Consider the following 141392-nt stretch of genomic DNA (forward strand, 5'->3'; position numbering starts at 1 on the left):
AGGATAAAAGCAGATTAATTTTGGTTAATCAGCCTCCTTGGCTCCTCCATTCTGTATTCACAACACCTTCTTGAAGGTGGCTTATTCCACTAAATTTCAGTGTCCTGTCCAAAACTTTGTCCTACTGTGTCATGGGCATTGACAATCGTTATTGAAACCCAAAGGCGGGGTGGGGGGGGGCGGGTGGGAAGTCAAGGAAAAGAGAAGAGGAATGGAATGGAATCTTCAAAACATTTTCTAACTGTGATTCATTAGGTGAACAAATATTTAGCGAGGTGTCAAGCACTCCTCTGGGCATAAAGCAAGATTTCTGGGCATGCCCTGGTGGTCCAGCGGTCAGGACTCCATGCTTCTACTGCCGGAGGACAAGGATTCAATCCCTGGTCAGGGAACTAAGATCCCTCATGCTATGTGGCACAAACAACAACAACAGGTCAAGATTCCTATCCACGGGAAACTCATGTTCTTACAATCAGACAGATAACTTTTTTAAAAAACACATTTCATAAGTAAATAAATTCCATAGTGTGTTAAGTATGAGATAGGTGCTATGAGAAGTAAGAGATTAGGTGATTAGAAATAAACTTAAGAATTAAAATTATGTAATCATTACCTAGGGCTTCCCCAGCAGCTCAGGGGTAAAGAATCCAACTGCAATGGAGGAAACACAGGTTTGACCCCTGGGTCAGGAAGGTCCCCTGGAGGAGAGCATGGCAACCCACTCTGGTATTCTTGCCAGGAGAATCCCAGGGACAGAGGAGCCCGTTGGGCTACAGTCCAGAGGGTCGCAAACAATAGGACATGACTGGCCACCTCATACAAAGAGTTGACTCATTGGAAAAGACTCTGATGCTGGGAGGGATTGGGGGCAGGAGGAGAAGGGGACAACAGAGGATGAGATGGCTGGATGGCATCACGGACTCGATGGACGTGAGTCTGAGTGAACTCCGGGAGTTGGCGATGGACAGGGAGGCCTGGCATGCTGTAGTCCATGAGGTCGCAAAGAGTCGAACACGACTGAGCGACTGAACTGAACTGAACTGAACTGAAGAGACTAGCACACACACAAGCATTCATCATTAACTCATTTAACTGAAATCTTGCTACGTGCCATGAACCCCTCAAGTTACTGGGGTACAGAGTGAAAAAGACAGCATCTCAGCACCTCTTGGCGTGTACATAACCTCCCTAACCCTAGAATAGAAAAGACAGAAATAGGAAGTGGTGTTGGACCAGGCCAAATATGAACCCACACTCCTACACAGACCACTTCTCATCTGTTTTTATTTAATCCAGTTCTTTCCCCTCCCCTGTATCCTGCCTCCTTGTTCTTACCTTCCTGCTTTGGCATGGCCACGCACCAGCGGACCACGTGGGCACTTACGGCACAAATGTCTACCAGACGTACGGCGCCTCTGGCCAGTTCACGTTTGAATTTGATGGAGACGAGCTCTTCTACGTGGACCTGAGGAAAAAAGAGACTGTCTGGAGGCTGCCCGAGTTTAACAATATCACCATGTTTGAAATTCAGAGTGCCCTGAGAAACATTGTTATGTCAAAAAGAAATTTGGACATCTTGATGAAAAATTCCAACTTTACACCTGCCACCAATGGTAAGTGTGGCCTCTCTTCACGGTATCTACCTCCTGTTCCTGGTCTCTTTTTCCTCCCCCGGGTAGCTAGTCTTCCCCCCAACACTCTAAATTGTTCCCCCTTTCTATTTCATTTCCTGGCAAATACCCAGTCCTCAGCTACAGATTTAATCTTGAAATATCCCTCCCCTAAGTTCCAAGAACCACTCCTTGAAGTTCTAAAAGAGGATAGTCCCAAGCTCTTGGCCTAAGTAGCCAAGTAGTACCTCAGCCCTTGTCTCCTTTGAAGAAAGAATTCAGCAAAGACACCAAGCTTGTGAAATCAAGACAGTGTTTATTAAAAACAGAGTACGTGTGGAAGAGCTCATAAAAGAACTCAGAGTTTGGATTTTTTTTTTAATGTTTTTTAATGGGTCTCAAAACCCTGGACAGATTTTTTATCAAGCTATTTCCATTAGAAAGTGCTGATTTTAAAAACTAATAACTGAAAACTGCCACACACAAAACAAATGGTCCATAAAAGATTCTCCTTTCCTTCTGAAGTTTTTACAATGCATTGCTATTATTAACCAGTCTTTCACTATTAAACGTAAATGGCGACTCACTCCAAATGGGCTGAGCTGCACACAGTAGGGACGATTTAGCTTGCTTATATGGGGGCAGTTTTCTGGGCTGTCTCGGGCCAGTCATCTCGCTTGTGCCCAGTTTTCACCTGACTCAGGATTCTTCCTGATGGGCATGCATCTCTCAGCCAAGGTGGATTCTGGCGCAAAGGTTTCTAGGGGGTTGGCAGGACATCTTCTGGGCTGGTGTCTCCTTCCTCATTTGTCCTCCTAGACTGAAGACCTCTTCTGCACATGCCTCAGGCTGGGAAATCCCCTTGACCACCAGAACGAGGAAGCTGTGGTCGCTTTGTCTTTCACCTCATCAGGGCCCCGTGCTCCTGCTGGTATTGTGTCCTAAAGCATCAGCAGGAGAACAGTTGCAGCTGCTCAGCCCGTGGCCCATCTGTCTCCTAGCTCTCACACACTGACCCACTCTGCCCTGTGGATTCCCAGCGAGAAGAACGTGTTCTAAGCTTCATAGTGACCCTAAAGAAGAGGACAGTTCAGAAGAGAATTCACAGCACAGTTCAGAGGACAGTTCAGCATCTGTAGATAAAGATGTCAGCCCCTGTTCTGAAGTCACCACAGATAGCACTAATCTTCCTCATTCCGAAGATAGAAGAGCCAAGGTCAAAGTTTTGGGTGGTCCTACCAGTAAAATAATAGTAATAATGATCAATATATAATCTAAGAAACAGGTGAAAATAAAGGGAGGTTATGGCTGACTGTAAAGTGAGTCTGAAAGGACATAGGAAATAATACACTAAGAGCTGGGGAGATGGTGCATGGGGTGGGGGAGCCTCCCCTAAACTGAGTAAGGAGCATAAGGCACGGTTGTCAGAAATTCCAATCCATCTTTGGTCTTCATTGTAGACATCCCTGAAGTGGCTGTGTTTCCCAAATCCTCCGTGATCCTGGGGATTCCCAACACCCTCATCTGTCAGGTGGACAACATCTTTCCTCCTGTGATCAACATCACTTGGTTTTACAATGGACAGTTTGTTGCAGAAGGTGTCGCTGAGACCACCTTCTACCCCAAGAGTGACCACTCCTTCCTCAAGTTCAGTTACCTCACCTTTGTTCCCGCCAGTGAAGACTTCTATGACTGCAGAGTGGAGCACTGGGGCCTGGAAGAGCCCCTCGTCAAGCACTGGGGTACGTGCATTCCAAAACACACGCCCTTCTCCACATCCAATCCACCTGCATTCCTTCTGAATCCAGCCTCTGGACTCTGAGACTGAATCAAATCTTGGAGACAGGGTTTTGGGTGAAGCAGAAAGAACAGCTTTATTTCTTTGCCAGGCAAAGGGGGCCCCAGTGGACTACTGCTCTCAAAACTGTGTGTCCCCACCTGGAGGGGGTAGCGAGGAGTTTTATAGTAATGGTGTGGTCAAAGAGAGTGTGATCAGCTCCTGAACATTCTTCTAATTGGCTGATGGTGAGCCAAGAGGGAGTCAGCATCATTAACCTTCTGTTGACAGCCAGTCTGGGGTCAGTGTGCCATGGGCAGCATATAGTTAATTTCGCCACTGGTTGGAGATTTCAACAACTGCCAAACAGCTCAAAGAGTGTTGTGTGTATCCCTTGACGGGGAGCCAGGACCCTGCCCCAAGGCTGCACTGCTGTTTCTTAACTGCTCCTCCCTTGTCTCCACATCCCCTCCCTTCCCTGAATAACATCTGTTTGAGCCTGCCTCTTGAACTCAGAGAGGTCATGGAGGCTGAACGAAGCCCGTTTCCTGCAAACAAGAAACGGGGAGACACAGATAGGCTTTTGTGCACAGGAGCATCACAGGACCCTGCTCGGTATCACTTTGACCCTATAAGTCTTTTTGTTCTCAGAGCCCAAGATTCCAACCCCTACATCAGAGCTGACAGAGACTGTGGTCTGTGCCCTGGGGCTGCCCATGGGCCTCATGGGCATCGTGGTGGGCACTGTCCTCATCCTCCGAGTCTGGTGCTCAGGTGCTGCCTCCAGACGTCGAAGGGCCATGAGTCATGGCCTGAAAGATGGGAAGGTAAGGATCAGATCTAGAAAGATGGCACTTCGGGCAGGGAAGGCAAGGGTGGAAAATTGGCATCCAGGATACATACATGTGTTTGAACAACTGTGGGCAAATTGGAGATGGGTTGATGCTGGGACGGAGTTACCGCCAAAATCTTGGTTTTTTCTGCCCACTGATGCTGAATAAAAAATACGGAGACAGAGTCTGGAGGAATAGAAAGATGGCTTTGGTCGGCTGCGGGAAGAACACAGCAGAACATAGCAGGCTAGTGCCCCACGCAATGGGGAATTGGAGGGGACCATATAGCTGGGGTTCACAGGCCAAGGTCTGTGGTCAGGAACAAAACAGTGAGAGTCTTGCATTCTTCTTTACTGTTTCAAAACAGAACTGGCTTCAGGAAGCCCAATAATTGGGTCAGTTTGTCTCTGATTTATAATATTGCAGCCCTCTTTCTGCAGTGCAAAATGCTACAAGGGGTGGTCGGCAAAGGGAGCGCTGGGAAGGTAAGCACCAGGTGCAGGATGTAATTTGCGTAGGGTTAAGGGGCAGTAGGTACCGGATATAATTTACATGGTGTCAGGTCCAATCTGTGAGATACAGGCTACAGTTGAGTAACGCTGAAAGGGAAGCTAGGGGGATTAGCTCCTTCAGGTCTGTGTATGCTGCTTCTCTCCCCTGTGCACTGTTCCTTTCACTTGTTCTCAGGAGAGGAAAGTCTTCATTTCTGTTTTCGCTGCAGCATCGGGAGCACAGGACCATCAGCCTCATGCTGCCTGGTGTTTCAGGTGATCAGTCTTTACAAGAAAAGAAAGGCATGGTTCAGGCTCCAGTTCCCCATCTTGACCTTGACTGAGACGTGCTCCTTGGTCCATTTCATCACAGAGCTCCTTCCACGCCCTCCTGCTCTCCCTGCTGGGGCAGACTTTATGGAGGAATTTTCCTTCGAAGATCACTGACCCTCACGAATTCTCCCAACTTAGTCTTTGATTCATTGCCTACCTGTCACAGAGACCTGGATTGTTCCACCCAGCCACCTAGTTCTTGGTCACTCTAATCCAACATCTGTTTCAAACAAATAAATAGATCTTGCGTCAAGAGACTGTCTTGCTAAGTGAAGTAAGTCAGAAAGAGAAAGACAAATACCATAGGGTATGACTTCTGTGTGGAATCTAGAATATGACGCAAATGAAACTTCCTATGAAACAGAAGCGGGATCAGGAGCATAGTGGATGGACTGGCGGCTGCCAAGGGAGGAGGGAGATGGAGAAAGTTGGACTGGGAGTTTGGGATTAGCAGATGCAAACTGGTACTTGTAGAATGGATAAACAACAGGGTCCTACTGTGTAGCACAGGGAACTATCTTCAGTATCCTGTGATAAACCATAATGGAAAATGACCACAAGAATATATACAGATGGATGTATGTATAACTGAGTCATTTTGCTGTACAGCAGTAATTAACACAACATTGTAATTCAACAAAAAGAAATTTTTTAAAAAGACAAATCTCTTTCCTTTTTTTTTTTTTTTAATTTAAATAAATTCGCTCAGTCGTGTCCGACTCTTTGCGAGTCTGTGGACTGTGTCCTTTCAGGCTCCTCCGTCCATGGGATTTTCCAGGCAAGAGTGCTGGAGTGGATTGCCATTTCCTTCTCCAGGGGATCTTCCCAACCCAGGAATCGAACCCAGGTCTCCTGCATTGCGGGCAGATGCTTTACCATCTGAGCCACCAGGGAAGCCCTAAATCTCTTTCTAGGGTATTTTTGTTCAGGGTGTCCATTTTCTCTGTTCCTAGGGCTAACTCCTGTATAAGCATGGAAGCCCCTGTGTTGGAAGGCTCATGGAAATCTCAGCTCCATGGAACCTGTTTCTCAGATCATGTTAATACCACACAGCCAAAGTGTGAAAATGATATTCTTAAATGGGGACCTTTTTCCTCCCTAAACTTCCTCTTTGTGCTCTCTCTCTTCTTACATTTAAGTATCAATGACTATAAAGCAAAATTTCTCCCCTCAGTGCAGTGTTTATATCTAACATGCAAAAAAGTGTGTGTTGAGGCGGGGGGGCGGTGCCAGACCAGACACTGAAATAAAATCTTTTAAACATCAAAACTGGATTTTGAGAGTGCAAAGTCAGAAACATGGATCCGTGAAGGAGCAGAATGATGTAAAGCTCTCCTCCCCATTTTCATCCTGATGAGACAGAAAGTCTCCAGGTGGGATGAGACAGAGCATAGAAGTGAGAACGATAGAAAAAGATAATGCTGTCTGTGTCTCAGAAAACGCCCCGCACTTTCTCTTATCTGGGTTAATATCAAGGAGAAAAGAGAGACTGGCTGACAGGCCCAGAGCAGGGGCAACCTCACTGCCCTGTAAGGTACCCCCATTTAGCAATACTATAAGTACTATGTAAACGCACTCCACCCTCAAGTTCACAAATTATGTGTTTTTTTATTTTTATTTTATTTTCAGTTGTGCTGCACGGCATGGGAGATCTAAGGTGTCTGACCCTTACAGCTGAAGTTAGAGTTTTAACCATTGAATGCCCAGGGAAGTCCCCAAACTAGGTTTATTAGCATACTATCTTTAATCGGTGTTGTTCTATTGTATGAGACTTTGTAAATAGACTGAGATTTCAGTAATGTATTAAGACCACCATATTTCACATTTTTATACAGTATAATCCTTTAGTAACCACAAAATGGGCTGCTGAGAGGATCCGCAAGATAATACATATAAAACACTTAGCCTAATGAGTGTCACATGGAAAGCACCCATCATGTTACCTCTGACTGTAATTCATATTATCTGGAATCAAAACTCCAATCTCAATGTCCAAACTCCAGGGGTCACATTTAGTCCTTGCTGAGCATTCTTTGTGCTTAAACTACTTAATTTTATATACATCTTTACACCAATTCCAGGCGTGAGGTATTCTTAACTTCCTTGTTTCTTGCCCTTTCTCTTTCTTTCCTTTTCTATTTCATTATGGTTCAGTTCAGTTCAGTTCAGTCACTCAGTCGTGTCCGATTGGGGTAGAAGAGCCATAACTAAAATTCACCATTTTAACCATTTTGAGGGTGTGGTTCAGGAGCCTTAAATACATTTACACTGTGTTATGCAACCATTACTGTCAACCATTACTTTTTCATCTTCCTAAACTGAAACTCTGTAACTACTAAATGATGCCTCTATTTCCACCCTCCCTTCAGCCCCTGATAACCACCATTCTACTTTTTTGTATTAAGTTGTGTGTGTGTGTGGCTGTGCTGGGTCTCCATTGCTGTGCAAGGGCTTTCCCTAGCTGCAGAGAGTGGGGTCTACTCTCTAGTTCTGCACGGGCTCCTCATTGCGGTGGCTTCTCCTGTTGCTGAGCCCGGGCTCTAGGTGACCAGGCTCAGTGGTTGTGGCTCATCGGCTTAGTTGCCCTGCGATGTGTGGGATCTTCCCTGACCAGAGATCAAACTCGTTCCTCACATTGGCAGGCAGATTTTTAGTCCCTGGACCACCAGGGATATCCCCATTCTACTTTTTATCTCTATAAATTTGACTATTCAAGACACTTCACACAAATGTAATCATACAGTATTTGTCCTTTTGTGATTGGTGATGGCACCCCACTCCAGTACTCTTGCCTGGAAAATCCCATGGATGGAGGAGCCTGGTGGGCTGCAGTCCATGGGGTCGCTAACAGTCGGACACAACTGAGCAACTTCACTTTCACTCTTCACTTTCATGCACTGGAGAAGGAAATGGCAACTCACTCCAGTGTTCTTGCCTGGAGAATCCCAGGGACAGGGGAGCCTGGGATGGTGGGCTGCCATCTATGGGGTTGCACAGAGTCGGACACGACTGAAGTGACTTAACAGTAACAATGGATGTGCATATAACTACACACAAGAAAATGGTGATTCTCCTAAAGAAAATATTTATCAAAAGAAACAAACAGAATAAAGTTATTTTGTATTTATATTAAATTCAAAGTCATGCATACATAAGAAAAATAAGAAGATAGTTTTCACAAAATTCAGAGTAATATTTTCCTCTTAAAGGAAAAGATAGTAATCAGAATGTGCACACAAGAAGCTCCTGGGAAGCTGGTTGTGTTTTGCTTTATAAACCGCATGGTTTGTTATTGATGAAACTCTGCACACAGGTTTATGAAACTCTCCCGACAGAAGTTACATGTCACTCTAAAAGAAATGTTAGTATTATTATATCTCCTATTATAAAAATATTCTCAAGTCATGAGCTAAAGAATTGTGTGTATAGCTTTCCTAGATATAAACCCAGTTCAGGAAATATAAATCCAATTTACTTCAGGAAATGTGCTCTTTAAGGAAAATGATATGTTTACACTTAAGAGACATGAAGACCTTTTAAACTAATAGAAATTTAAGATCCAATGCCCAAGGATATGGATCAATAAGGAAAATAATTGGAAGGATCGTGATGACTCTTACCCATCCTATCCTCGTTAAAGGACCTGCAGGCTCAGTTCAAGGTAAAAAGGTTACATGAAGCTTATATTGTTGGACACAATAGAGGAAAATAGTCAACATCTTCTGTTGGATGACGGGACTCCTTCTTGGGAAAGTTCTTCTGGTGGCAAAGTCTCAAAAGGAACATCACCAGAGGACAAGCGACAGATGCAGGCTTAGGAAAGATCTGAAAGTGGAAGTGGTCGCTTCACACGTACCTCAGAAAGCAAGACAAGAAGGAAGAGGGAAGCACTTCAGGGAAAAGTAAAAACCCAAAGAATAAAAATAAAGCAGAGGGTAGGGGAGTGCATCACTGGTACAGCCAGATACTGGAAGAGCTGCAGGAAGGGAGACCCAACCCCCTCCACAGCCTGAGACTGGACACTCGGAAATGAGCCGTCCCCGGAGACACACGTGCTGACAGAGCTAGAGACGCTATAAAGGCGCGCCCGGCGGGGAGCAGAGGGTGGGGGAGCCCGGGGGACTGCTCCGCCCCCTGCCTCGAGGCCCGGGTCTCATGGAGACGGGTTAGTTTCCCGCTTGTCTCTGGCCAATCGTTTTGACGCAGGGTCCTTCCTGGCGGCTCACGCATCACTCAGCCGAGATGAATTCCAGAGCAAAGGATTCTGGGAAGTCGGTAGCACATACTGTGGGCGGGTGTCTCCTCCCCGCTTGGCGCCTTTCGCAAATTCTGCCAGTTGGTTTTCGGGGGCCACACCTTGTTCCTTATCGGGAGATCCTTTTGTGAGACAACTCACGCAAGTGGCTCTCATTGTGCCTGGCCAAGGCGGGTGGTTTTGGTCAATGGTTTCCTAACAGAAGTGGCAAAACAGAGAATTAAAAATAATGAATGAGGGACTTCCCTTGTGGTGCAGTGGCTAAGCCTTGGTGCTCCCAACGTAGGAGGCCCAGGTTCCATCCTTTGTCAGGGAACTAGAGATCCCACATGGAGGAACTATGACCTGACCCAATCAAAAAATTATATAAATTGTTTCAATATAATGAGTGAGGCTTGTGTGCCCTGCAGAAGACCTTTGATTTGGATTTCACTCATGTAGATATGCACTGAAAAAAAGTGAATGCTGAATGCTTCATCAGAATCATTTTCTCTTGAATTTCACATTGTAAAACAAAAATAGAAAAAAGAATTGTCTGGATCTCAACAAATTACTTTTTTAATATGTTGTAAGATTGTGAAGGAAAATATTTACTGATAGAGGCACACAGAAAGAGCTGATAATTACTCCCATATTCTTAAACTCAGTTTGGGAGCTCTGTTAACAACAAACATGGAGCTAATGGCTGTTGGATTAGCAAGGTATAGCAGTGATTTTAAGAACCTCATAATCAAAACTTAGTAGATTAATATATTGTCTCTTTAAATTTACAGGGAAATAAATCCTACTGGAAATCTGTTACTGATTTTGAGATGAGAAATTGTAATCAGAATGCAATGAAGTGTGCTTCGAGGTAAACAATTATAGGTCTGCATTTTGTTTATTTATTTATTTATTTTTGCATTTGTCTTAAATCAAGTTCTCCTAAAAGCAGTCTAAGACAAGGGCTTGGGTATTTTGTAATTTTTCAGTATGGTGACTTATCATAGCCAAAGGCTTGTGGAATCTTAGTTCCCATTTCCCCTGACTGAGGTGGAACCTGGGCTATGAGCTGTGAAAGCACTGGGTCCTAAGCACTAGCCCACCAGGGAATTCTCTAGGTCCACATTCTTGATGAAACATGAAAAACACAGCATATATTGGGTTTCCCTGGTGGCTCAGCTGGTAAAGAATCCATCTGCAATGCAAGAGAGTCTTGATGGATTCATGGGTCAGAAAGATCCCCTGGAGAATGGATAGGCTACCCACTGCAGTATTCTTGGGCTTCCCTGGTGGCTCAGATGGTAAAGAATCTGCGTGCAATGCAGGAGACCTAGGTTCGATCCCTGGGTTGCGAAGATAGATCCCTTGGAGGAGGGCATGGCAACCCACTGCAGTATTCTTGCCTGGAGAATCCCATGGACAGAGAAGCCTGGTGGGTTACAGTCCATGGGGTCACAGAGTCAGAAACAACTGAGCAACTAAGCATATACATACATATATATTTGCGTTTGGGTTTCCCGGGTGGCTCAGTGGTAAAGAATCCTCCTGCCAAGCAGGAGACACAGGTTCGATCCAATGGGTCAGAAAGACCCCCTGAAGAAAGAAATGGCAACTCCAAATACCAACTCCAGTATTCTTGCCTGGAAAATCCCATGGATGGAGGAGGCTGGCAGGCTATAGTCCATGGGGTCACAAAAAGTCAGACACAACTTAGTGACTAAAATGTAATAACAAATTTACATTTAACCTGGCTCTTGACAATAATTGCACAAAGCATTTGTCTTAAATCAAGTTCTCCTAAAAGCAGTCTAAGACAAGGGCTTGGGTATTTTGTAACTTTTCAGTGGGGTGACTTATCATAGCCATTTGTTCACAATCTTGTCATTTTTTGCTGATGCACACATGCATATTCCATTGCTCGGTGCTGTCCAACTCTTTGCAACCCCATGGACGGAAGCACACCAGGTTCCCCTGTCCTTCAATTATCCCCTGGTGTTTGCTCAAACTCATGTCCATTGAGTCAGTGATGATATCCAAACATCTTATCCTCTGTCACTCCCTTCACCTCCTGCCCTCAGTCTTTCTAAGTATCAGGGTCTTTTCCAAGGAGTTGGCTGTTCACATCAGGTGGCTAAAGTACTGGAGCTTCAGCACCAGTCCCTTGAATGAATATTTAGGGTTGACTTCCTTTAGGATTGACTGGTTTGCTGTCCAAGGAACTCTCAAGGGTCTTCTCCAGCACCACAGTTTGAAAGCATCAATTCTTAGGTGCTCAGCCATCTTTATGGTCTAACTATCACATCCATACACGACTACTGGAAAAACTGTAACTCTGACTACATGGGTGTTTGTCGGCAAAGTGATCTCTCTGCTTTTTAATACACTGTCTAGGGTCATCTTAATTTCTGTCCATGGGATTACTCAGACAAGAATGCTGGAGTGGGTTGCCATTTCCTCATCCAGGGGATCTTCCCAACCCAGCGACTGAACCTGCGTCTCTGGCGTCTCCTGCATTGTCCAGCAGATTCTTTGTTGCTGAGCCTCCTGGGAAGCCCTTTTCTGGAGATGCACGTGTGATAAATCCCTAGTCATCCCCATGTGTCTCATCCGAAGGAGCACTGTGCTAGAGTTACTACTGCCACAGCTCCCTCGGGTCGAGGTAGACTTCCAAAACCTCGCAAACAAGGCATTGTACAGTCTGTGCTCTCTTTTGTCTGGCTTCTTTCACCCGACATGAGGCTTGTTGTTGCCTGTGAGTTTCATCCATGTTGCCTGTATGAATAATTCGCTCCTTGTTATTCTCTGAAGAAAGGAAATTTGTTGATTTCCGATTTTGCTGAGAGACTTTTTAGTTATTTTCTGTTTGGGGCTAATATAAATAAAAAACAGTAGCTCTGAACATTTTTAATAAGCCAGTTTATGGACATATGTTTACATTTCTTTAGGTAAGGATTTACAAGCAACATTGTTGTGTCATAGGATAAGTCTATCTTTCCAAGAAACGGCCAGCCTTTTAAAGCACTGGTTGTACTATTTTACACAACCAAACGCAAAAGGTGAGCATTTAGGTTAGAAGGCATCTTGACATTAGATAGTCTCCATTTGTTTTTTTCTAATTTAGCCATTTGTGTAGGTGTAGTGATATCAGTGGATTTAACTTGCTTTTCTATATAGAGTTCTATTTTACCACTTCAAGTAAAATGTTTTACAGCCATAAAGAGACAAAGAATGTGATTTTCTGGAGTGAGAGGACAGAAAGTGAGTGAAAGCAGAGGGGAGGACAGACACCCTGTGGAAGAGTTACCCAGATTACTCTGTGCTTTTCTGGAAACTCCCGGCCCACAGCAGACTGAAAAAGAAAGTGCGGTGATGCTGGCTTCTCCTCAGCGAAACCAAAGCCTGTGTTTGCAAGATAAGACCATTCTCAGGCCAGCTGTCAGTCACTAAAAGAAGGAAGCCATAAAAATAGCTTAAAATAGTGCATAAAGAGACCGGCAAATCAGTGATTTCTCACTGAGAATCACACCTAAATGAACTGGTTGTGAGTTTGAGACAAGGTTGACTAGACATTGTTGTTGTTCTAAGCAGAAAACGTCTACTGAACCCAGAAGCAGTTGATCCGCACATCACCTATTGTGTAACAATATCATCCCCCCTTATTTTTTATTGCAGAGGGTTCTATCTGGAAATAACTGATATTACTAACTGAAATAAAGTATTTTTAAGGATTCGCTGTCCCCTGTGTAGTGGGTGTTCAAACAGTGTTCCTCTTGACTTCTTCTACTGCTTCTGTGCTGTGCTATAGACAGAAAGCATATTCACGGATAATCTTTTTTTTCTTCATTCTTTTTTTAAAAAATTTATTTTGTATTAGACTATAGTTGATTTACAATGTTCTATTCGTTTCAGGTGTATAGCAAATTGATTCAGTTATAAATATACACATATCTATGCTTTTTCAAATTCTTTTCCCATTCATGTTATTACAAAATATTGCGTAGAATTCCCTGTGCTACACAATAGGTCCTTGTTAGTTATCTATTTCATGTATAATAGTGTGTATATGTTAATTTCAAACTCCTAACTTATCACTCCCACCCACCTTTCCCCTTTGATAACCATAAGTTTGTTTTTTATGTGAGTCTGCTTCTGTTTCGTAAATAAGTTCGTTTGTATCGTTTTTTCTGAGATTCCATCTATAATCATATCATGACTTTTTTTAATTTTGGGGGTATAGTTGATTACAGAGTCAGGTTAGTTTCTGCTGTACAGCCAAGTGATCCAGTTATACATATGCATACATCCGTTCTTTCTTAGATTCTTTTCCCACATAGGCCATTACAGAGTCCAGAGCAGGTCCCTGAGCTCTACAGTAGGTCCTTCTTAGTTGTCTATTCTATATACAGCAGTGCGTATGTATCAGTCTCCATCTCTCAGTTTATCCCTCACTTCTCCCCCTGGTAACCATAAGTTGGTTTTCTACATCTGTGAGTCTGTTTCTGTTTTATGAATAAGTTCATTTGTACCACTTTCTTAGATTCCACGTACAAGTGATTTGTTGCTCAGTCACTAAGTCGTGTCTGACTCTTTGCAACCCCATGGACTGCAGCATACCAGGCTTCACTGTCCTTCACTGTCTCCCAGAGATTTTTCAAACTCATGTCCATTGAGTTGGTGATGTCGTCCAACCATCTCATCCTCTGTCACCCCCTTCTCCTCCTGCCCTCAGTCTTTCCCAGCATCAGTGTGTTTTCCAATGAGTTGGCTCTTCGCATCAGGTGGCCAACGTATTGGAGCTTCAGCTCCAGCATCAGTCCTTCCAATGAATATTCAGGCTTGATTTCCTTTAGGATTGACTGGTTGGATCTCCTTGCAGTCCAAGGGACTGTCATGAGTCTTCTCCAACACCACAGTTTGAAAGCATCAGTTCTTTGGCACTCAGCTTTCTTTATAGTCAAACTCTCACATCCATAAATGACTACTGGAAAAACCATAGCTTTGACTATATGGACCTTTGTCAGCAAAGTGATGTCTCTTGTTTGCATCATATGACACAAGTGATATCATATGATATTTGTCTTTCTCTGTATGACTTACCTCACTTGTTATAATCATACCCACATCCACATTCCTGGATGATCTTAGGTGTCATCTGGCTTTGGCTGATCAGAGGCATTCTAGAGAAGCTTGGACATGTTGACGGTGTTCTTTCCTGAAAAGACACCAGTGGGTGTGCTTTGTTTTTTGGTCACAGAGTTAGGAGATATTGTCACTTCGTGGTGTAAAGAGACAGGTGTCCCAGTAGCTTCCTGTAGTCAGGACCTTCTGTAATGTGATGCTTCTGACTCAAGCTAGCTTCCCAGGTTGCCTGATTTGTTTCCACCTCGTGTCTTGCTGATTCTCTAAGCCATAATAAGCCTTCTAATAAACTCCTTTCTGCTTAAAAGCATTTAAAGTAAATTTTGTTCCACTGGGCTCTTCTTGTAGAAACAGGCTATGTTTATCACTTGAACAGCCGGAGGTGTGGGGAGGGAAACTCCTTAGGCCAAATCAATGCCCGCTTCTGCCATAAATAAATAATAGTGCTGAACGCCTACTATAGTGGAGCCTTACATTTAGGAATATGTATTCACAATCGCTGTCTATGTCAGTGCCAATTTATTACCTTCATCAGAAGTAGACCTTGGCATCTCTACCCAACGGCCAAGACCCTGCTTCTAAGTCTTTCTACCAATTCATCATCTTCATGGGCATTTTCTTTCAGGGTACCAAGTCCCAGTGGATGACACATTGACCTCTTATTCATTTATAGAGAACCAGAACACTAAAGAGTTAGATGTACTCTGAATCATATAAAAATGTCAACTTTTGAGTACTGAAGAGGTTCTCTTGGAGAAGCCATCACTTTTTAACATGTTTTCTGTGATTAACAGAAATTAGAAAAACACCATTTTCTCTTGTCCCTGGCACTAACAGCCCCCACATAGATACTTTGAATGAGAACTTCAAAACAGATGGATGATATGCATTCAGGAACAAAACAAGTATAGCAGCTTGTAATGACATCTATTCACTAGTTTACTGGATATCTCTTTCAAAGAAGTAGAGAAAGAAAGAAGCTATAAAGGTCAGAAAGGAAGAGACAAACCTATTATTTTTAATACATTATACCTGTGTACAAAAACTGTGTTTGGGGGCAATCAAAAAATTTTTCAAGATCACTTACAAGAGGGGCCTCCCACAGCAGTCCAGTGGACCAGTGGTCTAGGGGCTTTCGCAGTAAAGGGTGTGGGTTCAGCCTCTGGATGGGGAAGTTCTGCATGCTGCTAGGGAATCAAAAAAAAATCACTTTTGAGGTTTATAAGAATTTAGCAAGATTGTTGACTCTAAGATCTTGTATGATGAAGCAATGCTGTTCCTGTAGAGAACACAGTATGGAGACAACTTTTAAATCCCACTCAAATAGGACCATTTCCTATCCATCAGAGAGACATATGGGAAACAGCAAAGTGACACGGGATGATAATGATGTAATCCTGCTGTAGGAAGGCCTCTGTGTGTGTCGGTGTGCAAAAGTAGCCAAGACAATTCTGGAAAGAAAATCTAGAGTGGAAGAGGGAAGACACTCCAGATACCAAAGCAGATGATAAAAGTGTAGTCATTAGAAGTGCAGTATTGGCGCAAGAGTACAAATATACACCCAAATAGAAAAGATTCCAGAGACAGAGGAAGCCCTGAAACGGAGATCCCCATGAAGCCAACCGCAAATATGTACCACGTGCCTGTTCTATATCGGGGACTATACTGGTGTTGACGGGCAAGTGTGCGCAACCTAAAAGCTGGGAATTACATTTTCTTTAGCGGCCTTGCTGATCTGCTGAATTTTTAAGACTGATTTCTTAGAGCATCCAGTATAACCCAAACAGATGAAGTGGGACAGTAGAAAGGCATATGATGAACTCAGAAGTATGAACACAGACCAAGTCACAGAGGATTTTGTTAGCCAACTGAGGAATCTAGGTTTAATTTTAAGTACTGTAGGGAAACACTTGAGATATTTAGGCCTTATATAGATGTGATGTGATTTAGGTTTTCAGAATATTTCTTATTGCTCTGCGGAAAGTAAATTGTAGGAATTGAGAAAGGAGTAGAGAAATGAGTGGGAGGCTGTTTCAATAATTCAAAAAAGAAATGACAGTGTCTTAAACAGGAAAGAATCAAATCTTTTCAATCTGGTCCATCAAAAGCATAAATATAAATCATCTTTAAGAGGCTTACTTTCTGCTCATGGCCAAAAATCCAACATAACTAAGTCAAATAGTTTAAAAATTAAAGTATCTGCTCCGTAAAGACATTGTTAGAAGTAAAGTTAGACAAAAAGGGAACACTCAGGGTGAGATGTGCCTGCTACCTAGGAGGAGCCAGGGAAAATCTGTGTGAGGGGGTAGAATGACCACTTAGGAACCTTAAAATGTGATGCAGTTCTTCCCTAATAAAGGTCTAAATGCCTCTCATTTGAAGATTTTCACTAGAATGTAACCTGGGAAGATGGATCAAAGGAATCTGTCTCTTTGTCATCCTTTTCCTGCTCATTCACAGGAGGAAAGAATAGATAAGCTGAGGACCTGAGGCTGCAGTTGAAATACTTGAAGTCGTAGCAAAAAGAGAGAGAAGCTACAGTAATTGAGCCTGCATTTCAGGATCTCGATTCATCAAGAATTTAGTTTTATCAATAGTTACTGCCTAACAGATTCCCCCATTAGGGTTTCATAATACACCACACAAAATGATAAATTATTGCAAAAATTCTCAGAAAAACTACAAAGCCACAGTCATCAAGACAGTATGGTACTGGCACAAAGACAGAAATATAGATCAATGGGACAAAATAGAAAGCAAAGAGGTAAATCCACACACCTATGGACACCTTATCTTTGACAAAGGAAGCAAGAATATACAGTGGAGAAAAGATAATCTCTTTAACAAGTGGTGCTGGGAAAACTAGTCAACCACTTGTAAAAGAATGAAACTAGAACACTAACACCATACACAAAAATAAACTCAAAGTGGATTAAAGATCTAAATGTAAGACCAGAAACTATAAAACTCCTAGAGGAGAACATAGGCAAAACACTCCGACATAAATCACAGCAGGATCCTCTATGACCCACATCCCAGAATATTGGAAATAAAAGCAAAAATAAACAAATGGGACCTAATTAAAATTAAACGCTTCTGCACAACTAAGGAAACTCTAAGCAAGGTGAAAAGACAGCCTTCAGAATGGGAGAAAATAATAGCAAATGAAGCAACTGACAAACAACTAATCTCAAAAATATGCAAGCAACTCCTGCAGCTCAATTCCAAAAAAATAAATGACCCAATCAAAAAATGGGCCAAAGAACTAAATAGACATTTCTCCAAAGAAGACAAACAGATGGCTAACAAACATATGAAAAGATGCTCAACATCACTCATTATCAGAGAAATGCACATCAAAAATACAGTGAGGTACCATTTCACGCCAGGCAGAATGGCTGCAATCCAAAAGTCTACAAGCAATAAATGCTGGAGAGGATGTGGAGAAAAGGGAACCCTCTTACACTGTTGGTGGGAATGCAAACTAGTATAGCCGCTATGGAGAACAGTGTGGAGATTCCTTAAAAAACTGGAAATAGAACTGCCTTATGACCCAGCAATCCCACTTCTGGGCATACACACCGAGGAAACCAGAATTGAAAGAGACACATGTACCCCAATGTTCATCGCAGCACTGTTTATAATAGCCAGGACATGGAAGCAACCTAGATGTCCATCAGCAGACGAAAGGATAGAAAGCTGTGGTACATGTATACAATGGAGTATTACTCAGCCATTAAAAAAATACATTTGAATCAGTTCTAATGAGGTGGATGAAACTGGAGCCTATTATACAGAGTGAAGTAAGCCAGAAAGAAAAACACCAATACAGTATATTAACACATATATATGGAATTTAGAAAGATGGTAACGATAGCCCTGTATGTGAGACAGCAAAAGAGACACAGATGTATAGAACAGTCTTTTGGACTCTGTGGGAGAAGGCGAGGGTGGGATGATATGGAAGAATGGCATTGAAACATGTATATTATCACATGTGAAACGAATCACCAGTCCAGGTTCACTGCATGAGACAGGGTGCTCGGGGCTGGGGCACTGGGATGACCCAGAGGGATGGGATGGGGAGAGAGATGGGAGGAGGGGCTCAGAATGGGGAACACATGTACCCCCATGGTGGATTCATGTCAATGTATGGCAAAACCAATACAATATTGTAAAGTAATTAGCCTCCAATTAAAATAAATAAATTTATATTAAAAAATAAAGGTTATGCAAAAACAAGAAAGAAGTGAGAGAAAAAACGAATTCCCAGGAAAAAAAAGAATTAGGGATTTTACATTCAGCATTGAGAGGAATAACTGCATAGGTTCGAATATGAAGTTGTCTTCTATGAAATTCTGCATCTTTTCTAATGCACAATTAAAAACACACATATAAGCTTAAAAGTTAAAAATTTCTAGGTGTTATGTCAAATCTGTCTAAAGATTGTTCGTTTCATAGCAGAAGAACGTCAATGAAGGCTTACTATGTAGTGTAGATGAATAATTCTTCAGAATGGTAGACTAAGATAGTATCCTTAATTTATTTCCAAATCAAAAAAAAAAAAATACCTTGGGTAAATTTTTAAAAAAAAAAGAAGTTTACATGTCTAAGATATTCCTCAGCATCCAGAGTGCCCACACAAAGCCACGTGCCCCTTTAAACCCACCAAAATGAAGAGGACTTCTAAATTGTGTGACACAGAAGAGCCCTGTCCTGGGCCATCTCACAGAGCGGCCAGGTAGGACCGGGGCAGTGTAGACCCTCCTTGGGAGCAGAGCCAAGGTTTAGCCAGATTCTGTGACGTATTACGCTCCTCCACCAGCTCAGTGAGTTGGACACACTCTGAACCTTTCACTCATTTGATGATTATAGCCTTGTTGTGATTATGCCATCATTTCCTCCTGTATTAGTGAGGGGTGAACTTATCATTTCACCACAACTTTTGGACCACTAACAGCCAGAGATCCTAGATTTGGAGGTCAATGTGATCTGGTATTTCTCCCTTTAGAATAGGAAAGTGAAGCATTGGTTGTATACGGACTACATAAATTCTACATAGAGGAAACATCTGAATTTTTTTTCCAACAGAAAAGCAGAGACAGAGAAACTTCAGGTATCAAAGTTTTGCATAATGGATGATGGTGGTGACAATGTTGCTTATCCATCCAGTCTTACTCTTTTCCATCCTTGTTTTGGGAAAGGAAAAAAGTCTCCATCTACAACAGAGAATTGAGTTCAAGCCTGGTCAATCAGAGTCCCTCATACCTATGGATAAAGTGACTGTCCTGTGACTGTCCAAGTGAAAGCTTGGAGTGTCGCTCAATCAGACTTCATCTAGATTTTTAAATTAAACTCAACAGAATGGTCTTTTGTCATTTGGGTGATGGGCTGAAAATCTGAGATGGCTGTATTACCAGCCATGTGGAAAATGCTTAATTCCCATAGGAGAAAATAAGAGACACAAACAGGGAAGCGCAGAACTCAAGAGACACGCACAGAGCATGAGCCAGAGAAAGCAAGAAACCCGTATCCCAAAAGAGAGGTGGAGACAGAGAGAAGCAGAGGGACAAACAATATCAAGAGAGAATGTACACAAAAGGATAACAGGCAGAGAGAATGAGAGAAAGAGAAGAAGCGACAGTCAGGCACGTGAGCCAGCAGAGTGAGGCGTGGAGAGGTGGGCAGGAGGCATTCTGAGAGGCGGAAATGCACATGCGAGGCACAGAGAGAGAAGAGGCAGCAAAATACAGAGAAAGAGAGACACTCAGAAGCTGAAACACGGATATAAGAAGAAAAGCACTCACAGAGACAGAAAGACAGGAAAACCGACGAACAGATTAACAGGGAGAGAAAGGGTCCTTCAGACAGACGGCAAAAGAGAAATGGAAAGACAAAAAGAGGAAAACAGAGATACAGATGGAGAGAGATACAGAGAGGTACGCTGAGAGGAGAGACTGAGGCAGAAGGTGGGGAGAGGGCCCAGAGACGGGCTAAGAGAGAGGGGGGAGGGTCTCACTGACATCCTGGGATCTAGGCATTTTTCTGAAGTCAAATCCGAGCACAAACTTTCCAATTACATGAGACCCCCAAATGAATGTTTCCCTTTAGGCTGATTTTAGGAGAGTTTTCATCATATGCACTGGGAAAAAATACTTGCTAATAAAACCTTCCACTGTTAATTATACATTCCAGCTGTTTGGATTCAATGAGCAATAATTTTATTGATCTTTTGCCCCAAGGAGACAGGGCACTTGACAGAAGATATCTGTGCTCTCAGTTTGATTCATCACATTAGGCATTGGGTCCATGAAGGGACCAAACCGTTTCACTTGCACAAATACATAAAAACCCGTCAGACTGTAGACTGTAGTGGAAGTCAGGAAAATCTGCTGCACACAATCCCAGCTTCCAGGACCCACAGACAGTGGAAAATTGAATTTACTTCACACCTCACTTCATGTTGTTACCTGATACCTGAATTAGACCAAGGATGGGGACCCATGACTTTCCAGTCTCCTTGCCTGGATCTGACCTTCTTGGGGACATAACTGCACTTGAGAATCTGACCTTTTCTTTGTCGGTGTTTCCCCAGGACCACCACCATCACACTCCATAAGAATTGGGAACACAAGGGATTCACGATTCTATTTAATTTTGAAAACTATTTGATGGAAAGATAAAAGAGTCTGACACTGAATTCACAGGCAGTCTTCAGAAGAGAACGAGATCAGAAATGCCTGTTGAGGCCATTTATGGTTCAAACAGACTCAGCAGGCAGCTCAGAGAGCCGAAGAGGAAAGTTGAGTCATGGGCAGAAATTCAGGAAAAATCAAAACAAAAAGAGCATGTGACAGCTGCTTCTCAGTCACCGGGAGTCAGGTCCTGACGGATGATGCGGGCGGAGCTGGCTTGTTCACAGGTCCTGAGAGAAGGGAGGCAGGAACCACAGAGACTAGCAGGACAAGATCGGGAAAGAGTCCTGACAGACCCCAGGAAGAAGAACACTGGGGTCAGTGCCGGAACCCTGGAGGAGAGACGCGGGACTCACAAGTCACACCCACCCTGAGGCAGACTCAGCCCTAGCCCCTCTGGGTCCCTTGGGGACACTGAGATTAATCTCGTCTAACACCTGCTCTTCACTATGTCTCCTGGCACTAGGGAAGGACCATACTCTACCAAAGTGAACACACATCTTCAGCTGAAGGGCCACGTGGCCAGGTTCTGAGCACAGGTCATGGACCAATCAGATTGGTGAGAACTGTGGGTCCTGCCCTTTCTCCTACCGGCAAGTTCAGGAGTACTTCCTGTCATGGTGGAGTCTAGGGCATCATTCAGACACTTCTGAATGGCTGATAGCAAAGGCTGGGTCCTCTTCTGGAGAAACCACCTCTGAGGTTTCCTGCAGAGACTGCACAGAAGGTTCCAGACTTTTCCCTGACCTCAACTCATATGAGTGAATGTGGTGTGAACCAAGAATGGAATAACAGAGGCCGGTGAGAGAGTCCAGACCAACCCACTCCACAGCTTCATCTATCTTGTGTGTGCCATTGTTCCGGACCAGAAGGGGAGGGGTCTTACCTGTGGATGAGGCCTCAGGATTGGCTAGCTGGAAGGAAGGGAAATAAAAACTCATTTACCCGGCTGGTGAGAAAATAACATCTCTGTTCATCTCAGCCTCCAAAAGGAAATGAGGGGGGCAGTTCCAGAACGTTCTTTGCTCCCACCCACATACAATAAGGATTCAACTACCACAAAAGAAGACCACCCCAATGTCACTGAGACAGTCACTAGAGAAGGATCAACAGAGGCTTTTCAGCCTAGCGCCTGTCTTCCCCTTTTTCTCCCAAGGTGCCCTACCTCTCTTATCCTGAAAGTGGACAAAAAGGCCCACACCAAGGAAGATCAGCCCCAGCACAAAACCTCCAATTCCGCTCCACATCTTGCTCTGGACAGATTCAGACTGTGCCCCTGGAAGTAAAAGCCCCCACGTCAGTGTCCCCACGGCCCACAGCATCCTTGTCTGGAAGCCTGGAGTCTGGTCATGTGTATAAGAGACAGAGGGGCTCAGAAACCAGACAGAAGAGGGGAAGGCGGGCAAAGATCCCGAGGGGCTCTGATGGATGACGGGGGGAGGATGGCAGCCCCAAGGAGGCATGTCCATTTGTCTGTCCTCCACGGGTCACCTTCAGATACCAGCCTCTATGTCAAAGCCCAGAGCTTGAACACTTCAGAAGGTGCATTACTCAGGCTGAACTGCAGCCTGGAGGAGAGGGGAGAGGGGTCCGATCATGTGAAGGGACCACCATCCCATCTTGGGGGGAAAATGAGATAAGGACTCAGCAGATGCCTTTCAACTTGAGATACTGGGATCTAGTCCTCGGTCACTTCCAGCCCAGAAATTGTATCAGGGGGTTACACAGGACATGAGGGATGAAGACGGACTCCACCCCCACCAGACCCAGCACTCTCCCTGAATTTTTTCTTTTCTGTCGAGTCCGTAGGGTCAATGAAGCGGCCCTTACGCCATTCTACTGTGATGGGGCTCTGGAGGCTGGGGTGGTCCACGTGGCAAACATAGACGTCTCCAAGCTGTGGTATTGTCTCTAGCATCACGTGAATCTGGTAGGTCCAGTCCCCATTCTGAGTAAGAGGTGTGAACCCAACTCCAGCTGTCTGCTCCTGTTGATTCCGGAACCATTTGATTTTAACTTGGCGAGGATAGAAATTTGTCACTGAACAGACCAGCAGATTATGGAGGTTCGGGGCCTCTGTACTGGCTGGAGAGACCGTCACTGTAGGCTCCACTAGGAGGAAAAGAGACAAAACTAGAGAATGAGGCAACAAAGAATTCTTACCAGGGGCTGCAGTCTGTCCTTAGAAACTACAGTAGACCAGATAGCAGGTATTACCACCGCCTCTGCTGCTGCTGCTGCTGCTAAGTCGCTTCACTCGTGTCCGACTCTGTGCGGCCCCATAGACAGCAGCCCACCAGCCTCGCCCGTCCCTGGGATCCTCCAGGCAAGAACACTGGAGTGGCCAGAGGCAATTACTATTCTAATTTCCGACACCGTAGACTAATCTCACCTGTTTGTGATTTTCGTGTGGATGGCACGTTGCCCTCTGTGCCACCTTGCTTCTCGCTTCTGCATCTCAACACAGTTTCTATGAGACCCGCCCACCTAATGGGTTCCTGTCCCTTCCATTGCTGCATGCTATTCTATTCTATGGGTATAACTCAATTCATTTGTCCATTCGCTTGTTTCTCTTTTTAACATTTTATTTATATATTTGGCTGCATCCAGTCTTAGCTGTGGCAGGGGAGCCTTCATTACAGCATGGATATTTTGTTTGGCACATGGGCTTAGTTGCTACACGGCATGTGGAATCTTAGTTCTCTGGCCAAGAACCCCACTACCCCTGCACTGGACCACCAGGGAAATCCCTGTTTGTTCCTTTTAATTGCTGAGTAGTAGTCTATTATATAATTATGCCTCAATTTGTTTCTTGACGAAAAGTTGGGTTGTTTTCAGGCTTTGTTATAAATAATGCTCTTTTAACCTGCTTGCATGCACATCCACAAAAATAACAAATATTTGTCACCTATTAGAATTCCAGCTCTGGGTTTATTTAGCTTATATGCTAGCCTAATTTGTAAGAGAAGAATACCTTTGTTTAGCAATCACTGGTTTCTTGAACAAGATCATTTATGTGAAAGCTCTTTGTAACACAGACTGGATAATTTTTTGCTGAAGTAGGTTATTTTACTGAAGTACAGTTGATTTTTATTGAGGTATCGTTGATTTTTTGGAGAAGGAAATGGCAACCCACGCCAGTATTTTTGCCTGGAGATTTCCATGGACAGAGGAGCCTGGCGGGCTATAGTCCAGGGGGTCATAAGAGTCAGACACAATTTAGCAACTAAACCACCACATAGTTGATATACAATGTGTTTATTTCTGCTATGCAGCTACGTGGCTCAATTATATATGTGTACACATATATACTCTTTTTCATATTCTTTTCCATTGTGGTTTATCACAGGATATTGAACATCATTCCCTGTGTTCTACAGCAGGACTTTGTTGTTTATCCATCCGATATATGATAGCTTGCGTCTGCTAACAGACAGGATAATGTTTAAACTGTATATACATACCATCCATGTGCACGGGTCCATATATGCCAAGTGTGCTGTGCTCACAGCTGGAGGACCAAGGCCAGCTCCACCTAGCTGCCCCAGCAAAGCGGACAGAAGCACTGCTCTTGAGGTTGGGACTAAAAGGATGAGAGATTTCAATAGAGAAAAAAAGGGAAGGTGGAGAAAAGGAGAGCATTTCAAGGACGAAGGATTACTTCTGCGAGGGTAAGGATGAAGGAAGTGCATAAGAGTCAGATGCTCTAGGAAGGTGTGGAGCCTAGGAGGTGACAGGGACTCAGAAGCCCCACCAGATACAGCCAGGGCTTGGGACATTCGAAGGACTGAAGCTGCCAGACACTGTTCCCAACGCCTCTCAGGTCCCCTGCATTCGCAGGTGGGTTCTTCACCACTAGCGCCACCTGGGAAGCCCCCAGTGATTTTCACACCCTCCCAACTCTACCCTGCCAGACCTTCCAACATTTTTCCCCCTTAGAGACTGACACCCCTCCTGGTCCCCCCAAGATGCTGGGAAACCACAAAAGATCGCTTTCCTGCGTCCTTCCCCACGAGGCTCTGTGTGAAGGCATCTCGGCCCGTCCTAAACCCACCTCTCCTCTGGACAGTGAAGCCGACCGTCTCCTTGTAGTTGTGTCTACACAGCGTCTCCACATAGGCCCGAAACTCCGCCAGGAGGTCCTTCTGGGTGTTCCAGATCTCAGCGCACACCCGGCCCAGCTCTGTAACAGCCACAAACTCGCCCAGGTCGCTGTCAAAGTGCAGGATCTCTTCCTTGTTGTAGATCTGTCTGGCCACAAGCCTCACGTGTTCCGTCCCATTGGTGAAGTAGCACATGCCTTTAAACTGGTACACGAAATTCTCTGCGGGACAGCCCGTGGAGTGAGATTTAGTTCAGCCTTGCATCCCAACCAGCCACTTGTCTTAGGGAGGCATGGACGACAGAAGGAAAGTACCAAAGGATTAAATAAAATCTGCTCTCAACCCTTAGAATGGTATCCCCAGGAAAAATTTAGATGAAGCTAGACCATTCTTCACACCCTGGACAAACTAAACCTGGATGAATTAAAGCTCTGAGTATGAAATGCAATCCTGCCAATACATTAGCGATGAAATCTGAGACCATCTTCATGACTCTGGAAGTATAAAGTATTTCTTCAGCAAATCATGAAAATGACAAGTCATAAAGGAGAAATGAATGATCAACTTCATTAGAATAACAGCTTGTGCTCATCAAAAGATATCTTAAGGGAATGAAAAGACAAGCCAGGAAGTGCCAACAAATACTGGTAAAGCATGGGGTGACCACATGCTTGGTTTGGAGTATAGTATTCTTTTTATTTCTTAAAAACAAATAACAGATACTATAATAGAAAAAAAAAGGAGAAATGTCAACATAGGTACTACAATAAAGACTAAACACAAGTAGACAATAAACATAGGCAGAGTTGCCCATCCTCATTAAAATCAAAGAAATTCAAGTTAAAGATACAGTGAAATACAGACACTGCCTTTGGGAGGGGAGGAATGGAGTGGGAGTTTGGGATGAGCAGATGCAAACTGTTATTTAAGAATGGACAGACAATAAGTTCCTACATTACAGCACACGGAAACTGTATTCAATACCCTGTGATAAACCATAGTGGAACAGAATAATTTTTTAAAAGAATGTATATATATATATATATAACTAAATCATTTTGCTGTACAGCAGAAATTAACACATTGTAAATCAACTACACTTCAAAAGAAAAATACAGTGAAATACAAAACTCTATATCTACCAGATAAGAAAGCATAACATCTAAAAAACCAAAAATGCCAAGAACTGGGTTCTTTTTATCAGAAGCAATCAATTTGAATAACTTTTGCATATTCTGGTTTTTTTTTTTGTTTGTTTGTTTTTTTTTCATATTCTGTTTTAAAGATACATATTCCATTTTGAACCTCCAATTCCATTCTAAATATACAGCCGAAGAAAAAGCAGGCTCATATGCTTCAGGATACATAGGGGGAAAAGTAGAAGCAATCCAAAAGCGTACATCGAAATTGGTAAGCACAGGAGGGCTTAGGCCAGGTGGTTGGCAGTGGAGGGTGTGACGAGTGTCTGGGCAGGGGCGCATTTTGGAGACAGAACCAGCAGATTCGACTTGGGGTCCTACAGTGCAGAAGGACTCAAGAACGTCCCCCAGCCTCAGGGCCTGAACGTCTGGGTGGGATGGTGGTGGTATTTACAAAGAGGAGAAAACCTGGGGGAGAAAGAAGTTTAGTGGAGAAAGTCCACAGTCCATTTGTCCTTGTTAAGCCTGTGTGTCCTATGAGACAGCAAGCAGAGATAAACTTGGCAATTAACATATATATTTGCCATATATAAACTAGTACACGAAATTTTCTACAGGAGAGCCCGTGGAGTGAGATTTAGTTCAGCCCTGCATCCCAACCAGCCACTTGCACAGAGAAAAATCTGGATGGTTATCACCTAACTGATAAAGGGATTCTCTCCAGGAAGTGGAATTGGGGGTGGGGGAAGGGGAGACGAAGGGGAAAGAAGTTACTTCTACTTTTGACTTTATATTAATAAGGTTTGAAATTGTTACAATGAATATGTGCTACCTTTGAAATTCAAATAAAAGAAAAAAAAGGATGGGTAAGTACATTGTAGCACACTCATAACATGGAATCTCCTACACAACAATGAAAATGGATTGATGATTGTTACATGAAAGATCTATGACAGAGCTCAAACATTATTCTGAGCAGAAGTGAGACAAGACATTCATAGAACAGATGCAACCAAAGCTTATCATACTAAGTGAAGTGAGTCCGAAAGAGAAAGACAAATATCATATGGTAACACTTAAATGTGGAATCCAAAATACGATACAAACAAACCTGTCTCCAAAACAGAATCAGAGTCACGCACGTGGAGAACAGGTGTGTAGTTTCTAGCAGCTTGCAGGGAAGGAGAGGAATGGACTGGGAGTTTGGGGGAGGAAATTGCTACATTCAGGGTGAATAAACAACAGGGTCCTACTGTACAGCACACAGAACTCCATTCAACATCCTGTGATACATTTGTGTACAGCAAATGAGTCACTTTGCTGTACAGCAGAAATTGGCACAACACTGCCAACCAACTATTCTTCAATAAGAAATAGTTTGGCAACAATAAAAAACTTGTAGAACATGTAAAGAGGGAAATAACTAAGCTATATTGTTTAAGGACATGTTCATATATGTCCAAACCGTGAAGAAAAGCAGTAATATTAAGATTGGAAGAGTCAGAATAGAGCTGACTTCTGGAAATTAGAAGTGGGTGTGATTGGGAAGATGGACATGGGGGTCTTTTGGGGTGCTGGGCATAGTCATTTCAGACCCGGTTGTTGGTTTTTTGGATATTTCTGTATCACTTTTATTAAACTTTTCATATATGTTTTGCATAATGTCTGTGTTATACAAATAATGTTGTATTCCAAAATAACCAATGTTTAAACATAAACAGTGGCTAACAACACTTGCCCTAGAGTCATCTGTGCGCATGTGCTTGTGTATAGTGTATCACTACAGGATTTGGAAATCTGTGCATGCACAGTAAATATTAATTCTCTTCTTTTCTCACTAGTCTCACAGCCCTATTCCTCAGCAATATGAATTCAGGGTTGTACATAAACTCAGAATTAGAGACAATCGTTGCCTGGACCCTTCCCGTTTCTCCTCTCAGACCCAGCAAAGGGCCTGAGGACCTGCAGCTCGCACTCAAGGAGCTCACCCTCTTCAGAGAGTAAAGCTGTCTTGAATTTCTCCAACCTTCAGTCCGAGCGGACATAAACACCCCTCACCCCAAAGAGTGCCTAAGACAGTAAATCCTTGCCACTTACTCTCTGAGCAGTCTTAATGCTTCTCATTTTGCCTGGCCTCTGGTATAGAAATGGACTTTCTCTTTTTCTGCCAGAACTCTGCGATCCCAAAGTCTTTTCCCTGAGAGACACTAGCCTTCCCTCTAAATGCAGAGGTTGCAAAAAGGAATTTAGCAACATTCTTTTTTCTGAAGAGGAGAACTCTGGACCTTGATAGAAGCTCTTCTAAATTCTCCCTGCGATTTGGCCAGAGTGCACTGTATCCAGCCCTAAACCAAAGAGACATAAGAGGTTAATTCCCAGACTGGAGAGCTCTGGAAAGCAGCCATTGAGCACTTACTCGGAGCCTCTCTGCAGTGAGCCTCAGGGATCCTCAGCACCAGAAACACAGCCATCACCATTCCAGCCACAGTCCCAGGGTTCCTGGGGATGGTCACCCTCATCTTTCCACCCCTGAAACAGAAACGGTGTACGAGAAGCTCTGGCAGTCACTGCAGCTGCCACCAACAGACCCAACGCTTCACTTTGCAGAGCAGGAAAATGAGAAAACCTGTGAACTTTAGGATTGGACAGTACCTCGGGGAAAGGCCAATCAATCCGGTGACTTGGGATCTCATTTGTCTCTGGGTAAAACACCTTCAAAGAAAGTTCTCCATTCAAAAAGTATTCATGGACCGTTGATAGGCACCCATCACTAGGTCATCACCAAAACCCACTGAACTGGATCGCTGAAAATGTGCTTGGAGATTTCAGGAACCAAAAAGGAAAGTGAATTGGCGTATTTCTTCTTGGGACATTTTTTCAACTTTTCCGGTTCTCATATTCAGGGTTTGACTGTACAGAGGTGGAAAGAAATGAAATGATATTCCTTGGGAAAGAAGATGATTGTCTAAAAGCTGTTCACTACCCTCCTTGACTTATGAGATACCATGAGATATGAAGTAAAACAACAGATTTTGAGGAAGATGTACTTGTATCAGAAGATTGAACTCTGTAACCATATAGCGCAGGGAAATTCTACTCAGTGCTCTGTGGTGATCTAAATGGGATGGGACCCCAAAAAAGAGGGGATATATGAATATCATGGCTGATTCACTTTGCGACCCCATGGACTGTAGCCTACCAGGCTCCTCTGTCCATGGGATTCTCCAGGCAATAGTACTGGAGTGGATTGCCATTTCCTTCTCCAGGGGATCTTACCGACCCAGAGATCGAACCTGGGTCTCCCGCATTGTAGACAGACGCTTTACCGTCTCAGCCACCGTCTGAAGGAAGTCCTAGAAACCAACACAGCATTGTAAAGCAACCATGCTCCAATAAAAATTAATTTTTAAAGTAGTGAAATAAAGCATAGAAAAAAGATTTTAAATTATTTAAAATTAAAAAGGAAACAAACTATCTAATAAGGACTTGCAAGTAAATTATAACATAATTTCATACAAGAAGTATTATGCTACCACTGAAAATTATAATGTAGAGTTATTTGACATGCTGTAGAGTGAAAGAAATCATTTTACAAAAAATAGACTCTGTGACCTTCAACACATTATATAATCTCTAGTAGAGATTTTTTTTTGAAGTAGTATTTGTTGATAGCATTATGTAAGTTCTCGCCTAAACCCCATCCAGAGACCCACTACCACTCACCCCACAGCCCACTGAGGAAGCAGAGATCCGTACACTGTCTGTCCTTGGGGGCCACACACGTGCCCCTCTACACTGCAGGCAGATACTCGTTTACTGCACCACCAGGTAAGTCCCCAGCCTTCTTTCATACACTTTTTCATGATGGCCACACTGATCAGTGTGAGGTGATAACTTCACTGTAGTTTTGATTTGCAGTTCTCTGATGATTAATGATGCTGAGCATCTTTTCATGTGCTTTTTGGCCATCCGTATGTCTTCTTTGGAGCAAGAAAATATTTTGATTTTTGATTTACAAGGGTAAAGTCCTTGTAATGATCCTGTTTGGCAACGAGCATAGACAGAGGGGCTTTCCTGATGATTCAGATGATAAAGAATCTGCCTACAATGCAGGAGACCCAGGTTGGGAAGATCCCCTGGAGAAGGGATTGGCTATCCACTCCAGTGCTCTTGTCTGGAGAGTTCCATGGACAGAGGAGCCTGGAAGGCTACAGTCCATGGGGCTGCAAAGAGTAGGACACGACTGAGCGACTAACACTTACATGTTCACAGACGGATGTGGACCTGGAAATAAAGACTGAGAAGGCAAAGCCGTGGATATGAACTGGAGGAGTGGACAACAGTCGAGAGAGACTTCTCTGGTGAGCACATCTGTGAAAAGCCAGTTCTCTCGGTTTCAGAAGTTTGTTGAGGACAAGCACTAACTTCTTTAGCCAGCATCTCAGAATCTTTGCTCTATGGATAGACTTCAGTGTCAACATCAGAATCTTCTATCAGAGAACCCAATGTCTTATTTTGTATCTAATCTGGAAACCAAGAATTATGACCAAATTTTTCTGTGATTTTATTTATGCCAACCTCAGCAATCTTAGGTATTCTCCAATGCACTCTCTCCTTTACTGGTGGTTTAGTCATTAAGTCGTGACAGTCTTCATTAGCATCTACTAATTAATCAGTTTCTTTGCAATATTTTTGAAGTTGGCACATTTTTCACCCATACCATCTTTGGGCAACCAGTTGCATTAATTTTGCCAATGACATCTAAAGAACTCTTCTGTCATACATTTCCTCTTTCAAATTACAGAGTGAAAGTAAAAGGGGGTATTCTCTTTTTCACTTTGCAGAAACTAATGAAGAAACTGAATTAGTAGATGTTTCCAGATTTGTAGAACTTGATATATACCCTAGAGGTCAGTTGTTACGAACAGCAATGGGCAGGCTGTGTACCAGAGAACTGCATGCGGTACTTTTGTTAGAATAGATATGGCTTCCATTGTTTATATGGCTATCAAAAAGAGAAATGTGTTTCTTTTTCTAATCTCAGCTGTATGCCTGAATTTTTTGACTTCCTACTCTCAGTGAATCAACATTTATTGAGGAGTTCTGTTCTAGGCACCAGGAATCCATCAGTGGTGGGGAAGAAGAAAGAATTCCTTGTCTCCTGAAGCTCAGTTCTAGCAGGACTGCCTGCATTATACTCTGAAAAATTCGTGGATTGAACTAGGTCATCTCTACTGTCCCTTCTAGGCCTTAGAGCCTGTGATGAGGTGACATTTCATGGTGACTGGGGAGCTGGTCAGTGCCCTGAGGTCAAAGAATAGTCAGTTTGCCCAATGGACTTGCTTCTTATTGACTCGAGTTAAAATAAACCAGATTTGGGTTTGTATCTACATGATCACTTCATGGGAAATAGGTGGGAAAACAGTGGAAACAGTGTCAGACTTTATTTTGGGGGGCTCCAAAATCACTGTAGATGGTGACTGCAGCCATGAAATTAAAAGACGCTTACTCCTTGGAAGGAAAGTTATGACCAACCTGGATAGCATTTTGAAAAGCAGAGACATTACTTTGCCAACAAAGGTCCATCTAGTCAAGGCTATGTTTTTTCCAGGGGTCATGTATGGATGTGAGAGTTGGACTCTGAAGAAAGCTGAGCACGGAAGAATTGATGCTTTTGAACTGTGGTGTTGGAGAGGACTCTTGAGAGTCCCTTGGACTGCAAGGAGATCCAACCAGTCCATTCTGAAGGAGATCAGCCCTAGGATTTCTTTGGAAGGAATGATGCTGAAGCTGAAACTCCAGTACTTTGGTCACCTCATGAGAAGAGTTGACTCATTGGAAAAGACCCTGATGCTGGGAGGGACTGGGGGCAGGAGGAGAAGGGGACGACAGAGGATGAGATGGCTGGATGGCATCACGGACTTGATGGACGTGAGTCTGAGTGAACTCCTGGAGTTGGTGATGGACAGGGAGGCCTGGCGTGCTGCAATTCATGGGGTCGTACAGAGTCGGACATGACTGAGCGACTGAACTGAACTGAACTGATCCTCTTATAGAATATTAAATTCAATGTGTCCTTCACCCAGATCGGTATCGATACAGTGGCAGACTTCCTCTGTAAGGTCGGTGACAGTAATAATTAAGAACAGTGGCCTAAGGAGGGAGGGATGGATACAGGCCGTGAGGGGACAGAAACACAGGGCTTCTCTGGCTGGACTGGAAAGCGCCTCATCACCTCTTCTCCCTTCCCTGAATTTCCATGTTGTCCATTGCTCCATTCAGTGCCTTGCAGACTGAGGTAATATGAGAAAAAGGAGATGCGGAGGCTAGTGCAGAAATCCCCTTAGAAAATGTCAGATTTCCACCAGGACTCCCCCCATGAAATTGGAGAGTTCAGTTCAGTTCAGTCACTCAGTCGTATCTGACTCTTTGTGACCCCATGGACTGCAGCACGCCAGGCCTCCCTGTCCATCACCAACTCCTGGAGTTCATTCAAACTCATGTCCATTAAGTCAGTGATGCCATCTAACCATCTCATCCTCTGTTGTCCCCTTCTCTTCCTGCCTTCATCTTTCCCAGCATCAGGGTCTTTTCCAGTGAGTCAGTTCTTCGTATCAGGTGGCCAAAGTATTGGAGTTTCAGCTTCAGCATCAGTCCTTCCAATGAACACCCAGGACTGATCTCCTTTAGGAGGACTAGTTGGATCTCCTTGCAGTCCAAGGGACTCTCAAGAGTCTTCTCCAACATCACAGTTCAAAAGCATCAATTCTTCCGTGCTGAGCTTTCTTTATAGTCCAACTCTCACATCCATACATGACTACTGGAGAAAACATAGCCTTGACTAGATGGACCTTTGTTGACAAAGTGATGTCTCTGCTTTTTAATATACTGTCTAGGTTGGTTATAGCTCTTCTTCCAAGGAGCAAGTGTGTTTTAATTTCATGGCTGCAATCACCATCTGCAGTGATTTTGGAGACCAGGAAAATAAAGTCTGTCACTGTTTCCACTGTTTCCCCATCTATCTGCCATGAAGTGATGGGACCAGATGCCATGATCTTCGTTTTCTGAATATTGAGTTTTAAGCCAACTTTTTCACTCTCCTCTTTCACTTTCATCAAGAGGCTCTTTAGTTCTTCACTGTCTGCCATCTGCATATCTGAGGTTATTGATATTTCTCCCAGCAATCTTGAGTCCAGCTTGTGCTTATTCCAGCCAAGTGATTCTCATGATGTACTCTGCATATAAGTTAAATAAGCAGGGTGACAATATACAGCCTTGACGTACTCCTTTTCCTATTTGGAACCAGTCTGTTGTTCCATGTCCAGTTCTAACTGTTGTTTCCTGACCTGCATACAGATTTTTTAAGAGGTAGGTCAGGTGGTCTGTATTCCCATCTCTTTAAGAATTTTCCAGAGTTTGTTGTGGTCCACACAGTCAAAGGCTTTGGCATAGTCAATAAAGCAGGAATAGATGTTTTTCTGGAACTCTTTTTCTTTTTTGATGATCCAGCGGATGATGGAAATTTGATCTCTGGTTCCTCTGCCTTTTCTAAATCCAGCTTGAACATCTGGAAGTTCACAGTTCACGTACTGTTGAAGCCTGGCTTGAAGAATTTTGAGCATTACTTTACTAGCATGTGAGATGAGTGCAATTGTGCGGTAGTTTGAGCATTCTTTGGCATTGTCTTTCTTTGGGATTGGAATGAAAACTGACCTTTTCCAGTCCTGTGGCCACTGCTGAGTTTTCCAAATTTGCTGGCATATTGAGTGCAGCACTTTCATAGCATTATCTTTTAGGATTTGAAATAGTTCAACTGGAATTCCATCACCTCCACTAGCTTTGTTCATAGTGATGCTTCCTAAGGCCCACTTGACTTCTCATTCCAGGATGTCTGGCTCCAGGTGAGTGATCACACCATCATGATTATCTGGGTCATGAAAATCTTTTTTGTACAGTTCTTCTGTGTATTCTTGCCACCTCTTCTGAATATCTTCTACTTCTGTTAGGTCCATACCATTTCTGTCCTTTATTGCCCATCTTTGCATGAAATGTTCCCTTGGTATCTCTAATTTTCTTGAAGAGATCTCTAGTCTTTCCCATTCTATCGTTTTCCTCTATTTTTTTGCACTGATCACTGAGGCAGGCTTTCTTATCTCTCCTTGCTATTTTTTGGAACTCTGCACTCAGATGCTTATATCTTTCCTTTTCTCCTTTGCCTTTCACTTCTCTTCTATTCACAGCTATTTGTTAGGCCTCCTCATGCTGGGAGCCAGCGTGAGGAATCCTGCCTGTGACAAAGATCATGAGGAAGGAAGCCTGACATACGCAAAGGCGTGATCTGGCTTCAGGGGTTCCCCCTGGATTTTCCTGAGCATCTACCCCCAAAACTAGAGTTTGCCTGCCTTATTTTACTGTGCTTTCCACTCTTTTGACATTAACAGGGGCTGTCCCCCATCACCTTTCTCTGGAAAAAGTTAACTTAGAGCTCCAATTAGTCTCCTGCATATGAAAAGAATGTTTCAGCTCAAATCCCTCCGATGGTTCTCTAACTTGCCTGACAGGTTTAACTATACTTGTGAATTGTTTATGGCCCCCTACCACGAAGATTAAAGCATCTTAAAGATATAGAGACTTTTCTAAAAGCTAAAAATTATATTGGTGACTGGTTTCATTGTTGAGTCAATGACTGTTGCCAGGCCTCCATATTCTTTATCTTTTAGGCACCTGAAGGATATTAATCAATGTAATTGGGATATAGAAAAAGGAATATAGTAGTTTTGATGTTAGCAACACTAGACTTTTGAGTTAATTAATTTTCTCTTTGTTATAAATCACTGTACTCCTCTTTCTTTGTTATAAATTGTTGTGTCCTTGCTATGTAAGAATGTAACTTTATTTAGTGCTTTCTGAGAGTGGCACCAGACTTTGGGAAGAACACACTATTAAGACAAATAAGTTTTCTGGTTGACAGACCCTTATCAGAAAAGGGCCGTAAAATGTTAATTGGCCTTCTGGCCAGAAGATGATGTAAATCACCTAAGACTTGTGTATACAGCTAGGTATGCTGAGTAAAAGCCTGGTCTCGATAAGAGTCAGGGCTGCTGATGCTGCATAATTTTGTATTATCCCTTGATCTCTATGTACAACTAAAAGTATAAAAAGCCTTTCCAGACAATAAAGGATGGACCAGTTTCTCAGACCAACTTCTCAAACTGGTTTCTTGGAAATCTGGCTCCTCCCATGTCGACTCTCTCTCTCTTTCTCCCTCTCCCTCCCTTTCCTTTTCAGGCTGAATTCCCATCTGGAGAGCAGAGGCTCACCACATCTACTTACTTGCCCTGGCTTCTAAGACCTACATGAGAGGGAGCCCAAGGCAGGGCACCCTCCTTTATTCAAGCAGGCCGCCGATGGCCTAACGTAGATGGTGCAAACCTCTTGTCCTGAGGTTTTATTAGCTCTCCACATAAACCAAGTTATTCAGCCTCTTTTCTCCACTAAATTTTCCTACTATGCTATTTTTCCTAATCTTATATTTCTGATTAAATAATTCTTTTCTAAGACACTGATTCCGTCTCCCCTTCGAATTACCCTGGATCCACCGGGGCTGGACCCCGGCAACCTCAGACAACCATTTGCCTTGTTGCATTTCTTGAACTTGAAGAAAACCAACTTAAATTCCACCATGATCACCATCTGGCTGTAGTAGTACCGCATCACATTTTCAGAGCAGCGGCCCATTGTTGCCTAAGCAAAGGCGACTTGGGTTTAAGATGATTACATTGGAAATAAAAGCAAAAATAAACAAATGGGACCTAATTAAAATTAAAAGCTTCTGCACAACTAAGGAAACTATAAGCAAGGTGAAAAGACAGCCTTCAGAATGGGAGAAAATAATAGCAAATGAAGCAACTGACAAAGAACTAATCTCAAAAATATACAAGCAACTCCTGCAGCTCAATTCCAGAAAAATAAATGACCCAATCAAAAAGTGGGCCAAAGAACTAAACAGACATTTTTCCAAAGAAGACGCACAGATGGCTAACAAACACATGAAAAGATGCTCAACATCACTCATTATCAGAGAAATGCAAATCAAAACCACAATGAGGTTCCATTTCACGCCAGGCAGAATGGCTGCGATCCAAAAGTCTACAAGCAATAAATGCTGGAGAGGGTGTGGAGAAAAGGGAACCCTCCTACACTGTTGGTGGGAATGCAAACTCGTACAGCCATTATGGAGAACAGTGTGGAGATGCCTTATAAAACTGGAGATAGAACTTCCATATGACCCAGCAATCCCACTTCTGGGCATACACACCAAGGAAACCAGAATTGAAAGAGACGTGTTCACCAATGTTCATCGCAGCACTGTTTATAATAGCCAGGACATGGAAGCAACCTAGATGTCCATCAGCAGATGAATGGATAAGAAAGCTGTGGTACATATACACAATGGAGTATTACTCAGCCATTAAAAAGAATACATTTGAATCAGTTCTAATGAGGTGGATGAAACTGGAGCCCATTATACAGAGTGAAGTAAGCCAGAAAGAAAAACACCAATACAGTATACTAATGCATATATATGGAATTTAGAAAGATGGTAACTATAACCCTGTATGTGAGACAGCAAAGAGACACAGATGTATAGAACACCTTTTTGGACTCTGTGGGAGAGGGAGAGGGTGGGATGATTTGGGAGAATGGCATTGAAACATGTATAATATCATATATGAAATGAATCGCCAGTCCAGGTTCGATGCAGGATACAGGATGCTTAGGGCTGGTGCACTGGGATGACCTAGAGTGATGGTACGGGGAGGGAGGAGGGAAGGGGGTTCAGGATGGGGACCACGTGTACATCCATGGCGGATTCATGTTGATGTATGGCAAAACCAATACAATATTGTAAAGTAATTAGCCTCCAATTAAAATAAATAATTTTTAAAATTAAAAATAAATAAATAAACATATTCGAGTAAAAAAAAAAAAGATGATTACATTTCTGAACTTTTCTCAATGGAAATTTTATTTGATGGTTAATCTGGCATTGCCCTCACCTGGACCTGGACCTGGACCTAGGTTCCACCTGAGTGAAACCTAGTCTTCTCTCAGCTCATCCCTGGTTTGCCAAGGATGCTACAGTTGAGATTGTTCTGTCCCCAAAAGCCCACCCACATAAGACCTGTGACTGCTTCTCTCACCTTATTACCTTCCCCTCCCAAGCACACTCTGGAGCCCAATCCTAAGAGGTCACTGTTTAAATCCTTGAGTTTGCTGCTAAGTCGCTTCAGTCGTGTCCGACTCTGCACAACCCCACAGAAGGCAGCCCACCAGGCTCCCCCGTCCCTGGGATTCTCCAGGCAAGAACACTGGAGTGGGTTGCCATTGCCTTCTCCAATGCATGAAAGTGAAAAGTGAAAGTGGAAAGTGAAAGTGAAGTCGCTCAGTCATGTCCCACTCTTAGCAACCCCATGGACTGCAGCCCACCAGGCTCCTCCATCCATGGGATTTTCCAGGCAAGAGTACTGGAGTGGGGTGCCATCGCCTTCTCCTTGAGTTTATGAGACTACAAAAAACACTTTAACTTGAACACTAGTAAATCAAGGGAAAGAATTCAACTTTGATCTTTTCTTTCCGCAGTACCATGTGGCAAACCACTCCTCAGTAAAGGGAAGGATCTCTTTACAGAAGCAACAATGCATGTAAATGAAGAAGGGATGATAGAATTAGCTCATCCCCTATCTACATTCAGTTCAGTCTCTCCGACGAGTCTGACTCTTTGTGACCCCATGGACTGCAGCACGCCAGGCCTCCCTGTCCATCACCAACTCCAGGAGCATGCTCATTTCTGCATTTCCCAGGGAGTTAATTGACCCAGGCAATGGTTACTAACTTCACGGAGACAAGCAGGGTGTGTGTCTCATGGTGAGGTCACAGCACCACCTATGGACGTTTCAGAGGAATGACATCTAAGTCTAATCCAACCTCTTCAAGCAGATGCGGATTTGCGAGAGCTGCGGAGGACAGAGGCACATGGCAAACGGCGCCGGGCGTCTCAATCCACAAATCCAGACTGCAGAGAGCTGTGTGGGCCAGTAGCTCAGAAACGCCACTGTGCTAATCATAAGGAGCAGACAGGGCTGCAGGAGAAACTTGTAAGCGTGAATAAGCATAAACAACAACTAAATTAAAAGGAGCACATTTGACTGGTCCTAATAAGATGGGTGAACCTAGAGCTTATTATACAAAGTGAAGTACATCAGAAAGAGAAAGACAAGCATCGTGTATTAACGTATATATATATGGAATCTAGAGCCATCCGATCTCGTGGCACCGATGAACCCTGTTTGCAGGGCAGCAACACAGACGCAGACACAGAGGACAGACACAGAGCGGGGAGGAGAGGGCAGGATGAGCTGAGGCAGCAGTGCTGAAGCCCGCGCATTGCCCTGTGTAAGATTAGAGAGCCAGGGGATCTGCTGTATGGCCCGGGAGCTCAAAGGAGGGCTCTGTGACCACCTAGAGAGCTGGGATGGGGTGGGGGGTGGGAGGGAGGTTCATGCAGGAGGGGACATACCTATATTCATGGCTGGTTCATGCTGATGTATGGCAGAAACCAACACAATATTATAAAGCAATTATCCAGTTAAAAATAAAGAAATTTAAATTTTTAAAGAGACACCTAAGCTAGGGTGTCCAAAAATTTATACTTGAGTAAATAGACCACCAAGAAATTTTTTAAGGTAGTTGATATAACAGTCCAGATATGATTACTTCTTTAATTTAATTTACTCTTTTAAAATATTTATTTATTTGTTTGTCTGCGATGGGTCTTAGCTGCGGTTCACAGGATCTTGTTCAGTTGTGGTGTGCAAACTTAGTCGAGGTATGTGGGATCTAGTTCCCCGACCAGGGCTTGAATCCAGGCCCCTGCCGTGGGAGCAGAGTCTTAGCCTCTGGACCACCAGGGAAGTCCCATGATTACTTTTGCAAATTTTATTGAGCTATAGTTGATATACAACATTGTGTTAATTTCTGCTGCACAGCCGAGTGATTCATTTGTACATATATACATATATGTACATATACATACATACATTATTTTTCATATTCCTTTCCATTATTGTTTATCCCAGGATACTGAATATTATTCCCTGTCCTAAAGAGTAAGACCTTTGTATTCCTCCGTCCTGTGTATAATAGTTGGCAAACATAATTCCCTTTAAGAAGAGGGAGGAGGAGCTTTGATCGGCCCACAGCAGAGAGACTTCTGCAGTGGCTGGAAAAGTTCTAGTTCTTGAACTGGGTGTTGATTACAAGGGTTTTATCTTAAGTCATGTATTAAATAACACATTTTACATGGTTGTTGGTACCTCAGTTTTATTTTAAAGGAAAAAAAAAGACTTTAAAAATCAGTGAAAACAGGACTTCTCCAGGGGTCCAGGGGTTATGATTCTTCACTCCCACTGTAGGGGGCACAGGTTTGATCCCTGGTAGCAGCGCTTAAGATCCCGCAGCCCTCACAGTACAGCCAAAAACAAACAAAAAAACAATGAAAAGGAAGCAGTGACTATCTGAACACTTGTCTTCTGAAGACTGCAGGGCTGCGTTTGGAGGAGAGGAAGTTGAAGACCACGACTCAGAGGGCTAGGGCTGGACCTCAGAAAAGTAAACCATTTGGGGCTGGAAGGAGCTAGGTCTTGGGGGAATTTCTGGGCACTGTCCTTGGGAATGAGGACATGTGTAGACAAGGAGGAAGACAAAGGGCAGGAGGGTGAGAGACGCGTGACCTCAGAACACAGCACTCCAGAATTAGTTCAGGACTCCTCCCAGGTCTCACAGAATGAGTCATCCCGAACATTGACCTCACAGAGTCCTTCACTTGGTCCAAGGCCACCTGATGGGTCTTCAGGCTCCCGGGGAGAAACATCAGTTAGAACCTAGTGCGGCTGTGGTGGAAGCACTGCTCTTGGGACCTGCAGGGAGAGCGATAAAGTCTCTTGAGGTCCCCACCCTGCTGGGCAAGGACTCAGCAGACAGCGCACCCAGCCAGAGCCACTTACATCTTATCCCTCCCTCTGCCAAAGGCTGGGTGACTGATCTGGGACCCAAAGATAAGGAAGGAGACATTACCTCATTGCCAAGCAACGGAGTCTCCACACGTCCTGGAATTAAAAAAAAAAAGAAGGAAGAAATAGAATGCATCAATTAGGATCAAAAGTGATTATCCTGAGTGGTGGGAGATGACCCACAACATCAGAACTCCGTTTCCAATTACCCCCTGAAATGTTTCTGGCTTCAGAAAAGATAATCCCAGTGATCCCTGAGAAGTATGGTCAGCCTTCCCCTGTCACACATCTTAGACGTTAGGAAAAGTGGAAAGTGGGAGAAGCTGGGGGCGGGGGGTTAGGTAGCAGGGTGCTCCTCAAAACTTATTACCTTTCCGGGCCCTGATGTGGATGGCAATTCCCACCAGAAAGAAGACTAGCCCGACCAGGAAGGCTGCAGCTCCACTCAGCATCTTTCTCCAAGAATATTCAGACTGAGCTCCTAAGGGAAACAGGTCTCAAAGTTGGCCAAAAGCTCCCAATATTTGGTGCTCCTTTCTGAAACTCCATCCACCTGCAATGCAGAAGACCCCGGTTCAATCCCTGAATAGGGAAAATCCCCTGGAGGAGGGCATGGCTACCCACTCCAGTAATCTTGCCTGGGAAATCCCATGGACAGAGAAGCCTGGCTGCTACAGTCCATGGAGTCCCAAAGAGTCAAACATGACAGTGACTAACATTTTCTCCTGAAATCCCAGGGTCTGTGCTGGACAGCAATACAATGCTGTCCAGAGAAAGAATACATCTTTGGGTCCAAGGTTTGTACTCATGGAGTTTCTGTTAATGATTCTGATGGCCAATAAGAATGCCCCCCCAAATGTTAAGGCCAAAGTACCAGAGGACACAAGTTCCCAAAACCAGAAGTGAGTGACAAGGTGATTAGACCTCCTTATTTCTTGGAAGATCCAAGGGTAGCTATCTGCCATGATTTTTCTCCACCCCAGCCCAACGAACCCAATTTCTATGACTCCTTCAGGTCAGAGGGAGGAACTAGCGCTGTGGCCAAGGTGAATACGGAGGTAACACAGGCCCTGTCCAGGGTCAGATCGACCCAAGTTGGGTTCAGAAAGTACAAGCTGGTTCTCACTCCACTCCACAGAAACAGGGCTCGGCAAGCTGGGATGGTCAACAAGGCAGGTGTAGACCTCTCCAAGCTCAGGCGTCATGGGCAGCATCACCGTCGTCTGAAAGGTCCAGTCTCCATTCCTGATGAGGCCGGTGGACATGACCCCCTCTCTTTGTTCCTGCCCATTCCGGAACCAGGTGACCTTGATGTCCCCTGGGTAGAAACCTGTCACCAAGCAAAGCAGCAGATTGAGGTGCTGCAGGGCTGGGGTCTTCTCCGGATACACTGTCACCTCTGGTTGCACTAGGAGGAGAGAGAAAAAATGAGAGGTGGTGAAGGAAATCCACAAAGCCAACACCGGAGTGCCTTTAGGGGCTGTCTCTGCCCTGAGTCTCTTCCCCAGATCACCCACCTGGCAACCGGAAATGTGGGGAAAGCTCACCCCCAGGACTCAGACACTGGAAATGTCAATGTCCACAAGGAGGATGTGGGCTTTATCAGACACACCTACAATTTTCCTTGTGTTCAGGAAGACACTAGCCCTCAAAGGTGCCAAGAACTGGTATCTGGGACCAAGATCACAGTGACCTGACCCCTGAGGACAGTGAGTGAGTCACAACTGGGGACAGATCATATATAGTCTCCCCTGCACCTGACCCTGATGGATAGATATCCTGAAGCAGGAAACTGCCCAGGACAAGGAAGAAGAGCCACGCCCAGGCTCCCACCTAGGAGACCCCAACTCCCACCTCACCTCTCCTCCCCACGGTGAAGGGTGCACCCAGCTTGTAGTTGCGTCTGCAAAGCATGTCCACAGAGGCTCTACTCCTCGCCAGAATATCCGGCCGATTGTTCCACAGCTCAGCATCGGGCTTCCCCAGCTCCGTCAAGGCCACAAACATTCCCAAGTCGCTGTCGAAACGTGCATACTCCTCCAGGTTGAAGATGAATCTGACCACAAACCGCACTTTTTCTGTCCCATTGGTGAAGTAACAGTCAGCCTTTGCCTGGGTCACAAAATCTTCTGGAAAACCAAAAAAGACTATGAACCAGCCCCCATCTTTAGGAAACCCCTACCTGGTATATTACAATGCACCATATGGATTGGAGAGGAGGGCTTTGACCTCAGTAAATCTGACAAAGTAGCCTCTGCTCATCTGGGCCACACCCTGGTTCCTCTTAGCAAACAGACATCTATTCTTTAAAAAAAAAAAAAGTGGTACACATATACAATGGAATATGCAGTTCAGTTCAGTTCAGTCGCTTAGTTGTGTCTGTCCATCACCAACTGCCGGAGTCCACCCAAACTCATATCCATTGAGTCACTGATGCCATCCATCTCATCCTCTGTCCTCCCCTTCTCCTCCTGCCCTCAATCTTTCCCAGCATCAGGGTCTTTACAAATGCGTCAGCTCTTTGCATCAAGTGGCCGAAGTATTGGAGTTTCAGCTTCAGCATCAGTCCTTTCAATGAACACCCAGGACTGATCTGCTTTAGGATGGACTGATTGGATCTCCTTGCCATCCAAGGGACTCTCAAGAGTCTTCTCCAACATCATAGTTAAAAAGCATCAAGTCTTTGGCACTCAGCTTTCTTTATAGTCCAACTCTTACATCCATACATGACTACTGGAAAAACCATAGCCTTGACTAGATGGACCTTTGTGGACAAAGTAATGTCTCTGATTTTTAATATGCTGTCCAGGTTGGTCATAACTTTCCTTTCAAGGAGTAAGCATCTTTTAATTTCATGGCTGCAATCACCATCTGCAGTCATTTTGGAGCCCAAAAAAATAAAGTCTGTCACTATTTCCACTGTTTCCCCATCTATCTGCCACGAAGTGATGGGACCAGATGCCATGATCTTCGTTTTCTGAATGTTAGGCTTTAAGCCAACTTTTTCACTCTCCTCTTTTACTTTCATCAAGAGGTTCTTTAGTTCTTCTTCACTTTCTGCCATAAGGGTGGTATCATCTGCATATCTGAGGTTATTGATATTTCTCCCCGCAATCTTGATTCCAGCTTGTGCTTCCTCCAGCCTTTCTCATAATGTACTCTGCATGTAAGTTAAATAAGCAGGGTGACAATATACAGCCTTGACGTACTCCTTTTCCTATTTGGAACCAGTCTGTTGTTCCATGTTCAGTTCTAACAGTTTCTTCCTGACCTGCATACAGGTTTCTCAAGAGGCAGGTCAAGTGGTCTGGTATTCCCATCTCCTTCTGAATTTTCCACAGTTTATTGTGATCCACACAGTCAAAGGCTTTGGCATAGTCAATAAAGCAGAAATAGATGTTTTTCTGAAACTCTCTTGCTTTTTTGATGATCCAGCAGATTTTGGCAATTTGATCTCTGGTTCCTCTGCATTTTCTAAAACCAGCTTGAACATCAGGAAGATTACTCAGCCATAAAAAAGAACGAAATAATGCCATTTGCAGCAACATGGATGGACCTAGAGATTATCATTTAAGTGAAGTAAGTCAAAGGCAAATATCATATGGTATTGTTTAAATGTGGAATCAGAAATAAAAGGCGTACAAGTGAACTTACCTACACAACAGGAATAGAGTACAGATATAGAAAACAAACTTATGGTCGCCAGGCATAAGGAGAGGAGGGATAAATTGGGAGATCAGAAATGACATATATATACCACTGTATATAAAATAGCTAACAGCAAGGACCTGCTGTATAGCATACAGAACTCTGCTCAATACTCTGTAATGGCCTATATGGGGGGAAAAAATAATGAAAAGAGTGGATGTATGTATATGTATAACTGATTCACTTTGCTGTTCACCTGAAACAAACAACATTATAAATTAACTATACTCCAATAATTTTTTTAAAAAAAAGAACATTCTTTCTTCTTTGAAAGAAGCCTGAGGGCCAGCCGATCAGGCCAGCCAAATAGGAGACATGTCACCCAAAGAAGCAAGTCAAAATGAGTCCAGGGACACGAACATTCATTCAACAAATATACATTCATTTGACCAATATTTATAGACTGTTTGTGTTTTGCCAGACAAAGTGCTAAGTGTCTCCAACCCAGGCTTCCAGAAGCCCAGACTTTTAATTCTCCTTATTATCAAGTCAAAACCAACCATTCCTGTATGGAATAGCTCAATTTTCTTGCCATTAGCAGCTTCATTCTATATATTCCTTCTGGAGTAAAATGAAAGGAAGATGGAGGTGAGGTAAAAACAAAACAAACAAACAAAAAAAAAATGCAGAGCAGATTCACAGTAGTAGAAATTTCCCTTCTGCTTTCCACTTAAATAGGTTTTCTCAAGAATTTTATCCTGTGCAGGGTTACTCAGAGACCTCATCCCCTCTGTTGGCTCTAGTAAAGTAATGATCTCATTACCTCTATCAACTTTGGGCAAAATAATATAAATCCCTGGTTTGAATACGCCTTTATCATCACCATCACCATCATTGGCCCTATATGTACAGTTCTAGTGGTTGCAATAACATGGTGATAAGGAATATAAGCTTAACTTAAACCTTCTCTGGAGCCTTTAATATTAAGCATTTCTACTGAGAATGAATTTAAAAATCCAAATCCAAGGATTCCCTAGAGGCTCAGTGGTTTAAAAAAAAAAAAAAAAATCCGCCCAGCAATGCAGGAGACACGAGTTCGATCCCTGATCCAGGAAGATGCCACCTGCCGCAGAGCAACAAATCCCGTGGGCCACGACTACTGAGCCTGCTGTGCTCGAGCGCCCCGGAGCCACAACTAGTGCAGCCCACACGCCCCGGGGCCCATGCTCTGCAGTGAGAGAAGCCGCTGCAGCGAGAAACCCATGCACAGCAACTCGAGAGTGCCCCCTGCCTGTCCCGACTGGAGAGGAGCCCACGCAGCAATGAAGACCAAGCGCTTCAAAGTAATTAAACAAATTTTAAAAATTATTTTTAAAACTCCAAATCAAAAACAAAATCTAAATCCTTCAATATTCTGTGATAAACCATAATGGAAAAGAATATGAAACAGAGTGTACATATATATATACACACACATATAACTGAGTCCCTTTGCCATACAGCAGTAATTAACACAACATGTAATTCAACCATACTTCAATAAAAATAAATTTAAATAAGTAGAAAAATAGAAATCAAAACCCGTTCTCCATTCTCCATCTCTACTTTCAAAGTACGTTACTAGTATTGGTAGTGATTAGTTTGAGCTCTGTATTAACTTTCATACACTGTACCTCATTTCTAAATGGTTCTCCAAAACAGTTTTAATTTTCCAAAGTTATTTAATCAATCTTCATAGGTGAGAAAAAGTGTGACTGTTTACTATGGTAAATTCATATGTTGAAATCCCAAATCCCAAGGATGATGGTATTAGTTGGTGGTTTCGGGGGAAGGACCTCAGTTGAGAGCGTGAGCTCTTGATGAATGGGATTAGTGCCCCTAGGGAAGAGGCTCCAGAGAGCGCCCCAGCCCCTTCTGCCACGTCAGGACACAGAGAAGGCACCAGCTCCGAACCAGGATGACAGCCTTTCCCAGGATACAACCAGGCTGGAGTCTTGATCTTGGACTCCTCAGCCTCCAGAACTTTGAGAAATCAATGTCTGTTGTTTATAGGCCACTGAATCTGTAGTATTTGTCATAGCAGTCCAAACAGACTAAGATAATGACAGCTGTCTTAAACTTGAAGATATGGGTGCCTTTAAGAGAGAAACTGGTGTGTGGCCGAGGGCTAGGTCTCGGTTGACTGGGGTTCTGGTTCTGCATCTACTGGTGTCTCATAGAAACAGACACTTCCCCTTCCTGACCTGCTTCCCCGTCAATAAAGACGGGGCTTCAGTTCCCGCACACCACCACCAAGGTAGAGCTCAAAAGCATTTGGGTCAAGTAAGAAAAGAAGCAGAATGTGAGGAAGCAGACGTGGCTCACATGAACAGTGGAGAATTACTCAGCCACAGAAAAGAACAAGATGGGGTCATTTGTAGAGATGCGGATGGACCCAGAGACTGTCATATAGAGTGAAATAAGTCAGAAAGAGAAAAGCAAATATCAAATATTGATGCATGTCTCTGGAATCTAAAAAAAAAATGCTATAAATGACCTTGTTTGCGAAGCAGAAATAAAGACACAGACGTAGCGAACAAATGTATGGATAAGTAGGGAATGGGAGGTGGGGGGGAATGAAACTGGGAGGTTGGGATTGATGTATAGACACTATTGATACCAAGTATAAAATAGACAACTAATGAGAACCTACTGTAGAGCAATGGCAGCCCACTCCAGTACTCCTGCCTGGAAAATCCCATGGACGGAGGAGCCTGGTGGGCTGCAGTCCATGGGGTCCCTAAGAGTCGGACATGAATGAATCACTTCACTTTCCCTTTTCCTTTCATGCACTGGAGAAGGCAATGGCACCCCACTCCAGTGTTCTTGCCTGGAAAATCCCAGGGACAGAGGAGCCTGCTGGGCTGCCGTCTCTGCGGTCGCACGGAGTCGGACACGACTGAAGCGACTTAGCAGCAGCACTGTAGAGCACAGGGAACCCTACTCAGTGCTCTGCAGTGACGTAACTGGGAAGGAAATCCCCAAAAACAGGGGATGCGTGTGTGTATAGCTGATCCACCTTGCTCTACAGTAGAAACAGACACAGCATTGTAAGGCAACTATACACCAATAAAAATTAATTTTAAAAAATTAAACTTTTTAAAAAAGCAGAATGCAATTCAACACATAATGACATTTACTAATATTTTAAATGCACACAGAAAACTGCTACATAAACCCTGATACTTAAAGCCACAGCAGACACGGAATGGAAGGGAGGGAGAGAGGACAGAGAGAAGCGAGTGATGACAAGGCGCTGTGAGCTTGTTGGGAGAGAGAACTCCACTCTGTGCACTTGAGAACCACGTAAAAGGACGTTCAAATGGGTTAGTGGTGCAGATGAACCAGGAACGATCTCCCGGAAGAAATGGCATTTCGGCTGAGAAGTGAAGGGTGATCCTGATCTCAGATGCAGACCTGCTTTCGTGTCGAAGTGCAGAGGAACTGAGAGTCAGGAGGGCAACATCCTTCCTGGGCCAGCCAGACTGCTCTCAAACTCAGATGAGTCTCTAATCTCCAATTCCCTCTTTCATCTTACAGTCTAAATTAGAAAAATAATTATTTTTCTGTCAGATCTGTGTCAGAGTTTAGGTCTTACTGATCATGTGTGTGTGTGTGTGTGTGTGTGTGTGGGTTGTTGTTGTTTAACAGAAATTATAAGCTCAGAGAGGTTTCTGTTCTCCAAGAACAATGATCTCCTCACACCCACCCTCCCCAACCCTAGGGTTTTGTTCCTCTTTTGGGTTTAACGACTGGCATTTAAAGGGGCTCTGTTTTAAGAATGTTGTATCCTGTTTTCTTCTGATAAATATGTTTTCGGGATGTCCTGTCATTTCATGTTTGCATAGCTTAACTTCTCAGCTAGACAAATACCAGTAAGCATATGTACCTGGCAATCTGAGGATGGGCATCACACATTCAATTTCCCCTGTTTGTCAAACCGCTTGGTACAATCTGACCATGTTACAGAGGCTTAAAAACGTCAAATGACACAGTCAAGTCCATACATGCATAAAGAAACAGTCACAAATAAAAGGAGTCACAATCATCAAACTCCTGGCTAAAAGACAGTGGCAATTTTCAGCCTGCCTCAATTTTTCACAGTTCTCCAGATGGCCATCAATACCATAAGGACCCTGAGCAAGCAATATGTTTCCCTTTTGTTGAATCAGTGGTTCTGGGACAGGAAGTCCCTTTCGCCGCCGCTCCATTTCATGTGGTAAAGCGGGAGGGAAAGCTTTTCTCTGAGAAAGATTCTCTGAAGTCAGAGCTGCTTCCTGTCTGGACTGGAACCTGGACCTGTAGGGAAAGGCCTCTCTCCCCCGTGCCAATGTGTGCCTCTATACCTGAAAGAAATCACTATCTTCTTACCTGGAGAATCTCTGCCTTGAGTCATAGAAGCATCCAGCCTGAGAACCGTGGATGAGAAGGCCACCACCCAGGGAACCCAGATAGGACTCATTCTGGAAGAAAGCAAACAAGACACGAAAATCTCCACCTCTTTAGAATGGGGCTTGGCCACACACACTCAGTCAAATATTCATGCAGAGCAGAGATGTCTTTCTGTCTACCCCGGGATTGGAAACTCCTCATCCAGATAACCAATCAAGCTAGAGGAGCTTAGTGTCATTAGGTGCTGGGTAGGATGCCTTCATAAAGTCATGTGATACCACTCCAGAATTTTTCACCTGCAGAATCACTGGCTGCAGTTCAGGGACTTGGAAACTGGACTAGGAGGAAAAAGAAAAACTACTCTACAGGGTATGTGGTCTCAGGACGACTAGACAGATTGCTCACCGTGGATCTTTGTATCATCATCCAGCACCGTCCCTGGCCTATTGTGGCCAGTAGATCTCCATGATGATGCGGTGACTGACACTGTCAACAGAGAGCGTCTAAACGAAGACAACAGCGGACAATATTCCAAGGCATGGCCGTTATGAGGACTCAGGGAAAGGGCGATTAGAGAAAAAATGGAAGAGACAGAATTATCTGGAGAGGTGGATTTCCTATAAACCAGGAGAGGGAGGAAAAAACAAACATGGAGAGAAGCTTCTCGAAAGAATAAAATGCTGCAAGAAAATGTTTAAAAGGATAAAAAGAGAGAGTGTGGATATGTGTATATGATTCACTTTGCTGTACAGCAGTAATTAATACAACATTGTAAATCAGCTATACTCCAATAAAATTTTTAAAATAAGAAAAGGGTTTGGTGTATATCTGGGAGACAATAGCTCTCATGGATTTATATTTATAATAACAGCGAAAATAACACATAAGCATGGATAGTGAATCTAAATGTTAAACTTCTTAAGCTAATACAGGTAGATTTGAAACCATGTTTAAAGAGGATAAAAGGCGGGGGGAAGCATTATTATGTTTTATAATTAATGGGGCACCAGTAGCCTTCAGTGGAACAGAGTATTAAAAGAAGAGGCAATATTTCAAAAAGGTAAAGAGTGAATTAAAACGAGAAAATGAAGGCGGTAGATGTACCAGGACTTCAGAAATTTTGGAAGTTGACGTATGTGTACTATTTTGTTGTTTGTCCAGGCGCTCAGTTCTGTTCGACTCTTTGGGGCCCCATGGACTGCAGCACACCAGGCTTCCTTGTCCATCACCATCTCCTGGAGCTTGCTCACACTCATGTCCATTGAGTCGGTGACGCCATCCAAACATCTCATCCTCTGTTGTCCCCAATCTTCCCCAGCATCAGGGTATTTTCCAGTGAGTCAGTTCTCTGCATCAGGTGGCCAAAGTATTCGAGCTTCAGCTTCAGCATCAGTCCCTCCAATGAATATTCAGGACTGACTTCCTTAGGATGGACTGGTTGGATCTCTTTGCAGCCCAAGGGACTCTCAAGAGTCTCCCTCATTGCAGGCAGATTCTTTACCATCTGAGCCACCAGAGAAGTCCCATAAACTTCTTAATCAATTGTATTATTCAGTTCAGTTCAGTCACTCAGTCGTGACCAACTCTTTGCGGCCCCGTGAATCACAGCACACTAGGCCTCCCTGTCCATCACCAGCTCCCCAAGTTCACTCAGACTCGCGTCCATCAAGTCAGTGATGCCATCCAGCCAATTCATCCTTTGTTGTCCCCTCTCCTCCCGCCCCCAATCCCTCCCAGCATCAAAGTCTTTTCCAATGAGTCAACTCTTCGCATGAGGTGGCCAAAGTACTGGAGTTTCAGCTTCAGCATCAGTCTTTCCAATGAACACCCAGGACTGATCTCCTTCAGAATGGACTGGTTGGATCTCCTTGAAGTCCAAGGGACTCTCCAGAGTCTTCTCCAACACCACACTTCAAAAGCATCAAGTCTTTGGCACTCAGCTTTCTTCAGAGTCCAACTCTCACATCCATCCATGACCATAGGAAAAACCATAGCCTTGACTAGACAGACCTTTGTTGGCAAAGTAATGTCTCTGCTTTTCAATACACTATCTAGATTGGTCATAACTTTCCTTCCAAGGAGTGTCTTTTAATTTCATGGCTGCAGTCACCATCTGCAGTGATTTTGGAGCCCCCCAAAAAATGAAGTCTGACACTGTTTCCACTGTTTCCCCATCTATTTCCCATGAAGTGATGGGACCAGATGCCATGATCTTCATTTTCTGAATGTTGAGCTTTAAGCCAACTTTTTCACTCTCCTCTTTCACTTTCATCAAGAGGCTTTTGAGTTCCTCTTCACTTTCTGCCATAAGGGTGGTGTCATCTGCATATCTGAAGTTATTGATATTTCTCCCAGCAATCTTGATTCCAGCTTGTGCTTCCTCCAGCCCAGCATTTCTCATGATGTACTCTGCATATAAGTTAAATAAGCAGGGTGACCATGTACAGCCTTGACGTACTCCTTTTCTTATTTGGAACCAGTCTGTTGTTCCATGTCCAGTTCTAACTGTTGCTTCCTAATCTGCATATAGGTTTCTCAAGAGGCAGGTCAGGTGGTCTGGTATTCCCTCTCTTTCAGAATTTTCCACAGTTTGTTGTGATCCACACAGTCAAAGGCTTTGGCATTGTCAATAAAACAGAAATAGATGTTTTTCTGGAACTCCCTTGCTTTTTGGATGATCCAGCAGATGTTGGCAATTTGATCTCTGGTTCCTCTGCCTTTTCTAAAACCGGCTTGAACATCTGGAAGTTCTAGGCCAAAAAATTCTATTGATCCAAACTTATTTTGGGCCAACCCAATTCTTTCTGGTGGCCTAAAAGTGATATGCCTCTATGCTGAGGGTCAGTCACCTTTAAGGTTAGTACTTGTTTTTATAGCTACCTTCTGCAGTGACGAAAGTAAGCAGTGAGTAACAGTGGTTTAAAATTATTTTTTTCTGTGAAACTGGCTAATTTGATACATATAGGGAGTGTATGAATCTGAGTGTACTTTCAAGCTAGATATGTACATATAAATAGAAGGTAAAAAGAATAAAATGCATTGCTTTAAAAAGAAAGAAAGAAAAAACACTTTTTCAGACACATGATTAAAATAGGAAGATTTGAAAAACAGGGGAATGAGGAAGTTCAAGCTGTGTGTGGCTTCAACAAACTTATTTTAGAACAAGGCAAGGTCTTCTGTTAAAAAGAAACTGGAAAAAAATATTTGATAAGTAAGAAGAGCAAGACTTCTTTTTCTCCAAAGTGATCTATAAGTGTATTATTACTTAATTTGCCTCTCGATCCATGGCCCAATATTGTGAATCCTGCAAGATGAAACAGACATGTTTCTTGTCCACAAGAAACGTAAAATTTAGGTGGAGTGACAAAGAAACAATTCACTATAATATCAGGAAGAATCAAATGAGCTTTAAAGCTTGGGCACACAAGAAAATTCAAGCCGTCTAGAAAGAGTTCATGATGAAGCTGATCAAGTTGATATTTCACAGAAGTGGCCAACAGGAAATGTTATAATTCGGAATACCCAGTGCATGGGGACAACAGAGAAGGAATAAACAGTGAAACAAAAAATGTGCCAGGAATTCCTTAAAAATTACTGTTTGGCCACAATAAATATATGTATGCACACTAATTCACTGAATGGGAGAAGAACACAGTAGAATTTTTTTCTTTTTCACTTCCCTAAGAGAACACATGTTTTGATGGGTGTGTAAGGTGAGACTGTAATGGTACTAGACCCAGAGAGTCTGGAATATTTGAGTTATGTGTTACCGAACATGCTGAGAGGCCCTCAGCTGCCCACAAACACAATATTTTTTCCATAATGTAATAAATGTAATACTCTTACTCATAAATGTAATAGCAAATTGTAAATAAAAGGCCAGTCAAATCCCTGATGCTCTAATAGAGGGTTTTATGGTAAAGCTTCTATGAAGCATGAGACCCCAAGCAAGGTTCTCATGTTTCCACTTTTACCGATAACCAGCTGTAAATCCTGAAGGACTAGAACTTCCAAGCACATAAAGCGTAGGAAGAAGAAAGATGGCGGGTCACAAAGGAACTCTGTTGAAGATGGCAGAAATAAGATTCTGGAAAAGAAAGGTGAAACATGGAGGTTCCCCAGAGCTGAAGGAGAACAGGCAGCGTGTCTCTGTACCCCAGCTCAAGGGTGATTCGCAGGGGCAGTTCATGGGACACCTGAATCCACAGAGAAAACCTCTGGTGTTGAAAGGAATTGATTTGGGAGCATGTACAAGCAAATGGATGGAGGACTTCCCTGGTGGCTCAGATGGTAAAGCGTCTGCCTACAACGTGGGAGACCCAGGTTCTATCACTGGAAAGGGTCTGGAAGAGCCCCTGGAGAAGGAAATGGCAACCCACTCCGGTATTCTTGCCTGGAGAATCCCATGGATGGAGGAGCCTGGTAGGCTATAGTCCATGGGGTCACAAAGAGTCAGACACAACTGAGCGGCTTCACTTTCACAAGCTGATGGACAGTGGATCACTGAGCCAAATCAGAAGGAGGAAAGAAGTGAAGATTCACGTTGCTGCAGTTGCCCCATGGACTTTCTTAAACTTTTACCAAGCTGGTACAGAGGGCAACTGAAGAAAACCATAAGGAATTCTTTATATCAGAGGATCTACTGTACTTCATGCTTTGTGGATCCACTTTTTACTGCAAGCATATATAGAGACATTTTTTCATAAGGCCACCAGAGAGCATTAATAGAAAAGACTGAGAAGGACAACCTAGGATCACTTGGCAAAGACCCTAGAAAGAATCTTGCAAATATCAGAAAGCAGTTTCCTTTACTGGAAGGAGATATCAAATTTCCAAAATTCTTCAAAGAATGGTTCTTTTCCAGTGTTTTTCAAATTAAGCTCACCAAAGTTACAACTTTGGATCCACTATAATGGAATGGATAACTTCTCAATACAAGTGACAGGGAAAAAAATGCGTTATACTATTCAGTCCTCAAGATGCCCAATGTTTATAATTATCAGGTATTAAATCAGAAGTGCCAAACATAGATAACGCAGACTTATCTAAATATCTACTGTTTTCCAAGGCTAGATGGTATGAATGTTCCCTTAAAGCTGGAGATGTATTATTCATTCCTGCTTTAGTATTCCACAATATAATTTCTGAAGAGTTTAGAGTGGGGGTGAATGTCTTTTGGAAGCACCTTCCCTCTGAATTGTATGGTAAAATGGATACCTATGGAAACAAAGATCCTACAGCAGCATCAAGAACTGCACAAATTTTGGACAGAGCCTTCAGTTCAGTTCAGTCGCCCAGTCAAACAGTCAGGACTCTTTGCGACCCCATGAATCCCAGCACACCAGGCCTCCCTGTCCATCACCAACTCCCGGAGTTCACTCAGACTCACGTCCATCGAGTCAGTGATGCCATCCAGCCATCTCATCCTCTGTCTCCCCCTTCTGCTCTTGCTCCCAGTCCCTCCCAGCATCAAAATATTTTCCAATGAGTCAACTCTTTGCATGAGGAGGCCAAAGTATTGGAGTTTCAGCTTCAACATCAGTCTTTCCAATGAACACCCAGGACTGATCTCCTTTAGGATGGACTGGTTAGATCTCCTTGCAGTTCAAGGGACTCTCCAGAGTCTTCTCCAACACCACAGTTCAAAAGCATCAATTCTTCGGCACTCAGCTTTCTTCACAGTTCAACTCTCATATCCATACAAGACCACTGGAAAAACCATAGCCTTGACTAGACGGACCTTTGTTGGCAAAGTAGTGTCTCTGCTTTTCAATATGCTATCTAGGTTGGTCATAACTTTCCTTCCAAGGAGTAGGTGTCTTTTAATTTCATGGCTGCAGTCACCATCTGCAGTGATTTTGGAGCCCCCCCCCCCAAAAAAAAAATTCTGACACTGTTTCCACATCTATTTCCCAGGAAGTGATGGGACCAGATGCCATGATCTTCGTTTTCTGAATGTTGAGCTTTAAACCAACTTTTTCACTCTCCTCTTTCACGTTCATCAAGAGACTTTTGAGTTCCTCTTCACTTTCTGCCATAAGGGTGGTGTCATCTGCATATCTGAGGTTATTGTTATTTCTCCTGGCAATCTTGATTCCAGCTTGTGCTTCTTCCAGCCCAGCGTTTCTCATGAGAGCCTTAAAAACCCTCAAAGAATTGCAAGAGGAATACAGGGACTTCTGTGAGATCCAACAAGTCCATTCTAAAGGAGATCAGCCCTGGGTGTTCTTTGGAAGGAATGATGCTAAAGCTGAAACTTCAGTACTTTGGCCACCTCATGAGAAGAGTTGACTCATTGGAAAGAGTTGACTCATCCTCATCATCAGAGGATGCTGGGAGGGATTGGAGGCAGGAGGAGAAGGGGACGACAGAGGATGAGATGGCTGGATGGCATCACTAACTCGATGGACGTGAGTCTGAGTGAACTCCGGGAGTTGGTGATGGACAGGGAGGCCTGGCGTGCTGCGATTCATGGCATCTCGAAGAGTCGGACACGACTGAGCAACTGAACTGAACTGAACTGATGCAGGGCGAATGGTTTTGTCCATTCAAGATAAAGCCTATAGCAAAAATTTTGAATAAATAAAGAACTGAATGCAAAGAGCATAAACTTTTAAACACAATTCATTTCAAATACTGGAAAAGTGTAACAAGATGGAAGTCATTTTTTAAAAGATTTATTCTTCTCAGAGAGGCACTAGTGGTAAAGAATCTGCCTGTCAGTATAGGAGACAAAAGAAACATGGGGTCAATCCCTGGATTGGGAAGATACCCTGGAGTAAGAAATAGCAATACACTCCAGTATTCTTGCCTGAAAAATTCCATGGACAGAAGAGCCCCGCAGCTACAGTCCATGGGGATCACAGTCAGTCATGGCTAAGCATGCACACACACAAAATGGGAAAGGCAGCTCAATCACAGATTTATAAATTAAATAAGTATGAAGGTAGGGGAGGTGAAATGCAACTTTGTAACTTTTAGTGTCCTGTGATGCCCCTCCCCCTCTACTTTAGTAAAAATGCCCTGCCCGGGGATCTGAGGAGTCAGAATAAATATTTCTTCCCCTGGAAGGCCATGACAGGAAGAATAAGAAAAAGATGGGGAGAGTTCCCTGGTGGTCCAGGGATTAAGACTGTGCTCTCACTACCGTGGGCCTGGGTTTGATCCCTGGTTCGGGAGCTAAGATTCCCCAAGCCATAGGAAACAAAATATATAGAAAACTATAAAACACTGGTGAAAGAAATCAAAGAGGACACTAATAGATGGAGAAACATATCATGAACATGGAGAAATATATCCATGAACAATGGATTGGGAGAATCAATATAGTGAAAGTGAGTATACTACCCAAAGCAATCTATAGATTCAATGCAATACCTATCAAGCTACCAACGGTATTTTTCACAGAGCTAGAACAAATAATTTCACAATTTGTATGGAAATACAAAAAAAAAAAAAAAAACCTCAAATAGCCAAAGCAATCTTGAGAAAGAAGAATGGAACTGGAGGAATCAACCTGCCTGACTTCAGGCTCTACTACAAAGCCACAGTCATCAAGACAGTATGGTACTGGCACAAAGACAGAAATATAGATCAATGGAACAAAATAGAAAGCCCAGAGATAAATCCACACACCTATGGACACCTTATCTTTGACAAAGGAGGCAGGACTATACAATGGAGAAAAGACAAGTGGTGCTGGGAAAACTGGTCAACCACTTGTAAAAGAATGAAACTAGATCACTTTCTAACACCATACACAAAAATAAACTCAAAATGGATTAAAGATCTAAACGTAAGACCAGAAACTATAAAACTCCTAGAGGAGAACATAGGCAAAACACTCTCTGACATAAATCACAGCAGGATCCTCTATGACCCACATCCCAGAATATTGGAAATAAAAGCAAAAATAAACAAATGGGACCTAATTAAACTTAAAAGCTTCTGCACAACTAAGGAAACTATAAGCAAGGTGAAAAGACAGCCTTCAGAATGGGAGAAAATAATAGCAAATGAAGCAACTGACAAACAACTAATCTCAAAAAATATACAAGCAACTCCTGCAGCTCAATTCCAGAAAAATAAACAACCCAATCAAAAAATGGGCCAAAGAACTAAATAGACATTTCTCCAAAGAACACATACAGATGGCTAACAAACACATGAAAAGATACTCAACAGCACTCATCAAAGAAATGCAAATCAAAACCACAATGAGGTACCATTTCACGCCAGTCAGAATGGCTGTGATCCAAAAGTCTACAAGCAATAAATGCTGGAGAGGGTGTGGAGAAAAGGGAACCCTGTTACCCTGTTGGTGGGAATGCAAACTAGTACAGCCACTATGGAGAACAGTGTGGAGATTCCTTAAAAAACTGGAAATAGAACTGCCTTATGACCCAGCAATCCCACTTCTGGGCATACACACCAAGGAAACTAGAATTGAAAGAGACATGTGTACCCCAATGTTCATCACAGCACTGTTTATAATAGCCAGGACATGGAAGCAACCTAGATGTCCATCAGCAGACAAATGGATAAGAAAGCTGTGGTACATATACACAATGGAGTATTAGTCATTAAAAAGAATACATTTGAATCCGTTCTAATGAGGTGGATGAAACTGGAGCCTATTATACAAAGTGAAGTAAGCCAGAAAGAAAAACACCAATACAGTATACTAACACATATATATGGAATTTAGAAAGATGGTAACGATAACCCTGTATGCGAGACAGCAAGAGGGACACAGATGTATAGAACAGTCTTTTGGACTCTGTGGGAGAGGGAGAGGATGGGATGATTTAGGAGAATGGCATTGAAACATGTATAATATCATATATGAAATGAATCGTCAGTCCAGGTTCAATGCAGGATACAGGATGCTTAGGGCTGGTGCACTGGGATAACCCAGAGGGATGTTATGGGGAGGGAGGTGGGAGGGGGGTTCAGGATGGGGAACATGTGTACACCCATGGTGGATTCATGTTGATGTATGGCAAAACCAATACAATATTATAATTAGTCTCCAATTAAAATAAATAAATTTATAATTTAAAAATAATAAAAATAGAAAATTAAAAATAAATAAATAAAAGAAAGAAAGAAACAGATGGGGCAGTATGGAAGACATTATTGGTGTTCACCAACTTTCTCTATTCCTTAGGCATATAGAAAACTGCAGCTGCTACTCTTCTATAGGTGCTAGAGACTAGTTCTAGCTCCCCTGAGAGGAGAATCCTCCGCATTGATTGTTAAATTCTGGAGGACTTTCCTCTTCCCCTACTGTAACTGACCAGGACCCCATGAGGTCTTCCCACAATAGACCCCCCAGCCATGTCCTCCACCTGCCTTTCGTCTGTAGAAAAACCTCAACTGAAGAAATGAGGAAATGCACAAAAAGAAGAAGAAGAAGAAGAAGTATTGAAACAAGACAAAATAATAATAGCTGAGCCATTATACAAAGGCAAGGACCTTTAGTTCTTCCTCAAGGACTATAGATAATATTCTGAGTCATATCCTGTGAGCTGTTTTACAGATACTGAAAATGCTCCCTGGTGGAAGATATTAACTGTAGGCTGCCCAAAAGCATGTAGACCCTAGACCCCAGGAACCAGGAGGTTGATGATGCTGACTCCAGATTACCTCATCACCAACCATTCAGAAGAACATCCACGAGCTGACCACACCCCTGCTCCTTGAACACTGTGAGATTCCTCACTATCTCCTCCTCCTGCGCCCCCCTCCCCCAGCCTGGCAAAGGAATAAAGTTATTTCTTTATATTTCACCAAAACTCTGTCTCCAAGATGTAATCTGGCACCGTTGTAAAGAGGTCCAATTTTGGCAACATCACTAAGTCAACCAAAACAGGCTTGAGTTCAAATGTTGGAATCAGTATATAAAAGCAGTCTAATTAGATGAGTCATTGGAGAAAGAAGGTCCCTGGAGAATCACCTGAATCTTCACCAGATGCTATGTGAATCCAAAATAACTTGCTTAATTAAGGCATTTGATAATGGGTCCTCCCTGGAGGTTCAGTGACTGGGACTCCACTGCAAGGGGTCAGGTTCAGTCCTTGGTCGGGGAACTAAAATCCCATAGTCCATGCAGGGCAGCCAAAAAAAAAAGAAAAAGGCACCAGCAGTCCTTGTTACCACAGCCTCACTTAACTTGCTAGAACAGGAACCAGAATGTCACCCACAGTCCTCAGGTAGATTAGAATATTTATGAATTAGGAGCCTGACCACAGGTCAGAAATTGACTAAGTGTAGGGATGTGTGACCTGTTGTGAGTGTGAGTGTTATGGTTGTGAGTGTTCTAGAGCTGGGTGGGGGTATTGCTCCCAGTTGGAAGGGTGTGTGTGGCGCTGAGTTTTAAAAAAAAAAAAAAAAAAAAGGTAGCCATCAGAAGGAGCTCAAGCCACTGAATTTTAATTTCCTTCTTTCTTCACACAAATATCTATGTATCTTTCCCATGTATCTCATCTCATCTGAAAATGAAAAGTGTTTTGCTTGAGGCTGAGTGAGGACGTGACCTGGGGGTACCAGAAGCAGTAAAAGCCGGAGATGAGAAGGCCGCACAGGTCTCAAGCCTGTCTCCCCTCCGCTGCTGCCAGCCCCGTGGCCAGGCTCCTGCACCTTCTCTCAGAGATAAACAAAAGCCGGTGGGGAGAAGAGGACCGTGGGGCCCAGAAAACACAGAGTAAATGGGGCTTGTGCGCGCATTTGGAGGAAGGAGGAGGAGTCCTTAGATGGGGAAGACTGGAGGATACGGATGCCGAGCCGGAAGTTAGCAGCGCCGTCCTTTCTTACTTCCGGTGTGAATGTGTCCCCAGCGCGTACGTTCTGAAATCTAACTTGACTGCAGCATAACAGTAAGAGTTAATATCTGTCAGCTGCTTGTTACAAATCATTTTTCTAGGCACGGTGTGAATATGGGGGGGGGGGCAGGAGGAGGGAGAGAGAGAATCATCAGAACAACCCTTCACTGTGATACTATCATGACTTCCCTTCTAGAGGTGAAGAAATGAGAGAATGAACCAGAGTTCACAGGAAGTTAATCCACGGGCTATGCTGTTTTCGTTGCACTGTATTTCTTACTTGGGAACCCAGGAAAGCCTCATTTCTACATCTTTAACATCCCTGCAATAAGATGCACAAAAGGTCAAAATGACTGAATTATAACTTTGGTGCCAGGATAGACCTCCATCCCTGTCTCTTAAGAGAAGTCAGTGGTCTCATGGATCAGGAACAAGGAATGACAGGGAGACCGTCTATAGGAAAAGGTAGCAAGGTCAACCAAAGAGAGAAGGCAATACCAACCTGGGAATCTCCCTTGCCAGTGGCCTGTGATACAGCTTGAATAAATGGAAGCATCCGGTTGGTCCAATCAGAAACTCTGTTGAGTCGTTTTCTATGCTGCTTGTCACTGTCCCCAGTGGGAGGATCGGGGTTTCCCAGGCTCTTCAGAGAAACCAGACATTTCAGAGGAGACAGCTAATAAAGAGAGAGGTCATGCCTAGTTGCCCTCTCCCACATTTTTGTTTTTTCTTCTACTTGTATGAGTTTGAAAAAGATGAGGGATTTTTATTTTTCTCTTCCTGCTTGACTTCAACCAAGAACTTTACTTCATAGAGATATGGGCTTTTCTGTGATTTTCCCCCAAAACTCACCCCTCATTTTGCATCCCTCTTCCGCGTTCCCTCCCTGTTCCCTAGGGAGTGAGAGAAGCTGGGCATGGTAGATGCAGCTGTGTATTGAGGGTGTGAAAAAATCATTCTCTATATTACCTGGCAAAACTATCCCTTCAGTCGCTATCTTGGTGACTTTATTATTTGTTATTGAAATATAATTAGGTTACAACACTATGTTAGTTCCAAGTGTACAACATAGTGATTTGATACTTCCATACATTACAAAGTAATCAACATGATAAACCTAGATGCCATCTGTCATCATACAAAGTTATTACCATAGTATTCACTGTTTTAGCCACCCTGTGGATTTCATTCTTGTGACACATTCATTTTGTAACTGGAGGTTTACGCCTCTGAATCTCCCTCACCCATCTCACTCATTCTCCCCAGTCCCCTCCCCTTTGGCAACCACTCTGTACAACGTGTCTTTCTACTCTTTGCTTGTTCACTTGTTTTTCAGGTCCCACATCTAAGTGAAACCATACAGTGTGTGTCTTCCTCTGACTTACTTTGCCTTAATGTGATACCTGCTAGGCCCGTCTATGTTGTTGCTAATGGCATGATTTTCTTTTTTTATGACTGAGTGACTTCCCATCATATGTATGTACCCCATCTTCTTGATCCATTCATCTACTGATAGACACTTAGGTTGTTTCCATTTGATTTTGTTTCCCTGTCACTTGATTCGCTTTGTTTCATTCTTTCATTTTATTGATATAAATAATTAAAGTCATGAATTCTCCTCTGAATACTGCTTTGGCCGTATCCTAAAAATTTTGATGTGTGATTTTCAATTGTCATTTTTCTAGAAATTTTTCAGTTGTTGGTTTCTCACTCTCTGGCCCAAGAGAAAGACTATTTCTTTAAGTTTCCATGTGGAAGGGCATTTATCTTTTCTGACATTATTATCTAGTTTGTTCCACTATAGTCGGAGAATTGTATCTATATCATTCCTACTTTGGGGGGGAAATTACTGAAGTTTATTGTGCCAGCATGTGTGGCCCATTTTCGTTAATACTTTGTTGAAACTTGAAAAATTGTTTTCCCAGTTTTCAGTGAGAAGATGTCAATATAGATTCATCAGATCTAACTTTTGACTAAGTAGCATCTTCTGTGTTCATAACTTTTATCTACTTGATTTCTCTGGTCCTAAGAAAAATGAATTAAAATCACCTGTTACTACTTTTCTGAATAGTTTCCTAGTATCTTCCTTAATTTCTGCTCCGTGATGGTTACTTATATGCTATTTGGAACTTACATATCTCTTAGATATCCATTTTTAATTTTACACTTTCCATTATAAAGTGCCTTCTTATCTCAATCAATTTGGGTAGATGGATCTGAATGTCACTTTCTTTAATAATAAGATTGTGACCTCTGCTTTCTTTAGGTTTACATTGTCTCCTTTTATGCCTTTGTCTACCATTTTATTTGTTGAATAAATGAATGAATCTTTCAGGACTTCCCTATCAATCCAGTAGTTAAGATTCCATGCTTTCACTGCAAGAGGAGTGGGTTTGATCTCTGGCCAGGGAACTAAGATCCACATGCCACATGGAGTGGCCAAAAAATTCAAATTTAAAAGTGAAAAAAAAAAGAATCTTTCTGAGTCACTGTATTTTTAAGCATATCTTTTGTATATTGCAAAGAGCAGAGTTTTTCTTTTAATCTAATCTGAAAATATTTTAATTTTAATATTTTAATGAGTTAAGTCCATTTATAATTATTAATATGGCAAATGGATTCAGTATGATTTGGAGAGTATTATTTTCTATTAAATATGTTTATATGAGTATTGCATTTTTAAAATCTTTCACTATATCTTTTTGCGTTTTCCTGATTGCAGTCTTTCAGATTTGGGGAAAGCTGTTTATGTTGGTATTATCTTGATTTTACCTTTATATAATGTGGTTAGTTTCTCCCTTCTTTAGATAGTTCCTGTTAGTTTTCTACTATAAATATCCAAAAACTGCTTATATTATCTCTCTTTCTCTTCGATTGTCTTTGTGTGTACCTTTGTAGTCTTAAATATGTTCTAAATACGTGAAGTTGGTCGAAGTGCACCTTCACCTAGCTCTGTGACCCAGGCAAGTGAGCAAATGTTTCTCAGACTCCATTTCTCATTCTTACAATTGGGAAAGTAATACATGCCACATAAGATTACCTTAAAGGTAAAGTAAGATATGGCAGGTTCTTAGCACAGCAGGAGCACACAGAAAGCACTCCGTGAATGATTATCATTGATACTGAATATTGTATTTCATAAAAGTCCTTGAAACTCAGTATTTCCCAGGACCAGTAGATGGCACTGGATTCAAGTAAATGGATGTTCTTCTCACTCAGCACCCAAAACAGGGAAGATCTTTGTTTTCCCTTCCTCCTAGTCCTTTCTCTGCAGATTCTGACAACTCCACACTTCCTTCTGAGGCCCCACTGCCATTCAGAGGCAAGTGGCTGCCCCACTCAGCTGGCGCGTGAAAGACTTGAAGTTCAAAATCGTTCCCGCTTTGGGCAGGGCAGACAGGATGGGAGGTTGTTTGGGGACCCAGAGTAATCTGAGAGTTTCCTAAGTTTCCTCTTTGCCATTCATATCTTGCTTCGAGAAGAGCAGCACATGGCTAAGTGGAAAGACTCTGAAGGTAAGTGACGAGAGGATAGGGAATTTAAGGTGTGGGAGTGAAACGGCGATGGGCAGTGGGAGGGGAAAATGAAAAGAACTAGAACTGGACTTCCCTGGTGGTCCAGTGGTTAATAATCCACCCGCTACTGCAGGGTTGCAGGTCCGATCCCTGGTCTGGGAAGATCCCACATGCTGTGTGGCAACCGCACGCCACAACTACTAAAGCCATGTGCCCTAGAGGCTGTGCGCTGCAACAAGAGAAACCACCACATCAGAAGCCCTTGCACCACTACTCAAGAGTGCCCCACTCACCGCAACGGGAGGAAGCCCGCACGCATCAACCAAAAGCCAGCACAGCCGAAAATAAATTTTTTTTTTTTAAAGAACTGGAACTCTGGACAAATCAGAAATACTAATGCCTGTGGTTACCAGGCAGACCACACTTGGGAATTTGTTGAATACACTGTCAGGGAATGTTTTTCTGTGTCTCTAAAGTCAGTTTTACCTGGGACTCTCCCTCAAGGATAACGCATTTTCATGACCCCTTATGATCCTAAGGTCTGCTGCACCTTCCTGGATGCCCATCCAAATGCCTGAGTTTCCCTCCCAGCTCTCTGACTGATGGGCTCTGTGATTTCAGGCCCCTTTCCCTATCTGTAAAAGATTTGACAGCTATACCATTTTTAAGATGTCTTTCAAGTGTTAGGTATTATGAATCCATGGGTGTAATTATACTGAGGTTACCAAAGAATTTTAATAGATCCTTTTCTCCATGAAGACTGTAGTTCCCACAAGGCAGGGGATATAGAACTTATTATTCCTATCTTGCAGACGGGGGAAGGATGCTTGGTGGGGAGGGGAAAGAATCAGGCCAGTCTTCTCTCTCCCAATGCTTAATTCACCCTCAGTGACATTTGAAAGGCTACTGACTCCAGGATTCTGGCCTGGAGAATTCCATGGACTATACAGTTCATGGGGTGGCAGAGAGTCAGACAGGACTGAGCGACTTTCACTTTCACTTTCTCTCTCTCCCAATGCTTATTTTGCCCTCGGTGAAATTTGAGCAATAAACAGGTGTGGAGCAGCAGGACAACCGCAGATGAAGTAAAGGTTTACACACATAGGAAGTTATTTACTCTGGCCTCACCCTGATCCCAACAGTTGCCAGGCAGGAACAAATCCAAAACAACAAAAGTTCTGGTGAGTTCAGTGCGAGTCTGGAAAGTACCTGCTACTTCTGGGAAAGTGAAAGTTTCAGTTTTCTGAAAAATAGCAAATGTAAGACCTTCCATGAACCAGTGACATGTACATCTCTGGAATGTCAGTGATTTGTATGTGTAAGGAATATTGAGATGGAAGACAGTACAGGAAGGAGATTCATTCATTTACCCAAAAGAGTTATTTATCATTCAGTGTGAATGAAGCCCTGTGCCAGGCAGTAGACATAAAGCTTAATAAGACAGATGGCCTCCCCTGCAGGGGCTCACGGTCTAGTGTAAGGATGGAGGTCAATGGTGGGGGTGGAGAATTTAATAGGGACAGTGAGCCCCTGGAACAGAGCAGCAGGAGCACGTGGAAAGGAGCTCTGAGACAACTAGAGAAGGATTCCTGGGAGACTTAAACCCTGCTGCTGCTGGTGAATCTTAAAGCACTAGGGCCTAACGGGGAGAGCCATTTTGGGAATGGCAGGGCGTGACATATACGGAGGCACAAAGATATCAGGAGGGCAGGAAGTTTGTCATGGATGGAAAGTCCTTTCCAAAAGGAAAAGCAGAGAGAAATGGGCTAGATAAGCTGTGTTTCTGGGGAGGAAATATCAGTGCAGAAAGAGTAGGGACATAGGAAGGATTTTTCAGGAGTGATACTGCTTTACTTTTCCCCTAGAAAGAAAAATGACTTCATTAACAACGTCTGGAAGAGATGAACCAATGATAGGGGAACCTCTTTGGACACTCCCTGGTGGCTCAGATGGTAAAAAATCTGCCTGTGATGCAGGAGACCCAGGTTCGATCCCTGGATCAGGAAAAATCCCTGGAGAAGGGAATGGCTACCCACTCCAGTATTCTTGCCTGGAGAATCCCATGGACAGAGGAGCCTGGTGGGCTACAGTCCATGAGGTCGTAAAGAGTCAGACAGGACTGAGTGACTAACACTTTCACTTTCACAACACAATGAATGAAAGTTGTAACGATGGAATTAGAGAGAAAATAAGGGATTCAGAGCTGTTCACAACTAGAAGTGAAAGAGCTTTAGGAGATTGATTATACAGTAGACTATAACAAAAGATGCATTATAATTGGTTGAGAGTGTGGACTCCTGGGTCAGGCCTGGATTCCAAGTCCAATTCCACCACTGTGCAACCTTGGGAAAGTCCTTTAATCTCTTTGAGACTCAGTTTTCTCATACATACAATGGGTATGAGGGTAAACAACCTCAACAGGTTGAGGATAAGGATTAAAAATGATAATACATGGAAAAGACTTCGCATATTTCCTACACATATTAAAACACTGTACACAGTCGCTGTTATCAAAGTTTTATTAAAACTGTTAACTAACAGTGCTCTGCTCCCCCATATCCTAGTGGACCCCAAAATATCAGACCCTGGTGGGAACTGAGAAAAATATAGGGAAGGGCAAACTCATGAATATTTATGTATCTCAAAGAACAATCTAAAGACTGATCAGACAGCCAGCAAAATAGTCATGGCGATTATCTCTGGGACATGAAACAGTGCATAATTTTACTTTTCTCCTCCTTACCTGTCTCTATTGTCTACATTTACTATACAAATGTATGCTATTTATGTAAGAAAAATACTTTTAAATATATTCAAGATGCCACAATACAGTACTCAGCACCAGGCAAAGCTCTGTTCGTCGAGGAACTAAGGTTCCTGGATGCAGACAGATACCACGTCTCCCATCCCCCGCCCTCCCACGGCCCCAGCAGAAGTACCCACGGTCTAAATCCAGCTCCAAAAACAACCAGCCAGGGGAACACCCCCAGGGAAAGCCAAGGCAGGAGCTATTCCGGGTCACTGAGACGGCCCTGGGCGGGGCCGGGGGTGTCTGGGGTCTCCACGCTCCGGTTCTGCTGCACCAGCCAGGAGTAGAGGTCCTGCCCGTCCACGAGCTGCTCGGGGCTCTGCAGCCGCCCCTGCCTCAGCACCAGGACCTGGTCGGCGCTCTGAACCGTCTGCAGCCTGTGGGCGATCACCAGCACCGTGCGGGCTCCGTGCGCTCTCCAGTCCTGCAGCTGAAGGGGGAGGATCGCGATGCCCCGGGTGCCGGGTCAGAAGGGGCTGGAGGCCCGGGGCCCACGGGGCTTAGGGGGAAGAGGCGTGAGCCACGAGAAGGTAGCACAGAGCAGAAGAGCACGGTCAGCTGCCCTCCCCCGTCCCGCGTCAGGCAGCCTCGGAGGATGGGGAGGCCCCCGCCCGCCCCGGCCCCAGGAGGGGTCCCGCCGCCCGCACTCACAGCCTGCTCACACTCCACGTCCAGGGCACTGGTGGCTTCATCCAGGATGAGCACGCGGGGGTCCCGCACGAGGGCCCGGGCGATGGCCAGACGTTGCTTCTGCCCCACCGCCAGCTGGCTGCCTTTCTCCCCCACCTCTGCGGAGACAGAGAAAACGCCCTCTCCTCAGAGACGGGCCCGGACAACGCCCGCTTCACAGGCGCGGCTGGTGCTTCCACAGGCACCGCGCCGGAGGACGAGTGCGCGTGGACGGGGGCGGCGGGGGGACCTCCGCGGCGGCCGCTTCTCTGGGAGCAGGCCCCCGAGGGGTCGGGAGGCCTCAGCGCGCAGCTCGCGGGCGCAGGGGGCGGCGCCGTGGCCGCGGTACCTGTATCGAGCCCGAGCGCCAGCTCGCGGATGAACTCCTCCGCCCGGGCCGCCCGGGCCGCAGCCAGCACCTTCTCGTCGCTGCAGCCCTCCAGGCCGTAGGTGATGTTGTCCCTCACCGAGCCCGAGAACAGCACCGGCTCCTGCCCTACCAAGACCACCTGAGCGGAGGCGACGGGAGCAGACTGTGCGGAAACCCACGCGGCGGGGACCCGCCCTTGCTCCCCGCCCGCCCAGCTCACCACGGACCCTCGGGTGCCCGCCCCACGCCCCTGCCCTGCCCGCTGCCACCCTTCTCCGTCCTCCCCACCTGACGGTGCAGGTAGTGGTGCTCATACTCGGAGACCGGCTTCCCGTCCAGCAGCACCTGGCCCTCGGTGGGCTGGTACAGATTCTGCAGCAGCGCGGCCACCGTGCTCTTCCCAGACCCGTTAGGCCCCACCAGCGCCGTCATCTGCCCAGGACTCAGGGTGAACGTCAGACCCTAGAACAGCCAGGGAAGAGTCAGAGGCCTGCCCTTCCCCCGGCCCCCCCTCTCCTTGGAGGCCGATCATCCGCGCAGGGAGTCAGGGGCCCAGGCTCCCCGATCGGGCACCTGGAGCGCAGGCTGGTCGGGGCGACTGGGATAAGCAAAGGAGACGTTCTGGAAATTCACCCTGCCCTGCAGAGTGGGTGGGGCCAGAGTCCCCGGTGGAGGCAGATCTGGCTTTCGGTCCAGGTAGGAGAACACCTTCTTGGCTGCCCCCACGTTGCTCAGCATGTCCCCAAACATGTACACCAGGGTCTGCAAGACAGGAGGGCGGGGCTCAGCTAAGCAAAGGCAGCTGCGCCACGAACCAGCTTCCCAGCTCCTAACGCCAGCCCCACACACTCCACCCTGGCTGGTTTTTTCCCCTTGTCCCAGAAAGATCACCACCTTTAATTTAAAAAAAAAAAAAAAAAAAAAAAAACTTTCTTAGAAAAGATTTTTTTAACTGGAGAAAGGAATGGCAACCCACTCCAGTATTCTTGCCTGGAAAACTGCATGGACAGAGGAGCCTGGCAGGTTGAAGACTCGGATGCAACTGAGCAACTAACACTCACTTTCCTGAATAATGAGGCAGATGGCTTCCATATGAAATAACTAGTATAAGAGTCTTTAAAAAAAAGATTTTTACAAAAAATTTTGGCTGCCCCAGGTGGCAAGTAGGACCCTAGTTGCCCCATGCACCCTGCAGTGGAAGCACAGAGTCCTAACCACTGGACTATCAGGAATAAGTGTGCAATTTGACTTAACTTAAAATGGGCAGAAAGTGAAGAGGAACTAAAAAGCCTCTTGATGAAAGTGAAAGAGGAGAGTGAAAAAGTTGGCTTAAAGCTCAACATTCAGAAAACGAAGATCATGGCATCCGGTCCCATCACTTCATGGGAAATAAGATGAGAAAACAGCGGAAACAGTGTCAGACTTTATATTTTGGGGCTCCAAACTCACTGCAGATGGTGATTGCAGCCATGAAATTAAAAGACGCTTACTTCTTGGAAGAAAAGTTATGACCAACCTAGATAGTGTATTCAAGAGCAGAGACATTACTTTGCCGACTAAGGTCCATCTAGTCAAGGCTATGGTTTTTCCTGTGGTCGTGTATGGATGTGAGAGTTGGACTGTGAAGAAGGCTGAGCGCCGAAGAACTGATGCTTTTGAACTGTGGTGTTGGAGAAGACTCTTGAGAGTCCCTTGGACTGCAAGGAGATCCAACCAGTCCATTCTGAAGGAGATTAGCCCTGGGATTTCTTTGGAAGGAATGATGCTAAAGCTGAAACTCCAGTACTTTGGCCACCTCATGAGAAGAGTTGACTCATTGGAAAAGACTTTGATGCTGGGAGGGATTGGGGGCAGCAGGAGAAGGGGATGACAGAGGATGAGATGGCTGGATGGCATCACTGACTTGATGGACGCGAGTCTGAGTGAACTCCCAGAGTTGGTGATGGACAGGGAGGCCTGGTGTGCTGCGATTCATGGGGTCTCAAAGAGTCGGACACGACTGAGCGACTGAACTGAACTGAACTGAAAATGGGCACCAATACCCCATTATTCCAATCTGTAATGTAAAGGATGGAGACCTCTTTACTCCTCCCATCCAGCATCACCTTCATCTCTAGACCTTTCCAGCTCCTGTGCTGTGTTACTTGTACACAGCTATCTAGCCTGGTGAGACAGGGACTCCTTAAATGCAAGCACTGTGCCCACCTCATCTTTGCAGCCACCAGACTGCCTCACACAGCTCTCCACACGTGAGAGATGTTTATACAAATTATAAACTAAAGCCCCAGGCGCAGAAACTAATTACTTTTCAAAACTGGTTTATATAAGGAGGGTGTCCCAGGAGGCTCAGTGGTAAAGAATCTTCCTGCCAATGCAGGAGACAAAGGTTCAATTCCTGGTAAGGAAGAATCCCCGGAGGAGGGCATGGCAACCCACTCCAGTATTCTTGCCTTAATAGCCCATGGACAGGGGAGCCTGGTGGGCTACAGTCCATGGCGTTGCAAAGAGTTGGACAGGACTGAGCAACTGAGCACACGTCTATAGGGAAAGAACTAAATACTCATTCTTCCTTTCCTAATCAAACTATACCACTCAGCAGCTTATCAGCACATGAGAAGACATCTCCCCTGAGAGATGCATCCTGGCTAATAAATGAAGGAATGGCACCAAAAATGTCACCATTTTTGCAACCCTGAATAATTTAATAGATCGTGACACTAAGCTTTATCACCACAGATGTATATGAGAGAGAAAAAAAGAGATCAATGTAATACATACCTCTACGGAACATGTGGAAATCTGACCACTGACTGTATTTGGCGAGGTTATTAATTTTTTTGGTATGATTATGGCTTTGTGGTTATATATTTGTAATGTTAACATTTAGAGATACATATTTACAGATGAAACTATATCTTGGCTCTGATTCAAAGTAATATGGGTGGGGAGAAGTCAGTGGGTGGTACAGGTGAAATAACATTGGCCATGAGTTGATAACTGTTAGATGCTGGGAGATAAAAAAACAAGGTCCCATTGTATAGCACAGAGAACTATAGTCTATATCCTCTGATATATACACACAATTATATATTAAATAGATAACTAATAAGGACCTACTGTAGAGCACAGGGAACTCTACTTAAAACTCTGTAATGACCTACATGGGAAAAGAATCTACAAAAGAAAGGAGATATATATATATGCATAACTGATTCACTTTGCTGTACACCTGAAATTGTCATAACATTGTTAATCGGCTATATACCAATACAAAGTAAAAAGTTGCCTTTAAAAAGTTAAACAAAAAGTAAAAAAAAAAAAAAAACAGATGCTGAGTACAAGGAGGTCCACGTTTATAGATTTATCGTTTTCCCCTTTTTTTAACCCAAGTTTGAAATTTTAAATGACAATGAGTTGGGGTTATTTCAGTTTGTTTTTTTAAGGGGAACAAATAGAAACCAAAGGAGGAAAATGAGAGCACGCACAGCTCCCGACTCACGTGCATATAGTTGCCCACGTCCTCCTGGTAAAGCAGGAAGGAGAGGAGCCCGCCGCGGGTGAGGTCCCCGGCCAGGATCTGCTGTAACGCACGGTTCAGCAAGAGCACCTTCATCGCCAAGTGCAGCATCTGGAGGGAGAGGAAAGGAGAGCCTGAGGACCTCCCACTCCTTGGCCTCCCTGCCCCTACGAGACATTCCGTCCGACACAAAAACACCTGTTATACTACATTCACTCCACTCTGTAACCACAATAAGCAATATAAACTTTGATGATGCTGGAGCTAGGTGGCGAATGAAGGAGTAAATGGATGGATGCTTGACACAGATGGTGAATGAACAAACTCAGGCTTTTCTTCGTTTAAGTATTTTGTACTTCGTGCACAAAGGGGATTGAAAACAGGAGAGTGAGGCCCCCTGAGAAAACTGGGGGCCAACAAATCGCTCATCACCTACCTCCCAACAGAGAAGAGACTCATGAAGAAGATGACGCTGGCAAAGGCATCGGGAACCCCAAGGACCCCCAAGACCAGCCCCCACCTGCGCCCTTCCTCCAGCCCTCAGCTTCCTCACCCTCCTTAAGAGCAGATAGAGGGCCCGTTCCAGGTCCCGTCGCCACCACAGCCGCCGGCATCGTTCAAGGGCCTCCTTATAGCGACAGACCTCTTGCTCCTCGGCTCCAAAACTGCGCACGGTCTGCAGCCCTCCAACCGACTCCCGCACCACCTGCCCAGCTTTCGCCACAGCGTCCTGGATCTCCCAAAGGACTGCCTGGAACAGTGGGGCCAAGGATGGAGCAGGCCAATTTGGCAGAAGACAGCCAACCCGCAGAGCCCACTCCAGTCCCTTCATGCTAAGTGAAGTAAGACAGAGAAAGACAAATATTACATGATATTGTTTATATGTGCAATCTAAAAAAAAAAAATACAAGTGAGTCTATACACAAAACAGAAACAGACTCACAGACATAAAGAAAAGAAAAAACCTTATGGTTACCAAAGGTGGAGAAGGGGATACATTTGGAGTTTGAGATTAACAGATATAAATCACTGACACAAAGTAGAGAAGCAACAAGGATTAACTGTATAGCACAGAGAACCACAATCAACATTGAAAATCTCTCCCTCTCCCCTCACTCCTCTCTTAAAAACACACACATTCTCATAAAGCCCCTGGGATGATGTCTTCCCTGGGGATTCCCCAGCATCTGCGCATACCTGATGGCGGGCATTGTACACCTTTTCAGCCACTATCATGAGAGGCACCTCGAACAGAGACAGGAAGGTGAGTTGAGGTGACAGGTTGAGCATGAAGCTATAAAGTCCCAGCACTTTCACCAGGCTTCGAGACAGCACATTGGTGTTAAGAGGAAGCCAAGAACTCATCAGTTTGGTATCCGAGCTCAGCCGGGAATTCAGCTCCCCTGGGCAGGACAGAGCAGGCAAGGAAACCATGTGTTGTAATGCAGAACCCCCAGAAACTCCCTCCTGACCTCCCAGTCATCTCATTGAGCCCTCCCTCCATGCAGAGAGACAGGTCCCCAAAGAGAGAAAAACAGCTCCCAGCCCTGGCACCAAGGATGCTGGCAGGACTGGCTGGGTGCAGGTAGGCAGCAGCAGGTGGGCAAGGAACATGCAGGGGTACCCCAGACCTGCACCCCAGGCCTTACCTGTCTTAGTCTCTTGGAAGAAAGGGAGGTCCTGGCGCAGGAGGGAAGAGAAAAGCATCTCCCGGATCCGCAGGTTGATTCTGGACATGGTAAAGACGAAGATGCTTCCTCGGCAGCCTGCACACAGTGAGCTATGGGGAAAGAAGGTTGGAGGATGAATGGGAGAGAGATGCAGAGAGGAAGGGGGAGGGAAGGAGAAGAAAAAGCACAGAAGGAAAAGAAGTACAAAGTTGGGGGTAGTATATCAAGAGAGAAGAAGAGAAACAAATACGAGACATGAGGGACAGGAATCAACAGAGGAAGGAAAAAAAGAGGACCCAGTGAACCTCATCCTAGTCCCAACCCCTACCACGTAGTTAGTTAGTTTGTAGACAGCAGATTCCTCGCTGTGTTGAAAAACAAAAGGGAAAGTAAATACAGTGGAAAAGAGTAAAGATGCTGGAAAGAAAGGTGACAAGGCTCAGAGTAAGAGCTTCCAAGACTGACAAGATGAGTTAGGGAAGAAGGGTCAGGATGAACAAACATGCCCCCCCTGACAATAGGCTAACTGTGGAAACAAACATGAGCTGGGAGGTCAGAGACAGAAAAGAGAAATGGAACTTCATGGAGATAAAAGTGCTCACAGGCAACTGAGAGACATTCCATTCGACACACAAACACCTACTGTACTACACTCATTGTATCTGAACTATAATAAGCAATATAAACTTTGAAGATGTTGGAGCCAGGCGGCGAATGAAGGAGTAAATAGATGGATGCTTGACACAGAGAGTGAATGAACTCATACCGGCTTTTGTTTGTTGAAGAATTTTGTGCTTTGTGCACAAAGGGGATTGAAAACAGGAGAGTGAGGTCCCCTGTAAACACTGGGGGCTAACAAATTGCTCACCACCTACCTCCCAACAGAGATGAGACTCATGAAGAAGATGGCGCTGGCAAAGGCATCGGGATCAAAGTCGCCCCCCAGGATGTCAATCACACGGCCAGAATAGTAAGGGATCACGGTCTCACCTGCAACAGGCAGGAGGGCCGCAGTCAGCGAGCGGCTGCTAAAGGGCCTCCTCCCAACCCCCAAGTCCCTGCGCCCTCTCCCCACTCACCCAACACAGCCAGAGAGAGGAAGGAGAAGGCCGCAACCAGGAAAGGCAGGTCAGGCCAGGAGAGCTTCAGCAGCCTCCACATCAAGACTCTGTTCTCCTGGCCCTGCCCCTCCGCCTTGGCTCCTGGAGGCCTCAGCACAGCCCATAGGACCCTGCTCAGCCCCACTGCCCAGTACCCCAGCAGCAGCCAGGCCCAGGTGGCTGCAGCCACTCTGACCGGAGGGGCGCTCAAGGCCCCCGGGACCAGAGCCCTCAGGGAGAGAAACAGGGGGGTCACCAGGCAGAGGAGGGGCAGCTGCGCTTCCACACACCCCAGCAGCCCTCCCAGCCTCAGCAGCCCCCAAAGTCCACCGAGTCGCAAGGCGCCCTCCAGCCACAGGCCTGGAAGCCCGCGGGGAAGCAGGGCCCCCAGGGGCCCCTGCAGCAGCCAGAGCAAGGCCAAGTCCGCCAGCAGCAGGGAGGCCCAGGGTCTCAGGTCCGGGCGCTGCATGGCGAGATCTAGGGGTAGAAGAGAAGGACAGAGGTGGCTTCCAGTTCCCCGTCCCCACTCCCACTCTGCCCAAGCGTCCGCTGGCTTCCCCCTCCCCCCCCTTTTTTTTTAAACCCTGTGCTGCCCTGAAAGATGCGCTGGGTACCCCGTCTCACCAGCACCCCCCTCCTAGGATCCAAGGCATCAGCCTGACAGAGGGAGCTGAGAAGCCTGACCATCTGCAGCCTCGTCCTCTAGAACACGTCCCGTGACCCCCTCCACACATCCCGGCCCCGCCAGCCGCCGCCGAGTTCCCAGGGGCCAGACGATGCCCGCCGCGCTCCCCAGGCCCCCGGTCCAAAGGGGCGGGAGGCGGGGGCGCAGCGCGCGTGCCGGGCGGGCTGCGCCTGTGTCAGCGTTCCAGGCTTACACGCGCACAAGCTCACCAGTGGCGGATCCCGGGCTCTCCGCTGGCGTGCCGAGGGCTGAGCTCTGAGATCCCCTCGCGCGGCCTCCGCTCCGTCTCGCCTCTGTTGGCGGGCGAGGCTCCCCCAGCCGGGGGCGGCCAGGCTCCTGGCCTTTCGCTTTTGCTTTCGGTTCCGCCCCGGCAGCCGCTGGCCTGGTTGCGCGCCTGGCAGCCGGCCGGGGGCGCGCGAGGGCCGGGGGCGCGCGAGGGCCGGGGGCGCGCGAGGGCCGGGGGCGCGCGAGGGCCGGGGGCGCGCGAGGGCCGGGGGCGCGCGAGGGCCGGGGGCGCGCGAGGGCCGGGGGCGCGCGAGACCGGTGCCCGAGGCCGGCTCCGCGTGCCAGGACGAATCTACCACCCTCAGCCACATGTACTCTGTCGTAGGAAACTCCTGCACTTCTTAAAACTGCCATTAAGTAAGATGACGCTGTTTCAAGGATTGGGATGCTTTGCAATTGAAGAACCGCTGGATTTTCTTACCTCCGCTCTGAGGTGACCGCACCCATGACATTAAGACTTTTGCTCCTTGGAAGAAAAGCTATGACAAACCTAGACAGCATATTAAAAAGCAGGCACATTACTTTGCCAACAAAGGTCCGTCGAGTTCAAAATATGGTTTTTACCAGCAGTCATGTATGAATGTGAGAGTTGGACCATAAAGAAAGCTGAGCACAGAAGAATTGATGCTTTTAAACTGTGGTGTTGGAGAAGACTCTTGAGAGTCCCTTGGACTGCAAGGAGATCCAACCAGTCCATTCTGAAGGAGATCAGTCCTGAATAGTCATTGGAAGGACTGATGCTGAAGGTGAAACTCCAATACTTTGGCCACCTGATGCGAAGAGCTGACTCATTGGAAAAGACCCTGATGCTGGGAAAGACTGAAGGCGGGAGGAGAAGGGGACGACAGAAGATGAGATGGTTGGATGGCATCGCCAACTTGATGGACATGAGTTTGAGCAAGCTCCAGGAGATGGTGAAGGACAGAGAAGCCTGGTGTGCTGCAGTCCATGGGTCACAAGAATCAGACACGACTGGGTGACTGAGCTGAACTGAGCCTGTTTTGAGAACAGCCCTCTTTCCCCCATCCAAGTTTCAGTTGTGGGATCTTGGGGTTAAAAAAAAAAAATAGAGCAGAGACCAAGTGAGAAACAAGCAGGACTTCTGCGAAACAGACGGCCCCTCCACTCTCACCAGGACCTGTGTGAGTTTCCACCTACAGATTCTTATCTGAGAGGGCGCTCACCCCACATCTTCATGTCTTCCTCAGCAGAGCTCCTGAGCAAGCACATGCTCAGAAGCCTCTAAATTTGTGCTCCAGTTATTTGGGGGAATGCCTTCAACATATGAGGAAAGTGGACTTTGTTTCTTGGTCTACTCTAACACTGATTAGCTCAGTAATCGGATTTCTATAGGTCCTACCAGACCCAGAGTCCATCTGTGGAACATGCAGCTGGGTTTATTCCAGAAATAACTCTTCTGGTTGAAACTACCTCTCAGACTCAAAATGTCCCCCAAGGGAGGACCACTTGAATTCCAAACCACCCTCTTGAAATGTTATTGGCACAATTACCATGAGTCACTTCAAATTTAGATTTGAAGTTAGGAAATTATTTGAACTTCTCCAACCCTGTTCATTCTGGAATTTTAAGGATCTCTCTCTAATTAAAAAACAAACAAACAAACAAACAAACCTCCACACTCAGCTGCTTTCTACTTACAAGCTTTTCTCTTGATTAACTCTCCTGGGAAAGTGACACTGTGTTGCTTCTCCCTGCAGGCCCAACATAATTCAGGGAATCTCACAATGGGGATCTCCCTAGCTGTCAAGTGGGATGTTTCTAATCCAGGTGACATGGTTCGATGCCTGGTGAAATGATTTTAATATTTAATAGAGGATTATCTGGCCTGATTTCAATAGACAGTCATTAAAAGAAGAGAAATAGAAACAATTGAGAAAATTGAACAGCACATACATCACCAAATTGGGCTAACCAACATTCCGACTTAAAACAGCTGGGAAGTCCCTCCATTAACAGCAAGCTGAAATCCTAGTTAGGAAAAGTTCCCAAGTGGTGCATCCACCCCATGAGTAAGACTTTGAATTGCAGTTTCAGGCGCTCCTGATTATCATTCCAAGCCACAGACGGATATCATCATGAGTTTGTGCACAAAAATACAGCTCTGGTTTTACTGTAACCTTTTTCTAAGGCTGTTTCTTTTACCTTGTGAGTCATAGGATTTCATTACATCTTGAGGGGCTGGCCAGACCTCCAGGGGCTCAAGAATTCCAAGGTCCACCCCTTTGTCTTTTTTCAATGTAATTTTATTTTTGGCTGTGCTGGGTCTTTGTTGCTCTCAGGCTTTTCTCTAGTTGTGGTGCGTGGGGGTGCTCTCTAGCTGCTTGTGTGGGCTTCTCATTGCAGTGGCCTCTCTTGCCGCCGAGCGCAGGCTCTAGGGCAGGAGGGTTTTGGTAGTTGTGGCCCCAGGGCTCAGCAGTTTGCCTCCGGGCTCTAGAGCTGGGGCTCAGTGGCTGCAGCACTTGGGTTTAGTTCCTCGGAGACACGTGAGATCTTCCTAGATCGGGGATCAAACCCGTGTCTCCCGCATTGGCAGGTGGATTCTTCACCACTAAGCCACCAGGGAAGCCCCACCACCATCTTTCTTATCTCAAGTGCCACCAGACTTGCTCTGCGTGTAGACAGCCACGGAATCGGGCAGTGTCCAGGCAGGTCAGAAGCAGGGCAGAGGCCTGCTCTCCTGCTTCTGAAGCCTGATCAAAACTTCCTCCATTTTAATTTCCCTAACAGTCAGGGGACCAAGATCCCACATACCATGCAGCTCAGCGAAAAGAAAAAGAACATCTCACTGCGCCTGTCTCATCTTTCTAACCTGGTTGCTTTTTCCTCATTTTTTCCCAACTTCAGTGACGCTCCCTTTATCTCCTCTTCCACTTCAATCGCAGTCTTGTCGTCTTGCAATGAGTGTGACCCATCATGAAACTGGACGTCCATCTTTCCATGGAATATCCACTCTCTGACACAGGAGGGAAGAGGGCAACCTTTCAAGGAATGACAGAGCCCGAGGACACAACATAAACTGACTGAACCAAACAGGCCCAAGATGGTGGGCAGGTCGACTCACCCTCGATCTTGATCCTAGGTGTATGCTCGCTGTAACACGTAAACAAGCTAACCGACACACCCACAAGGCGCCATGACAGTTCCAAGATCAACCATCAAAGACCCAAAAGTGGGCGGGGCCCAGTTCCTGGAAATCTCCACCCCTTCCCCAAAATAGTTGGAATAACCCTCCCACTCCTTAGCCTATGAAGTTACCCAGCCCATAAAAGCTAACCATACTACATTTCAAGCCTTCTAAGATGGCCCACACTCCCTCTGTGGAGTGTGTTTCTCTCTAAATAAATCCACTTCTTACCTATCACTTTCTCTCTCACTGAATTCATTCTTCAATGAGACGTCAAGAACCTGAGCTTCATTAAGTCCTTAAGCCAGGTGTGTGATCTGTCGGAAGATTCTGAGTTTTGTCTGGGTTCACACCCTGGCCGCATGGGTTAGAGTCCCAAACTGAGTTTTGGCTGGGTTTGAGTCCCACCTTGAGGTGAATGGTTTCATCTCCGCGGGGCTATTTGAGGTAAATGGGGCTGTGTTCACAATTCCCGCACACATGTGAGGAGGAAACGTGTTCCTCCCATTCTAACGCAGTTAAAGACAGGTGTTCCAAGGGCCCTCCTCCAACATATCCAAACCATTAACAAGCGGCCACACAAGAGCCTCCTGGTTGAGAGCCCGCAGAAAGGACCCTAACCTAGGCTAAACTGCGCACGGGTGTCCACAGACAACACGGAGCCTTCCAGCGGTCCTGGAGGAACGAGAGTGGGAGCCCAGGAGAAGGATTTGGTGAGCCCCATTTCTTAAGCAGGGGTTTCTCTCGTCTCAGGAAAAATCTGTTTCTACTTCCTGTCCCCTCCCCCCAGCCACCCCAGCCCTGAGCCCACAGCCACAACACACAGCTTTTATAACCGTTTTCCTTTATTGTGCTTAGCGGGGCATCCAGGAGGTTGGGGTGGGGGTGACGTTCATTGAGACAGAGAATACACAAAGGGATAAACTCTGTGCTGCCTTCCAGTGGCCACTGGTTCTCCATCTCTGGGCCAGGTCAGGCCGCCTTCTCCCAGAGTGCGATCCGGCCCAGGTCCCTGAGTCAGCCAGGCTTCCCCCGAGGAGGCCTGTGGGTCACCGCCACCATTACTGACTGGCCTCCCGGTACTGGTGCATCAGGTCACTGACGTCTGTACTTTCCACTTTCACCCAGCCGTCCTCCTTCATGTGGTACACTGCGGGCAGATGGGAAAGAACACGGAGTCACCCTCCCCTCGGCGAGGTCCTGCTGATGCTGTTACACCAAAAGTGACAAGAGCAGCACGCGCTCTCAAAGCCCCGGTGACGGGGCTTCAGTGCCCCTCTTCCGGCTCTGAAGACCTGCTGAAGACCTGCTCTCTGCCACCCTGCCTCCCCCATACCTCCAATCTCAACCCCCCTCCCCCCACCCCAGGGACAGAGGGGGCACTTTGATCTCTTACTATTGACAACGCCTCCAGAATAGCTGTCTCGGTGGGTGGCATGAACGATTGCCCTTCGGCCCAGGTCATAGGCCTCTTCAATACTAAGGTCAGGTCGATAGCCACTATCCATGACTCCATAGGCATGGGAGTTCCCACTACCGGTGGAGAACATGTTTCCCGAGAGTCGAGTCCCATTCTCATCCACATAGTAGAGTCCAGGACCCTATAGGAAGCAGGAAGGTTGCAGGTTGGAAGCTGTTGGTAACATCCAGATTCAAGTGTGAGCCACAAGAAGTGGGGCAGAGACATCTGGTGAGCCCAGGAACATGGGAACTAGGAAAGCACTTTGGAAACAATTGTAGAACTTTGAGGAGAAAAAAAAACTTGGAATCAGCTATTTGATCCAAAAGGACAAGCTTATGAAACAATGGTCCACATCCAGACCCAGAAATTGCTGTTGAGTAACAGCTCTGCAACTAAGCTTTCTCTGTGCCCTGCATCCTGTAGGGGAGGGGAGAGGAGTGTATGGTGGGGAAACTTACCTCTCATCCATACCTTGGAATATGGAGCAGGGAGGGGACTCACCTTCTTGTCCCAGCCACAGATCATGCTGCCCATGGAGAGGCCCATGCCCCGGTACTGGCACATCATGTTGGAGAGCAGCTTGGAGGCGGCCGACACGGAGATACGCTCCCCATTCCGCAGATAGTACAGCCTGGGTGAGGGCAGGACAGTCCAGGGAGAGAGTTTACAAGGGGCAGAAGGGCAGCCCTCTGGGCAGGTTACTTGATGGGCAGGAAATGGCTGGAGAGATAGGCATCTGAAAGGAATGGTTCTGTAGGATCTAAGGACGGGCAAAGATCTGGAATTTATATAGAATTCTTTTCTTCTTTTTAATTCTATGGGTTCTTGGTGAAGCATGTGGGATTTAGTTCTTGAACCAGGGATCAAACCCATGCTCCCCATGTTGGTGTGCGGAGTCTTAACCACTGGACTGCCAGGGAAGTCATCAAAATCACCTAGAGAAATCCCAGTAAATGATATCCCACACCAGGGTTGACGGTCATTGCTAAATAATTGACAAATAACCTGGGCTTCCTCGGTGGCTCAAATGGTAAAGAATCTGCCCGAATGTAGAAGACTTGGGTTTGATCCCTGGGTTGGGAAGATCCCCTGGAGAAGGGGCTGGCAACCCACTCCAGTGTTCTTGCCTGGAGAATCCCATGGACAGAGGAGCCTGGCGGACTATACAGCTCATGAGGTCGCAAAGAGTCAGACAGGACTGAGCTACTAACACGTTCGCTTTCACTTTCAATCTGGCTTCTTGGCAGGAGCACAGGCTTGAGATTAGAGAGAAGGTTTTTTCATCACCAAAAGGTGGCTTTTTGAGATAGGACATTAGCACTAAGATGCTCTGTGAGTGTAGGGAGAGTGGGGGAGGAGCAGTGACCTGCCAGATGCAGAACCTGGGCTTAGAAGAGAGTAAGAGGCCTGGCCTACCTGCACTCCTTGGCCAGCAGGCGCTCCCAGTACTGGCAGTCAGCCGCACAGCCGGACATGGTGCCGAGCAGGTAAGGGTTAATCTCAATCACCTTGTTCACCTTTAATGTGGCTGGAAGAAGATGGAGTTTGGGGAGAGGGGGGATGAGCGCACAGGTTTCCCTGAATGTCCTGAGTCAATATTTGGTCCCACTTTGCAGATACTGGACTCCTACTGAGAGGAAGGCCCAGCTCCCCAGATTCCGCCAGCCAGAACCCACACACTCACCAATGTAATTCCCAGCTGAGGCCCGAGAATCCACGGCCACAATCACCCCATGCTGAAACTTGAAGGCCAGTGTGGTCGTGCCGTGGGCCATCTCGATCTGCACATTACTTTCTCCATTCCCACCCAGGGACCGGAAGAATTCAGTGGGCTAATGAGACAGAAGAGGCAGAGAAAGGACCATTGCAAACTTCCGAAGCTGGATGCTCCAGGAAAGCAAATTTACAGAGCATGGGAAGGTGAAGATAGCCATACCACGAATAAATGAAGCCGTTAACAACCCAGTTTTGCAAGGAAATGATTGGGGAGAAGAAAAAGAAGAGGCCAGGACATTGACCTTTTCCATTTACCAGCACAACCAGAAATGAAAATAAAATTTTTTTAAGTTACCATAACTAAACATTTTAAGGGTAACTATAATGATTTTCCATTCATAGGTCATTTAATCCTCAGGAAACACGTTTTATGAATTGTATCCCCACTTTACAGAAAAGAGGCCCAGGAGACCTAGACCAAGTCCTAGGGGACTTGACCGAGGCACACAACAATGAATGGCCGGGGCCAGGCCAACGGCTCAAGGTCATAGGTTTCCCAAGAAAGTTTACAGCCTCTGTATCATAGGGTCGCCCAATAAGGAAGACTCCGTGATCTGTGTGTGATGGAGAACGGGGATCCCACCCCCAACTCTTTGTCCTAATCTGCACTTCCTAGCCCTCAGGCGGCCAGCCCCCAGGTTCCACGTGGCCTCTTCCCCAGCTCCGGTCCTGGACCCCAGACGAGGCTCTCCTAAAGGATGCCCCCTGCGCGTTTCCCCGCCTCCGAACAGCCTCCAGGCAGCCCCTCCGTTACTCTGCGCACACCCTCACCGCCCCCCCCCCCCGTGCCCGCCCGACTGCCTCCCACGGGATTTTGTTAGAGCCCTGACCTGCATGCCCCGGGGGAGGGCGAGCTCCGGAGATCGCAGGGAGAAGCTGTAGTGGCCGGGGTCCGAGCGCTGCCGGCTTCCCGCGAGGGGCACAGCCCAGTCCCCCCGCTGCCCTCGGGGGGCTCCGCACACGTCCAGCAGCGCCATGGCCGCCCAGCACCCAGAGATCTGGCGGCTCGCGGAGGAGGAAGTGAAAGCGAAAGCCCGAAGTCTTAAGGGGAGGGAACCAGAATGTTTTCCACATCCCCCTGCCCTTTCCGAGGAGGCGTCCCGTGCGAGTCCGGGCACCGGGAGTGTTAGGTTGGGAAGGGGCTTCTCTGCTCCGCCTTCATGGAAATTGGGGAAACGAGGGTGCTGGGCCGTTAGAAGAAAGGAAGAAAGACAGAGCGGCTTCGAAAGCCACCCCCCCTGGCGATGAGGTTTCAGCGACAGACACGGCCAGCCTGCTGCATCCTCCGGGGACAGTTACGGGGCGGGGCGGGGGTCATAGCATCAAAAGCGCTGCCTCACCCCCAAACGGGCTCAATCTCAGCGAAAACCTGGGAGCAGTTTCAGCGGAAACGGGGGAGGGGGCGCCTAGGAGCCTTGTTTTATAAAAAGGAGGGGAGGGCTAGGAGTGCTTGGCGGCCCTGAGTCCCAGGAACAGGTCCCGGGGCGACCGTCCGCCGAATATACCTGCACGAGTTGGGGAACGGAGCGCCCAGGGGAAGGCACAGCCCCAGACTTCCGCCTGGTGCCTCCTAGGGCCTCTCCCAGTTCAACGGTCTCCCCAACCTGTAGCCACCCACAAGAACTGCGCTTTCCGCCCCCAGCTCCTCGCGTAATTCTTGCAGGACAGAGCACTCCGGAGCTCGCCTTTTCTAAACCCCGCCTCGCCTTGCAACCTGATTCGGCCTCATCTGCCCAGCAACTGTTGACGTCACACGAGCACGGCGCGCTCTGAATGGAGGAGGTGTACTAGAGCGCCCCGCCCACTTCGCTGATGACCCCCGCAGGTTCCACCGCACAGCACCGTGAACCCCGCTGCAAAGGGCCGGCGCTGGCAACAGGGATGAACGGCTTTCAGCCGTGCTCACCCGCCAGCCTCCTGCTCCAGGCTCTGAGGCACTGCTGCTGCTGGCGCCTTGGAGGAAGCTGCATCCCTGTCTGGCTCATTCTTGGGGGGGCGGGCACAGAGGGCTGGAGAAGTGGAGAGAGCAACCATGGGAACAGAAAACTTAGGGGAGAAGATGCCACACTTCGGGCTGGGGATCACTGAGGATGCCGAAGGAGGGAAAGACCCGGCTTCCGAAGAGTGCGCTGCAAAGTTCGGCGGGCCACTTGGGCCACTGAAAACATGAGAAACCGCAGTACAAAACACCAATTTTATTATAAATATCAAGAAACTACAGTGTATTTATGCGCCAGCATCCGCCTGGGGTCCGACTGGAAAGAAACCGACCTTCCATGTGTATTCTAAATATTTCTCTTTGTTGTCTGGGTGCTAGCCACAGCAACCCTGGCTCCAAACCCAGTTACACAAGGAGTTAGCACCTCTGTTTTCAACCCTGAAATCCGCATCACCACAAGAGGAGCTTGGAGAGCAGGTAACACGCATGGCAAAATTTCAGGCATCACCTAGGGGGCTACATTTCAGAAGCAGCTGCCCATGCTGCAGCTCTGGCAAGACCTCTGTTCTCAAACTCTCCACTATATGCAGGAGGGAGTGAAGGAGGGAGACAGAGTCTGTGGGTCTGAGGACTGTTTCATTCTGGAGCCCCTGGCCCGCCAGGAGCCTGCACCATGGCCCAATAGCGTCCTTCATTCATCATGAGCTGCTGGTGAGTTCCTGCCTCAATGATCGTGCCTCCTTCCAGAAAGAGGATGCGGTCAGCCTGCTCCACCGAACTGAGGCGCTGGGTGATGAAAAGCACTGACCGAGAGCCCCGCTCAGGGCTTTCATAGAGCAGCCGCTCCACCTGAGAAAAGAGGTAGATTCTGTCAGAGCTGAGGACCCCTCCCAGCTCAGGAAGACACCTGTGTTTCCAGAAGTGGTAGAGACCTTGCCTCAATCAATACCACCTCTGCCAATAACCCCAAAGAGAGTGAAGAGTCTCCTTCTGAGTGCTTCTCTGTCAGACTTATGAGTTGTGAAGGGCTGTTCACATGAGGTGGCAACAGTGGAACAGAAGTAAAGAGTCCTAGGGTGAAACCCAAAACAAGAGAGGGGAGGGTACTGGAAAGTCTCTCCATCCTAATTTTTATATTCTTTTAAGGAAATAAAACTGAGTAAAGAGCATGAGCATTCAAGTCAAGCAGACTTTAACTGGGGTCCAGGTTTGGCTACTCAACAGCTGCACAACACTGAGCAGGCAATTCCACCTCTCTCAGTGTCCGTGTGCTCATCTGTTGAATGAGGATGACAACACCCAGCTCACAAGGGTTCATGATAAATGAGGGAGAGAGTACATGTGAAGGGTCATCCAGCATGGCTGGCACATAGTAAAAGTTCCGTTCACATTAGCATTACAGGATGGCCTTTTGCTCGTGTTTGGCTTCGCTGATTCAGGATTGTAGACCATCTCTTCTAACCAGGTTTACGTGTCTTGGGCTTCCCTGATGGCTCAGTGCGTAAAGAATCCACCCACAATGCAGGAGACACAGGAGACTCGGATTCCATCCCTGGGTCGGGAAGATCCTCTGGAGGAGGAAATGGCAACCCACTCCAGTATTCTTACCTGGGAAATCCCAGGGACAGAGGAGCCTGGTGGGCTACAGTCCAGGGGGTTGCAAAGAGTCAGATATGACTGAGCATATGGCTCTGGGCACTAGGCCACCTTGGAGAGAAGCTCGTGGGAAGTGAGAACTGCAAGGACTGGTTTGGAAATTTCCACGTGGTATAATGACAAAGGACAAGTGAAACAAGGCAGCTTGGGTGAGAAACAGGCGATAAGAAGACAGCTGTCTCACCAGGGATTGGTTGTTTGCATCCAGGGCGCTGGTAGCATCATCCAGAATGAGTACGCTTGGTTTCCGGATCAGGGCTCGAGCCAAGGCCACTGCCTGACGCTGACCCCCGGACAGCTGGCTCCCAGCCTCACCCACCTCTGCAGAGACAGGGGCCAAGGCGAGGGCTGGGTAAGCACACGTGCACACACACGCACACACAAGGACTGATGGGTGCATCAGGGTAAGAAAGGTTCTGGGAAGGTAAAGGAGTTCTGAGGCTATGAGGAAGGAAGAGACACGAGAACAGGATCTTAACTTCAAACTGATGTCAGTGGGGTGGGAGGAGCTAAGGAATGAAGGCAAGACTACTGGGGTTTCAGTGAAGGTAAAGATGTCTGGGGGGCGATGGGAGCAAGCACCTGTGTCGTAGCCCTCAGGGAGCTCAGAGATAAAACCATGGGCTCCGGACTCCACCGCAGCAGCTGTGATCTCCTCCATGGTCGGCTCCTGGACCAGGCCATAGGCAATATTTTCTTTAAAGCTTCTTCCAAACAGCAGAGGCTCTTGTCCCACAGCAGCCACCTAGGACAAAATACAATGCAGAGTCATAGAAAGAGGAACACAGGAGTGTGGTCATCTAGAGACTGAAGGCTGAGCATCTCCACTGAGAGCCTGTCACAAAGTGGCACGGCCTCCCTGCTGACCACACGCCCACCTCCCCCCAGGGTCTCCTAACTTCCACTCAGAGCGCGCGTGGAGAAGGCTCTCCTGACTTGAGGCTCTCTGCCCTCCCCCATGCCATCTTCTTGCTCACCTGTCTGTGCAGGTAGCGGTGCTCGTATTTGGGAAGGGGCTCCCCATCCAGCAGCACCTGGCCCTCAGTGGGCTGGTACAGGTTCTGCAGCAGCGCAGCCACCGTGCTCTTCCCAGACCCGTTGGGCCCCACCAGCGCCGTCACCTCACCAGGACTCAGGGTGAAGGTCAGCCCCTGGAAGCCGGAGAACCACACACTAAGAGACAGCCAGAGGCCCCTAACCTTAAGACCAGATATCATCCACTCATTATGGTGTCTCGTCTACGTCTTCCCCCAGAGAAGAAAGGAGAAGAGTGGGGGAAATACGGCAACTCCTCCCCTCCCGCACACAGAGACCGCTCCCCGTGGAGCAGAGATGGAAGATGAAACAAAGACAAAGGCAGAACTTAAGCACCAAGAGCCACATGCTGGATCTCAGACACTGTGGCAGGGGAAGAAAAAGTCATGTTGGAAAGAAAAAGAAACAATGGAAGACTGGAGACACAGCCTCTGCTTCGGTGATGCCTTACAGGAGAACCTGTACGAACCCTAAGAGCATCCACTCCCTTTCTCCTTGGAAATCTGGACTGTTCTTGAGTTTGGGGTGGCTTTTCACATATGTATGTATTCTGGCGGTGCTGCATCTTTACTGCTACATGCGGGCTTTCTCTAGTCGCAACAAGCAGGGGCTACTCTATTTGTGGTGCGTGGACTTCTCATTGCGGTGGCGTCTCTTGATACAGAGCACAGCCTCTAGATGGTCTTACTTGCCCCATGGTGTGTGGGATCCTCCCGGACCAGGGTCGAATCCATGCCCCCAGCATTGGCAGACGGATTCTTAACCAGCGGACCACCCAGGGAAATCCCTGGGGCAGTTTTAGGGGACAAATGCTGCTCATCTTTGCCTCTGAAGGGTGAGGGGGGGGGGGGTCTATCTATACGTGGCGCTAAGCAGGCTGAAGGCAGGAAGACCATTTAGGATGGCCCAGTTGAGAGGGCGGCTGGAGGAACGGAGGGATCTGTAGGTTGTACCTGCAGCACAGGGGCATCCGGACGGTTTGGGTAGGCAAAGGAGACACCCTGGAACTGGACGAGGCCGCGCAAGGTTAAGGAAGCCAATGACCCACTCTCTGGGCATTTAGGGACCCGGTCCAGGTATTCAAATATTCTCTCTGAAGAGCCCACAGCCTTCTGTACCCTGGGGTAGCTGGACAGCAGCACCTGGAGGGGCGGTACGAACAGTGAGGTGGGACGCAGGAGGGAGCCAGTCTGTTGCCAGGGTTACGCGATGTGAGGAGGGCAAAGGAGGGAAGCGAAGTGACTTGGATGGTGGTGGCACACGGGAAGGAAAAGCACTGGGGAGTGGCCACGGAGGCACCTCACCTCAACAGCTATGGTGAACTGGATCTGGTACAGAATAAAGGTGACCAGACGCCCACTGCTGACAGATCCACTTGTCACCAGCTGCCCACCAAGATACAGGATTCCTACCTTCAGCAGCATCCCTGAGAGCTGTGGAGAGACCACAGAGAAAAAGGGACTGAAGCAGGAAGGTCAAGAACCAGAATGGTTAATATCAAGGAGAGAGAAAGTCCCTTTGCGCCAAGCAACACATGGGGCTCAACAGGGATTAAAGAATGAATTAGAGCATCCCGTGGTGTGATCACTCAGGTGCACAGGATACAAGTCAACTACCATCATCACCGTCACCAGGAATGCCTTGTTTGGGGAGCATTCTGCTCTTCACAAGAGGCTTTCATGAATGTAATGTCATCTAATATTCATATCAAGGATCTTATAAACAAGGTTATATCACTCTCATCTTTTAAAATAAGAAAATAAGTTTCAGAGAAGGTAAGTTACTATTAATAGCCCATGGCTACAGAGCTAACAAGTGGTAGCATCAACGCAGGAACTTCTGATCGATGGTCTAATTCTCTGTCAATTACATCACAGGATGCCCCTCCTTCTTGGCTTCTGCTAGCCCCTAGTCCCAGCATGAAGCTGCCCAACAAAAGCTACCTGCCATTCCCCACACTGCCCCATGAGGCAAGGAGAAGTCCTGGGACTGGAAGACATGGTGTTTTCCTACAAAGGGGGTCATGGAGATTCTGTGCACCACAGGGAAAAGAAGCCACATAGCATGCCTGGAAAGAGGGAGGGGGTTCGGAACACTAGGTCACCCAGCCTCTGGTTGCTAGGATACAGACACTGAACCCACCCCTGCCCAGTGAAGGAAGAGTGCAGAGCAGGGTCAGGGGAAGGGGAATGGTGATGAAACATTTCGGGGACCAGGGGATAGGCATTCATGCCCAGGTGCTCACAGAGACAGTCCAGAGGTTGACCGCGTAGGCCAGGGCCTCCTTCCGGCTGAGCACCATCATCTCATGCAGCTTTTGCCTGAACTTCTGGGCCTCACCCTCTTCATTGGCAAAGCTCCGAACTGTAGGCATGGCTGACAGCACCTCAATGGCCACCTGGCTGGACTTTGCCAGAGATTCTTGCATCTGTTCTGCCAGCATCTGTGGAGATATGAACCATAGATACCACACGGGGTTGGCAAACCACGAGGGATGCTAAGACCTGAATTCTCCAATCAGTACAGGTGAGAGGCAGCAGAGGGACAAGAGAGAAAAAGACACAGCTCCTACCACTCACCAACCTCCCCCCATGCCAAAGAGAAACAGAAAAGAGGGAAATGCTTCAGAAGGGCCATGGGGGTCATATTCCTGAGATCAGTGTCATATTCTTTATTTTCTTTTCTATTACAATACAGTTTATTTGGGGGCTTCTGTGGTGGCTCAGTGGCAGACAATCTACCTGCCAATTCAAGAGGTATGGGTTTGATCCCTGGGTCGGGAAAATCCTCTGGAGAAGGAAATGGCAACCCACTCCAGTATTTTGCCTGGGAAACCTCATGGACAGAGGAGCCTAGTGGGCTACAGTCCAGGATGGGGGTTGCAAAGAGTTGGCCATGACTTACACGGCCAACTAAACATGGAGAAGGAAATGGCAACCCATTCCAGTACTCTTGCCTGGAAAATCCTGTGGATGGAGGAGCCTCGTAGGCTACAGTCCATGGGGTCGCAAAGAGTTGGACATGACTGAGTGACTTCACTTTCTTTCTTTCTAGCAACTAAACAACAACATAGCTGATTCACAATATTGTATTAGCTTCAGTAGTACAGCAAAGTGATATATATTTATGTGTATGTATATATGTGTGTGTGTGTATATATATATGACTTCCCATGTGGCTCAGTGATAAAGAACCCACCTGCCAATGCAGGAGATCTAGGTTCCATCCCTGGGTTGGGAAGATCCCCTGGAGAAGGAAATGGCAACCCAATATCTATTCTTTTTCAGCTTCTTTCCCTATATATCATTACAGAGTATTGAGTAGAGTTCCCTGTGCTATCCAGTCAGTCATTACTGATTATCTATTTTATTAATATATATACAGTAGTGTCTATATGTTAATCCTAACCTCAGTGATCGTATTCTTAAAGACAGGTAGTGGGCAGACGTTAGAAGACACGGAGAACATGAAAACTGACACTGAGCAACCCAAGAATGTGGACAGTTGGACCCACAGAGATGCAGAATCAGTGCAGGCGCCAGGAAAGAACCCTGACAGGAAGCGAGCCCACCACGTCTGGGCGACAGGAGTCAGCGCAGGTTGAGGCAACTCCCCAGACAGACCTTGTGCCGATTCCCCAGCTTCTTAGGCAGAAGAAAGAGCAGGGGCAGGGCGACCAGGGTGACCACAGTGAGGGACGGGGACGCCCAGAGCATGAGCCCCAGGAGACACAGTCCCCGGATGAGGTACCACAGCAACAGGCTGAGATCCGAACTCAGAGATTCACTCATGGTGGACGTGTCATCTGTCACCCGAGATGTGATTTCACCTGTGAAGGGTTGGGGAGAAGAGGGTGGTGTGAATGAGAATCTCAGAGTGATGGGAGGGACAGGTGAGCCAGGGTGCCAGGGGAAGGGTTCTCAGAAGGCTGAGAAGACAAGGTCAGTGGTTAGGGAGACTTGGAACCTCAACACAAGGAGAAAGTGTCCAGAGGAGAAGACTAGCTAAAGACTTTCCAGTTTAAAAAAAAAAAAAAAAAAAGATGCCCTTGTGGATTTCATTTTCTCTGACAGATTCCTGTTCTCTAAGAACTTTTATATCCCAGGTACAGGGGCAGGAGAAACAAGCAGATCATCTAACAGCTGGAGAGAAACAAAGTTGCTGTTAAACAGCAGTCCAGGAAACTGTAGCAAGCGCTGGACTGGGAATCAAGAGAGGGGTTCTGACTCTGAGTTCATCTCTGTCCGCCCGCATCTAGGCAAGCGCCAGCATTTGGGGACGGCCTCAGTTCCCTTCTCTGCAAAGCAAGGTGGCTAGACTCTGTGATCTCAAAATTTCAAGGTTTAAATTCCAGTCATTTCTATCTAAACACACACAGAGGGATAAGTCTGTGAGGCTTGGATGGAAACACTAGGCTTTTCTTAAATAAAAGGAGTATGTTTTGCTCTTGAGGCACGTTGAGAATAAGACATGACAGTGTTTATGTGTGAGAGACTAGAAATCAAGGTTATAAGTAAAAGAGGAGGTATGGGCTTCCCTGGTGGCTCGGATGGTAAAGAATCTCCCTGCAATGCAGGAGACCTGGGTACGATCTCTGGGTTGGGAAGATCCCCTGGAGAATCCATTCCAGTATTCTTGCCTAGAGAATTCCATGGACAGAGAGCCTGGCGGGCCACAGTCCATGAGGTCCCAAAGAGTTGAACATGACTGAGAGATTAATAATTTAATACTTTATGGGTGTATAAACAGTAAGTGAATGGATAGTGAAAAGAGTTTCATGAGAAACCTGCTTGGTTCTTTTGAAAAAACTCTGTCTCCTGGCGCAGGACAGCCTGAAACACCTCTCCCTGCAGGTGGCTGTGCATGCGGCCCATGGTGCTGTTGTAGATTCCATCAGCTGTGAACTCCAGCACTGCACTACGGGGAGACAAGAGAAGGGGGCCCGGGGTGGTCAGGAGGTCCCCCAGAAGTTCACCCTGGACGGCAGCCCCAACTTCCAACTCCCACTTTTTCCGAATCCCCTGTCCCCCAGCCTTCCACCTTCAGTGCCCAGACCTGGCTATGGTGAGGACCGACATGAGGGTTACGTTCCGGGTGAAGGCAGCGGCTGTCTCATCCTGTACAATCCAGTCGGTGAGCCGGCCAGTGTAGAACGGAATGGCCATCTCCCCTGCGGAGGGGAAGAAATAGCAAGTCTGAGCAGGTGAGCTCTCACCAGGCCCTGGCCCACCGGCTTTTCACCTTTATTCATTCTCCTGAGCTCTCACCAGGCCCTGGCCCACCGGCTTTTCACCTTTATTCATTCTCCTGAGCTCTCACCAGGCCCTGGCCCACCGGCTTTTCGCCTTTATTCATTCTCCTGCAGAGCAGTGGAGAGATACCATCTCCACCTACACGAGGCCCAAAGACCTTTAGAGGTTTAATGAGGAAGCCTAGCGGTTGTAGGATGGGCTGCCCGGGAAAAGCCCTTGTCCACGGCGGCCAGTGAAGCAACAACACGCAGGGCAGCCCTGGAGTCCAGGACCCCTGACAATTGCCCAGTCAGGACCTTCCCACTCCACTGGGGTGATCAAGACCTGAGCTGGGTCCCCTTCCCCTCACCCACGTTTCCGAGAACCCACACCAATTGCTCTCATTGATCAGGCCCCTCGATTCCTACCCAGTTCTCCAGTCCCGTCCCCCTTCCCGTTGCACGCCCCCCGCCGCCCCCACCTTACCTACCAAGACAGGAGAGAAACACCAGGGCCAAAATGAACTGCACGTGGCTTTTCTCCGGACCCAGGAAGACTAAAAGCCGGCTCATCGCCAGGCCAAAAGCCCCGCGAGCTCCTTGCACGCAGAGGCTCCTGATCTTATACCACAGGGTGGCCGCGGGCAGTGCCGCGCAGTAGCTGAGAGCGAAGGCGTCCAGGCGACTTCCCCAGTGCAGGGGCCCGGCGCTGTCCGCGTCCTCGGGGGCTCGCCAGGAGACCAGCTCTCGGATCAAGGCGAGTCCCGGCAGGGCCAAGCCCAGCGCCGCCGCCAGCGGCTCCAAAACAGCCAGCCACCCGAGGACTCGCGTGCCTTCCCTCCGGAAGCCCAGCGCGGCCCCGACGACGCCGCGGGCCCCCAGCCACAGCAGCGCCCAGCGGCTCAAGCCCGCCACCCAGACCCGCAGCAGCGGCAGCGCAGGGGGCACCAGCCGCGAGGCCACTCGGGGCAGCGCCGGCCGGAGCAGCGTCCAGTCGGCGAGGAGCAGCAGCGCCGTCCCCAGCCACGCGACGGCGAGGCGGGGGAGGCGCGGACGGCCGCAGGGAGCTGGGGACCCCGGGCAGGCCATGGGCGCGCGCGGTCCCGGCTCTCGCTGTCCGCGACGGGCTGCTGTGGGAGCCCGAGCCCCGGGCCGGAACCCGGACCGCCGCGGGGAGGGGCCGGGGCGGGGCCTCGGAAAGTCCCGGGAGCCCGCCGAGCCCGCGGCGCTGCCCAGAAGCGGGCGGTTTAGGGGAAAGAGAAAACGAAAGCGGCCCGGCTTCCCAGGCCCGGCCCCTGCGGAGGCGGCCGGCCCAGGGCACCTGGGAGGAGCGCAGGGACCTCGGATCCGAGGCTGACCTCCTCCATCGCCACCCGAGCCCCGCCTCGCGTGCCACCGCCTCCTGCAGGAGCCGCGCTGCCCGGGACTTTCTGGCCCCGGGTCTGCAGGCGGGGCTCGTGCGTCATCCGTCTCCGGGCAGATCCGCTGGCCCCGGTCTCTTGCGTCATCTGTCTCCGGGTAGACCCGCCCCGCACAAGTTAGCGCCGGGCCGCCCCGCGCGGCGGCACGGACTCGTGCGCCCCCTGGCGGGCGCGGCGCGGGGGCGGGGCCTCGGGCAGCGGGCGGCGCGCGGTCCCAGGTCGGAAACCAGAGCCCGGAGCGGCGAGCCTCGCGGAGCCGGGATGCTGCGGACCGGAGCCCCCACCGGGGACTTGCCCCGGGCAGGAGAAGTCCACACCGGGGTAATGAGTCTGGAACATCGGTGGCGGGACGGAGGGACGGGCGGACCCTGGAAGCGCCACAGGGTTAACTCGGAGACTCGCAAGAGGGAGGAGACCGCTTGCAGCAGCCGGGGCGCGCATCCCAAAAGGAACACGGGCGTCTCTACAGAAGCGGGGTGCTCGGGGGGCCGCCGAGGGACTGGGCGCGGGGGGCCGGCGGGGAAGGGGTGCTTGGGCTCCGAGCTGGAAGCGTTGAGGGGAAGCTGCTTTAGAGCGCTTTCGCTTTCACTCTGGACTAGAGACAGGGGCTGCTTCAATGAAGGGGGAGAGCTGGGGAAGGTGCGCAGAGATGAGGACGCGGTGCCCCGAGTGAACAGGACGGCACTTGGGAGCGTGCGGGGAGGAACGTGCCCCCACAGACCTTTGATGGACTCGCGCCGGGGAACTTACGGCCCCGGCACTGCTCACGGGGGTTGCCTGTGAGCTGGCGCTGCCAGTGCCCAGCCTGGTCCAGGAAGGCAGCTACTCGGCCCACGTGCACCGCGCTCCCCTCCCCGTGTCTTCCTCACCCACCTCCACAACCTGCTGGAGGACTTTTGCCCAGGCTGGGCCCCCGGGGGGCTGGTGGCAGCCCTTGGCTGGCTGCCTTCTGCTCTCAAGCGACCGCCACCACTCTCAGCTTCCGGCAGCCTTGTTATAACGGATTAACCTCTCGGGTGGGGTTACCCCTAATCTCTGGTCCGCTCTTCACGATGAATCAGTGTGTCAAAATGAGCACTCCGGCCAGTATCCCCGGAGGCCAGAGCAACTTATGAAGCCCTGAGGAATATAGCAGTGAAGCCATTCATAAATTAGAAACTCTTCCCCTCACCACCAGACGAACAGTAAGAAGTACAAGTCAGAACAAACCCTGGGAGCTGGATGGGGGTTTTAGTCCTGTGTGACCCTGGGCAAGTCACTTGCCTTCTGTATGATGCAGTTTCTTTCTTTGCAGGATCTTTAAAGTTTAAAAAAAAAAAAAGTGGCTTTATTCTCCTTCACTTTTCCTTAATTCTTTTCTTGACCTGGAAAAGTCAGCTAAAACTCCCCAATCAAATCCTCTCTTGCTACAGATCTCTTTCCCTGGCTATTTACTCTTTTAAAGAAAAAAAAATTTATTTTTTAGCCACACCACATGGCATGTGGGATCTTGGTTCCTTGACCAGGGATCAAACCCATGCCCCCTACAAAGGAAGCACAGTCTTAACCACTGGACCACCAGGGAAGTCCCCTTGTTCTTTACCTCTTGATCAGAAATTCTTAAATGTCCCATGTGTTTCCTGATATTTTCCTCCTTCCTTGACACATGGCCATGGTAACCACTGACCTCTGAGATGTTTTCCCTTGTTCAGTAAACTGATTAAGGGGAGAGTGGGGTGGATGATTCTGGGCTAATAAAAAGGCTTGAGCTTGTTTCCCAAGGTCACGGTCACTTGCTGTGTGGCAAGATCTGCAGCACATCTGTGCACACACAAGCGCACGCAGAGGTCATGCATGTGTGGGGCTGCACCATCAGGGTCTGGAAGTGCCCCCCTGAGCCCTTCACTCAGAGGGAGCACTTAAGCCCTGGGACCTTCACCCCACCTCTCTCTTCACAGTGGAAAGAATTTTAGGGAGGCCATTCTTTCTATGTGATACCACTGGCCAGACTCTGATGTTCCCTTGCGGCCAGGAAAGACAATAGAGAAAACGGAAAGAAAAAAAAAAATCCCATCCTGGGAGTCAACTCTGGCCTAAATTACCAGATAACCTTGAGCCAGTCACCTCCCCCTCTCTGAGAATGTTTCCTTATCTAACATGAAGGGGCCAAGGCTCTTCCTGCTCTGACGTTCTGTCCTCTGTGTCTCCGCAGACAACCATCATGGCAGTAGAGTTTGATGGGGGCGTTGTGGTGGGATCGGACTCCCGGGTGTCTGCAGGGTGAGTACCAGTGACCCTGGGTACTTTTGGAAAGAAGCCCGTGGCGCCCAATGCACATTTTTAATCATTCATAGAGACTGGCAAACTGAAGCTCTGGAGAAACTGAGTGAACCTTTCAGAAAGGCCACTATAATAAGACATTGGGTGAGGGTTTGGGTCTCTGAACTCACGGAGAAGAATCTGGGGCTTGAATGCTAACGTGGCCTGTCCCAGAGGGGGTCATCGAAATGGGTCTGAAAAGAGTTTAGGAAACAGGGATTTCAGAGGTCTTCCTTCCACCTGTGTTTAGAGATAGAAAAGATGGTTCTGCCGAGCAGATACCTGCTTTCTGATCCACTGTGTGAACTAAGTGTGTCTTTCTCCCTTTTGGCCAGTTTCCCCCACATACAAGAAAAGTATACAGGATTAGACCAGTATTACTTACTTTATGTGCCAGAGAACACATAACTTCCTCAAGATGGTTAATAACAAAGAAAAATTAGTATGGGGAAGATTATTCTTAATTTCATGTAGTATTTTTGTTTTATTATAAAATCTAAGTCCGATTTTGATCATCACTTGCAGTGTTTCATTTGTCTGAGACAATTTTTTCCTTCCCGCTTTAATCCAGGCGTTAAATTTCATGTACTCTGAAGCCATTCTATTGTCAAAAGAACATCAGAAACTTTAGCAACTCGCTGTATGATCCTGCAGTCCCACTCCTGGGCGTATATCCAGGCAACACTGTAATTCAAAAAGATGCCTGCACCCTTGTGTTCATGGCAGTACATATGCTCTTTATCCATTCCTCTGCTGATGGACGTTTAGGTTGCTGCCGTGTTCTGGCTACTGTAAATAACGCTGCAATGAACACTGGGGTGCATATATCTTTTTGAATTATAGTTTTCTCCAGATCTATGCCCAGGAGTGGGATTTCCGGGTGATATGGTAGTTCTTTGTTTAGATTTGTTAGGAACCTCCATACCGTTCTCCACAGTGACTGTACCAATTTGCATTCCCATCAACAGTGTACCAGTGTTCCCTTTTCTCCATACCTTCACCAGCATTTATTGTTTGTAGATTTTTCTTTATAATGGCCATTCTGACCAGTGTGAGGTGATACTTCATTGTAGTTTTTATTTTTACAAACAAAAACAGAAACAGACTCACAGACATAGAAAACAGACCTGGGGTTGCAAGGGTGGGGGAAAGGAGGAGGACAGGGTCCTGGATGAGCAGGTGCAAACTGTTCTGTACAGAATGGATAGAGCGTGTCTCTAATAATCAGTGGCTGAGCATCTTTCCATGTGCTTTTTGGCCATCTGTATGTCTTCTTTGGAGAAATGTCTATTTCGATCTTGCACCCATTTTTGATTGAATTATTTGTTTTTTGATATTCAGCTGAATGAGCTGTTTGTATATTTTGGAGATTAATCCCTTGTTGGTTGCTTCATTTGCAAATATTTTCTCTCATTCTGAGGACTGTCTTTATACTCAATTTTTTAAAAGGAGTGGATAACTGTATATAATTCACTTTGCCATACACCTCAAAGTAATACAACAGTGTAAATCAACTATACTCCTATACAAAAATTTTAAAGATGTGATATATATGCATATTATGTGTATGTGTGTGTGTGTGTGTGTGTGTATCACAATGGACTATTACTCAGTCCTAAAAAAGAATGAAATAATGCCATCTGCAGCAATGTGGATGGATCTGGAATGATCAAATTAGGCACAGTCAGAAATAGATACCATACGATATCACATATACATGGAATCTAAACTACGACAAATGAACATAGCTGCAAAAGGGAAACAGACTCGCAGACGTAGAGAGCAGACCTGTGGTTGCCGAGGTGGGGGCGGGGAGAAGGATTGGGAGTCTGGGATCAGCAGACGAAGTTATATTCAAAATGGACAAACAACAAGATCCTCCCATATAGCACAGGGAACTTATTCAAAATTCTGTGATAAACCATAATGGAAAAGAATATGAAAGAAAGTATATATGTATAACTGAATCAACTTTGCTATACAGTAGAAATTAACACAGCACTGCAAATCAACGATACTTAAATTTTTTTTAATTGGCAACTCTGATGCTGATGACTTTGCACTGCTTGCTGACAGGGAGGCGGTGGTGAACCGAGTGTTTGACAAGCTCTCCCCCCTGCACCAGCGCATCTACTGCGCTCTCTCCGGCTCAGCTGCTGACGCTCAGGCCATAGCGGACATGGCCGCCTACCAGCTGGAGCTCCATGGGTATGAAATGGTGGGCTCCCCCGTCCAGGCCGCCTAGAACTCCCCCACTCAGTGAACGCCAACACCGTGTCCTATTCCAGGGGCGCTACCGTGGAAAAGGAAAACTTCTTGCTTTGCCTTCAGCTTTCATTTCTCTTTGAACTGGCACTCGACTCTCTCAAAGCTGGTTTCTGCATCTGTAAAGCAGAGATAACTAATAGCACCTCCCTCACCAGATAGTTATTTCCAAAACCAAAAAATATGAGTAAAAGTGATTTGAACACTGCAGATCACTCTCCTAATATAAATAGTGAGGAAGAAGATGAGGACATAGCCCACCGTGGTATCAGGTGGTGACTGTGTGGGAACCAAGGTCACGGGACAGAAGTGATGCTTATCTTCTAAACCCATATGTGCAGGGCTCCGGCGGCCAGGAGACTTTTGCAACTGGGGACTGGGGGGCAGGGGACACAGTAAAGGAGGGAGAACAATTAACAATTGAAACCTTCTTCCTAGTGGGTAATGTGAGACTCTGGTTCCCCCGCACCAGTGGGAGGGGAGCTGGAGACTGAATCCTTGCAGCTAGTTTTTAGAGGTCACCTGGCAGAGATGAGGACGATGGTCTAGGAGGGTGGACCTCCAGGAAAGCATATCACCACCTATTCCCAACCCTTCCTTCAGGATGGAACTGGAGGAACCCCCGCTGGTTCTGGCTGCTGCGAACGTGGTGAGAAACATCACCTATAAATATCGAGAGGACTTGTCTGCACATCTCATGGTAGCTGGCTGGGACCAACGCGAAGGGGGCCAGGTGAGTCTCTCCCAGCGTCCCCCCTTCCTCGGAGTTCCCCTCTCCCCCAGAGAGGGAGATGGCAGCCATATGGCATTCCAGCCTTGAGTTCCAAAGACACTGCCCCTAAAAGCATAGGACGGTCTCAGAGGAGACGGGTATGAGGTGCTGGGGCTTCACTGCAGGGCGTGGAGACCACCTGCCTGTCTCAGGGCTGAGCAGAAGATGCAGGCTCTGAGTCTGAGCGGAGGGTGCCTCCCCAGGTGTATGGGACCATGAGCGGGATGCTGATTCGACAGCCCTTTGCCATTGGTGGCTCTGGCAGCACCTACATCTACGGTTACGTGGATGCGGCGTATAAACCAGGCATGTCCCCGGAGGAGTGCAGACGCTTCACCACGAATGGTAATACGGGAGGGCACCTGGGGCAGGGGTTACACGTGGTAAGGACGTCGAGTGTGAGGACAAGAAAGACATCGATGCCCATCTATGAAATGTCCAAATGGGATGCCTTTGAGAGTGAAGGGGCAAAGGCTAAACTAGATGGGCTTTCAGGAAAAGTTCAGACGGTCAAGAGTCCACCTGCAATGCAGGAGACTTGGGTTCGATCCCTAGGTTGGAAAGATCCCCTGGAGAAGGGAATGGCTACCCACTCCAGTACTCTTGCCTAGAGAGTTTCATGGACAGAGGAGCCTGGCGGGCTACAGTCCATGGGGTTTCAAAGAGTCGGACACGACTGAGGAACTAACACACTTTAGGACAAAAGGCATAAACCAAGGCCCTTCTGTGCACGTCAAAGAAAGATCTAGGGTAACCACAGGAAATCAGTTGTGCGCTTGGGCCAGCCTGTAAGAGCCAGTTGTTACATATTCAAGGATTTGGGAGCTGCTTGCCTATCTACTTGTTACAAAATCAGTCATGGTGGGAGTATTGAGACCGTGGAGGTTGCATGAAGACCTTTGTATTTTTTAAGTTGGTTGACCACCACTAAATACGCATCTCTAGGAGATGTGTTCTGAAGTCTGCATGTAGTAGTAGGCATATGGGCAGAAAGGAAGGGAAACCATTTTTTTTAAATAGTTATTTATCTGGCTGCACGGGGCCTTAGTTGCAGCATTCAGGATCTAGTTGCTTTACCAGGAATGGATCCCAGGCCCCCTCCGAGGTCTTAGCCACCAGACTACCAGGGAGGTCCCATGGGACTTCTGCAGCTAAGCCACTCTCGCTTCCTTCTCTCCACCCGGCACCTCCACAGCGATCGCCCTGGCCATGAAGCGGGACGGCTCTAGCGGGGGCGTCATCTACCTGGTCACCATCACAGGCGCTGGGGTGGACCATCAAGTCATCCTGGGCAACGAGCTGCCGAAATTCTATGACGAGTGAATCTCCTTCCTCAGACTCTCCTTTATTTTGTAATAAACTTTCTGGAACCAGAAGCTGGTATGGTCCGTGTGCACCCAGAGAGGTGAAGCTAGGGAAGGGGGCTTCTGCCCACCCAAACGTTAGCGTATCATTGTATTCCTTTGTCCCCTACCTCTAAAACATCTTTCCCAGAGGAGGGCTTGGGGGAGCAGATAAGAATCAGGTGTACGTGACCGATCTCAGGTAGCTAAGACAGCTACACACCTGAGAATTAGCTAGGAGCATCAGCCAGATCACGCGGAAGAGGGTTCCTCCCATAGCGTGTTCATTCACATTAGAGGCCAAAACGTGATAAATACTTAACTATCTGGGGAAGGGAGACTTGTGAATTTCAAAGAATAGTAACAATAACCCCAAAAAGTGAAACTTATTGAACTGAGCAATGGCTACATGCCTGTAAACCGTTTATCTCTTAGAACCCAAACCAAAAAACCTTAGATATGGGCTACAACTATTGACACTTCTATGTAAGAATAGATGGAAGGTTACTATGAGGAAGTTACGGCAATTCAAAAGTGGAGATGTGGGATTTTGTTTACAAATGCCCTTCCTCTTCCACTGACCTGAAACCTGTTCCCTCAAGACTCATATGCCATCTCCTCCCTGAAATCTGCAGTAATTAACCCAGCCCAACATTTAACACTTAGGACGTTGTTTGATGTTTGAATAACTGTATTCAGCAGGCTGAGCTCTGGACCTATCTTTGCCAGGCATTTCCTGAGTGACAGGACAAACTACTCCCCTTCTCTGAGCCTTTGTTTTCTCTTCTGTCAAATGGGGTGTTGAGTGACTTCTGAGATGCTTCTAGCTTTGACAGTCAATGCTATTTTACACACAAGTGAGCAGTTAAGAGGTATATTTAACAGAATCCTAGTGGGCCATGTGGGAAGCTACTGTCTGCTTTTCTTTCCAGATCTCAGGCGAAACATACAAAGCACCCTAAGACATCCCTATGTTCTTGGTAGTGTGTATTCGGTTTGGAGAAAACGAATCTAAAATTACTGTTGCCTTGAGTTCTTTCTAGCCATGAGATTTAACTTATTTTGAAATTCAGTGTAATAGTTTGAGTATATTTTTCCTGCTGATCACAACTCAGAACACGGAGAGTAGACAAAAGCAAGCACTAAACCACTCTGAAAAATAAACAAAAAACAGGTGGATTGTGGAGAGACTCAAAACGGGGGGAGGCAGCGTTCTGGGGGGGAAAGGAGGGCTCGGAGGCTTGTCCTCTCACGGCTCTGCCCTGAAGTCCGGCATCGACTGCAGAGCTGCACTGCTGAGCTGCGTCTCCAAGAAAAACACTATGGTTCTGGCCAGAGGAAGTGAGAAAGCAGGCCCTGTGGGCCGGAGGGCGCAGGGGGATCTCCCAGATGAGAGAGCTGGGGATGGGGACTCCCTGACTCCAGGGATGAATCCTCCTGACGACCTGAACCGCACATGCGTGCCACAAAACCGGGCAGCACGGCAGAGGCCTTGAGAATGTCATGCAGACACAAGCGTCTAAGGGCCGGAGGGCCGGCTTTTCCTTCGCTGGCTAAAAAATTTGCATTGTTGCGCCCCTCATTCCACAAAGGGCTTGTAGCCCTTACAATGTAAACAGGAGGAGGAGGAAAAGAAGAAGAAAATAATTAGAGAAAAGACGAAGAAATAAATGAAGCCAAGAGAGAAAACTAAACTTCAACATGAATACCTCTTTTTTTAAAAAGAGGAGTGATACGCTGGAGCTGTCTTGAACAGCCTAACAAGAGCAGATTGTGAACCACTCAGGAGATTCGAAAGGCAGCTGTTAACCACGGGTAGTTTGACTTTGACCATGGCAGAAATATTTATACTGCAGAAACCAGAAATGCTACGTATCAGAACTTGGGGGTTTGTTTTGTTTTTTACCCCAGAAAGCCAGTTTACCAGGCCATGTATTGACCAGCCAGCTCTCCACGAGCTTAGTTGGTTTTAAGCTACAGAGTAGTGAAAGCAAAAAGGAAATGAAATCAGGTACAAGATTCAAAAGATTCATTTAAAAAGCAGGGACCTCCCTGGCAGTCCAGGGGTTAACACTCTGCACTGTCAAGGGCCCAAGTGCCACCTGGTGTGGCCAAAAGATTAAAATAAATAAATAAAATGAATATAAGGAGGAAGGCTTTATAAAAAACCATAGGGACTTCCCTGATGGTCCAGCGACTAAGAATCCACCTTCCAATACAGGGGATGCAGGTTCGATCCCTGGTCAGGGAACTAATAAGCCCACATGCCACATTGAAGACCCAGTGCAGGCAAAAAAAAATGTTTTCAATTTTTTAACTAAAAAAATGTTTTTAATTTTTTAATTAAAAAGTTTTTAATTTTTTAACTAAAAAATTAATAAAACTTCTAAGAATATTTTAAAAATAATAATAAAGGAAGAAAGAAAGTCATCCAAAAGCACCTATATATATAATTTCTCAAGTCACGTAGAACATTTACTGAAAGAGAATATGCATGATCCCATAAACTCCAATAAACTCCAAAGTATTAATATCTTTGAAACCACACTCAGCAGCTACACTCTATTAAATTAGAACTTGATAACAAAAGGACACCTAAAATTCTCATGGTTTGCAAACTAAGAAAATTTTGATAAATAGCAGATTTAAAAGCTAGTCATAAAAGAAACTTACTCATTCAGAGCACAGGGTAAAACTGTTAGCTGTTGAATTCTGGGAGATACGATTAAAGGAGTACTGGGAATTTTATAACTTCAAATACATTTATTAGAACAAAAAAATGTTTAAAATAAATGATGTAAAAATTCTCCTAAAACTTTGGGAAAATAACAAGCGAACCTAAAGAAATAAAGAAGGACATTTTTCTATGGTGGTATCTTACCCACGGCTCTGTGTTGTGTGTTAGTCACTCAGTCGTGTCCGACTCTTTGTGACCCCATGGACTGTAGCCCACCAGGCTCCTCTGTCCATGGAATTCTCCAGGCAAGAGTACTGGAGTGGGCTGCCATTTCCTTCTCCAGGGGATTTTCCAGACCCAGGGATCAAACCCGGGTCTCCTGCATTGCAGGCATTAGTTACCTATTGCTGTGTAACAAATGACAATGAAATTTAGCAGCTTAAGGTAACAATCATTTACACGTGGGCATTACTAGGATCACAGGGGAAATTTAAATATGAACTGGGCGTTAGATAATGTTACATCCTAAGTGAGTATCTTAAGAGGTGATGTTATTCTGCTTCTGTAGAAGAAATGTCCTTATTCTTAAACTACGCATGCCAAACTATTTCAGGGTAAAATGTCACGATGTCCATAAATTTTCTCAAATGGCCTAAAAAAAAATAGTTCCTCAACAGGAAACAGATAAATAAAACGTAGCTTATTAATACAACAGAATACTACATAAGCAATGCATATTAATGAACTACAGATAATGCAACAAGATAAATAAATTTCATAGAAATAACTTGAGTAAAAAAGCCACACATACACAAAGCTACACAATACAGTATGTTTTGAAACAACAAAGTCCTACTGTATAGCACAGGGAACTATGTTCAATATCTTGAAACAAACCATGATGGAAAGGAATATGAACAAAAATGTTATAGCTGAGTCATTTTGCTGTGCAGCAGAAATTAACACATCGCAAATCAAGTATTCTTCAATAAAATTAGAGAAAGAAAAAGAAACAGTATATCTACTGCTGTGGAACAAACCACCCCTAGACTTTGAGGCTTAAAACAAAGCTAATCATTTTATGATTTCTTGTGAGTCTGGGGGTTAACTGAACTTGAAGAACTAGTGATGTAACCCAGGAACCAAAGCATTTATCACAGCAGCCACTCCACACAGCCCCTCACAATTCATGTAAGGACACTGGTTATGTGTCCCATCAGACTTGAACACCTTAAAAATATCGTAAAATTTCCCCTGACTTTCTGGGTCCTGCCTTTCCACAGTACAGTTTGGAAAGCCAGCTGCTGCTGGCCCTCTTGGAAGTCAGGGCGCCAATAGAGGACCTAAGTTCTACTTTTTAAAAAAATCAAATTTGGGCTTCGCTGGTGGCTCAGTGGTGAAGAATCCCCCTGCCAGTGCCGGAGACACAGTTCGATCCCTGGTCTGGGAAGACCCCACATGCCTCGGAGCAGCTAAGCCCATGAGCCCCGACCACAGAGCCTGTGCTTTAGAGCCCGGGAGCCCCAACTACTGAGCCTGGGCCTTAGAGCCCGGGAGCCCTGACCTCGGAGCCCACGCACGCCAGCTACTGAAGCCTGCGTGCCCCAGAGCCCGTGCTCCACAACAAGAGAAGTCCCTGTGGTGAGAAGCCCCCACACCTCAATGAGGGGTAGCCCCCGCTCGCCATAGCAAGAGCAGCAACAAAGACCCAGCACCGCCAAAAATGAATAAAAATTTTTAAAATAAATCAAATTCATGCACCTGAGACTCAATTCACAGTTAAGCAACAGGAGGAAACGGGAATCTCCCTCCATTCATTTCACTGGCAAAGGTGATAAGAAAAGCAACTGGCTTTGGAGAGGCAGCGTGAAAAAAGGTGAAGTTCCTGACACAGAAGTGGCTTCGAAGTGGTTTCAGTGGTTGTTGCTGTAAAGTCTAATTCCTGACGACACAGCAAACAGCAACCTAGATATAAGCAGAAGTAAAGCGGTTTATCAGACCTGTTCTGGCTGGCAGTTGCAGGAAGTGCTTTATCTGTTTATAGAGCCTCCCATATGTTGCAGAAATGTATTTTTTAGACTTTTTAAAGTGTTACCAAACATTAATCGGAATCAGGAAGAATACAAGAGGCCAGATTCAAAGAGTATTTGCAAACCAAAGATGTACATAGTCTGGGGAAATGGCTGTTAAGAGATTCAAAATGGTTAATGTACTACAAGCAATAAAATCATAACCATGGACTTATCTTCCTCACCAGAGAAAAGGCAAAGTCATCAGACCTTATCAGCTTTCTACACGTCGACGTCTCATGGTACAGGGCCAGCTGGGTTTTTTAGTCAAGTTACAATCCTTGAAAACACTCAGATTTTGGTCAGGCAGGATTATGAGAAAATGTTCACATACAATATTAATCAAGAAAGCTGATTTTTGCCTTATTTCCAATTTTTGGAATATTTTTCCTATATGAGTCCTACCCTTAAGGTAATGAGCTGACCAAATAAGATTTTCCAGGAATGTTCTAACTGCATGTCCTTAATCTGACAAGCTCTTTCATACGGCCTGTTTTAGAATAAGATGTGGCAGTCACCTTGCTGTGTGGCTAACAAATAGAGGTCTCAGTGATATTCAGACTAGAGAGTTGTCATCTCTCTGGAAGACTTTTGCCCATAAGGTCATAGTTTTATTTACCCCTTTGATGACCAGAAATAATTTTATTGCCATGTATCAACTTACTGATTCCAAGAACCCTCCCCCAACTCACCTTCCCAGAGCTTTGCTGATAGGGCCTTTCACTGTGGATGAAATCTCATTTTCTCTGAGACACCCAAAGTTCATCAATGATCCTGGCTCACCAGAAATTAACATCCTCTCTGGGCCTTCCCTGGTGGTCCAGTGGCTAAGACTCCATGCTCCCAATGCAGGGGTCCTGGGTTCAACCCCTGTTCAGGGAACTAGATCCCCTATGCCACAACTAAGACCTGGTGCAGTCAAATAAGGAAATAAACATTTAAAAAAAACAAAAATAAAGAACATCCTTTTCCCCTGTCAGGCAGGGACTTAATAAACTAGGAACTGACATGCTCAGAGGATTTTGTAGGCCTTGTTCCATATATAAACTTCAGTCCTTTCTCTTATTACTGACTGGTCATGCCCAATTAAATGAGATTTTCCTTTCTATGTGACATTTCTGGCCTGCTCAGGATTCCGAATTAGGGGATGTGAACCACTGCTTACCACTACGTTGCCCAAACAAAGCAACCCATAAAAGCACTTTTCATAGTATTTGCAGAGAAGAACCATATACGAGATTTTCTATAGAATGATCATATATTCCACCAGTGAGTCTGGCCACAAAAATATTTTATTGTCTCTAGAGGTATGGTAGCTCTAAAAAGCAACATTTGACTCACTATCCTTTAACCAAGGAGAGCTGGGATTTTTCTAAGCTTAAAAATTGTAGAAGCATTTGTCGGAATTCCAGTCATTAGGGTCATCATTCTCTTTCATTTTTCCTGAGTAGTTACAGTTTTCAGTCTATATTAAGATTTATGATAGAATACTTTTCCTGAGTTCTGAAGTTTCATTGGAACAAGAAAGACATGGTTCAGAGAACACTGAGTTTCATTTTCACAGGCACAGGCTACAGTCGAGGATTATAGATAGATAAGAAGAAAATAGAATGGCTTATTCACATGCTTATCAGAAAACAGAACATTTAACACCATATTGTAAAACAAGTCACCATAATTAAATATTGGTTAACAGTTTCATTCACTCTTATTCCCTATTCCATTGATCTAGGGCTGGCAGACTATCTTAATGCCAAAGAATGTTCAAACTAACACCCAATTACACTCATTTCACACACTAGCAAAGTAATGCTCAAAATTCTCCAAGCCAGGCTTCAGCAGAATATGAATGGAGAACTTCCAGATGTTCAACCTGGGTTTAGAAGAGGGAGAGGAACCAGAGATCAAATTGCCAACATCCGTTAGATCATAGAAAAGGCAAGAGAGTTCCAGAAAAACATCCACTTCTGCTTCACTGACTATGCTAACGCCTTTGACTGTGTGGATCACAACAAACTGTGGAAAATTCTTAAAGAGATGAGAATACCAGACCACCTGATCTGCCTCCCGAGAAACCTGTATGCAGGTCAAGAAGCAACAGTCAGAACGGGACTGGTTCCAAATTGGGAAAGGAGTACATCAGGGCTGTATATTGTCATCCTGCTTATTTAACTTACATGCAGAGTACATCATACAAAATGCCAAGCTGGATGAAGCACAAGCTGGAATCAAGATTGCCGGGAGAAATAGCAATAACCTCAGATATGCAGATGACACCACCCTTATGGCAGAAAGTGAAGAAGAACTAAAGAGCCTTCTGATGAAAGTGAAAGAGGAGAGTGAAAAAGTTGGCTTAAAACTCAACATTCAGAAAACTAAGATCATGGCATCCTGTCCCATCACTTCATGGCAAATAGATGGGGGAACAATGGAAACAGTGACAGACTTTATTTTCTTGGGTTCCAAAATCACTGCAGATGCTGACTGCAGCTATGAAATTAAAAAACGCTTTGCTCCTTGGAAGAAAAGCTATGACCAACCTAGACAGCATATTAAAAAACAGAGACATTAAAACCTTCTGCACAACAAAGGAAACTATAAACAAAGTGAAAAGACAGCCCTCAGAATGGGAGAAAATAATAGCAAATGAAGCAACGGACAAACGACTAATCTCAAAAATATACAAGCAACTCCTGCAGCTCAATTCCAGAAAAATAAATGACCCAGTCAAAAAATGGGCCAAAGACCTAAACAGACATTTCTCCAAAGCAGACATACAGATGGCTAACAAACACATGAAAAGATGCTCAACATCACTCATTATCAGAGAAATGCAAATCAAAACCACAAAGAAGTACCATTTCACACCAGTCAGAATGGCTGTGATCCAAAAGTCTACAAGCAATATATGCTGGAGAGGGTGTGGAGAAAAGGAAACCCTCCTACACTGTTGGTGGGAATGCAAACTCGTACAGCCACTATGGAGAACAGTGTGGAGATTCCTTAAAAAACTGGAAATAGAACTGCCTTATGACCCAGCAATCCCACTGCTGGGCATACATACCGAGGAAACCAGAATTGAAAGAGACGTGTGTACCCCAATGTTCATCGCAGCACTGTTTATAATAGCCAGGACATGGAAGCAACCTAGATGTCCATCAGCAGATGAATGGATAAGAAAGCTGTGGTGCATATACACAATGGAGTATTACTCAGCCATTAAAAAGAATACATTTGAGTCAGTTCTAATGAGGTGGATGAAACTGGAGCCTATTATACAGAGTGAAGTAAGCCAGAAAGAAAAACACCAATACTGTACACTAACGCATATATATGGAATTTAAAAGATGGTAACGATAGCCCTGTATGTGAGACAGCAGAAGAGACACAGATGTATAGAACAGTCTTTTGGATTCCAAATGGCATTAAAACATGTATATTATCATACGTGAAACGAATCACCAGTCCAAGTTTGATGCATGATACAGGGTGCTCAGGGCTGGTGCACTGGGATGATGGGATGGGGGAGAGAGGCGGGAGGGGGGTTCAGGATGGGGAACACATGTATACCCATGGCAGATTCAAGTCAACGTATGGCAAAACCAATACAATATTGTAAACTAAAATCAATTAATTATTTTTAATGTAAAATTTAAAAATAAAATAAAAAGCAGAGACATTACTTTACCAACAAAGGTCCCTCTAGTCAAAGCTATGGTTTTTCCAGTAGTCATGTATGGATGTGAGAGTTGGACCATAAAGAAGGCTGAGCGCCGAAAAATTGATGCTTTCGAACTGTGGTGTTGGAGAAGACTCTTGAGAGTCCCTTGGACTGCAAGGAGATCAAACCAGTCCATCCTAAAGGAAATCATTCCTGAATCTTCATTGGAAGGACTGATGCTGAAGCTGAAGTTCCAACACTTTGGCTACCTGATGGGAAGAGCCAACTCATTAGAAAAGACCCTGATGCTGAGAAAGAATGAAGGCAGGAGGAGAAGGGGATGACAGAGGATGAGATGGTTGGATGGCATCACCGACTCAATGGACATGAGTTTGAGCGAGCTCCAGGAGATGGTGAAGGACAGGGAAGCCTGGTGAGCTGCAGTCTGTGGGGTCACAAAGGGTCGGACACGACTGAACGACAGCAACAGCAACAACAAGGGCTAACAGACTATGATGGTGACTTCCTCTACTTCTGTACTAAAGCGCTCTTACAAGTTCCCATTTTTAAGTCCCTGGTGCAGTTTGACAAGTGTCAATAGGTGGCAATGGGAGCTTAAACTGGCCGGTTTGTTCTCATAATTCTATTCTCTGCAAGAGCAAGGATCAAGAAATCATGGTCATCTCATTTCAACTGAGCCCTGAGATTCTCCTTTTCTGTTGTTTTAGAAGACCAAATTTTCCAACATTTGTTTTTCCTTCTTTATTATTTATTTGGCTGTGCTAGGTCTTAGTTGAGGCATTCAGGACCTAGTTCCTCCACCAGGATGGAACTGCATCAGGAGCATAGGGTATTAGCCATCGGACCACCATGGAAATCCCAGAAGACCCAATTTTTGATGACAGCTTCTAGCAAAGGGCTTCAGGAATTATGAGAGAAAAACAGAAAACATCTCTTTGGTCCTGTTGGCGGGGTTTAATTAATCGCAGTGACCAACAATATCAGAACAGAGGAATAGAATCTAGAAATCTCACAGTTTCACAAAGACTTATAGTCATTATCCCAAAGGTAAGTACACATTCTGGACAGCGAGGGACTTTGGCAACTTTCCATGGTCTTCTAACCCAGCCTGTAAATTGCAGACTAGTTCAGTTCAGTTCAGTCGCTCAGTTGTGTCCGACTCTGTCCCATGAATCGAAGCACGCCAGGCCTCCCTGTCCATCACCAACTCCCGGAGTTCACTCAGACTCGCGTCCGTCGAGTCAGTGATGCCATCCAGCCATCGCATCCTCTGTCGTCCCCTTCTCCTCCTGCCCCCAATCCCTCCCAGCATCAGAGTCTTTTCCAATGAGTCTACTCTTCGCATGAGGTGGCGAGAGTACTGGAGCTTCAGCTTTAGCATCATTCCTTCCAAAGAACACCCGGGGTTGATCTCCTCCAGAATGGACTGGTTGGACCTCCTTGCAGTGCAAGGGATTCTCAAGAGTCTTCTCCAACACCACAGTTCAAGAGCATCAATTCTTCGGCACTCAGCCTTCTTCACAGTCCAACTCTCACATGGGTTTCTACTAATCGACAAGGATATTTTAAACCCCAAAACAAAGCTTCTTTAAAATGAATGTATTAAAATGAGCCTGCCAGACTTGGAATATGAACCAGAGTGTGCTTTACTCTTTCTGAAACATCTATGTGAGTGCATACTAAGTCACTCCAGTCGTGTCCGACTCTGCGAACCCGTGGACTGCAGCCCGCCAGGCTCCTCTGTCCATGGGGTTCTCCAGGCAAGAATACTGGAGTGGGTTGCCGGGCCCTCCTCCAGGGCTACAGTCATTAAATAAACACCTACAATCTGCAGTGGGGCTTCCCTGGAGGCTCAGATGGTAAAGAATCTGCCTGCAATGCAGGAGACCCAGGTTCAGTCCCTGGGTGGGGAAGATCCTCTGGAGTAGGAAACGGTAACCCACTCCAGTGTTCTTGCCCGGGGAGTCCCATGGACAGCGGAGCCTGGTGGGCTACGGCCCATGGGATCACAGACACGGCCGAGCAACACATGCACACACGCACACAATCTGCGATATTTTTATCTGGACAAGATTAATCAAGGAAAGTTTGAGCACCCTGTGATTTATCAGCTTATTCTACATTGTGGGGTTGATACACAAAGTAGCTCTTTTGAGAGTACAGAATGACTTCCAAGTGAATGCGCTGGGCCGCCCTTCATCACAGCGTGTGCTGAGTGCTACACTTGGTGGAATTGTATGAAGCCTGCCAAGTGCACCCAAATAACGTCCTTCTGCTGCGCATGTGCTGATAGATTAAGCCTTTGGCGCCACCTAGTGGTCAAATAAGTAGTGGCTATCTAGTGGGGGGAACGGAGAAGGCAATGGCAGCCCACTCCAGTGCTCTTGCCTGGAAAATCCCATGGACGGAGGAGCCTGGTGGGCTGCAGTCCATGGGGTCGCAAAGAGCCGGACACGACTGAGCGACTTCACTTTGACTTTTCACTTTCATGCATTGGAGAAGGAAATGGCAACCCACTCCAGTGTTCTTGCGTGGAGAATCCCAGGGGCGGCGGAGCCTGGTGGGCTGCCGTCTATGGGGTCGCACAGAGTCGGACACGACTGAAGCAACTTAGCAGCAGCACCAGCAGCAGTGAGGGAGAGGGAAGGTTTTTTTAAGAGTAAAAAATAGTTGGACAATTTTAGTATTTTCAATTCAGAGTTTAGGCTTCAGGAAGGGGAAAAAAATTTTTTTATCAGAGGAAACTGGTCAGTCACTTAATTAATATAAGCGGACAGGTACTTAAGAGTGGGCAGTTGTTAAAGCTTTTGCTATCCCAATAACCAGAATGAAAATAAAACATTTTAAAATAAAGAAGTTAACATAATAATTATAAGAAGCTTTAGGTCTCTCATGATTCAGAGGGTTTTTGTTATTTGTTTATAAAACAATTTAAGAACATGGACAGTATCAGCAAAATATGCAAATTATCAGGATACTGAGTGAGTGAGAGTATTCTGAAAAGAAATGGCTGTTGGCTGGGCTGATTACACTCAAGGGGAAAAAAACAACTTTTTTTATTTCTTTGTAAGAGTGCAGTGCATATTCCAAGAGCAAATTTGAACAAATCCTCTCTTCTTTTGCTTATTAATTTTAATTCATCATTATGTATGTGTTTTAAATATACAGAAATATAGTTAGATGACAATATTATTTAAAGCTTTCAACTTCAGCTTTAAGTGTAAATTAGTCTTATTAATACAATACAGTAACGTGGGTGTGACACTGAGCTTGCCATCATTTTTTTATTGAAGTATAGTTGATTTACAGTGCTGTGTTAGTTTCAGATGTACAGTTTTACATATATGCGGGCTTCTCAGGTGGTGCTAGTGGTAAAGACGCTGCCTCCCAATGCAGGAGACACAGAGACATGGGTGCCATCCCTGGGTCAGGAAGATCCTCTGGAGGAGAGCGTGGCAACCCACTCCAGTATTCTTGCCTGGAGAATCCCCGTGAACGGAGGAGCCTACAGTCCATGGGGTCGCAAAGAGTCAGACACGACTGAAGTGACTGAGCGTGCACACATGCAAATGTATATGTGTATATATTCCTTTTCATTTCTCGGCCTCCTGGCCAAGATCAAGTGTAGTATGGGGGCTTCCCAGGTGGCACAGCGGTAAATAATCTGCCTGCCAATGCAGGAGAGGCGAGAGATGCAGGTTCAATCCCTGGGTCGGAAAGATCGCCTGGAGTAGGAAATGGCAGCCCACTCCAGTGTTCTTGCCTGGAAAATTCCCTGGACAGAGGAGCCTGGTGATCTGTGGTCCATAGGGTCTCCAAGAATCAGAGGTGCCTGAGTACACATATTCCTTTGCAGATTGTTTTCCTGTATCAGTTCAGCTCAGGTGCTCAGTCGTGTCTGACTCTGTGACCCCATGGACTGCAGCACACCAGGACAAAATATTGAGTATAGTTTTCAGTGCCATACAGTGGGTCCTTGTTGGTTATCTATTTTATATATAATAGTGTGCGTGTTATGTTACTTCCAAATTCCTAATTTATCCCTCCCGCCAACCTTTCCCCTTTGGTAACCATAAGTTTGTTTCCTATGTCTGTGAATCTGTTTTATAAACAAGTTCATTTATATCGTTTTATTAATTACCACATATAAGTTATACATGGGACTTCCTTGGTGACTCAGATGGTAAAGAATCTGCCTGCAATGCAGGAGACCAGGGTTCGATCCGTGGGTTATATATGGTATTTGTCTGTCTTTGTCTGACTGACTTCACTTAATATGATCATCTCTAGGCCCATCTAGGTTGCTGCAAATGGCATTATTTCATTCTTTTTTATGGCTGAGAAATATTCCATTATACATAAATATATATATATATACACACACATACACATATGCCACATTTTTTAATCCATTCAGCTTAAGTTGACCATCTTAATTTGAGTTTTACAAAAAATAAATATTGTTAAGAGTATATACACAAAAGCTGATTCAGTCTTTTTCAGTGAGTCAGTATTTTTTTCTTTTGTCTCTATAAATTATTATTTCTTCTAAGCATGTTTCAAGTAATCAAAAGTTATTTCTTGATTAGCTCAATTTAAATTAGTCTGAAGTTATAAAATCATTTAGGTGAGACTACAAAGTTAACATCGGAGAAGGCAATGGCAATGGCAGCCCACTCCAGTCCTCTTGCTCGGAAAATCCCGTGGGCGGAGGAGCCTGGAAGGCTGCAGTCCGTGGGGTCACTAAGGGTTGGACACAACTGAGCGACTTCACTTTCACTTTTCGCTTTCATGCATTGGAGAAGGAAATGGCAACCCACTCCAGTGTTCTTGCCTGGAGAATCCCAGGGAGGGGGGAGCCTGGTGGGCTGCTGTCTATAGGGTCACACAGAGTCAGACACGACTGAAGCAACTTAGCAGCATAAAGTTAACATAATCACTATTGATCTTAGAAGTTTTCACTTAGAGGTGAAATTTCAAATTTTTAGGGAGAAAGTAAGTGGAGAAACTGTCAAATGATTTGCAACATTGTCTAAAGTTCACAAGAACCAATAGTTAAAAAAATAAAAGCATGTCCTGTGTTAATTAAATAGGTATGCTTACATTTAGGTTTGCTTCCCAGAAATTGAGACAGCAAAATGAATCTGAGGACAGAAGTCCTTTAGTTTTTTTGCCCCAAGATCAATTTAAAGTGATAGAAATCAAATTAGTAAGTGTCTAATAGAGTGGGAAGTGACTGCTAAATGTCAAGAGAGAGTGAACTTTCTGAGACAAGAAAAATGTTCTATGTATCAGTTGAGGTGGTGGTTACACATGTATTCATTTGTTAAAACTCATCAAGCTGAATACTTCACATGGTTCCATTGGTTTTATGTAAATTACACCTCAATAAAGTTTTTCATGTTCTTAAATCATTGTAAAAGCAAATAACAAAACCCTCTGAGTCATAAGAGACCTAAAACTTCTTATAATTATCATGTTACCTTCTTACATTTATTTTTAAATGTTTTATTGTCACCCTAGTTATTGGACTAGCAAAACCAAATAGTTTATAGGTCAAGAAGAGCACAGCAAATATGCTATTTCCTTTTACGCTCCCAAATTTAGTAGATCAGATTTTTAAACTCAAATTATTTAAACGAAACTAAAACAAAAACATCTGTGACACAGATTAGAAGGATTAGAGCGTAAGGCTCTGGTCCCGTCCCTGACACTCTCCTCAGCCCATAGATCCCGTATCAACTCCAGGCAAGAACAGTGGCACTAACTTCAACAGGAGTCCTTCCCAAATCTACCATTTACTGACCAGATATTTCCCAATTTAGGCCTTTCATTCTTCTTTCTTCTACCATAGTTTTCAAAAGTAAACTTTAAGTTCAAAAGCTTCACCATTTTTTATCTTTAAAAAAAAAAAAACTGAAGTATAGTTGATTTACAGTGCTGTTAGCTTAAGGTGTAAAGTGACTCGGTTATACATTTTTTTCAGATTCTCTCCCCTTACAGGTTATTATAAAATATTGAGTACAGTTCCCTGTGTTATACAGTGGATCTTAGTTATCTGTTTTATATAGTAGTGTGTTTATGTTAATCTCTAACTCCTAATCTATCCCTCCAAGAGTTTAACCTTTTGACCATCTTTGTCCGCCTGTGGCCACTCAAGGCATGAAGTGGTGATGCTTTCTCCATCTCTATAATAGAAAGACAAAACAATCTTCAGCTGATGTCTTAGAATTTTTCTGCTGTACCTCTGAATATGTAAAAAATACAGGAAGTGTTCTTGCAGGATATAGGCCACAGGGCCCAGTTACCTTTGGGAAGCAGAGTGATAGGGGAAGGGCAAGTGAAAAAGGAGCCCTTTTACCCTTTTTGGAGAAGGCAATGACACCCCACTCCAGTACTCTTGCCTGGAAAATCCCATGGACGGAGGAGCCTGGTAGGCTGTAGTCCATGGGGTCGCTAAGAGTCACACAGGACTGAGCGACTTCACTTTCACTTTTCACTTTCATGCATTGGAGGAAGAAATGGCAACCCACTCCAGTGTTTTTGCCTGGAAAATTCCCTGGACAGAGGAGCCTGGTGATCTGTGGTCCATAGGGTCTCCAAGAATCAGAGGTGCCTGAGCACACATATTCCTTCGCAGATTGTTTTCCTGTATCAGTTCAGCTCAGGTGCTCAGTCGAGTCTGACTCTGTGACCCCATGGACTGCAGCACACCAGGACAAAATATTGAGTATAGTTCTCAGTGCCATACAGTGGGTCCTTGTTGGTTATCTATTTTATATATAATAGTGTTCGTGTGTATGTTACTTCCAAATTCCTAATTTATCCCTCCCGCCAACCTTTCCCCTTTGGTAACCATAAGTTTGTTTCCTATGTCTGTGAATCTGTTTTATAAACAAGTTCATTTATATCGTTTTATTAATTACCACATATAAGTTATACATGGGACTTCCTTGGTGACTCAGATGGTAAAGAATCTGCCTGCAATGCAGGAGACCAGGGTTCGATCCGTGGGTTATATATGGTATTTGTCTGTCTTTGTCTGACTGACTTCACTTAATATGATCATCTCTAGGCCCATCTAGGTTGCTGCAAATGGCATTATTTCATTCTTTTTTATGGCTGAGAAATATTCCATTATACATAAATATATATATATATACACACACATACACATATGCCACATTTTTTAATCCATTCAGCTTAAGTTGACCATCTTAATTTGAGTTTTACAAAAAATAAATATTGTTAAGAGTATATACACAAAAGCTGATTCAGTCTTTTTCAGTGAGTCAGTATTTTTTTTCTTTTGTCTCTATAAATTATTATTTCTTCTAAGCATGTTTCAAGTAATCAAAAGTTATTTCTTGATTAGCTCAATTTAAATTAGTCCGAAGTTATAAAATCATTTAGGTGAGACTACAAAGTTAACATCGGAGAAGGCAATGGCAGTGGCAGCCCACTCCAGTCCTCTTGCCTGGAAAATCCCGTGGGCGGAGGAGCCTGGAAGGCTGCAGTCCGTGGGGTCACTAAGGGTTGGACACAACTGAGCAACTTCACTTTCACTTTTCACTTTCATGCATTGGAGAAGGAAATGGCAACCCACTCCAGTGTTCTTGCCTGGAGAATCCCAGGGAGGGGGGAGCCTGGTGGGCTGCTGTCTATAGGGTCACACAGAGTCAGACACGACTAAAGCAACTTAGCAGCATAAAGTTAACATAATCTTAGAAGTTTTCACTTAGAGGTGAAATTTCAAATTTTTAGGGAGAAAGTAAGTGGAGAAACTGTCAAATGATTTGCAACATTGTCTAAAGTTCACAAGAACCAATAGTTTAAAAAATAAAAGCATGTCCTGTGTTAATTAAATAGGTATGCTTACATTTAGGTTTGCTTCCCAGAAATTGAGACAGCAAAATGAATGTGAGGACAGAAGTCCTTTAGTTTTTTTGCCCCAAGATCAATTTAAAGTGATAGAAATCAAATTAGTAAGTGTCTAATAGAGTGGGAAGTGACTGCTAAATGTCAAGAGAGAGTGAACTTTCTGAGACAAGAAAAATGTTCTATGTATCAGTTGAGGTGGTGGTTACACATGTATTCATTTGTTAAAACTCATCAAGCTGAATACTTCAAATGGTTCCATTGGTTTTACGTAAATTACACCTCAATAAAGTTTTTCATGTTCTTAAATCATTGTAAAAGCAAATAACAAAACCCTCTGAGTCATAAGAGACCTAAAACTTCTTATAATTATCATGTTACCTTCTTACATTTATTTTTAAATGTTTTATTGTCACCCTAGTTATTGGACTAGCAAAACCAAACAGTTTATAGGTCAAGAAGAGCACAGCAAATATGCTATTTCCTTTTACGCTCCCAAATTTAGTAGATCAGATTTTTAAACTCAAATTATTTAAACTAAACTAAAACAAAAACATCTGTGACACAGATTAGAAGGATTAGAGCGTAAGGCTCTGGTCCCGTCCCTGACACTCTCCTCAGCCCATAGATCCTGTATCAACTCCAGGCAAGAAAAGTGGCACTAACTTCATCAGGAGTCCTTCCCAAATCTACCATTTACTGACCAGATATTTACCAATTTAGGCCTTTCATTCTTCTTTCTTCTACCATAGTTTTCAAAAGTAAACTTTAAGTTCAAAAGCTTCACCATTTTTTATCTTTAAAAAAAAAAAAAACTGAAGTATAGTTGATTTACAGTGCTGTTAGCTTAAGGTGTAAAGTGACTCGGTTATACATTTTTTTCAGATTCTCTCCCCTTACAGGTTATTATAAAATATTGAGTACAGTTCCCTGTGTTATACAGTGGATCTTAGTTATCTGTTTTATATAGTAGTGTGTTTATGTTAATCTCTAACTCCTAATCTATCCCTCCAAGAGTTTAACCTTTTGACCATCTTTGTCCGCCTGTGGCCACTCAAGGCATGAAGTGGTGATGCTTTCTCCATCTCTATAATAGAAAGACAAAACAATCTTCAGCTGATGTCTTAGAATTTTTCTGCTGTACCTCTGAATATGTAAAAAATACAGGAAGTGTTCTTGCAGGATATAGGCCACAGAGCCCAGTTACCTTTGGGAAGCAGAGTGATAGGGGAAGGGCAAGTGAAAAAGGAGCCCTTTTACCCTTTTTGGAGAAGGCAATGACACCCCACTCCAGTACTCTTGCCTGGAAAATCCCATGGACGGAGGAGCCTGGTAGGCTGTAGTCCATGGGGTCGCTAAGAGTCAGACATGACTGAGCGACTTCACTTTCACTTTTCACTTTCATGCATTGGAGGAAGAAATGGCAACCCACTCCAGTGTTTTTGCCTGGAGAATCCCAGGGACGGGGGAGCCTGGTGGGCTGCTGTCTATGGGGTCGCACAGAGTCGGACACGACTGAAGCAACTTAGCAGCAGCAGCAGCAGTTACCCTTTTTACACTCTTCTATAGGGTTTGAACTTTTTATAACAAGATAACTTGACAACAAGCAATCAGGTATTTACTATGGAATTTTTAAAATAAGAAACGGATGGATTTTCCACTAGGTGGTAGTAGAGAATTACAATCAATATTAGTCTGACCCTATAGGGCAGAAGGAAATACTTACTAAGCTGAGAAGAAAAGGCTCTAGCTCATTTGTAGCTACAAACGTTTATTTAGAAGTTCAGTCTGAGGTTTCATTGCTTCATGAACACTACATAACAGATTTATCCGTTTGAGGGATGTTTTCTGGCCATGCTCTCCTATAACCTACCTGTCTGAAAACTAGCCTGAGATGTACTTCCAGTGAAATTGAAGTCATAATACCGGGAGTCCAGCCTGGCTCTCTGTGATGACCTAGAGGGGTGGAATTGGGGGGGGGGGGGTGGAGCTCAAGAGGGAGGGGATATATATATATACAATTATGCCTGATTCGTGTTGATGTACAGCTGAGACCACCACAACATTGTAAAGGAATTATCCTTCAATTTTAAAAAAAGTATAAAAAGCTTGCTTTCTTTGGTTGCAGAAGTCTGAAAGGATTTCTAAAATTAAATAATTATTGAAGTTTCGCTGTTATGATACTATGTGATACTATGTCTTGTGACTTTTACTCTAACGAGTTGAGAAATTCAGATATAACAACTTTGCATCCTGAAGGAAAGAATTAAATTGTTGGTTGTCTCTTCCACGGAAGATCTAACAGAGAAACTATAGAGGTTCAGAGACATGGGTTTTTTTAATCTGTTAATTCAACCTTTCTCTCCAGGCTTAAAAGATTTTTTAAAAAAAAATTTTTAAGGACTTCTAGGGAAAAAAAAGAAAACTGAATAATTGAGATGCATTATGGAATCTTGAGAAGAGGTACATACTGATAACATATATATTTTTTCCTTAGCCAAAGTGAAATTGCAGAAATATACATTGAATCTGCACACATTCCCCCCCTTAAGTCTCCCTGGATAGCGGGAGGATGGTGTTCTGAAGGAGGAGCCTCCCACAGGTGGGCTGCAGCACCCTCGCCCAATCTCCAGTATGCTTGACCCATCGCGTCAATGACCCTCATGTCTCCACCCAGTCGCAGTGCCCACTCCACCCAAAGGCAGCAGGACACACGTTCTTCTCAAGTGCACGTGGGACAGCCTCCAAAACAGATCGCATGTTTGGCCACAAAATAAGTCTCAAGAAATTTAAGGTTGAAATCATATCAAGCATCTTTTGGGATCACAACAGTATAAAACGAGAATCAACTACAAGAAAAAAGCTGCAAAAAACACAAACCATGCAGACTAAACTACATGCTACTAAACAACCAGTGGGCCAAGGAAGGAATCAAGGAAGAAGTCAAAAACTACCTTGAGACAAGCGAAAATAGAAACACATCTGTCCAAAATCTATGAGACACAGAAATCCTAAGGGGGAAGTTCAAAGCAACACAGGCCTAATCCCAAGAAACAAGAGAAATCTCAAATAAATAACCTACTTTTGCACCTAAAGGAATTAGAAAAAGAAGAACAGATAAAGCCCAACATTCATAGAGGAAAGAAAATAAAGATTAGAGCAGAAATACATGAAATGCAGACTTTTTAAAAGGAGAAGATTAATTAAGAGACTAAGAATTAATTCTTTGGAAAGAAAAACAATCAACACTTAGTCCCTTATATATTTTGGATATCTCTCCTCAGGCAAAAGCAAAGAAAAAATAAAGAAATGGGATTACACCAAACTAAAAGTACAGCAAAAGACATCACCAACAGCACGAAAAGGCACCCTACTGAGCTGAAGACAGTATTTGCCAGTGACATACCCAATACTGGGTTGGTATCCAAAATACGTAATGAACTCATGCAACTAAGCAGAAAAGCACAACCTAATGAAACACTGGGCAGAGGACCTGCAGCCACGCTTTCCCCCAAGACGCACAGATGGCCAACAAGCGCACGAGAAGGCGCGCAACTTCACTAACCATCACAGAAAGGCAAGTCAAACCCTGTGGAGACACCACTGCATACCTGCCGGAACGGCCGTCGAGAGGACAAGAAATAACAAGCGTTCATGAGGGTGTGGAGCACAGGGCGCCCACATGGACAGCTGGCAGAAATACTGGTGTCATCATCGTGGAAAACAGTATGGAGGTCCCGCAAAGCCCTAAAGATAGAGCTATCATAGGATCCAGCAAGCCTGGGTCTTTATCTGAAGAACATGAAACATTAATTTTAAATGTGATATATATACATATACATATATACACACTTCTATGTTCACTGAAGTACTATTTACAATAGCCAAGATTGGAATCGACCTAGATGTGGATCAATAGATGCTGCTGCTGCTGCTGCTGCTGAGTCGCTTCAGTCGTGCCCAACTCTGTGCAACCCCATAGACAGCAGCCGACCAGGCTCCCCCATCCCTGGTAGATGGCAGCCCACCAGGCTCCCCCATCCCTGGGATTCTCCAGACAAGAACACTGGAGTGGGTTGCCATTTCCTTCTCCAATGCATGAAAGTAAAAAGTGAATATGAAGTCACTCAGTCGTGTCCTACCCTCAACGACCCCATGGACTGCAGCCTTCCAAGCTCCTCCATCCATGGGATTTTCCAGGCAAGAGTACTGGAATGGGGTGCCATTGCCTTCTCCGGGATCAATAGATAGATGAAGAAAAAAGATACAGCAGAATACCCCTCAGCCATAAAAAAGATGAAATCTTGCCATTTGCAGCAACGTGAATGGACCTGGAGGGTATTATACTAAATGAAATGTCAGAGAAAAACAAATCCCATATGAATTTATATAGGGATCTGCAAAGGCAGTAACAAAAAAAATATGGACAACAACAAAAAATAGAAATAGACTCACAGATACAGAGAACAAGAGGGCAAGGGGCTGGGAGGGCGGATGAAATCAGTGAAGGAGATCAACAGGCACACACTGCCAGATATAAAGTAACCAAGTCACCCGAATGTAATGTACACATAGGGAATATAGCAAATACTATTGTAACAGCTATGTATGGGGACAAATAGTAACTGGTCTTATTGCAGTGACCATGTCATATACAAAGATTTGGATCACTATGTCGTAAACTGAAACTAATGTAAATGTAATGCTGTGTGTTAATACAACTCAATAAAAGAATAAAATAAAATGCGATTCCAAATGCATTTCTATTGCAGGGCAGCAATGGAGATGCAGAGAGAGAGAACAGACTTGTAGACACGCGGGAGGAAGGAGACGGTGGGAAGAATGGAGAGGGTAGCTTAGAAACATATTCATGAACAGACCCTGATGCTGGGAAAGACTGAAGGCGGGAGGAGAAGGGGACGACAGAGGATGAGATGGTTGCATGGACGTGAGTTTGAGCAAGCTCCTGGAGCTGGTGATAGACAGGGAGGCCTGGCGTGCTGCAGTCCATGGGGTAGCAAAGAGTCAGACACGACTGAATGACTGAACTGAACTGAACTGAACCTTATGTAAAATAGTCAGTGGGAATTTGCTATGACTCAGAGAGCTCAGGGCTCTGTGACAATCTAGAGGGGTGGGACGGGGAGGGAGGTGGGAGGGAGGTTCAGGAGGGAACCTATGTATATCTCGGCTGACTCATGCTGATGTACGGCAGAAACCAACACAATATTATACAGCAATTATCCTTCAATTAAAAATAAATAATTTTAAGAGGCCGTTCTAATTCATAATTCCGATAATTATTGAGGATGTACATAATTTTGTATATTTATTGGCCGTTCATATTTCCTTCTTTTGTGAAATGCCTATTCCCATCTTTGACCATTTTCTCTTGGATTGCTATTAACTATTCTGAATATAATCCTATGTAAATTATGTGTGATGCAAGTAAATCTAGTTTGTAGCTTTTGGTTTTCTTTCTTTAAAGTGTATTTTGATGAAAGTTTCTAATTTTAATATGGTCAGATTTATTAACCTTTCCTTTATTTTTCTGTTTTCAAGTATTTGTGTGTGTCTTATTTGATAACTGTTTTCCCAACTTGGAGTCATACAGTTAATTTTTTTACATTTTTATCTGAAAGTTTTAATGTCTTGTCTCTAACATTTTATCCCTTGCATGCATGCTAAACTGATTCAGTCGTGTCCAATTCTTTGTGACCCTATGGACTGTAGCCCGCCAGGCTCCACTGTCCATGGGATTCTCCAGGCAAGAAATACTGGAGTGGGTTGCTGTGCCCTTCTCCAGCAGATCTTCCCGACCCAGGGATCAAACCCACGTCTCTTATGTCTCCTGCATAGGCAGGCAGGTTCTTACCACTAGCATCACCTGGAAAACCCTCTTGAACCTTAGTTCTTTCGAAATGTATTTTTACGTGTGATGAATGTATATTCAATTATTTCAGTGTCTTTTATTTAAGAGCACCTCTTTTACCCACTTGAAGTGAATGCCCACACTTCATATATTGGTACAAGGGGACCTGATGCTGTCTTTCTGTTCTATTTTATTGGTCCAGTTGGCTACACATATACCATCATCAGCAGTGCAGCTCTTAACTACAGCGGCATTGTAATATCTTATTATATGGTTGAGAAATCCCCTCAACTTCCTGTTTCTCTTCAGTGGTATCTTGCCTCTTCTTAACCTTTTTCTACTTTATTTCATTTAGAATCAGTTTGTCTACATTCCATTTTTAGGCTCCCTGGTGGCTCAGCCTGCCATGCAGGGGCCACAAGAGATGCAAGTTCGATCCCCGGGTCCAGAAGATCTCCTGGAGGAGGGCACAGCGACCCACTCCAGCATTCTTGTCTGGAGAATCTCATGGACAGAGGAGCCTGGCAGGCTCTAATCCATACCATCCCAAAAAGTCAGACACAGCTGAAACCACTTAGCACCCACATTCTATGAAATACCCAATAGAGATTTTTTTTTTGAGGAATTGCATTGAAGTTATAGATCATACAGGGGAAAACTGACATTTTCTAATATTGAGGCTTCCTAACCACGATTGTGGTATATCTCTCCATTTCCACGGGACTTTCAATATTTTTAGTTTCCTCCATTTAAATCTTGTGTGTCTTTTCTTTCTGAGAATTTATTTCTAGTTCCTGTAAGTTTGTTATTAAATGAGACCATTTTATCTCATGTCCCACTTATTTGTTTTCAAAGTGCAATTGATTTTTGTGTGTATTTATCCCACCGCCTGGCTAAACTGTTATTTATCCTTATATCTTAGATTTTGGGGTATTTTTCCTGTAGACAGTCATATCACATATGAATAATGAAGACTTGTTTTCTTCCTTTCCCACCCTTCTAACTATATTTTTCCTTCTTGCCTTCTTTCCTTTCTTTCTTTTGGCTGTTGTTAAAACTCCTCAATTCTCTGCCTAAGGAACTCCATATGCCATTTTCCATCTCACAGTATAACATTTGACTCTCTAGGAGGGTCTACCTCTTTTTAACTCAATGCCAACGATAGAATTTCAGTTCTTAGCCTTAAGACACAGGTGACAAAATTCTGTGTAAGATAAAAAGAAAAAGATGTTCTTTTCTTCTCAGGAAGCTGGGGAGAACAATGAATGCATTTTTAACATAAATCTGTCTTTGTAAATGCTATATCTAACAAAGATAATTTGTCAAACCCTTAGACCTCAAAGACTTTGGACATAGACCACATAAAATATCCCTTAACCTGTAAAACATCTGTAAGTCTGAGCATTCATCTTTCTTAACAGTGTAGAGAGCCCTAGTGATACTGTTAACACCTCCATCGGCAGGAAGCTAAATTTACTTGAAAACTTTTTCTGTCAAAAAAGAAAAAGAATAACTGGCCTTTCTCTCTTCTCATACACAGAATAAAATGACTCTACTGGACTTTATGTTAAACAAAGAATGAGAGAGTTGAATGACTGAACCAAACAGAAAGTAGACCCATAAGGTGAGTGATTCTATGCTGAGCCTAAAAATGAGCCCACAGTAATAATAAAAAGAGAAGTTTTTAATCCTAAAATATCAAGTAAGACAAATCTCTGTTCGGGCTTCAGTGGGAGTCTGCCCGGTTCTATGATCTTCCCCCAGAGATCCCAAAACTTTGTCACTCAAGACTCATTTGTACTAAAACTCCAGAGCTATTAGAAAGTAAGAAAATTACAGGATTTTCTTTCATTGTTGATTTTTGTGTAAAGATTTTTGCCGGCTGTCACAGGTGTGGGTCCAGGTGGAGTCTCATCTGTGAGTGTACTGGTTGAATCCAAGCAGACATTCCCAAACTGGAGTGCATAGAAACTCTCTGTAAAATGTGTTAAAATGCAGATTCCTGGGTCCTGTATCCAGAATGTCTGATTCAGAAGGTTTGAGTTCAGACATAGAATTTGCGTTTTAAGTACATCTCTGGGTGATGCTGAGGCTTCTAGTCTGAAGGCCACATGTTGAGAATTACTGGAGTAGAAAAGCAACTGTAATTCCAGCATACGTTCTAGTATTCATTTTTCTAAGTTGGTTGTGCTCTAAATTCATCTTATTCCAGGTGAGTGATTCTTTGTGAGAAATGAGGCTGAGCTGGAGAGTGTCTCCATGGGGAGGCCTGAGAACAACCCAGCCCGGGTTAAGTCCATGCTGCAGAGCCCAGAGGTTGCAATAGGTGGCTTTTCCTCAGTAGGACACCCACAACCCACCACCCCAAGTTTTTATTAAGGAAACATAAGGAGGCCATGTGCTTTTTATTCTCTTCTAGATGTACGTGTTTTTCTTCTTTCTTTTCCTTGGCAGGAAAACGCTATCGTACAATCTCCAGCTTTCCCAAGAAGTTAATGATTTCTCCTTTATTAGAGCGTGAGATTAATTTTCCCCGTTGTGAAAGCCCATGTGAGCGGTGTGTTTAGGATGCTTGTGTCTATATTCATGGATGAGACTGACTTATTTTCCTTTCTTGTACTGCCTTTGTGAAATTTCTAGCGTAAAGTTTACATAAGCCTCCTAAAGGGCTTCCCTGGTAGCCCAGCCAGTAAAGAATTCAGGAGACATAGGTTCGATCCCTGGGTTGGGACGATCCCCTGGAGGAAGGCATGGCAACCCACTCCAGTATTCTTTCCTGGGGAATCCCCAAGAGCAGAGGAGCCTGGCAGGCTGCAGTCCATAGCTTTACAGAGTAGTATACGACCGAGCAACTAAGCACAGCACAAGCCTCCTGAAATAAGTATGGGATATACTCTCCTTTAATATTCTGTAAGAATTTCTATAGGATTAGAATTGCTTCTTCCTTAATTGTTTGGTACAACTTTGTTGTTATTGAGTTGCTAAGTCACGTCCGAACTCTTTGGAGACCCCAGGGACTGTAACCCGCCAGGCTCCTCTGTCCATGGGATTCTCCAGACAAGAATACTGAAGCAGGTTACCATTTCCTTCTCCAGGGGATCTTCCCGACCCAGGGATTGGACCTGCATCCACCCGAGTCTCTGCATTGCAGGCAGATCCTTTCCTACTGAGCCATCAGAGAAGCTCTCGGTACAACTTACTGGTGTAGCATTCAGGGTTTGCGTTTCTTTCATGCAAAGACATTCAACAAGCAATTTAACTTTTCCTACACGATTATTCAAACAAAGAATTCAATGCAGCTGAAAAATGACGCAGTTGATCACTGTGTGGACCCTCCAACCAGAGCTATTTTCAGAAAGAAATAACAGAGCCCTTTCCATTACATGCCATGTCCTGAAGGAAGGTCACTCTGACTCTGGGCTCCTTTCCTTAAAAATGAGTCTAAGGGTGGTGGAGGAGGGCTCAGAGGGAGAAGCCTTGGTCGGGGGTTGGGGTGGGGGTTGTGTTTTTCTTTGCTTTACTTTTTAAAATTTTACTTACATATAGTTGATTTACAATGTGTTAATTTATGCTATACAGCAAAGTGATTCAGCTATATATATATATATAGTATTCTTTTCCATTATGGTTTATCACAGGGTATTGAATAAAGTTCCCTCTGCTATACAGTAGGGCCTTGTTGTTATCCATCCTATATACTATAGTTTGCATCTGCTAATCCCAAATTCCCAATCCATGTCTCTCCTGCCCCCAAACCCCTCGGCAACTACAAGTGTGTTCTTTATGTCTGTGAGTCCGTTTCTGTTTTGTAGAAAGGTTCATTTGTGTCAGATTTTAGATTCCACATGTAAGTACGTGTGTGGGGTGGGGGGTACTAGGTCACTTCAGTTGTGTCTGACTCTGCAATTCTATGGACTGTAACTTGCCAGGTTCTTCTGTCCGTGGGATTCTCCAGGCAAGAACACTGCAGTGGGTTGCCAGGCCCTCCTCCAGGAGATCTTCCCAACTCAGGGATCAAACCCGCAGCTCCTGCAGCTCCTGCCTTGTAGGCAGATTCTGCACCACGGAGCCACCAGGGAACAGCCTGTCTCCCCCAGCCCGCACATAAGTGTACATGGTATTTTTCTTTCTGTTCCTGACTCACTGGATCCATCCATGTTGCTCCTGCTGGTTTACTTTGGAAGCAAGGGCACCAGGAGTTCAGTTCATGGAGAGGGATCAGTGCTTTTCAAACTTAAAAGAAAACATTTAAATGTTTTGTTTAGGACTTCCCTGGTGGTCCAGTGGTTAAGAATGCACCTGTCAATGCAGGGGACACAGGTTCAATCCCTGGTCCAAGAAGATCCCACATGCTGTGGAGCAAACTAAGCCTGTGATCCACAGCTACTGAATCCACAAACTCTGGAGCTCGTGCTCTGCATCAAGAGAACCCACTGCAGTGGGGAGCCATGCACCGCAGGGAGGAGCCATGCTCCGCGGGGAGGAAGCCCGTGCACAGCAGTGAGGGCCCAGCGCTGCCAAAAATACATTAATTAATTTAAAAAAATTAAGTATTTACAAAGAAGCAAGTTTTTTTTTTAATATATTCACCTGTTGATACACACAAATATATTTACCTGAAGCATTTCACGAAACTGTAGTTACACTCACTATCTGTGGTGCAGGTTGCTACTTTCTATTCTACTGTATTATATTCCATTCCACTAAATACATATTTATAGTATATTTATTTCATATAGGGCTTCCCTGGTGGCTCAGCTGGTAAAGAATCCTGCTGCAATGTAGGAGACCCGGGTTCGATTCCTGGGTTAGAAAGATCCCCTGGAGAAGGAAATGGCAACCCACTCCAGTATTCTTGCCTGGAGATACATATTACTACATATTTTATAAATATCTGTATAGATATAGATATATATAGATGGCACTAGTGGTAAAGAACCCGCCTGCCAATGCAGGAGACCTAAGAGACAAGGGTTCGATCCCTGGGTCGGTAAGATCCCCTTGAGAAGGGCATGGCAACCCACTCCAGGATTCTCGCCTAGAAAATCCCATAGACAGAGAAGCCTGGCGGGCTAGACTGTCCATAGCTGTCGTTCAAAGAGTCGGACACTACTAGAGCGACGTTAGCACGCGCATATATTATATATAAAATATATACAAATATTACATACATTTACATTACTTACCCCATTCCACTAATAACACACATACACACAGGCTTTCAGCGCCGCGGATGAGGCTCGGGAATGGATCTAGGAGCGTGACCCGCGCTGGGGATCCCCAGGACCCACCTTTCCACATTCGTGGTGCCAGTGACTCCAGGTTTCTCTCTTCTACCCGCCCACGAGGAAGATTCCAGCCTTAGTCAAGATTCGCACTGATCAAGTCAAAGGCAGGGAATTTCCTTGCTGAGTTCCCACTGCGTGCTGTGGCATCCGGAACCCGATAGCTACTAGACGTGCCCGTCCGGCTCCTTTCATGGGCCCTGCCGCAGGGGCGAGCAGGTGCGTGGGGAACCGCGCTGAGACGGGACAGCTCGGGTCTCGGCGGGACGGCGCTCCTCCCGGGAGAGCGGAGAGCAGCCCTGCGGGGTCCGAGCGGGAGGGTGGGGCTCTGTGCCCTGGGCCGGGCGCCGGGCTGTGACTGGCGTTCCAGAGAGCCAATCATACCTTCCGACCCGAGTGGGTGGGGCCCGAGTGCGCCACGCGCGGGGGCGGAGAATCCTCCCAACCCGGTGCTGCGGTATCGTCAGCCCGGGAGGAGCGCCCCGGGAGTCCCGCTTCTCCGCGCCTCAGACAGCCCTCCTTAAAAGTTTGCACCCGGACCTGAAGACTCGACAGAAGCGGAAGCTGCGGCTCGAAAGCCCAGGCTCCTTGGGAGATTGCGAAAAGTCCTGGAGTGCCTGGCTGGAGGAAAAGGGCATCCGTTCGGTGGCTGGCACGCAGCTACAGAGCGCGCAGGAGACGCTTATAGCGGGTGAAATTGGGACGGTGATTGTAGCCCCCAGGGATCACCTAAGTAGGGTTCAGTTCAGTTCAGTCGCTCAGTCGTGTCCGACTCTTTGCGACCCCATGGACTGCAGCACGCCAGGCTTCCCTGTCCATCACCAACTCCCAGGGCCCACTCAAACTCATGTCCATCACACCGGTGATGCCATCCAAGCATCTCGTCCTCTGTCCTCCCCTTCTCTCCCTGCCTTCAATCGTTCCCAGCAGCAGAGTCTTTTCCAGTGAGTCAGTTCTTCGCGTGAGCTGGCCAAAGTATTGGAGCTTCAGCTTCAGCATCCGTCCTTCCAAGGAATATTCAGGACTGATTTCCTTTAGGATTGACTGGTTTGATCTCCTTGCTGTCCAAGGGACTCTCAGAGTCTCCTCCAACACCACAGTTCAAAAGCATCAATTTTTCGGTGCTCAGCTTTCTTAGTAGTCCAACTCTCATATCCATACACGACTACTGGAAAACCCATAGCTTTGACTAAATGGACCTTGGTTGGTAAAGTAATGTCTGTGCTTTTTAATATGCTGTCTAGGTTGATCACAGCTTTTCTTCTAAGGAGCAAGTGTCTTTTAATTTCATGGCTGCAGTCACCATCTGTAGTGATTTTGGAGCCCCCAAAATAAAGTCTCTCACTGTTTCCATTGTTTCCCCATCTATTTGCCGTGAAGTGATGGGACCGGATGCCATGATCTTCGTTTTCTGAATTTTGAGATTTAAGCCAACTTTTTCACTCTGCTCTTTCACTTTCATCAAGGTCGCCTGAGCTGCTCAGAACTGGGAAGGGCACAAAACACATGCCCAACCCACAGAGACTGAGCCAGAGCTGTGTCTGAGTGTCTGCTGTGGGTTGCGGGTCAGCAGTGGCCTGCCGCAGGGGCAGGGGCTTTGGGTGCAGCAGACTTGAGTATGGTATACGCCCTCCTGAAGGAGGCCGCTGTTAACCCCACCACAGAGCCTCCAGAGCTTACACAGGACTGGAGAAACAGACTCTTGGAGGGCACAGACAAAACCTCATGTGTCCTGGGACCTGGGGGAAAGGAGCAGGGACCCCACAGGAAGCTGACTGCACATGAGTGGGACCCAGACTTGCCTTTGAGTGTCCAGGAGTCTCTGGCAGAAGTGTGGGTTGGCGGTGGCCTGCTGCAGGGTCGGGGGCACTCTGCAGCAGTGCGTGCATGGGACCTTTTGAAGGAGGTCACCATTGTCTTCATTACCCCTACCACAGTTTGGCCTCAGGTCAAGCAACAGGGAGGGAGCACAGGCCTGCCCATCAACAGAAAATTGGATTGAAGATCTGAGCATGGCCCCTCCTATCAGAACAAGACCCAGTTTCCCCCTCAGTCAGTCTCTCCCATCAGAAAGCTTCTGTAAGCCTCTTATCCTTTTCCATCAGAGGGCAGGCAGAATGGAAAGCGAAGTAGGGCAGTGAAGAAGGAATCTGGACCTGGAGAGTCCTTTCTCCTTTCCTCCAGGAAGCCCTGGTGTATGGTGGGGGCGGGGCTGCCCAGACCTGTAGACCCTCTGCTGCTGCTGGCAGGCGCACTGAGTGCCCCTTCAGGGTCGTGAAGGGAACCCAGGTCCTTGGGGAGAGTCCTAGGAGAACACTAGGGATGGGACCTTTATCCCTTCGTGTCTCACCGCCTTCGTTTGGATGCCTAACTCGTTCTGCTTAACCTGTGGCGGCCTTGGTTTGTGCAATAGTTGCTTCTCTTATACGTTACCCTCTGAGCCTCACACCCACATCTGTCACCTTAGGAAGGGTTACTTAGGAAGGAGGGATGTGGGCAAGGGAAGCTCTTATCAGACCGGGGCAATCAGGAGCCATCCAAGGTGCCTTAAGCAGGACCAGAGTTCCAGCCAAGAGAGAATCAGAAGCCATCTCCCTTCCTCTACTCAAAACCCATTTTGCTACCTTCTTGTAATCATGGACACGGTTGCTCCATAATTCAAACTAGTAAAGAAATTTAAGGAAAAAAAAACCCTAAGTTGAACGTCTTCTGAATATCATATTTCTAACTGAAATGTCAGTGATCAGAAATATCTCCACACACATGGGATAAATAGTATTGTAGATATTTATTCTATACATAGTCCTGAAAGTAAATATATTAACTTCTTTTTTTTTTTTACAGTTGGGAATGGTATAATTATGGAAGTCTAAAACAAAGATAAAATGTACAATTAAAAATTTTAGTTGTAGAAGCAAGAGATTTTTATGGAATCCTCACATTAATATCTAAAAAGCAATTTTAATTTGGTTTCATAATTTAAAATAAAAGCCAAGAGCTTTTTGCATCTCAGAAATAATCTATTAAAGTAAGATATCTCATGTATTCTATATTCAATCTGAACTATTTAGCCCTCCCTTTTATAGATGTTTCCATTGGTATAGAAAAGGACTAATGAAGCAAAAAATTTACTGATAAAATGTTGAATGAACTTCCGTTTTTCTGTAACCCTAAAAAAAGAAGAAAAAACCATTATGGACATAATGGCTGGCCTGCTCTTCCTTGGTACTCTGGTTATCAGAATGGAGATTGATAATATAGAGGAAAAGCTTAAAAAAAAAGTCGATTGAATTTGTTACAATATTGCTTCTGTTTTAAGGTTTGAGTTTTTTGACCCTGAGGCATGTGGAATCTTAACTCCTCCACCAGGTATCGAACTCGCACCCTCTGCATTGGAAGGTGAGGTCTTAACCACTGGAGCACAGGGAAGTCCCTAGATGGAAAACTTAAGTGAGGATGCCAGATCTGTTTACCCTGACTTGTGGGTTTCCCACTCAAGTTGGGGAGTTACACGATCTCCCCCCGCTCTTACTCCAGGGCCAGAGATGGTGACTCACAGGTGTGCTGCAGAGCGCAGGGGGCTGTCTGATGTCAGGCAGGCAAGTCCAGCTTGGTAGAAGGGTTTGGCCAAGTAGCCACTCGCTTGAGGGGCCAGAATGTGCAAGTGTGTTCCCAGCGCTGCTTGTGTGAAATGAGGGAAGGCGAGAGGCTGCTGAAAACTCAGCCTCGTGGGCAGTCCAGGCAGCAGTCAAGATGGAGAAGTACAAAATCAGCAGTCCAGGTTTTCCAGATGTCCCGGGGCCCAGTGGCAAGCTTCCAGCAGGGATGTGGGCTGCGCCCATGTGCCTGGTCTGCACTCAGACCTCCCCTGCTTACTCAGACAGCTGGGGGAGCTGAGCCAGGGGCCTGGAGAGGGACCAGAAGGGGACCCAGGCACCCGAGCAACGGTTCTCCTGTCTTCAAGAGATCCTCTCCAGGAATCCTCTTCTCCAGTTTGTCAACAGCGATTCCATGGGAGGAAACCAGGTGCCAGCCTTGGTTAAAAACAGAAACCAACCCCGAAAGCTCTAGGTGAGCATGTGTGGGTATGGATGGTACTACAGCTGGCGTGCTGAACAGTCAGAAGGGGACATCTACCCCAAGCAGAGAGGAGGAGAATTGTAAAGTCGAAGCAATGGTGTGGTCTCCAGATGCAGGGTCCACTGGAGGAAAGTCACTGCTGCAGGACAGACCTCTAAGACAGTCTCTGTCCATCTTCCCCTCCCTTGTTTCCGGACATCACCCTCGGCCTGGCGTCCACCTTTTTATACTACTTCAAAGAGAAGACTGATGGGGCTGCTCCAGGACGTCACAACCTCAACCTCCACCTGCACTCTGACCCCCAGGGCCATTTTCTCTTCACAGAAATGAGAAACGGTAGGATCTTCATTGTGGGGAAAATAAAGGGGAAGGACTCAAATCACATGGGAAAGGGAAAACTGGTTCTTTGCTGTGGGGAAGAGTTGCTGAGAGTTTAAGAACAGTCTACTGAGCAGAAGGGAGCTTTGGAGGTTGGTCATTGGTGGTGCAGGCAGGCCCTCCAGAATACCAAGGGCTTCAAAGCTCGTGTGTCTTATTCTCTCTTGCCTCAGGTTGAGTGGACTTCCCAGCATAGAAATGAGAAACAGTTCCTTCCTTCCCATCTCTGCTGACGCAGAGGTTCCTTCCCCAGTTGCGGGTCTGTGTTCCTATCACGGTAACACAGAGAGGGTAGAGTTACTTAGTGCTTGTCTGTCCACATCACTCCAGAAGAAATGTGAAACATCTTTCCACTTTGGGCTAAAGCTGACCTGAAATTCTCAGCATGGATTGAAATAGTTGCAAAGAAAATAAATTTCAGTATATTATATACTTACATTAAACTGTCAATCACTCCATGACATGTCCAGTGGAATCCATGTACCATAATGATTGACACCCATCATTAATTTTTGAAATGCACAAGCAACCCCTTTCTTAACAGTTGGAATTTTTTACTTTGCTCCTCCTTCTTTTTCCTGTGAATTCCTATTTTCATTTTACTGTCCCCTATAGAATTGTTTTTGAATTCTCCATGCTGGCTGCATCCTAATGTAATATGTTTTTGTTCTTGGAAATCTTTTCTTGATCCAGCTATTATGTTTCTTTGCAGTAAAGTACGCTCTTAAAATGAATTTTTACTTTTCTCTGCTAAGTGCTTAAAAAGTCATGTGGATTAAAATAATATTACAATTATTAAAGATACACAGTTGGTCAAAACAATACAAATAAGATAGGTTATGGTAAATAAAAATATAGAAAGTAGAGGGACTTTCTGGTTTTCTAGTCGCTAAGACTCCACACTTGCAATGCTAGGGCCCCAAGTTCAATCCCTGGTCGGGGAGCTAGATCCCATGTACTGCAACAAGTGTTCACCTGCTGTAACCAAAAGATCTCGTGTGGGGCATCTGAGAACCAGAGCAGCCAAATAAATAAATAAAAATGAACTTTTAAAAATACGCAGAGAACAATGTCTGTAAAAGATACACATATATAAATAGTATAAATTTTTTAAAAGTAAAATTTAACCAAAATGCATCTCTTCCTGAGAGGATCAGGAGACTTATTTCCCCGGCTTCATGCTGATGAAAGTTACTTACCGATAGTGAGGCCAGGTTCTGCACGATTTCTGTTCCTTAGAAAAAAAGTTTAACATGGAATAACTAAAGAATTTTGTTCATGTATATAAGTATGGGAAACAGAAAAAATATGGGAGTGGAAAAGAATCTTCTTGTAGCAACTTCACCCAATTTTACAAATTTTCTCTTAGTTTAAATGCCAAAAACTCACATAGCAAGCTCTTATTAAATGCTATTTTTAATAGCCGCACAACTCAAACATAGAATTTTTCTTCAGTTTTGTTGAAGCAAAGAATTAGAAATTACTTGATTTGCAAAACACATACATAAGGTTTTATCACTTTCTCAATGCCAAAAAGGCTTGACAAATGCTTATGATGCTGCCGCCGCCAAGTCACTTCAGTCGTGTCCGACTCCGTGCGACCCCATAGACGGCAGCCCACCAGGCTCCCCCATCCCTGGGATTCTCCAGGCAAGAACACTGGAGCGGGTTGCCATTTCCTTCTCCAATGCATGAAAGTGAAAAGTCAAAGTGAAGTCGCTCAGTCGTGACCGACTCTTCGCGACCCCATGGACTGCAGCCTACCAGGCTTCTCCATCCATGGGATTTTCCAGGCAAGAGTACTGCAGTGGGGTGCCATTGCCTTCTCCCACAAATGCTTATAGAAATAACTAATAATTATATGTGTTAGCCCTTCACTGAAGAGACATCGTTTGTGAAACTCAAACTACGTGAAAATGGGGTTAGAAAGAAACAAGTGCACAAAATTGAAAATGAAAATTCAGTAGGTTCTGAATAGACTTTTTTCCACTTGTTAATGTCATCTGGAAATGTAGTTATAGTGAAAAATATGGCAAAGAGGATACTTTAACATGTGTATATCATTTTATTTCATTGTCAAAATGATGTTTCATAATTTTTCACTTGACAAATGAAAAACCATGTGGCAACATCCAAGACAGAGAAATTAATCCAAAGCAAACAAACCTGGGTTTTTTTAATTTAAGGTATTACATCTAAGATTGTATTTGGGAACATTTTGTTTTGTATTTATTCATAAGTGGCTTTCTGCTTTGAAGAACACCATTTAATCTACTTAATGAAAATCAACAGCAAAATGAAAAGAAAGTATTAGGTCATCAGTGTGTTAGTTACAGAAATCCAATCACTGATTGTTGTGTGCATTATGTTAAACAGAATTCACAAGATCTTTTCATCAGATTAATCTGAATCTGGTTAGTATATGATAATAAATAAATGAGCCGAGAAATAACAGTCTATCATAGACCAGAACCCAAGCAGAAAAATGCATTTCTACAATCCAGTAATATTTGGTAAAAGCAGAATATTGGAAATAAAAGCAAAAATAAACAAATGGGACCTAATTAAACTTAAAAGCTTCTGCACAACAAAGGAAACTATAAGCAAGGTGAAAAGACAGCCTTCAGAATGGGAGAAAATAATAGCAAATGAAGCAACTGACAAACAACTAATCTCAAAAATATACAAGCAACTTCCACAGCTCAATTCCAGAAAAATAAACAACCCAATCAAAATATGGGCCAAAGAACTAAACAGACATTTCTCCAAAGAAGACATACAGATGGCTAACAAACACATGAAAAGATGCTCAACATCACTCATTATCAGAGAAATGCAAATCAAAACCACAATGAGGTACCATTTCACGCCAGTCAGAATGGCTGCGATCCAAAAGTCTACAAGCAATAAATGCTGGAGAGGGTGTGGAGAAAAGGGAACCCTCCTACACTGTTGGTGGGAATGCAAAGTCGTACAGCCACTATGGAGAACAGTGTGGAAATTCCTTAAAAACTGGAGATAGAACTGCCTTATGACCCAGCAATCCCACTTCTGGGCATACACACCGAGGAAACCAGAATTGAAAGAGACACGTGTACCCCAATGTTCATCGCAGCACTGTTTATAATAGCCGGTACATGGAAGCAGCCTAGATGTCCATCAGCAGATGAATGGATAAGAAAGCTGTGGTACATATACACAATGGAGTATTACTCAGCCATTGAAAAGAATACATTTGAATCAGTTCTAATGAGGTGGATGAAACTGGAGCCTATTATACAGAGTGAAGTAAGCCAGAAAGAAAAACACCAATACAGTATACTAATGCATATATACGGAGTTTAGAAAGATGGTAATGATAACCCTGTATGCAAGACAGCAAGAGAGACACAGATGTATAGAACAGTCTTTTGGACCCTGTGGGAGAGGGAGAGGGTGGTATGATTTGGGAGAATGGCATTGAAAAATGTATAATATCATATATGAAACGAGTCACCAGTCCAGGTTCAATGCATGATACTGGATCCTTGGGGTTGGTGCACTGAGACGACCCAGAGGGATGGTACGGGGAAGGAGGAGGGAGGGGGGTTCAGGATGGGGAACACGTGTATACCTGTGGCAGGTACATGCTGATGTATGGCAAAACCAACACAATATTGTAAAGCAATTAACCTCTGATTAAAATAAATAAATTTAAAAAACACATTTCTCCTATGAGTCTGAATAAGTTTAAGAAAATATATATTAAAGCACCCCTGGTATGTGTTTCTTTTACTGTAAAATGTGGTGTTGGTGAGTCAGAAATCAATGTTGAGACCTTTGCCTTCACTGCCTCGAAATCCTGCAAACTAAGCAAGTAAAGTACGGGTGAGACACGAGTAAGTCTTTTTAGCTTAGACTGCTTTGCAGAAAGTTACTGTTTCTTTCCATGGTTTTATAAATTACATATCCTAATCCTGAAACAGGTAAGGATTGGAACCTTGCCTTGAGTTTGTCACTTGAATGAAATCACCACTACCATCAGTATTTCTTGCCAGTGCCAAAGAGCTATTCATCCTTTATCATTATCAGAGAGGAAGCATCAAAATCATCAGATGAAAATTTTTCAGCATCCCAGCTTCCCCACTGAGAGATTACATGAATCTGGAATATTGTTGGAAAAGAAAGTGAAAAGTGAAGTCACTCAGTCGTGTCTGACTCTTTGCGACCCCGGGCTCCTCCGTCCTTGGGATTCTCCAGGCAATAATACTGGAGTGGGTTGCCATTTCCTTCTCCAGGGGAGCTTCCCGACCCAGGGATTGAACCCAGGTCTCCCGCATTGCGGGCAGCCGTTTTAACCTCTGAGCCACCAGGGAAGCCGAAAGCTCTTTTTTTTCCTAATGCCACCTCACCCTTAACACAAAGTTCCCACTCAAGCTGAAGCATTATTTATCCTTTTTAATTAAATACAGTTGATTTACAGTGTTTCAGGTGTAAAGCAAAGTGATTCAGTTACATATACACACATACATATTTTTGTTCAGATTCTTTTCCACTATAGATTATAAAATATTGAATGTAGTTCCCTGTACTATTCAGTAGATCCTTATTATTTTATATATAGTAGTATGTATCTGTTAATCCCAAATTCCAAATTTGTCTCTCCCCACAACTTTACTCTTTGGTAACCATACGTTTGTTTCCTATGTCTGTTAGTCTAATTTTGTATTGTAAACAAGTTCCTTTGTATCATTTTTTCAGTTTCCACAATATAAGTGATATCAGATGATATTTGTCTTTGTCTGACTTACTTCACTTAGTATGATAATCTTAAGGTCCATCCACGTTGCTCCAAATGGCATTTTTTCAACCAAAGTATTATTGACATTTGAGGTTCAATAATTTTGCATTGTAGGGGGCTGTCCCATGCCATGTAGAATGTACTGTGTAGCATCCCCCCGGCTCTGCCCACTAGATGCCAGGAGCACCCATCTCTGACCCCAGAGACAACCAAAAGTGTCTGCAGATGCTGCAGATGTTTCCTGGGGAGCGAGTGTCTCAGGGCCATTGCCCTTCACAGAAATAAGACATGAGACAAGGAAGACCCAGCGCTGCGATGAAAGAAGGCTTCACGGATGCAGGTTTTGAACTGTCCTTTCCTTTAGTACTCAGGTCAGAGTACTGTACCTATACTTGGGATAGGTAAGCTGTATGCCTTTCTTGTGTAAAGTGAGAGGAAAATTATTATGAAGGGGGCAGTGGGAAAGAGTGCTTACTGTAAGAGCAGCGAGCACTGTTACAGTCAATGTGCACGTAGGTGCTGGGCATCTAGATTCCCTTACAGTTGTCTGCGCCTAGGTACCCCTTGGACATTTTTCTGATACACCCAGAAATACAAGAACCCCAGTTTAAAGACTGCTGCTCTTGGAGCCTGGCACAAATACCAGCACAGACGCAGGGCCATGATGGATAAAGCAGAGCAAATAAGTTCTACCTGCAACACAGGAACTTCTGGGGTTTTTTCCTCTAAGATGAAACAAAGAAGTACCAGTTCCCTAATGTCCATGTCCTGAACACTTGGAGAGGTTTTCACCTCTGACTGCCCAGCTGTTCAACACACGTGGTGTAACTCACACATGCCACACCGATTCCTCCCTTGGTACCAAGTGGAACATGAAAGCATCCTTGGCCTTTAAAAACTTTAAGTGTTTTGTGGATAGTTATGACAGTCCAGTGAATATTAATAGTGAATCTTTGAATTCCCAAAGAAAAACATTCATTGTGTTATTAGACAGATTTAAATATTTTACAACATCTCACAAGGACATTTCTCAAAACATGGTGAGAAATGATACGCACTGACTTTAAGATAATAATTACATCTGCGGAGGGAAAAAAATGGTGGAACTTAAGTCAGTCCATAAGTATGATTCTATGTTTTCTGTGTGTTAGAAATGTTTCATATTAGTTATAACAATGTAAAATGTACTCTAGATCCCTCATGCTGCCAATTATAGAATGCTACTCTTCAGATCAAACTTCTTATTCTCATAATCCATGTAGAGATGATAGAATAAGTTTTAATTCTATCTAGTTCTAATGGAATCAGGTATTATTAATTATATCTGGTTCTTTGGGCAAGTAACAACTGATTTTCTTCCTATATTTAGTATTTCTTAAAATCCATTTACTGATTTAAATCCATTTAATAAAAATCCATTTAATGATTTTTATTTTAACTGTTACATATTTAGACATAAAGACTAAAAAACATCCATTGCCTGAACACCCAGGTTTATTAAATCTTAATATTTTGCCTTACTTGTTTCAAATCTTTTTTAGGAAATCAATGACTGTTGTATATTTTGGAAGCTAATCCTTCATTGGTCATATTTGCAAATATTGATATTTTCTCCCATTTGTAAATAATGTGGCCAACAAGAGATTAATTTCCAAAATATACAAACAGCCTGTGCAGCTCAACATCAAAAATCAGCCAACCCAATCGAAAAATGGAGAGAAGATCTAAATAGACATTTCTTCTATGGCAAATAGGTACATGAAAAAACGCTCAACAGAACTAATTATCAGAGGGATGCAAATCAAAAGTACAATGAGGTATCACCTCACACCGGCCAGAATGGCCATCATCAAAAAGTCTACAAATAATAAATGCTGGAGAGGTGTGGCAAAAATGGAACCCTCCTACACTGTGGTAGGAAAGCAATTTGGTACAACCATTATGGAGAACAATATGGAGGCTCCTTAAAAAACTAAAAGTAGAATTACCATATGATCCTCCAATCCCATTCCTGGGCGTAGATAGAAAAGATACCTACACCCCAGTGTTCATCGCAGCACTGTTTACAGTAGCCAAGACATGGAAGCCACCTAAATGTCCATCGACAGATGAATGGATAAAGATGTGACGTATACAACTTATAAGGAAAGAGAGTCTAAAGAAGAATAGGTAGATAGATGTATCGGTATTATATATATATATATATAGCTATTGTTGTTTAGTAGTTAATTCATGTCGAACTCTTTGCAAACCCAAGGACTGTAGCACGCAGGGCTCCTCTGTCCTCCACTACCTCCCAGAGTTTGCTCAAATTCATGTTCACTGAGTCAGTGATGCTATCTAACCATCTCATTCTCTGCTGCCCTCTTCTTCTTTTGCCTTCGGTTTTTTCCCAGCATCAGGGTCTTTTCCAATGAGTCTCTTCATATCAGCTGCCAAAGTATTAGAGCTTCAGCACCAGTCCTTTCAATGAATACTCAGGGTTGATTTTGTTTAGCACTGACTGGTTTGATTTCCTTGCAATCCAAGGGACTCTCAAGAGTCTTCTCCAGCACAATTCAAAAGCATCAGATCTTTAGCATTTGGCCTTCTTTATGACCCAACTCTCACATCCATACATGACTGCTGAAAAAACCATCAACAAAATGATGTCTCTGCTTTTTAATACGCTGTCTAGGTTTGTCATAGGTTTTCTTCCAAGGAGCCAGCATCTTCAGATTTCATAACTGCAGTCACTGTTGTTCACGATGACTTTGAAGCCCCCAAAATAAAATCTGTCACTGTTTCCACTTTTTCCCCATCTATTTGCCATGAAGTGATGGGACTGGGTGCCATGCTTTTAGTTTTTCGAATGTTGAGTTTCCAGTCAGCTTTGTCCATGCTCCTCTTTCACCCTCATTAAGAGATTCTTTAGTTTCTGTTCGATTTCTGCCTTTGAAGTGGCATCATCTGCATTTCTGAGGTTGTTATTTCTCCTGGCAATCTTGGTTCTAGCCTGTGATTCATCCAGACCAGCATTTTGCATGATGCGCTCTGCATGTAAGTTAAATAAGCAGGGTGACAATTTACAGCCTTGTCATACTCCTTTCCAAGTTTGGAACCAGTCAGTTGTTCCATGTCTGATTCTAACTGCTGCTTCTTGGTCCACATACAGGTTTCTCAGGAAACAGGTAAGATGATCTGGTACTCCCATCCCTTTAAGAATTTTCCATAGTTTATTGTGATCCATAATGTCAAAGGCTCTAGCATAGTCGACAAAGCAGAAGTAGATGTTTTTTTCTGGAACTCCTTTGCTCTCTCCATGATCCAACAAATGTTGGCAATTCGATCTCTGGTTCTTCTGCTTCTTTGAAACCTAGCTTGTACATGTGGAATATCTCAGTTCATGTACTGCTGAAGCCTAACTTGAAGGATTTTGAGCATAATTTTGCTAGCATGTGAAATGAGCACAGTCGTACAGTAGTTTGAACATTTTGGGGCTTCGCTGGTGGCTCAGATGGTAAAGGATCTGCCTGCAACGCAGAAGACCAGGGTTCGATCCCTGGGTCAGGAAAATCCCCTGGAGAAGAGAATGGCTATTCACTTTAGTATTCTTGCCTGAAAAATTTCATGGACAGAGGAGCCTGGCAGGCTACAGTCCATGGGGTCGCAAAGAATCAGACACAACTAAGCAATTAACACACTCGAACATTCTTTGGCATTGCCCTTCTTTGGGATTAGGATGAGAACAGTTTTTCCAGTCCTGTGGCCCTGCAGAGTTTCCCAAATTGGCTAATATATTGAGTGCAGCACTTTAACAGCATCTTCCTTTAGTATTTGAAATCGCTCAGCTGGAAAGCATCATCTCAGGATTTTAAAGAGCTCAGGTAGTCACCTCCACTAGTTTTATGTGAAGTGATGCTTCCTAAGTCCACCAGACTTCACACTTTCAGATGTCCGGTTCTAGGTGAGTGACCACACCATCGTGGTTATCCAGATCACTAAGACCTTTTTCTTTAGTTTTTCCATGTATTCTTGCCACCTCTTCCTAATCTCCTTTGCTTCTGTGAGGTCCTTACCATTTCTGTCTATGGTGCCCATCCTTGCATGAGATATTCCCTTGATACCTCCAATTTTCTTGAAGAGATCTCTAGTCTGTATCCATTCTATTGTTTTCCTCTATTTCTTCACACTGTTCATTGAGGAAGGCCTTCTTATCTCTCTTAGCTATTCTCCGGAACTCTGATCTCTGATCTCTGAGTATATCTTTCCTTTTCTCCCTTTCTTTCACTTCTTTTCTTTCTTTAGCTCTTTGTATAGCCTCCTCAGACAACCACTTTCCCTTCTTGTGTTTCTTTTTCTTGGGAATGGTTTTGGTCACTCCCTCCTATACAGTATTACAAACCTCTGCCCTTAGTTCTTCAGTAACTCTGCCTACCAGATCTAATCCCTTGAATCTATTCATCACCTCCACTGTGATTTGATTTAGGTCATACTTGAATGGCCTATTGGTTTGTCCTACTTTCTTCAATTTCAGCCTGAATTTTGCAATAAGGAGCTTATGAGCTGAGCAACTGTCAGCTCCTGGTCTTGTTTCTGCTGACTGTATAGAGCTTCTCCATCTTTGACTGCAAAGAACATAATCAGTCTGATGTCGGTATTGACCATCTGGTGATATCCATGTATAGAGTCGTCTCTTGGGTTGTTGGAAAAGGGTGTTTGCTATGCCCAACGTGTTCTCTTGACAAAACTGTTAGTCTTTGCCCTGTTTCTTTGTGTACCCCAGGGCCAAACTTGCCTGTTTTTCTGGGTATCTCTTGACTTCCTACTTTTGCATTCCAATCCCCTATGGTAAAAAGGACATCCTTTTTTGGTGTTAGGTCTCAAGGGTGTTGGTCTTCATAAAACCGATCAGCTTCAACTGAATTGTTGTGCTGTACACCTGAAATTGACTCATTATTGTAAAGCAACTATACTTCAATGAGATTAGTGTTTTAAATAAAAAAAAGTCTCACAGTGTACGTAGACACCTACCTTAGGAACAGGATTCAACAGAACTACACCTAATTGCTTAGTGATGTCACGTTTTATTGTATAGTCGTGGTCTATAAGTTAAGGAATATTTGAAAACCCAGTGCCTTCAAGTTGATACATATTCTGGAGAAAGAATAATAAAGTGGAATAAACATGAAGAAATTGCTTCAGCAATATACCACATTCATCAATAAACTAAGTTCCACTTAAGAAAAACTATGGTTGCACAGCAACATGAAGATACTTAAACACTAAACACTACTAAACACTTAAAACTGGTTAAAATGGCAAAAATAAAAATCTATAAAATATTTATTGTTATATAGATACATAGATACATATATAAAATTCCAATGTGTTACCTTTCCATCAAGAGATTAATTTTCATAAAGATTAAATATAATTCATATTGTTTTTTAAAAAAAAGAAAAAATAAGAAAAAGAAAACCTTACAAACAGATCTGGAACGCATTTTGTGAAAATGATAGTCATTTAACTTAAGGAACAAGAAATATACGCATGCATGCATATATGCTGCATTTCATAAAATTTTCAAGATTAAAAATAACGTTGAGGAAGTATATCCAGTATGGTAATAAATACCTTAAGAATAAAAAAAGGAAAGAATAAAGGTAAGTAAACACAAATGTATGTCTTAAAGGCAACCACAAAAGAACAGAATCAGTATGTATATTTTTTAATCCAGCAGGAAAAAAAAAAATCAGTCTATCAAATTGAAAGCAAAAAAAGGGAAGAAACAATGTAGAATAAATATAAAGCGTGAGATGAATTCCAAAATAAGCCTTACTATGTCAGCAGTCACAAATCAAAAAGACAGATCCTCTCATAACGGAGGAAGTAAAAAGACCAAACTATGGTATGGCACCCACTCCAGTACTCTTGCCTGGAGAATCCCATGGACGGAGGAGCCTGGTAAGCTACAGTCCATGGGGTCGCTAAGAGTCGGACACGACTGACGCTACTTAGCAGCAGCAGCAGCATGGGTTATCCACATACAAATACTCCTAGAGCAAGAAGACACACATAAAGGTTGAAATTAAAAGGAAGAAAAAGATTAACCAGGTGGCAAATATGACCCCCCCAAAAACTGGGCAACAATTACACAACAAAATAGAATTCAAGTTTTAATAAAAGTGCAGAAAGGAAAAAACAAAATGTGTTTATATAATTAAAAAGAAACAATAGACCCAGAAGAGTATCATAAATATATACATAAAATTAACAATTCAGCCTCACAATTTATAAAGCAAGCACTAAAAAAACTATAATTGGAAGCTGTGGGTCTTTTTAAATCGCAGTTGGAGATTTTAACAAACCCCTGTCAAAATATGGAAGTTAGAAAATAAAAAGATCTTAAATAGCAG

At 45.0% G+C, this 141392-nt stretch overlaps 7 protein-coding genes, 2 long non-coding RNA genes and 1 pseudogene across 21 annotated transcripts in view; 4 read left to right on the top strand and 6 right to left on the bottom strand.

The window, feature by feature from the left end:
• Positions 1-6313, top strand: part of DYA (MHC class II antigen DY alpha) — a 7215-nt gene extending 902 nt beyond the window's left edge. Inside the window, 4 exon segments of one of the 3 annotated variants that reach the window (NM_001123398.2) lie at positions 1365-1613; positions 3071-3352; positions 4039-4214; positions 4908-5229. In NM_001123398.2, the coding sequence (NP_001116870.1) occupies positions 1365-1613; positions 3071-3352; positions 4039-4214; positions 4908-4991 (791 nt within the window). In that variant the 3' untranslated portion in view covers positions 4992-5229. 3 annotated transcript variants of the gene reach the window in all.
• A 14745-nt stretch (positions 6314-21058) lies between these two features.
• Positions 21059-31368, bottom strand: LOC101115073 (HLA class II histocompatibility antigen, DQ beta 1 chain). Of its 6 annotated transcripts, none has more exons than XM_042236879.2 (7): positions 29010-31368; positions 28774-28886; positions 25170-25439; positions 22946-23227; positions 22281-22391; positions 22002-22029; positions 21059-21345 (listed from the first exon to the last, which is right to left on the bottom strand). In XM_042236879.2, the coding sequence occupies exons 1-6, from the start codon at positions 29048-29050 to the stop codon at positions 22016-22018; spliced, it is 831 nt and encodes a 276-aa protein (XP_042092813.1). In that variant the 5' UTR covers positions 29051-31368; the 3' UTR covers positions 21059-21345; positions 22002-22015. The 6 variants fall into 6 exon arrangements, with proteins under 6 accessions (XP_042092813.1, XP_042092812.1, XP_042092811.1 ...); XM_042236878.2 differs by having other exon boundaries at positions 21059-21402; XM_042236877.2 differs by having other exon boundaries at positions 21059-21447.
• Positions 31369-39723: 8355 nt separating this feature from the next.
• Positions 39724-48625, bottom strand: LOC101109219 (HLA class II histocompatibility antigen, DO beta chain). Of its 3 annotated transcripts, none has more exons than XM_012100467.5 (6): positions 48488-48625; positions 42289-42555; positions 41556-41837; positions 40800-40910; positions 40494-40525; positions 39724-40336 (listed from the first exon to the last, which is right to left on the bottom strand). In XM_012100467.5, the coding sequence occupies exons 1-6, from the start codon at positions 48576-48578 to the stop codon at positions 40301-40303; spliced, it is 819 nt and encodes a 272-aa protein (XP_011955857.2). In that variant the 5' UTR covers positions 48579-48625; the 3' UTR covers positions 39724-40300. The 3 variants fall into 3 exon arrangements, with proteins under 3 accessions (XP_011955857.2, XP_004018787.2, XP_042092769.1); XM_004018738.6 differs by having other exon boundaries at positions 42289-42558; XM_042236835.2 differs by lacking the exons at positions 39724-40336; positions 40494-40525 and having other exon boundaries at positions 40805-40982; positions 42289-42558.
• A 3923-nt stretch (positions 48626-52548) lies between these two features.
• LOC106991792 (tRNA wybutosine-synthesizing protein 5-like) lies at positions 52549-55090 on the top strand (annotated as a pseudogene).
• A 7531-nt stretch (positions 55091-62621) lies between these two features.
• On the top strand, positions 62622-65451 carry LOC132658289 (uncharacterized). Its single transcript, XR_009597697.1, has 2 exons — positions 62622-62846; positions 62980-65451. It is a non-coding gene; the product is annotated as an uncharacterized LOC132658289 (long non-coding RNA).
• Positions 65352-74018, bottom strand: TAP2 (transporter 2, ATP binding cassette subfamily B member). 2 transcript variants are annotated; one of them, XM_027958465.3, is made up of 12 exons: positions 73876-74018; positions 72961-73458; positions 72757-72871; positions 71861-71991; positions 71409-71614; positions 70765-70962; positions 70194-70322; positions 67268-67456; positions 66983-67156; positions 66674-66833; positions 66307-66443; positions 65352-66085 (listed from the first exon to the last, which is right to left on the bottom strand). In XM_027958465.3, exons 2-12 carry the CDS (start codon positions 73448-73450, stop codon positions 65855-65857), a joined length of 2160 nt encoding a protein of 719 aa, XP_027814266.2. In that variant the 5' UTR covers positions 73451-73458; positions 73876-74018; the 3' UTR covers positions 65352-65854. The 2 variants fall into 2 exon arrangements, with proteins under 2 accessions (XP_027814266.2, XP_004018788.2); XM_004018739.6 differs by lacking the exon at positions 73876-74018 and adding an exon at positions 73606-73794.
• A 3905-nt stretch (positions 74019-77923) lies between these two features.
• Positions 77924-82000, bottom strand: PSMB8 (proteasome 20S subunit beta 8). Of its 2 annotated transcripts, XM_042236724.2 has the most exons (7): positions 81840-82000; positions 81165-81375; positions 80243-80390; positions 79975-80086; positions 79060-79189; positions 78493-78697; positions 77924-78246 (listed from the first exon to the last, which is right to left on the bottom strand). In XM_042236724.2, exons 2-7 carry the CDS (start codon positions 81309-81311, stop codon positions 78158-78160), a joined length of 831 nt encoding a protein of 276 aa, XP_042092658.1. In that variant the 5' UTR covers positions 81312-81375; positions 81840-82000; the 3' UTR covers positions 77924-78157.
• A 514-nt stretch (positions 82001-82514) lies between these two features.
• Positions 82515-91328, bottom strand: TAP1 (transporter 1, ATP binding cassette subfamily B member). 2 transcript variants are annotated; one of them, XM_004019165.6, is made up of 11 exons: positions 90686-91328; positions 90020-90134; positions 89751-89881; positions 88588-88793; positions 87210-87407; positions 86269-86397; positions 85918-86106; positions 84907-85080; positions 84512-84674; positions 84114-84250; positions 82515-83122 (listed from the first exon to the last, which is right to left on the bottom strand). In XM_004019165.6, exons 1-11 carry the CDS (start codon positions 91281-91283, stop codon positions 82910-82912), a joined length of 2253 nt encoding a protein of 750 aa, XP_004019214.4. In that variant the 5' UTR covers positions 91284-91328; the 3' UTR covers positions 82515-82909. The 2 variants fall into 2 exon arrangements, with proteins under 2 accessions (XP_004019214.4, XP_060259559.1); XM_060403576.1 differs by having other exon boundaries at positions 82515-84674.
• A 503-nt stretch (positions 91329-91831) lies between these two features.
• On the top strand, positions 91832-98326 carry PSMB9 (proteasome 20S subunit beta 9). Its single transcript, XM_027959180.3, has 6 exons — positions 91832-91936; positions 93807-93874; positions 95990-96121; positions 96782-96911; positions 97154-97295; positions 98146-98326. The coding sequence occupies exons 1-6, from the start codon at positions 91877-91879 to the stop codon at positions 98271-98273; spliced, it is 660 nt and encodes a 219-aa protein (XP_027814981.1). The 5' UTR covers positions 91832-91876; the 3' UTR covers positions 98274-98326.
• Positions 98327-128544: 30218 nt separating this feature from the next.
• Positions 128545-141392, bottom strand: part of LOC132658291 (uncharacterized) — an 18827-nt gene continuing 5979 nt past the window's right edge. The window contains exon 3 of the long non-coding RNA XR_009597698.1: positions 128545-130483. This is a non-coding gene — a long non-coding RNA (uncharacterized LOC132658291). The remainder of the gene's footprint in view (positions 130484-141392) is intronic.

The sequence above is a fragment of the Ovis aries genome, chromosome 20 (genome assembly GCF_016772045.2).
Source record: "Ovis aries strain OAR_USU_Benz2616 breed Rambouillet chromosome 20, ARS-UI_Ramb_v3.0, whole genome shotgun sequence".
In the NCBI taxonomy this organism is placed as follows: domain Eukaryota; kingdom Metazoa; phylum Chordata; class Mammalia; order Artiodactyla; family Bovidae; genus Ovis; species Ovis aries.

Coding starts and splice junctions, on each gene's coding strand:
- TAP1 (XM_060403576.1), bottom strand. CDS start 91,283: ATGGCCTGCCCGGGGTCCCCAGCTCCCTGCGGCCGTCCGCGCCTCCCC. Junction 87,408..88,587: donor AGCTGGGGAATCGGCACAAG/GTCTGTCTGGGG, acceptor ATATCTCCACAG/ATGCTGGCAGAACAGATGCA. Junction 84,675..84,906: donor ACCGCTACCTGCACAGACAG/GTGAGCAAGAAG, acceptor ATTTTGTCCTAG/GTGGCTGCTGTGGGACAAGA.
- PSMB9 (XM_027959180.3), top strand. CDS start 91,877: ATGCTGCGGACCGGAGCCCCCACCGGGGACTTGCCCCGGGCAGGAGAA. Junction 96,122..96,781: donor TACCAGCTGGAGCTCCATGG/GTATGAAATGGT, acceptor CCCTTCCTTCAG/GATGGAACTGGAGGAACCCC. Junction 97,296..98,145: donor CAGACGCTTCACCACGAATG/GTAATACGGGAG, acceptor GCACCTCCACAG/CGATCGCCCTGGCCATGAAG.
- LOC101109219 (XM_004018738.6), bottom strand. CDS start 48,578: ATGAGTCCTATCTGGGTTCCCTGGGTGGTGGCCTTCTCATCCACGGTT. Junction 42,559..48,487: donor TCAAGGCAGAGATTCTCCAG/GTAAGAAGATAG, acceptor TTGGTTTTCCAG/AAGATTTTGTGACCCAGGCA. Junction 40,337..40,493: donor CTCCGTTGCTTGGCAATGAG/GTAATGTCTCCT, acceptor CTCTCCCTGCAG/GTCCCAAGAGCAGTGCTTCC.
- LOC101115073 (XM_042236875.2), bottom strand. CDS start 29,050: ATGAGATCCCAAGTCACCGGATTGATTGGCCTTTCCCCGAG. Junction 28,887..29,009: donor TTGATTGGCCTTTCCCCGAG/GTACTGTCCAAT, acceptor TTTCTGTTTCAG/GGGTGGAAAGATGAGGGTGA. Junction 25,440..28,773: donor TCACTGCAGAGAGGCTCCGA/GTAAGTGCTCAA, acceptor GCTGTCCCGCAG/AGAATTTCGTGTACCAGTTT.
- TAP2 (XM_027958465.3), bottom strand. CDS start 73,450: ATGCAGCGCCCGGACCTGAGACCCTGGGCCTCCCTGCTGCTGGCGGAC. Junction 70,323..70,764: donor TCTATCTGCTCTTAAGGAGG/GTGAGGAAGCTG, acceptor CTCTCCCTCCAG/ATGCTGCACTTGGCGATGAA. Junction 66,086..66,306: donor ACGTGGAGTGTGAGCAGGCT/GTGAGTGCGGGC, acceptor CTCCCCCTTCAG/CTGCAGGACTGGAGAGCGCA.
- PSMB8 (XM_042236724.2), bottom strand. CDS start 81,311: ATGGCGCTGCTGGACGTGTGCGGAGCCCCCCGAGGGCAGCGGGGGGAC. Junction 80,391..81,164: donor CCCTCCCCCGGGGCATGCAG/GTCAGGGCTCTA, acceptor CTGTCTCATTAG/CCCACTGAATTCTTCCGGTC. Junction 78,698..79,059: donor TCTGTGGCTGGGACAAGAAG/GTGAGTCCCCTC, acceptor TGCTTCCTATAG/GGTCCTGGACTCTACTATGT.